The 144,179-nt window shown below is 35.2% G+C and overlaps 9 protein-coding genes and 4 long non-coding RNA genes across 24 annotated transcripts; 7 read left to right on the top strand and 6 right to left on the bottom strand.

Moving 5' to 3' along the window:
• The first annotated feature begins 20,461 nt into the window (after nucleotides 1-20,461).
• On the top strand, nucleotides 20,462-22,674 carry LOC106406441. Of its 8 annotated transcripts, none has more exons than XR_001281545.3 (6): nucleotides 20,462-20,562; nucleotides 20,658-20,867; nucleotides 21,003-21,193; nucleotides 21,288-21,610; nucleotides 22,015-22,292; nucleotides 22,382-22,674. It is a non-coding gene; the product is annotated as an uncharacterized LOC106406441 (long non-coding RNA). The 8 variants fall into 8 exon arrangements; XR_007323503.1 differs by having other exon boundaries at nucleotides 20,464-20,562; nucleotides 22,149-22,292; XR_001281547.3 differs by having other exon boundaries at nucleotides 20,464-20,562; nucleotides 21,522-21,610; nucleotides 21,971-22,292.
• Nucleotides 22,675-32,441: 9,767 nt separating this feature from the next.
• LOC106403059 (scarecrow-like protein 3) lies at nucleotides 32,442-36,117 on the top strand. The gene has a single exon (XM_048758911.1). The coding sequence runs from the start codon at nucleotides 32,442-32,444 to the stop codon at nucleotides 33,174-33,176; it is 735 nt and encodes a 244-aa protein (XP_048614868.1). The 3' UTR covers nucleotides 33,177-36,117.
• A 6,821-nt stretch (nucleotides 36,118-42,938) lies between these two features.
• BNACNNG38380D lies at nucleotides 42,939-44,519 on the top strand. The gene is made up of 4 exons (XM_013847598.3): nucleotides 42,939-43,331; nucleotides 43,453-43,542; nucleotides 43,647-43,740; nucleotides 44,327-44,519. Exons 1-3 carry the CDS (start codon nucleotides 43,083-43,085, stop codon nucleotides 43,719-43,721), a joined length of 414 nt encoding a protein of 137 aa, XP_013703052.1. The 5' UTR covers nucleotides 42,939-43,082; the 3' UTR covers nucleotides 43,722-43,740; nucleotides 44,327-44,519.
• A 6,396-nt stretch (nucleotides 44,520-50,915) lies between these two features.
• LOC106404812 lies at nucleotides 50,916-52,494 on the top strand. 3 transcript variants are annotated; one of them, XR_001281139.3, is made up of 4 exons: nucleotides 50,927-51,255; nucleotides 51,364-51,518; nucleotides 51,684-51,864; nucleotides 51,942-52,494. It is a non-coding gene; the product is annotated as an uncharacterized LOC106404812 (long non-coding RNA). The 3 variants fall into 3 exon arrangements; XR_002661651.2 differs by having other exon boundaries at nucleotides 50,916-51,255; nucleotides 51,338-51,864; XR_002661649.2 differs by having other exon boundaries at nucleotides 50,925-51,255; nucleotides 51,364-51,864.
• A 1,435-nt stretch (nucleotides 52,495-53,929) lies between these two features.
• LOC106404553 lies at nucleotides 53,930-55,597 on the top strand. 3 transcript variants are annotated; one of them, XR_001281017.3, is made up of 6 exons: nucleotides 53,946-54,252; nucleotides 54,364-54,462; nucleotides 54,617-54,837; nucleotides 54,913-54,969; nucleotides 55,066-55,134; nucleotides 55,239-55,597. It is a non-coding gene; the product is annotated as an uncharacterized LOC106404553 (long non-coding RNA). The 3 variants fall into 3 exon arrangements; XR_007324060.1 differs by having other exon boundaries at nucleotides 53,930-54,252; nucleotides 54,913-55,134; XR_007324059.1 differs by having other exon boundaries at nucleotides 55,066-55,597.
• A 2,413-nt stretch (nucleotides 55,598-58,010) lies between these two features.
• LOC106405559 lies at nucleotides 58,011-60,658 on the bottom strand. Its single transcript, XR_002661654.2, has 5 exons — nucleotides 60,070-60,658; nucleotides 59,801-59,972; nucleotides 59,441-59,723; nucleotides 59,190-59,341; nucleotides 58,011-59,095 (listed from the first exon to the last, which is right to left on the bottom strand). It is a non-coding gene; the product is annotated as an uncharacterized LOC106405559 (long non-coding RNA).
• A 7,504-nt stretch (nucleotides 60,659-68,162) lies between these two features.
• LOC106404103 lies at nucleotides 68,163-68,492 on the top strand. Its single transcript, XM_013844855.1, has one exon. The coding sequence runs from the start codon at nucleotides 68,163-68,165 to the stop codon at nucleotides 68,490-68,492; it is 330 nt and encodes a 109-aa protein (XP_013700309.1).
• A 1,134-nt stretch (nucleotides 68,493-69,626) lies between these two features.
• Nucleotides 69,627-70,850, top strand: LOC106404102. The gene has a single exon (XM_013844854.1). It carries the CDS (start codon nucleotides 69,627-69,629, stop codon nucleotides 70,848-70,850), a length of 1,224 nt encoding a protein of 407 aa, XP_013700308.1.
• Nucleotides 70,851-83,594: 12,744 nt separating this feature from the next.
• LOC106404101 lies at nucleotides 83,595-84,707 on the bottom strand. The gene is made up of 5 exons (XM_013844853.1): nucleotides 84,570-84,707; nucleotides 84,227-84,491; nucleotides 84,024-84,138; nucleotides 83,804-83,928; nucleotides 83,595-83,686 (listed from the first exon to the last, which is right to left on the bottom strand). Exons 1-5 carry the CDS (start codon nucleotides 84,705-84,707, stop codon nucleotides 83,595-83,597), a joined length of 735 nt encoding a protein of 244 aa, XP_013700307.1.
• A 1,668-nt stretch (nucleotides 84,708-86,375) lies between these two features.
• Nucleotides 86,376-86,819, bottom strand: LOC125587185 (ATP-dependent DNA helicase PIF1-like). Its single transcript, XM_048757366.1, has one exon. It carries the CDS (start codon nucleotides 86,817-86,819, stop codon nucleotides 86,376-86,378), a length of 444 nt encoding a protein of 147 aa, XP_048613323.1.
• Nucleotides 86,785-88,137, bottom strand: LOC125587887 (ATP-dependent DNA helicase PIF2-like). Its single transcript, XM_048759179.1, has one exon. It carries the CDS (start codon nucleotides 88,126-88,128, stop codon nucleotides 86,968-86,970), a length of 1,161 nt encoding a protein of 386 aa, XP_048615136.1. The 5' UTR covers nucleotides 88,129-88,137; the 3' UTR covers nucleotides 86,785-86,967.
• Nucleotides 88,137-90,364, bottom strand: LOC106392793. Its single transcript, XM_048757368.1, has 2 exons — nucleotides 89,680-90,364; nucleotides 88,137-89,596 (listed from the first exon to the last, which is right to left on the bottom strand). Exons 1-2 carry the CDS (start codon nucleotides 90,362-90,364, stop codon nucleotides 88,158-88,160), a joined length of 2,124 nt encoding a protein of 707 aa, XP_048613325.1. The 3' UTR covers nucleotides 88,137-88,157.
• A 36,147-nt stretch (nucleotides 90,365-126,511) lies between these two features.
• On the bottom strand, nucleotides 126,512-133,702 carry LOC106406129 (myosin-3). Its single transcript, XM_013846728.3, has 24 exons — nucleotides 133,339-133,702; nucleotides 132,533-132,848; nucleotides 132,353-132,460; nucleotides 132,115-132,258; nucleotides 131,875-132,025; nucleotides 131,757-131,784; nucleotides 131,398-131,563; nucleotides 131,234-131,297; nucleotides 131,118-131,131; nucleotides 130,947-131,031; nucleotides 130,650-130,753; nucleotides 130,428-130,566; nucleotides 130,183-130,301; nucleotides 129,947-130,099; nucleotides 129,719-129,808; nucleotides 129,527-129,604; nucleotides 129,170-129,328; nucleotides 128,847-129,053; nucleotides 128,479-128,684; nucleotides 128,258-128,393; nucleotides 128,056-128,185; nucleotides 127,821-127,967; nucleotides 127,519-127,577; nucleotides 126,512-127,425 (listed from the first exon to the last, which is right to left on the bottom strand). Exons 2-24 carry the CDS (start codon nucleotides 132,842-132,844, stop codon nucleotides 126,775-126,777), a joined length of 3,450 nt encoding a protein of 1,149 aa, XP_013702182.1. The 5' UTR covers nucleotides 132,845-132,848; nucleotides 133,339-133,702; the 3' UTR covers nucleotides 126,512-126,774.
• Nucleotides 133,703-144,179: the final 10,477 nt, after the last annotated feature.

Genomic DNA, 144,179 nt, shown 5'->3' on the forward strand with positions numbered 1-144,179 from the left:
GTGCTTGACGCATCAGTGTAAACATCATATGGTATCCCTGGCCTCGGGAGTACCAAAACTGGCGCATGGGTCAGTTGTCGCTTCAACTCAGTGAAACTCCCCGAACATTCCTCTGTCCAATCAAACTCGGTGTCTTTTCCTGTTAGCCGTGTCATTGGCTTTGCAATGCTAGCAAAATGGTTGACATACTTTCTGTAGTATCCTGCCAAACCGAGAAAACTGCGGATCTCCGTCGCATTCTTAGGTGTCGGCCACTCTGAAATGGCGCTAATCTTCTCCTGATCTACAGCAACTCCTGCTTCTGAAACCACGTGACCCAAAAATCCAATCTTCTTCTGCCAAAAGCTACACTTACTCAGCTTGGCAAATAACTGATGTTCCCGAAGCTTACCCAACACAATCCGCAAATGTTCATCATACTCTTCTCTACTCCGAGAATAAACCAAGATGTCATCTATGAAAACGATCACACACTTATCCAAGTGCTCACGGAATACATCATTCATAAGCTTCATGAACGCGGCTGGTGCGTTCGTCAACCCAAATGGCATCACCACAAACTCGTAATGTCCATAACGGGTACAGAATGCCGTCTTCCGCACATCTCCCTCAGCTATCGCAATCTGGTGGTATCCCGATGCCAAGTCAATCTTAGAGAACCATGAAGCTCCCTGCAACTGGTCCAACAACTCGTCGATACGCGGGAGCGGGTACTTATTCTTGATGGTCACTTTGTTCAAACCTCTGTAATCTATACAAAGTCTGAAACTCTCATCTTTCTTCTTCACAAACAACACTGGTGCTCCCCACGGTGACGTACTCGGTCTGATAAACCCCTTATCAGATAGATCCTCCAATTGTTTCTTTAACTCTACCATCTCAGTTGGTGCGAGACGGTATGGAGCTCGTGAAATTGGTGCTGCTCCTGGCTCTACTTCTATTGTAAGAACGTCCGCTCTAGCTGGTGGTGGCCCTTTTTAAAGGCTCAAAAACATCCTCGTACTCGGCGACCACCGGTATATCATGCAGCTTCTGCTGACCGTCCTCCTTAACCATCGAAATGGTTGCCAAAAATCCCTCTGCTCCACTTTCCAATAATTCTTCTGCACGCAACATGGAGACGATAGGAATTTCCCGGTGTGTCTGAATTCTCTCGCAAATGATCTTTCCTTCTTCTCTAGGGATATTAACTCTTGCCTTCGGACAATCCAAGACTACTCGATGTCGTGACAGCCAATCCATCCAAAGGATGACATCGTAAAAACATAGCTCCATCCCTGACGAATATCCGAACAAATCGGCCCTCCAAGCATAACTGGTACACCGCGATGGACATAAACAGCTCCCAATGTCCTATATCAATTGTCCAAACCGACACATCTCTGAAACGATCAACACTGCCAAAATTGGTAAACATACCAAAGTGTAACTCCAACACCCACACAATGCAAGCTGCTGCACCCCAATTCAAAAGCGATCTCCACGAGTTCACAAAACAAATATATCTCCAAAATAGTCAATATACTCGTACACACAACAACACATGCAAACCAATGGCTCATACCACACACCACATAATCTCCAGTAACAAAACTCGTGGAACGATTGCTTGAAGTGGGCTGGTGGCAGAAACGTCACATATCCACTCCTGGATAGCCTCGAAATCATGACCGAAGAAACTGATAACTCCCGAGAAAACTGACGAACTTGGACTTCACGCAACTGCTGAACATCTGGCGAGAACTCTGATACCAAATTGTGACACCCGTCACCTCCTATCTGGAGGACAGCGTGTCACCCCCGACGCGTCATCATACAACAAAGTGACACCCGTCTCCCTGACACTAAGGACGACGGGCCACCAACAATATCCCGTAATATAAAAGCCCATAAACCCGACAACTCTCACCCATGCCCAAATAAAATCCGAAATAAAAGTCCAATAGCACCAAGTCCGTCCAAATATCACATACTTGTTTGTCTCACCTGAAAAGGGGAAGAGTGAGGTGAGCGACAGGGGAATCGCTCAGTGAGGTATGGGATGCCACCCCGAAGTCCATGGACCCGGACATAGCACTCCGAATAAATATAATTTAATTCTAATGCATGTCAAACACAGTACCTAAAGTACTCAAGCAACAAACAATGGTCCTAGCGAGGTGCACACTCGCCGCCCACTAACAGGCCAAAACACTACCGAAAAGGTGCTCGGTTCATACACACACCAAAAAAGTGCTCGGTAACACACGTCCGTAGACGATTTATCGACACTTCCAGTCTACAGCTCAACCGGTCGACTAAAGTTGGCTGTGACTTCCATACAATCCGGCATACAGAAGTCCGTCTCTGTATCCGTCTCCAAACAAAAACAATCCTAGCTAAGAATTTACATTAAGTGAAACAATCAATGTTGAATCCTCTAACCCCCTAGTTCCGGTTTATGCAAAGAACATAAAACTAAACAAGCAATGATAGACTCGATTTCACACAGACGGAACACATTAGAAATAAACTATATTTATTCGAGGTCCTAAGCCGTGTACGAGAATTTCGGGAATAGACCCTCACCTTAGCAACAATAAGAGGTGGTATCTATGAACTCCAGCTGCTCAAATGGACTCCAAATTGGAAAGTCAACGGCGGCGAGGCGGCGACGCGGCGACAGCTTCTCGGCGGCGAACGGACGGTGGTCGGTCACGGCGGCTCCGGCGAACGTTGGTCGGAGGCGGCGGCGAGTGGCCGGAACTCGCGGTGGCTCCGGCGAACGGCGGCGGCGCGTGTGTTTCACGCGCACGCCGAGGCGAATCTTCGGGAGGCGCGTGCGGCTTCGTCCGGGCTCCGATTGAGGCGTGGTTGGTGTCTACGGCTTCGTCTCGACGAGACGAACATGATGATGGCCTAGGGCGTTTATCGGTGGTGGCAAGCTGAACGTGATCACGGCACACGGTTGCCCCGGCGACGAGCTCAGGTGAGCTTTCTCTCTCTTAATTTCTCTCTCTCTTTCTCTCTCTCTCTCTCTCTCTCTCTCTCTCTCTTTCTCTCTCTCTCTCTCTCTCTCTCTCTCTCTCTTTAAAGAAGTTGGGGATGGTGGAGATGGTGGAGATGGTGGAAGTGGTGGGGATGGTGGAGATGGTGGGTCATTACAGTCTATCATTTAACCGTTTGTTCATTTAAGGAATGTTTTGTAACTCTCTCACAACAAATAGTCAAACATTTAGTGAAAATTGTTATAAAGTTCTATTGATAAATTTAGGACTGTTTGTTATTTTTCCGGGTAACATAGCTTAGTAGATGTATGATGTAGTTATAGGGAATGAACATTTAGAGCGGTTGGTTTAGGACCGTTTGTTCATTGATAATGTCTCGTCAAAATTAATGATATTATGAAAGTCTATCATTTAACCGTTTGTTCATTTATGGAATGTTTTGTAACTCTCTCTCAACAAATAGTCAAACATTTAGAGAAAATAATTATAAAGTTCTATTGATACATTTAGGACAGTTTGTTCATTGATAATTTTGACGAGAATATCAGAATAATAGTATGTGCTTATCATATTTTTGAAGTACCAATAGCTTAGTGGATGTATGATGTAGTTATAGGGAATGAACATTTAGAGAGATTGGTATAAGACCGTTCGTTCGTTGATAATGTACCGTCAAAAAGTTAATAATAGTATGGATGTCTATTATTTAACTGTTTGTTCATTTAGGGAATGTTTTGTAACCCTCCCTCAACAAATAGTCAAAATTTAATGCAAATAATTATAAATTCCTTTGATACCTTTAGTACCATCTGTTCATTGATAATTTTGACAAGAATTGCAGTATCCTAGTATGCGCCTATCATACTTTTCGGGTACCAATAGCTTAGTGGTTGTATGATGTAGTTATATGGAATGAATATTTAGAGCGGTTGGTTTAAGACCGTCCGTTCATTAATAATGTATCGTCAATATTAATAATACCGTAAAACTATATAAAATTAATAATGTTGGAACTTTGATATTTTATTAATTTATCGAGTATTAATTTATAAAGTTTCTACTGTAGTATGAAAGTCTATCATTTAACCGTTTGTTCATTTAGGGAATGTTTTGTAAATACCCCTCAACAAATAATCAAACATTTTGTGCTAATAATTATAAATTTTCATTGATACTTTTATGACTGTTTGTTCATTGATAATTTTGGCGAGAATTTCAAAATAATAATATGCACCTATCATGTTTTTTTCAGGTACCAATAGATTAGTGGATGCATGATGTAGTTATAGGGAATGAATATTTAGAGTGGTTGGTTTAGGATCTTTCTTCATTAATAATGTATAGTCAAAAATAATAATAGTTTGAGACTCTAGCATTTAACCGTTTGTTCATTTAGTATATTTTTTTGTAACTCTTTCTAAATAAATAGTCAAACATTTAGTTCAAATAATTATAAAGTTCCATTTATACAATTAGGATCGTTTGTTCATTGATAATTTTGAAGAGAATTGCAGAATAATGCGCCTATCATATTTTTTTGGGTACCAATAGCCTAGTGGATGTATGATGTAGTTATAGGAAATGAACAATTAAAGCGGTTGGTTTAGAGAGATTCTGAAGAGAAGAACTACGATTTACACATCAATCCTTGTAGTTCTAGCCCTTAAGATCAATAATACATTATCTTGGATCTTTTTTCTTATTTATTATTCACTTACATTTCCATAGTGGCAAAAAAGTACCTACACAAATTTATCCTCACACAAACTATTTTTTTTTTGTCAAAATCGCCAGAATTACATTTTCCTACGAAAATTAGAAACCACTTTTTTAAAAATAGGTTCTTTTACAGCATGCTTGATTCTACTTACATCTAAATTTTGAAACATATTTGAGTTTAAACAAAATAATATTTAGAGTTTATTTTTAATCTTTAAGTTTAAAGTTTGAAAATATTATATTTGTAGATCGGATTTAATATTTAAGATATATGATTTGAGTTTGATGTTTAGAGTAAAGAAGAAACCAAGATAGCCATAGAAATTATGTAGCAAAATCGTGGTTATTAATTAAGACCGTCACCAAAATAACGTAGCAAAGTGGTGGTTAAACCTATAGCCAGGAAATAAACGTGGGAAAGTCGTGATTAGATCTATATCCACTGTTATTTCGTGATTTAGCTGTGCGTAATGTACCCATTTTTTATTTCCTAACTAGATTAATAGCTATTTTAAGCACCTTTTAGCTATAGCTTAATTAATGTTATCGTGTCGATTTTAAATCGTGATTAAAACATAGTTAAATTGTGGATTTTATGTTTTGTCGCGATTTTTCTGCGGTACAATGTGGCTATAGAGAATTTTGTAATAGTGGTTGATTGTTTGTCAAAAAGATTTTACACTTTTCACAGTAATTAACATTGCAAGACCTATGCGCTACCGTAGGAGTCTCCCTCTTTGATAATAACATGGATCTACACAAAGAGAAACTGTTTACATATATAAGGAATTTGCTTACTTTTACGTTCTTGAGATCAATGAGAGCTTTAAAATAATTTAACTTACTTTATGCTTGATTATGTTTACACCGAAATTTTGAAAAATATTTGGCGTGTTGATTGTTGTCGAAACAAATTTTCCACTTTGACTGAACATATGACTAGGGATTCTTACACATATGTACTATAACATATGACTAGGAACTCTAGCACACTATTATTTTTATTTTCTCAATGATGTGCATGTGTTTTCTCTCAGCAGTTCCGTTTTCCGAGGAGTATAAGGACATGAGATTTGATGCCTAGTATCACTTTGTTGCATGTGATGTTTCATCTGATTACTTGTTGATATATCATTGATTTTACCCACTTTTAACCATGGTATATAACTGTTTTTAGATACATTATAGTTGTGTTGGAGTCTTTTTAGTTTGTTTTCAGGTTTTAGAGTGATTTTGAGGAAAGTCGTGATTTTGTTGCATTTTGGAGATAAAATGAGAGACTCATAGATGACCATCGAACCAGTCCAGCGGACGACGATTGAAGATGATAATTGATCGACACACACCTTGAGTTGTCGATCGACGGTGAAGCGCGCAAACACCAGACTTGGTTCCAGCCGACTTAAAGCCCAAGTCCCATCAGAATTCCTAAATTGCCCCTGACGAGTTTTAACCTTATATTTATGTGCTCTGCCATTGTTCTAGGCAACACATGCTTTCATACTTTCTTTCACAGCAAAATACTTAGAGTTTTAGGTTTGGTGAGAAGATCCAAGACTTCTTAAGAGATTTGTGATTGGAACTCCAAGTTTTCTACTCCTATCTATTATATGTAGTTTTATTACTATCTTGTTATGAATTACTTAGTTATGTCTGAGTAGTTCTCTTTGTTATATTTAGGGTTCAGATATTCATGAGAGATTAGCCCAAAATATAGAATTGCTAAGTTATTAGGATATCAATCAATTGAACTTTCTTTAATGCATGTAATCTATAGTAGCTAACTAAGACCTTATCTAAAGATAATTGGGCGCAAGCGGAGGCATGGTCCTATGTCTGATATAGTTTATATTGTGCTAGGATTGCTAGAAATAAGGGACAACTGATTTAGTTTAACCTAGCGAACAAGTCAAAGCCGCGCGGTAAAGCTTGCTAGAAGGAACGTCGATCGACAACTCAGTAGTTGCACCGATCGACGGGCTGAAAGGTGTATCGATCGACAATCCATAATTGGTATCGATCAACCCTCAATCAATCAAACGAGCAACTACCTTGCTCACCACTGTAGAACCTAAAATCTACACTAAGTATTTGATAGTGATCGGGAGTTTGATCTAGGGAAGACAAATAATGTAGCAACGATATCTTTAGAACACAACGATGTAAACAATTTTCAGTAGGTAAAAATGAACTTTATTGATGAATAAGATCGAATACAATGAGTTGAACTAGATCGAATGATACAAATGAGATCGGAAAAGAAAGGATCCAAGATTGGGATGAAAAAAAGGTCGATGTATGTGTGTACCTCTCTCTAGGGTTTTCAACGTGTCCTTCTTCATGTCCGTTCTCCTTCCTTTATAGTGAGTCGACCTCGGGACCTTCGTAACTGCTCCGCGATCTTCGTCTCTTGTTCCACGATCTTCGGGACTTCGATGGCTCCGCCTCGAGCTCGCACGCTTGCTATGGGCCTTAGTTCCTCACGGCCAATATCTTTGGTTGCGGCCCATTAATGTATTGACCGAAATTGGGTCCAACATTTATCCCCCAGCCTTTTTTGGTTCGTTGAGAAACCGAAAAGGCAAAAACCGTCTTAGTCCGACGTTGTCGCAATTCTCGGGAAATGGGATACCACGCACATCGGCTTGATTTGACTGGTCGGCCATTGTTTAAATCGTGTGGCTGAGATCGAAGGTTCGTGGCTGGCTTCAATTAACTACTTCGGGAACTGTTTTTTTTTTTGTATATATACACATTCTACAGAGTGCGTCGTCTTCTCTAATAGCAGTTCTTCTTTCTCTTACTCTCTCTTTCGCGACATTTCTTCTCGATTCGAACCTATGGCAGTCGAGAAATTTGGTCCCCACCTCAAGACAATACTCGAGGCGAAACACATCGAGGAAATCTACGAACTCTGGGGGGTCGATTATACCGTCAAAATTGAACTTCCTGAAGATGGCGAAACTCCGGAGACCGCGAGACCGGGGTACTGTGGAGCCTATATGTCGCATTTCGAGGACGGCGGCCTATTATTTCCTCTTCCTCGTTTTCTTCTTGAGGCGTTGGCGGAGCTTAAGATGGCATTTACCCAGGTGGCGCCTAACTTTTTTCGCTATTTCTTGGCCTCCTGGGTCCGAGCTCAGGAGGAAGGTCTTGAGTTCGGCCTCAGGGAGTTGACGCAATTGTTCGCTATAAAGCGGAACAATGGCCTTCCTGGCACGATGATTCTTGCTCCTCGCTCTGGTCGTGTTATTATTGAAGGCATTCCCAATAAAGATGATCGATGGAGAGAAAAGTTCTTTGTTTTTAAGGTTAACCCGGCGTCGGTCGGGGATTTTGACTTTGAGAGGATCCCTAGGGAATGGTCCGATGACATTGGTAAGTTTTTTTTTTTTTGCGAATAATGTATGCTCGTGATCCTCTTTTAGCCTTTTCCCTTTTAAAAGTCTCCTCTCTTTTTTATCTGTACAGCCCTTCGGCCCTGCGCCCATGACTCCCAAGCTTTGTAGGTTAATGGCTCCTTTGCGACGTGGTAGTCCTCGATGGCTCGCTTTTACTCATGACCGAATTCAAACCGCTTATGCTCTCCCGCTGGGTGTGAACCGTGCTACTCCTGTTGCCTTGGTGGTTCCCATTCGGCCCAAGAAAGGTCGTGGCAACAAGAGTAAGTTGTCCTTCTCATGACAAGATTTTGAGATACTTCATTAGCGTGATTTTAAATCCTTCGAGGTTCGTTTTGTTTTTAGGGAAGAAGGAGAAGGAGGTGTTGCTCGATCGTCCTGATGAGTCTTCTGAGGTCGGGTCGTTATAGCGAGCTCAAAAAGTTCAGAAAGTTCAGCGCAGGCTGGTTCTTAGATCGAGGTCGCAGGCTCAGTCTCCTGGCCTTCTGGCTAGGCCGGTGTCGATTGCTATCCTTGCCGGCGGGACTCGTAAGGCATCGGATAACTCGGCGAGTTCTGCTGGCGATCGAGTTCTTAACGACGAGGTCGATTCATTGACTCACCGGCGTCGACGTCGGGTCTTGGAGGAGATTAACACTGTGACTTCAGGGTCATCGAGCTCGGGACTCCCTCCACCGTTACGCGTTTCTGGTGAAGGTACTTCGCGGATTAACCCTGGCGTCCGTCTTTCGAGCGTGCCCGAAGCCTCTTCGTGGGCATTTTCATATGATAACGAGATTCCTATCCTTGAGAACCTCGATTCCCTCGCTGCGATGTGGCGTAAGATCAGAGCGGAATGATGCGAGCTCCCTTCTCTGGAGCGTATGCGAGAGCGTGATGCCTATGTTCAGATGGCAGTTGCGAATGCCAAGGTACATTATCTTTCTTCAGTGCTTTATTGAATGGGATGACGATCTATGATGTTATCATTTTTGCTTAGGCTATGGAGCCGAGCAATGAATACGCCGCTTTGATGGAGGGGCGATTGGCTAATTTTCCAAGTAAGGAGGAGATCGCGGTTTATCTTCTCACGATCCAACAACTTCGAGGTGAGTTGGAGGTTGCTAGGGAGGTGGAGAGGCAGCGCGAAGCGGAGATTGAGGAGTCGAAGAGGAAGTTGGCTGCTGCTGAGGCGGAGAAGGTCGCTATTCAGAGCGATCTTGACTCGATGAAGGAGAAGCATAGGCGAGAGATCGAAGGTCGAGATAGGCAAGCTCGCAAAGATCACCACCTTGCTCGTCCCTCTCTTGCTCGAGAACATGATGGAGTTCTGGCTGTAGTGAAGAACAAGTTGAAGCAGAAGAAAAAGGAAACGGCTGCGGAGATTCGTTTGCAAGAGGTACGAGCTCGTATTGAGGCTTTGACTGAGTATAATGAGGGTGGCTTCGAGCTCGAGGCGGAGTTGGAGCGTCTTAAAGACCTGGAGATTTCGCTCGAAGTTGATTCCGGTCTTGCTTCGGTGTCGGATCCTTCTCTTAGTCGCTTCGAAGGTTAATTTGACTTAGTTTGAAGTTTGATATGTTCTACTTTTCTTTTTGTGTTTTTGTTGTCGAAGAAACATATATATGTCTTCGACGGATTATGGGATAATACTTCTTTAATCGTATGTTTTAATTTAACTTAAGCTTTATTGAGCCTGTTATTTTATCCTTTAGGAGGCATGAAACAGAGACTTCTCAGGAATCTATTTTGTGGGCCTTTATATGGCGTGATAGCAAGTCAATAGAACATGCTACGTTTAGGGGTTGAGTATTCTAAGTAATAGAAGAAAAGTAACAAATGTTTGTACGATCCATTTGGTAAAATAGTCGGTTAGCACCATGAGGAATCGTAATTGGGCTGGCCCATAAGGTACTAGCGGGCCTACTATATCCATGGACATTTTAATAAAAGGGTATGGTGAAGATATTGTAGATAAAATTTGAGTTGGTTGGTGTATCATTGGTTCGTGCCTTTGGCATTTGTCGCATTTTAATGCGAATTGCTCGCTCTCATCGGTGATCGTTGGCCAGAAATAGCCTAGTTTCTTTATCCTGATTGCTAGAGATCACCCGCCAAAGTGGCTTCCGCATGATCCTCCATGAGTTTGTTTTAAGATTGTGAATGTGTCTTTGGGCGATACCCCCAACAAATAGGGCTCGTCTAGACTTTTTTGTACAGTTTTTCTTCTATAATACAATAGTGCGAATTCCGGGCTTTTATTTTTCGAGCTTCCCATCTTTCAGCGGGGAGTTCGCCGTCTTTTATGTATTTAGCTATTGGGATTCTCCAATCTGGTCTAGCTTTGAGCTCTTTTTTGAAGGCGTTGTATGCCTCGTTGTTAGTTTCGTGGACGGCTTCTTCAGGGACAGTTGATGTGGTTGTTGTTCTTCTCGTCCTGACGCGTGCCGTGCATGGGGTTGATGGGTCGTTGAGCTCACCGCTGGTTTCGTCGTCGAGATCCTGGCTTTCTTTCCGTGCTATGCTTCGTGTAGCGATTACATCGATGCGCGGGAGACTATCTTCTTGAAGATTTCTTCCTTTGCACGGGAGATCTATGCTACGCTTTTCTATTCCTTCTACCGGTATTATTCTTTTTACCCGCTGGCTTGGAAGTCGAAGTTAGCGCAGCTAGAGCGTCGGCCAACGTGTTATCTCCTTTAAGGATTTTTGTGAGCTCGAATTTGTCGAATTGCTGAGCGATCTCTTTTAGGACTGTGAGATATGCTTCCATTCTTTCGTTTTTTTCTTCGTATTATCCATGGAATTGGCTCGTGACTAACTGCGAGTCGCTGAAGGCGCTGATTTCCCGAGCTCCGACGCTTTGTGTGAGTCGTAGACCGGAGATCAGAGATTCGTATTCGGCCTCGTTGTTTGATGCGCTGAATCCCAGGCGAAATGATTGCTCGATCATTTCCCCTGTCGGGGATTCGAGTTGTATTCCAATCCCGGATCCCTGCCTCGACGAGGCCCCATCGACGTGTAATTTCCATGTTTGGGAATTCAATCTCGTGCTGTTTTCTTTCGGGATGAGTTCTCGATTACGAAATCGGCGAACACCTGCGCTTTCGAGCTCGCGGTTTGTATTCGATATCGTATTTGCTGAACTCGATCGCCCATTTTTTCAATCTTCCTGATTGGCTTGGACTGTGGAGCACTGTCCGTAGGGGTTGCGATGTCATGACCGTGATTGAATGCGACTGAAAATAAGGTCTTAATTTTTAGGCCGCGGTTACTACTACTAGCGCTAGCTTTTCCATCACGGGGTACCTGGTTTCGGCGTCTACCAACGATCTACTTACGTAGTATATCGGTCTTTGTTCTCCGCTTTCTTCGCGAATTAGCACTCTGCTTAGTGCATGTTCAGAGGTTGCCACGTACAAAAAGAGGGTCTCTCCTATGATTGGTTTTGACAGAACAGGCGGCTCACTGATATATATCTTAAGCTCATTTAGGGCGGAGTCACATTTGGTGTTCCATTCGAATTTCTTGTTTCCTTTCAATAGCTTGTAGAAAGGGAGGCATCTGTCGGCGACCTGGAGATGAAGCGGTTCAGCGCAGCTATTTTATCAGTGAGGCGCTGTACTTCTCGGATCGATCTTGGAGGTAAGGTATCGATGAGCGCGGTGATCAGTTTCGGGTTGGCCTCGATTCCCCTTCCGGTTACAAGGTATCCTAGGAACTCTCCGGAGGCCACTCTGAAAGTGCATTTTGTAGGGTTCAGTTTCATCCCGAATTTATTAAGAATGTTGAAACACTCTTGGAGTTGTAGAACGTGGTCGTTGGCTTTTGATGACTTTACTAGCATGTCTTCTATGTAAACCTCCAACGTTTTTCCAAGTTGCATGGAGAACATTTTATTTACTAGTCTTTGATAAGTAGCTACGGCGTTCTTTAGTCCGAACGACATTACTTTGCAGCAATAGGTACCCCGCTCGGTGATGAAGCTAGTTTTTTCCTTGTCGTCGGGGTTCATGAGGATCTGATTGTAACCAGAAAATGCATCCATGAACGAAAGTAGTACGTTTCCGGCCGTGGCTTCTACCAGCCAGTCGATATGCGGTAATGGGAAACTATCCTTTGGACATGCTTTGTTGAGATCGGTGAAATCGATAAACGCTCTCCATTTTCCATTTTTCTTTTTTACTACGATTGGGTTTGCGAACCAGTCAGGGTATTGGACTTCGCGAATGGAACCGATTTTCAGGAGCTTGTCCACTTCGTCGTTTACTGCCTTGGCTCGTTCGGGTTCTAGCTTTCTTCTTTTCTGTTTGATAGGTTTAAACGTAGGGTCGACGTTTAGGTCGTGAGAGGTGATATTGATGTCGATTTCGGGCATGTCTGCCGCAGACCATGCGAATGTCTTAATATTTTGCTTGAGGAAAGATACGAGGTCGTTCCTGACTTCGGGAGGGAGATCGTTCCCGATGTTGACGCCATTTTCGGGGGAGCTCTCGTCTAGGGTGACGACGCTCGATAGGTCTTTGGCGGGGTCTTTTACTGAGAGGTCGCGTGCGAGTGGGATATTCTCCTCCTTCCACGGCATTTTTCGGAATTCGGACATGTAGCAGGCTCTGGCTTGTTTTTGGCTTCCGAGTATGGTTTTCTCGCCGGTTGGAGATAAAAACTTCACGCATTGGTGATAAACCGAGGGGACCGCCCTCATCTGGTGCAACCAGGGGCGCCCTACGATGGCATCGAAAGGTATAGGATGATCGACTACGGTGAATTCTGTTTTCAATTCCAGATCGTAAGATCTGGTGGTTAACAATATGATCCCGAGCGAACGGACCGACTTTCCTTCGAAGCTAGCGAGGGGAGTCGTTTCTTGTCTGATCATTGGGATTGGTTGCTCGATCGACCGTAGCGTTTTTTGCGAAATGATGTCGACAGCGCTTCTGGTGTCGATGAGGATTTACAAGAAGACAGCGCCTTCGACTTCCAATGCGATCACCAAGGCATCGTCGTGGGGCATATCGAGCTTTATAGTTTCATGCTTGTAGAAAGTCACGATTTCTCCTTTTTGTATTGTATCCTCGCAGGCGATGATGGTGGAATTGTCAGTCGCTTCTCGCGAAGCGCAAGATCGCTCGTCGAGAACATCGACTTTTCTTGATGCGATGGGCCTCATCGATCTGAAGAGGTCGAGATCGATTGATTCGATGCAGTCAGATCGAATTGGGGTGGGATTCATAGTCGCGCTTAGGAAACTTAGATCGGTTTCTTAGCAAAGATGTTTTTCGTTTATCTTCCCCACAGTCGGCGCCAAAATGTAGAACCTAAAATCTACACTAAGTATTTGATAGTGATCGGGAGTTTGATCTAGGGAAGACAAATGATGTAGGTAACGATATCTTTAGAACAAAACGATGTAAACAGTTTCCAGTAGGTTAAAATGGACTTTATTGATGAATAAGATCGAATACAATGAGTTGAACTAGATCGAATGATATAAATGAGATCGGAAAAGAAAGGATCCAATATTGGGATGAAAACAAGGTCAATGTATGTGTGTAGCTCTCTCTAGGGTTTTCAATGTGTCCCTCTTCATGTCTGTTCTCCTTCCTTTATAGTGAGTCGACCTCGTGACCTTCGTAACTGCTCCGCGATCTTCGTCTCTAGTTCCGCGATCTTCGGGACTTCGATGGCTCCGCCTCGAGCTCGCACGCTTGATATGGGCCTTAGTTCCTCACAGCCCATATATTTGGTCGCGGCCCATTAATGTATTGACCGAAATTGGGTCCAACAACCACTGAAATTTACTTTACACCTGTTTGCCTAGCTTAACCACATAACTACTAGATCTTTTGTGTGCGTTAGCTCCCTGTGAATTCGATCTCTAAGTGCTACAACTCGAAGTCTTATTTGAGAGAGTACAAATCACTCATTAGGGTAATTTGAGTGATATCTCTTGTAAACTCTCCTCTTCCATCACTCTGAAAAACTTTAATCTTGGTATCCATGTGTATCTTGAGTATTCATCAATGAAAATTCCATAATATTCGAACCCTTGGTTTGATACAACTGGTTAAGGACCACATAGATCACAATATCATATCCTAATATGATCCTAGATGTGAGGATCATGTCCTTGAATGCTCTCCAACGATTATGATGATGAAATAAGCAATGGATCGAGTTGATACTTCTAAGAGTTATGGAATTGGCTCTCAGACCATCAGATTTTCCCGCAATGTAAGGATCAAAACTCCAAAGTACACTAGACAAGCTGAGATCAAACAAGATTCAGAGAATGTTTTGATTAGAAAAGAGTTTGATAATTTTATTGAGAAGTTTGTCAAGGACTGTACATGCACATCTTCTTGAAAACACACAAAACTATTAAAACTAAGGCTCCCTTGAAAACATAAACAAAGACTGAGTTTAAATTTGAAAATTAGGCTCGTCCCTTGCTTCTTGGACGAAACTTAGGATAGAAATGAGCTTAGTTTGGGCTTAGCTTCATCAAGAGGCTTTTGTATAAGTGTTGCGTCAAAGCCTCATCAAAAACTTTGTTTGGAAAACCCAATAGGACAAAACCAAACCAAGGAAAAAAGTGCAAGTCACAACACATCTCTTAATGAATGATCTAGGTGGCTTGAATCACAACCAGTGTGGTTGGATCAGCACACTCTAGATTGTCATGGATAATGTATAGGAGTTGATGAAGAGCTTGCTGGAACCTCGCTTTCTTGGACTTAGACATTGGACCAAGTGGTACATTTAAGTCTTTGTCCTTTGTTTCCTCGATAACCAATGGGTCTTCTTTCTGATTATCGGAATAAAGCATCCACTCAGGTTCATCCACGGGTTTGCGTCCACTCAGTTGCATCTACAGAGTCGCATCCACTTGATTGCATCCATTCAGGCTGCTTTATGTTTTTATCTTTGACTTCCTTAACTTATGGTACAAGTTGTTCCATTTCCTTAGTTGCATTAGTTCCTTTGGTTGCCAAGATCACATCACTTCCTCTTCTGGCTTAGGGTCATTTCCTTACAGATCTGAGTTATCCATGTTCTTCCCAAAATCTCTAACATGTAGTTGATTTTCCAGTATCGCATAGTTTGCTCACTCTGATACCAAATGAAATACCTAAAACGAGGATATGCTCAAAACAAATATTTCAACAAATATTTTTATTAAAAAAATCATTTGAACAAACTCAATCGTCCTGTTCAATCAAGTTTACATGACTACGCACCACGACTGACCAATTTCTAACAACCCTATCAATTCAAGACAACCGATGGTGTTGCTTGTTATACACGTCATAATCCCTTGTCAACCCTAAAATCCTTTTTTCCCTGAATTGGCTATACCTTTTTCTTCTTTCGAAAACCTAGCCTCAACACCACTTCTTCACTCATCTTTTATACTCAAGTATATTTGAATTCTCAAATATTCACTTTCCTCAATTTGATTTTGCGAATCACAACCTATACTATAATAAAGTTCACTCCACTTTTCCAATCTAACCCAAAAAATTGACTCCACTAGTTTAGGTTTCAATTTACTGTTTAACTATTCAACTATTCCTCGGATCATAAGTTTAAATAGTAAAATTATTTTCATTTTTATAAAAGTATCTTTGGTCAATGGTCTTTAGTTTAAAATTTGTTTTATGTAAAAACAAATAGAGAAAGATATGAAGAAGACAAAAAAGTGGGCATTCAAAAGAAAAGAAAAGGACAAATGAAAAATTACGAAAAAACAATGAACATTTGAAGAGAACCCAAGACTCAAGACCTCATCTCAAATTTATAAATATTAATTATTATTTTTCTAGCAAGACAACAAAAACAAAAAAGATGGGTTTGGGATGATCAATAAATTTAATATTTCATCGAAAGAAACAAAAAACAAAAGAGATGGGTTTTGTGTTATGTTTTGTCTTTGTTAGGGCATGTTCGTTTTCTCAGAATCATGTTACTTTTAGTTTTCATTATTAAAAAAAAGTCATGATTCCAAATCCACCACATGTCCAGAAAAATATTCATAAAAATGGAGGTTCAAAAATGTGTAATGAAAAATAGGTTAATTGAACTTCTTATAGTTCAAGGAATCAAAGCTACCATGCCTTGGTTGTACCGATCTTTTGGTTGAATCGTTGTTAAAAAAAATGTGTTGTAAGAAGCCCTTTCGGGATGATTTGAATAATATTAATATATATATTTGAAAGAAAAAAAAACTTCTTTCTTCATCCAAAGTATTCTATTATAATTTCTCTCGAGGGGAATTTGAGCACATATACACAAAAAAAAAGATGAATTAAGTTTATGCACATATCACCACTTTGGCTATGATATGTTATATATTGTTATGGAAAGTGTCAAAAATATCATTTCTTGTGCGTATAAACGTGAATGAGTGCTTCTTCCCTTTAATCTGGAAAGTAAAAAAATTGTTTTTTTTCTTTTCAGACTCTTGCTAGTGACAAGAAGAGAGATTTAAAGAGATTGCATGAAAATCTGAGTACGAAAACGGAAAAGTTGAAATTAGCGATGAATGGTTCAGTCGTGTGGTATAAGTAGGATATTGAAAGTTAGGGTTCCAGTGGTTCTTTCAATTTCACGCCGGCACGATTGAGTTTCCAAAATCAATGAATCAAGGTAAGTTTAGTTTGATCTCATATAGTCTAAGTTTCGAACCGATCCTGTATTGACAAAAATTAAATTGGTAACACTTTTTTTTCAGATCCGGTCAGTTTAAGTGTTTTTTTTTCATTTTTTTCCCAACATAAAGTTCTGGGTTAGGGGTTGAGGAGACAATGATGTCGTGTGATGATAGGACTATACTATATGAGAGATATTCATAGTATAGTTACCCAAAAAAATTTAAAATAGTGTGATCTAGATAAGTTGTGCTTCCATTTTCAAAGCGGCGTGAGCGATTGCAGAGCACAAGTCAAGCAATCAAGGTAATTCCAAGATGATTTTATAGCATAAGAGACACACCATAAGTTTCAAAGTTACGAAACTCTATTTTTTAGACTATTAAATTTCAGTAAGTTCAGTATGATTGACTAGAATTATGGGGTCAAGCAACAATTTCATTGACAGTGAGATAAATATGTGAATCAATATCTTTAAGAATATGAAGAATAATCCAATGATTGGATTGGGGAAGGTGAAAAGTATCTCGCGTCATATGTTCCATACTATATTTAAATTACAGTATAGTATGATACACTTCTCTTTCTCTTCTTTTACAAATTGTATCTCTTTCTCTGCCTCCTAATTTTTTTGTCACTACTTGATCAATTGTCTTGGATGGTGTGAAAACTCACTATGCATCACTTGCAGTTGCAGCGAAGAAATACACTTGCAGCCTTCTCGACCTTCACCCCTGACCAACTCCCGTAATGATATGTTGGATGGAACCCATTTGTGCTTTCTCTACTCATATGCTACTTATAAGTTTTCGGTTTTACTAAGTTTTGCTACGAATATCCCCATTTTTACTGTGGCGGGCATCTCAATTTGTGTATTATTTTGGAAGTTATGTATGGTTAAGTACAATGCTAACAACTTGTTTATCAATTGCCTTTCATTTATAACAGTGTTTTTATTTCTCTTCCTATTGTGCGTCTAACTTATGCTTTTCAGCAGCCAAACTAGACTTCTACATAAATGTTTTTGTCTCTTTTTCCAATGCTTATTCGGACACCATACCTAATTTCGGGTTTTCTATGTATTATATACCAGCTGTCTAATTTCTATACTATTATCTTTGATAGTATAGAATAACTTTCAACTGTTTACGCAACAACTAGCGTATATGTGGGTCTGATATACTAAATTCTACAATTGCGATCCCCTTACGGTTCGAAGTAGTTCGGCGTCATTTACGTACCCCGGTGAATTAAGTAGGTAGGATGTTTTGTTTACGTTAGTAGATACTATAATACATACTTTTATAGTATAGTATCGGCTAACCTTATGTCCCGCCTGGGGTTATTCTATATCCCAAATTGTGCAACATCATATCTAACTCGTGCATTTTTTCTTGTTTTTTTGTTTTTCTTCTTTATTCACCCCGATCATATTATTGTCACCATCACTATTACTGATTGTTTTGTCGCCGCCACCATCTTCTCTTCGACCATTGTCACCACTTGTCATATCTTCCACCTCCAGTGTAGGTTCTTTTCCTCCTCCCACCACATATTCTTCTCTTTTACTTTACGTAGCAACAACATCTCTTCATCAGCCGCTCTTATTTATGCATTCACTTTTACTGCTATCATTACAAAATGATCAAGAAGATAAACAAAATTGTATTTTTCTTGTTTCATTCTATTATGATTGGTAGCATAAGAAATTTGGTAGATGTTCTGATGTGTTTCTGCTTCGACTAACCTATACATTGTATAGTCTAGAATATTATTACTGGTGTGGTGTTTTGTTAACATTTGTAACATATTTCTCTTTTCACCATGTATATTTGTATTATTGCTTCGACTATATTATATGGTTTATAGTATAGTATATTTCAGTCATGTTCGCCACACAATGTGACTCGTATATACTCACGCGCACGAGAGTGAAAGGAGAGAAATGTCAAGGTTTGGGTATAATTGTCACATCAACTATTCAATGGCTATATTCTTAGTTTTTGAGCTCTTATGAATATTGGGCAAAATCACCCTTCTCTCAATCAGGAATCATCAATTAGAAAATAAATAAACCAAGAATCACGATCTAATACAAATAGGGAAATCAACTTGCGAAAATTTCAAGAAAAAAAAAGATTTCAAGAAAACTACAGGCGGGGTTTTTGTTGTTGTTGATTATATGTGCCTATTCAAGTAGCAGGGTAGGCAAAATATCCGTAAAATTTGATTCGGTCCGTTTTTCGTTTCGATTCGATCCAAAAAATCCGGATTTCCGTAACTTTACGAATCGGAACAAATACTAAAATTCATTATCCGCCAAAGACGAAGCAAATCACAAATACATACATGTAAATAAAATTATACATAAAATTATATATTTCTTATAAGTTTTATAATATTGGTATTCACTAAATTAATTATTTAGTTATTATTTTCTTAAAGAAGTATGTAGCTTTTATAATTTTGTAATGAAATATTATTAATCTATCATATTTTTCTCTTTTTTTATTTTTTTAATTTTTAAAAAACTTAATTATTTTTACGGATCGAATCGGATATCCGTTAAAATATCCAGATTTTTTCGGATATTCGAAACACCGAATATCCAAAAAGTTACGGATCGAATCGAATCGAAAAATTCATTATTCGGGTGGAGCGGATCGGATCACGAATATATATTATAATGAGCCAGTTTTTGCTCACTCCTAAAAGGGTCCACGTGTGCATCTTTGTGGGCCCCACTTTTATTTTTTATTTTAAACAAAATCTTACATATTAAAACAGAAGTCACAACTTTGATTAATGTGTTATTTTTTAAAAAATGGACCTAATAGACCTATTCCTATAAAGTCATATTACATTTAATATCTAATCTTATTATTTAAATTTTGGGTCTACCAGAAATTTTTATTTGCTATCAATAGTTGGATTTAAAAAATATATGATCCAATAGATTTATAGATAGTATAAATTAAATAGATATAATTTAATGTTGTAATACTATACCTCCTCTATATGCTAAATATTTAAATATTTGTCGATGTTAACTTTTAAAATTATAAAGATTTTTTTTAAATAACAAAAATCATATTATCTAACAATGATTAATCTTTACTACCTTAAACCAATGAAAACAAATTTTAAACTATATAGTTTATTTTAAAAATTAAACAAAAACTAAATGTTTAATTATTTACTCGATAATATAAATCTATGAAGCGAAAAAATTAATTTTTTATAAACTTTATAAATTTGTGAAATGTTAGAATATATTTGAATATGACAATAAAACAATATTTTACTAATCTTTATATATATAGTTACGATTTTAATAATGAAATAATAATCCAAAAATATATATATATATAAGAAGATACAATTACATGTGAAAATTTGAAACAATCTATTCAATGAAAAAAATATACAGTAAACTTATTATGTTTTAAAAATTGATAGACACATATATATTATAATATATACCAATTTAAAATTGAAAACAAAATATTTATATAAAAATAAATGAAAACAAAAATCTGCGAGATCTAGTTATACATTTAAATGCATCGTATCTCATTTATTCTCATCGTTACTACATGTCATCAGTTTCATTTTTTTTTTCCCTAATGGGCTTGAAACTATTTGCTCCCGAAGCAAAGAGTTTCCTGTTAACGGGCCTGCAAAAAAAGAAAACAACAATAATATTATAATATATAGATTTTGTGAGATATAATTGAGAGGAGAGGTCCTTTGGCTTCCAAGCGTTTCTGTTCTTCTTCTTCATCCCTTGAAACGTCATCTCCACGCCCTACCAAGCCATCTAAGGTTAAGATCCGCTTTTGAATCTGTATGTCTCGACCGAATCTGAGTTTCTTTTTTTTTGGTTTGGAATCTGATTTTTGATTTTTTTTATTGCTTAGGTCTTCCTCGGTGAGCTAGGTTCCGGTTGAGAATCAAGTATCGGAATCTGTAGAGACAGAGCTTGGATCCTATGATCCCCAATCTATGGATGCGGATTTACGTTATGATCCCCAAGCTATCCTCTGACTCAGTGGCTTTCATCTACTCTTCATCGGCCTCCGTCTCTCTCTCTCTCTCTCTTCTCCGGCACATCGACCCTCTCCGATCAGGTTCCAGAGCTCCCTTTGTAGCTAATAGCTCTTAAGATCTTCGATTTCACTTTGCTCTTTTTTTAGGTTCAAACTTCTTTTGTTGCCTTCTTTTTCCCGGATCTGCTTCCATTGATTGAATAATCCTAATTGCAGAAAACTCTACCCAGAAGCCGATCTAATTGTAGCTGCTGAATTGCTTAGACAGAAAGAGAATGTGTAGGCAGAATTGTTGCACGAAATCGTCACAGGAGGAGGAGGTGATTTCACCACCTGATGAGAATCTCTTGATCTACTGTAAACCTGTTCGTCTCTACAACATTCTTCGCATTCGCTCTCTATTCAACGTAAATCAATTGCGTCTCTCTCTCTCTGAATCATTCTTTTAGCCCAGCTGATACTGCTCGTCTCTCACTCATGGTCTTTGTTTTTTTCATGCAGCCATCGTTTCTTCCTAGATGCTTTCTTCTTTTTATCCTTTTCTCGGGTCTAATTATGAAAACTCATGAATGGTTTCTTCTCTGTTGTGTGTGTTTTTTGGTTTAAGTCCGGATCTGCTGGGATTGTAGTTTTTAATTATAAGGATTGTAATAACACGTTGCAGAAAACTGAAGCTGTGTTTTATTATTTTCTCTTCTTCCGGCAATTTTGTTTCTGATGTTTTTGTGGATTTAGGTGAAGTGGTGACGGATGGTGAGAAGTCGAAGACGGGGAAGAAGGGAGCTAAGGCTCCATGGGCGAAGCCACTTTCTCAGTATTCTCAGGTGGGTCAAGTTTCATCAGTGATTCTTTTTTTTATTGGTTTGATCTAATAGTCTGTGAATTGCGCCTTTAGGGTTTAGCAGTGTGCAGTTCGTGTAACATTTTTAGTAAAGGTTTGGTCTTTCAGTTCATGAGGAACGAGTTTAGTTGTCTGCATGTCCGGTTCTTTTATACTACACTCATAAGTATGTTGTTATGTATGTGTCTTTGTGACTTTCTTTGGTCTGCAAGTTACGCATTGATGGTTTAGCAGTGTGCAGTTCGTCTAATTTTATTTTTTTTTGTTGAAGGTTTGGTCTTTCAGTTCATGTCCAACGAGTTTAGTTGGCCTCATGTTTGGTTCTTTTATATTTTTCTGACAGACCACACGATGTGATCTAATGAACAATATTTGGGTCTGTTGCAGGCATACTTTGATGCGCCCGGGGTTTAGTAAATTTAAGTTTTTTATATTGGCCAATTTGTAACCACTGTTATTGTTTTCCATATTCATATTCATGAATGGAGTTTTAGTGAAGGTGATTTCCTTGAAATAAGCAGATGATGCTTAATCACCAAAAGCTTACACAACCGAGGATTACCTCAAGATCACTGAAGAGCAGCTCAAAGCTTCGTCTCCTGGTAAAAGCCAAACATATGATCAAATTCAGACTCAAGAACCTGCTGTACAAAGCCAGCCTGAAGGTTAGCATGTCATCAGAAGTCTCTCATATGTTCTTCTAACTACGTAAAACCATTCTTCAAAACTGCTGATGACCACTGTTTTGTTGTAGTTACATCGAGAGAGACCATGGCTGCATCTCCTCCAAGGCAAGATTAAAAGGCACCCAAAAACTTGACTCGTCATGTTAAAAGCATAAAAGCCTCTCTGTCTATTGGGAGGCTTTCGGAGGCACATTTTTCATTTGACAAAGGAGACAAAGCAATTAGCTCTCAGGACGTTGTCAGGAAGCATTATATATTGTGCTGTTCTTATGAATTGAAAATATGAGAGTGTGCGACACATATGTGTATTTATGTTCTATTTGTTTCTTACTTAATGATTATAAATAGGGTTTGTTAGTTAGATATCATCCTACTCTTAAATGATCAACACATCATTTTATGAGTCAAAGATAGTTAATAGGGAAAATTTATTGTATAACTAAAAACTTAATATTACTAATCTGCTATGTGTTTCAAACCCAGTACGGCCAGGGGAGATCCTGAATTACAAGAGACCCTAAACAAAAAATAACGAGCCCATATCTAAAAATATGTTTGTCTTTCTCCTAAGCTATCCACGTAGAAAGTCACTCTCTGACAGGCCGACACATGTCTCTGGGTTTTATTTTTTTGGTTGGGCTTGAGTTTAATTTTGGGCTTATACTATGAACAATTGACAGGGCTTATACTATGAACAATTGACAGGGCTTTTTACTCTTTAATATTATTGAATGTGTTAATTATTTTTTAATACATAGTAGATAAAAAAAAACACACATTACGATATGGACGTTATATTATCATGAAAGCAATCTTTACCCTATGTACCTCATCATGTGATAATTTATAAACTAGCAACGAATCTATGAGTTCAGCAAATTTGCAATTACATACGTCTCAATTTTAAGTATATAAACAGTCAACAGCAGTGTGTTGAATATTATATTCATATGATTTAAAAGCCTTTACAAATTTTTATTTTTAAACATACACCAAAAACTTTATGAAAGTAAATATTCATTCAGGTTCTCAACCAATTCAAATACCACCAACGCCAAAAAAATTTAATCGAGTGCACGAAAACTATAATATATTTAAAACTACAATAAATACATTAGTTAATGAAAAATCATTTTTAAAAAATATTATGGATCATACATAAATATTAAGAGAAATGTATAAAAGGAAATAAAAGTAACAATAACTTGAAGAACAAAATGTATAAGACTGAGAATATTTATGATTTGTGGTCTAAGATATATTCAACTTATTGTCCTAATCAAGGTGGAATAAACATTGAATAATATTTTTTTTAAATTATATATACATAGAAATATTTTTAGTGGTAAGGTATATTTATAATTTCCAATATTTGGCCAAATAAAGAAAATGGAAATAACCATGAAAAGAAAACTACTTTAAATAACTTAATCAAAACAACAACCACGTACAACTAAACCCGATGAACGTCCCAACCTCAAAAGAAAGATGGTATAAGAGCAAAAATCCCAAGACATGATATATAGTTTTGTACTAACAGCTTACCAACCAATTTAATTTACATAGTTCATTCAACAGTAATCAAAGCAAGCTAATATCCCTAATCAAAGCAAATACTGGTAGTTTCATAGTCTATTTAGTATTCAGATACATTAACATGTACAATATTTAAGTAATATGTATATTTTTATATGATACAAATTTATATTAAACATTCATTCTAACTGTTTAAATTGATTTTTAATTTTCATCCCGCCCGTTGGGCGGGCAGGCCCTAGTCTTATTATATAAAGTTATATAATACAAACAAAAGGAATGATAAATCAGAAAAAAAAATTAAGTTAGGGTAGAAATAGAAAGGAAAACTAAATAAAAGTTTATATATAATTAAATTTATCTATGTCAAATACAATTCTAATGACAAAAATGAAATTTTATTATTAAGTTTTTTTTTCTGTTTTCAAGTATATAAATTTTTTTTTTACATTTGGGGCCTTAAAAAAGTGGGGGCCCTAGGCCCAGGTTTCATCATGCTGTGTGTTCAAGGACTCCCCTGAGTACGGCCGAACAAAATTTTGAATATAGATTATGTCTTAGCAAGACTTTCAATTATAAATAATCGGATCTTAATCTTACAAAAATGTTTTATGATATTATTCATGTTCAGTGTTCTTTGGTCTTTAGTTTCTTCTATACGCCCATGATGTTTCTTCTATACGTCCATGATGGTATATCTTCGTTTTTCATTAGAAGTTTTAAATAATATATTTTGTGAAAAAAAAAATTGGATTTAAAAAAACTACGGGAGTTATGAGTTTATGATCAAGAGAGATACATGAGAATCATTTTCAGTGGTCAATATACATTTGAATTATATCTATGTTAGTTTAGTCGCTATATATAGAAATTGTGACTGACCATCATTTCAAATTGTCCCTCATCAATTTGTACGTGTAAAATAGAGTAAATGCATTCGAACGAAAGGCCTTGGAATACGGTAGGTGCAATGCGGCCGAGATGAATATAAGAAAGAAGAGCATAAATAATGTATTGCGTGTTATTTTTGTTTGATGACTTTATGTCAGTTAATAAAAACGATGAGATGAAAACATTGAACATCAAAATAAGAGAAAATGGTGAATCATGCTCGAGCCCTATGTCTATTTTACAATTGTACCAATCAGGCGTTGTAAATCAAAGATTAGACAAATTCCAATCTAAACATCCATTATATGCTTAAAGTTAATTTTGCAAGAAAAAACAGTTTTTATCGGTACAAAATGGACTATCAATTATACCTTACAAATTCACAACTGATTATAAGAACAAGTACAGATAAACTCGAACTTAATATATTACTCCAACAAATAATACAACACAAGTACATCAGGAAAATTCAGAAATCGCTTCCAAGCTATACAAAGGAAACAATATCACCATCAACTGTTGACTTACATTTTCTTATGAATTGGGCTTACATGTCCAGCGTCGATACGAGCCGTACAGTTTCATTTTTCTATAAAAAACTTCATTATATTTTTGGCCCGTTAAGGCACAACAACCACTTACACCAATTTTCACACAAGTTATGGCCAATTACAAATTATAAAAAATAACACAGATATCTACAAATTTAGGAGAATGAACATTATTTGAAATAAATACAACATCAAATAAATCCAACCATGTAAACTATTCTGCCTATACAACACCAACCACAAAAAAGTAGCACAATTCATCACCTTACCTCAACCCTATTACAATACAAATCTTGAGAATCAATCACAACAGTGAAACACAAACTTGGCAAACACGACATCACTTCGCGGGGGCAATAATTACATCAACAACTCCGCGCTTGCGCGGCCTAGTATCTTTAATATTCTAGATATTCGCTCCGTGCCCATATGTATCAAGTAGTACTAGTAAAGTACTACTATGTGAACTAGAGCTGTTCAATATGGTAAAACCGAACCGTACCGAATCGAAATAGACAATATGGTTTGGTTTTGGTATATACCATATAAACCGAATGGATATAATTTTATAAAAACTATAGGATTTGGATATGGTTTGGTATATAACCGATTAAACCGAATAAACCGAACAAAACCGATTAAAAGTAAAAACATAAATCTGTATCTATTTTATAACAATACATGAAAATCTATTTGTTATATAAGTTAAATTTGTGTTAATAACTATTACCATAATGTTATAGTAATAAAGAACCTTATATAATTTGTAAAACACTTGAACTATAATTAAATAACAATACATCGCAATTCAGACATCTTCTTTTCTAAGTTTTTTTTTTATCTTTTTGCTTTATTTTAGTATTTACTAAATTAATATGAAGATGATAAATTTGATGGAAAATAATTAATGAAAAATTTTCACAACTTTTTTTTTTGTCTATAAACAAACAGAGTTTCGTGTTCAATCGAAAAAGCATGACTTTAATGAACACTAAATATGAAAGAGTGGAAAAACTTTTCTTTCATGTTTCTGTTTTGTTTCATATTTTTATTTTCAAAATTTCAGGCTCTGATTTTAATTATAGATTTGATGATTTTATTTGATGGTAGAAACATTTTTACGTTTTTGTTCATTTATTTGAACATGTAATATATTTTTAATAAATGACTGTGTTGACAATATGACTCTAAAATTCATTTTATATGATCTCAAACTAAATAATTATGTTTTTTTGTATAAAACCGAATAAACCGAAAACCGACGGTATATAAACCGAACCGAACCGAAGTAAATATGGATTTAGAATGGTAGTTATATTTTACTAACCGCAATACCGAAAACCGAAAAAACCCAAACCTAAACCGAACCGATATCCGGATTGAACATCCCATTGTGAACGTATAATATTAATTGCTATTGTTTAAAGATGGGTTTGAAATTTCGACCATTTTAATGCACTCCTTAAAACGAAGGAAAAATAAATAAAATAAACGATTATAAAAGACAAAGAAGAAGAAAACAAAACCGACTCTCACGCATTGTTTGGTACGTAGATCCAAAAGGAACAATGCCTCTGTTTTAGTGTTTTTTAGTTTCAATCCACACACATACGCACGCTATACTCACAAGATAACCACCAGAGACTTCTTTGTTCTGGTGCTTACACATAGATAGAACCCAAGAACAAAAAAAAAATCTTTCCATTGATGCAAATTCAAGTAAGTTTTTTTTTGAACCTTTGATCATTGCCAATCTCTGTTACTTTACTGTTCTTGTTTATAAAGACTTACTTTCTGTTTCTTCTTCCAAATTCGGACAGCTTTCAATCAGCTCTTGTCTTTCTTCTTTTTTTTGGTAAAATCTTCTCTTTCTTCTTCTGTCTTCGAATCATTACTAATCCTCTGTTCTGTAACCATATTTCCCCTTTGGTTAAACTGCAGATTCTCTGGGTCTTTGAACAAAATTCGAATCGTGGGTTTGGTTCTTTTCGTTGCTAGTCTCCCAAAGTTCGAATCTTTCAATAAAAGGATTGAGCTTTAGTTCAAGATTCTCGCTTTGGCCATCAATGGTGGCTACGTTTCAAGAAGATACCGCACCATCCTCTGTATCTTCATCACCACTTCAAGTCTTCTCAACCATGTCTCTCACAAGACCAACTCTCCTCTCTTCTTCCTCTTCATCCTTCCAAGACCTCAAACCAGAGGAGCGTGGTCTCATCTTGATCCACCTCTTGCTAACCTGCGCCAACCACATGGCCTCAGGTAGCCTCCAAAACGCAAACGCAGCTCTCGACCAGCTGTCTCACCTCGTTTCCCAGTAGCAGCTTACTTCACCGAAGCGCTCGCTAACAGAATCCTCAAGTCGTGGCCTGGTCTCTACAAGGCGCTTAACGCAACTCAGACAAAGACTAACAATGTCTCCGAGGAGGTTCATGTCAGGAGACTGTTCTTTGATATGTTCCCTATACTCAAACTCTCTTACTTGCTCACTAACCGAGCTATACTCGAGGCTATGGAAGGAGAGAAGTATAAGAGTTTAGACTGAATAATACGTTTATTGATAATGTAGAGAGTATTTATACAATGTACAAGTAGGGTATTTAGTACTATGTAGTAATTACAAATACATCCTTATGATATATACTTATTGCCTAATACTCCCTCTCAAGATGGTGGGACTGAGGTGACACCAATCTTGTTGCATAGTTGTTGAAAAGCTTTCCGTGGAAGAGGTTTGGTAAGGCCATCGGCTAGCTGGTCATGAGATGAGACATGAGTGACACGAAGCTGGCCGTTTTGTATTTGTCCTCGCACAAAGTGGTAGTCGATAGCAATGTGTTTCATCCTTGAATGAAAGACTGGGTTGGCGCACAGGTAAGTGGCGCCAATATTATCGCAATACACTGTAGGGGCAGAAGGAAGATAGACACCAAGTTCTGTCATAAGAGAGCAGATCCAGCGTAGTTCGGCAGCAGCATTAGCGACCGCGCGATATTCAGCCTCAGTGGAGGATCTAGCCACACCTTTCTGTTTGTGTGAAGTCCAAGAAACCGGCTGACTCCCAAAGTAGATGATAAAACCGTTTGTGGATACATAATCATCAGAGTCCCCTGCCCAATCTGCATCTGAGAACCCATGTAGGCGGGGATTTGCATCTTTACGAAGGAAGATCCCATGTGTCAAGGTCCCCGAGAGATAGCGCAGCACACGCTTGACAGCTTGCCAGTGATCTGTTGTGGGCTGGTGCATGAACTGTGATAATCTATTAACTGCATAAGATATGTCAGGGCGCGTCAAAGCAAGGTACTGGAGGCTTCCAACGACCCGTCGATATTCATGAGGATCAGGCAAGACTGTACCCGAACGCAGAGAGAGTTTTGGAGATGACGCCATCGGTGTGGAGACAGGTTTAGCATGAAGCATGTCTGTTTTGGTCAGTAAGTCAATGGTATACTTCCTCTGCATGAGATGCAACCCATTTTTATTTCGAATTGCTTCAATGCCAAGAAAGTAACTCAAATCACCCATATCTTTTATCGAGAATTTCTTTGCCAAGTTGGTGATGACTGACTGGACCAGTGTAGATAAGGTTCCTGTAACCAAGATGTCATCGACATAAACCAAGAGGTAAACATAATTGGTACCTTCTTTGTAGATGAAAAGTGATGTGTCAGAGAGCGAGTTGCGGAAGCCTGAGGAGATGAGGTACTTGTGAAGCTCAGAGTACCAAGCTCTTGGCGCCTGTTTAAGGCCATAGAGTGCTTTCCTTAACTTGCAGACATGTGATGGTCTATCAGCATCAGCAAAGCCAGGAGGTTGAGCCATGAAGACTTCTTCATTGAGATGTCCTTGCAAGAAAGCTGTATTAACATCAACTTGACGAACAGGCCAGTCATTGTTTACAGCGAGACCAAGCACAAGGCGAATGGTAGTGGACTTGATCACCGGACTGAACGTGTCTGTGAAGTCTACACCCGGTTGCTGGTGATATCCTTTAGCAACAATACGTGCTTTATAGCGATCAATGTCTCCATTCGGTAGATATTTAATGGTAAATATCCATCTGCAGCCCACAATATTCATGTTCTCTGTTACTGCAACGAGATCCCATGTGCGGTTGTGAAGAATAGAGTTGAGTTCCACAATCATTGCTGCACGCCATTTGGGATGCTTCATGGCTTGCTGCCAAGTGGTCGGAATCCAGTGAGGATCAGACTGGAGATTGACGTTGAGGTTGTACTTTGTTGCAGGTTTGACAATGTTGTTCTTTGATCGCGTGGTCATAGAGTGTCGTTGTGGAGGTGGCACATTGAGTGGCGTGGGCACCGTCGTGGTCTCAGTCAGAGGTGGAGCTAGCGGTGCTGTAGCTTCAGAAGCTGAGGCCACTGTTGTGTCGTCTGGAGACGCAGAAGCGACTGGTGTGACTCCTGTAGTTGGAGTAGAACTCTGCACGGGAGTGACGTGTTCTGTTTCTGCCGTAGCTGAAGTAGCAGAGGATGGCAGTGGTGCCTCAGATGGTGGAGTACCTGAGCTCGAAGACGTAGTGTTCTCAGTCGGCGATGGCGATTGTATGAGTGGAAGGCTAGGGAAGATAGTTGTATGTGGTGGTTGATTGGAAGGGAAGACAGGAGGTTCAGGGGTAGGAGTGGGTGTGGTTAAGTATCGGTATGGGAAGTTGGTTTCATTGAAACGAACATGGCGTGAAGTATAAACACGACCAGAGGTAGGATCTAAGCACATGTATGCACTTTGAGTGAGGGAGTATCCAATGAAGATACAAGGTATGGAGCGGTTTTCAAGTTTGTTGGGGGCATAGGGTCTCAACCATGGATAACACAAGCAACCAAAAGTTCTCAGTTTCAGGTAGTTGGGGTCCTGGTTGAATAGCTTTTTGTAGGGCGATTGGTGAGCAAGAAGAGGGGTGGTTAGTCGGTTGATAAGGTAGACAGCAGTGGCAAAAGCTTCAGGCCAGTAGGTTAAAGGCATTTGGGCTGTAGAGAGAAGAGAGAGGCCAGTTTCAACAATATGCCTATGCTTTCGCTCAGACATGCCATTGTGTTCTGGTGTGTGTGGAGGAGTAGTTAGATGAGAGATGCCGTGAGAGGCAAGAAAGGATCTGAGAGCCAAGAATTCTCCCCCATTATCAGAGTAAAGGTTTTGGATTTTGGTTTGAAAACGGTTCTCAACAAGGGGTTTGAATTGGGTAAAGATCATTTTGACCTCTGATTTAGCTTTGAGTGGAAACAACCAAGTGTAGCGTGTAAAATGATCAACTAGGACAAGGTAATATTTCTGGTTTTTGGGTGATAGGATTGGGGATTGCCACACATCAGTAAATAAGTACTCAAGAGGTTTTGTGGAGAAGATAGAGCTTTGATGAAAAGGAAGTTTCTGAGTTTTATTAAGAAGACAATTGTTGCAAGGAAACGCACTAGAAGAAGTTTTCAAACAAGGTAAACTGAATTTGGAAATAACAAATTTAAGAGTAGAGGAGGATGGGTGCCCAAGCCTATGATGCCACTGCGTTAAGGTTGCTTTCGTATCAGGGTAGGATGCGTAAGCTTTAGGTTTCGGGTTAGGCATGGGCCACTCATACAAATCAGCCTTCGCTTGGCCTTGAAGCAACTGCGCCCCCGAGTGCAGGTCCTTCACCTGAAAGTGAGCAGGAAAGAACTCAACTGAGACATTGTTAGCATTACATAATCTATGAACTGAGACTAGATTCTTGCTAACAGTAGGCACACATAGTATATTATTGAGAAGCAAGGGTTTAGTGTGTGTAGAGAAGGATGTTGAACCAGTGTGAGTTATAGGCAAACTCGAGCCATCCGCAATTGCTACTTCTTCACCACCGTGATAAGCATGATGGAGGGAGAGGTTCTGTAGGTCCGAGGTGAGATGGTGAGTCGCACCACTGTCAAGAATCCATGGCGTGACGTTGTAGGGGTTGGCATTGATGAAGTTTGCGCGTGGCTGCCATGGAAGGGACGATTGTGTCTGAGTCCCATAGGAGTAGCCTGATGATTGCAACTGAGGGCACCTACGGGCACTATGTCCAAACACTGAGCAGATTTGGCATTTGCCTTGATAGCCACGTCCTTGACCTCCAGAGGTATTGAGCTGTTGTTGCCATGTTTGGTTACCTTGGTAACCTGATGAGCCACGACCTTGGTAACCCCCACGACGTCCAGCGTTGTGTTTGTTGTTGTTGCTTGATTGACCTCTGTAGTTTGTGTAATTTGCTGTAACAGGAGCTGAGATCACTGGTGGTTGCACCGTCTGTAGTTTTGCCTCTTGATTGATTAGCTTCTCGTGAAGTTCAGAGAGTGACGGTGGTGAGTCACGACTCTCAACTTGATCAATAAGAGTTTTATACTCTTCAGGAAGGCCACCAAGTACACGTTCAATCTGATCTTCAAGGTCCATGGGTTTGCCGAGGAGCGCAAGCTGATCAAAACGAGTTGTGAGCCCTTGATAATATTCATTGATGGACTTAGTTCCCTTGGTCCATGTCTCAAGCTGTTGCTTAAGTTGCTTGATGTGGCCTCTGCTTGGCTTTGCGTATGTAGAACTTAGTATGGTCCAGATCTCTGCTGAGGTTGTCGTGGTCGACAAGATTGGTTGAATGGTTGTTGTGATGGCTCCGAGGAGGCCACTGTAAATAAGTCGATCTTGACGCTTCCAGAGCGTGTAGTCAGGGTTGTCTGCAACCCCTTCATCATTGGTGATTGTTGGTGGAGGAACAATCACTGAGCCATCGATGTAGCCTGCAAGAGCGTAGCCATCAAGGAGAGCATGCACTTGGCGACTCCACATGAGGAAATTTGAGGAGGTGAGCTTTGTGACGTTTGTCATATTGACGTTCATCAAACTCTTTGTTGCGGAGACTGTAATGGTTTCATGTGTAAATGTGGGAGTACCAGAGTTTTGAGACATGGTTGAATGAGAGATCGAAAAATTTGAAAGGAAGGTTGGCGGCTATAGTTTTAGAGATAGTATTAGGGCTCTGATACCATATAAGAGTTTAGACTGAATAATACGTTTATTGATAATGTAGAGAGTATTTATACAATGTACAAGTAGGGTATTTAGTACTATGTAGTAATTACAAATACATCCTTATGATATATACTTATTGCCTAATAAGAAGATGGTTCATGTGATTGATCTCGACGCTTCAGAGCCTGCTCAGTGGCTTGCTTTGATTCAAGCGTTTAACTCCAGGCCTGAAGGTCCACCGCATTTGAGAATCACTGGTGTTCATCTCCACAAGGAAGTGCTTGATCAAATGGCTCATAGACTCATCGAGGAAGCAGAGAAGCTCGATATCCCGTTTCAGTTTAATCCCGTCGTGAGTAGTTTAGACTGTTTAAACGTGGATCAGCTGCGTGTTAAGACAGGAGAGGCCTTAGCCGTCAGTTCGGTTCTTCAGTTGCATACCTTCTTGGCCTCTGACTCTGATATGAGCAACAACAATGGACACAGCCTGAGTGGTGACTCGGCCTCATCTTTGCCTCTTTCTAATTCAGGAAAGATCGATAGATTCCTCAATGCTATTTGGGGTTTATCTCCAAAGATCATGGTGGTCACTGAGCAACACTCAGACCACAACGGCTCCACACTGATGGAGAGACTATTGGAATCACTCTACTCGTACGCAGCATTGTTTGATTGCTTGGAAAATAAAATTCCAAGAACATCTCAAGATAGGATCAAAGTGGAGAAGATGCTTTTTGGAGAGGAGATCAAGAACATCATAGCGTGTGAGGGATCTGAGAGAAGAGAAAGACATGAGAAGCTTGAGAAATGGAGCCAGAGGATTGATTTGGCTGGTTTTGGGAATGTTCCGCTTAGCTATTATGTCATGTTGCAGGCTAGGAGGTAGCTTCAAGGCTATGGTTTTTATGGGTATATGATCAAAGAAGAGAGCGGGTGTGCAGTGATTTGTTGGCAAGATCGACCTCTGTACTCAGTATCTGCTTGGAGATGCAGTAAGTGAAAGAAGATGAATGATATGAACACTTGTGTGTTCTCTTTTTTTTATGAGAGCAGGGTCCCTTTCTTTTGTTATACATAGGGACACAATCTTAGTTGTTTTGTGATTGTGACAAATGCTTCTTGCTGCTTCTGCATATATTGCTTCTTTGAGTATTCAGCAGTGTATGTGTTTGTTTTTCCTCCTACTAGGATAAAGGATGCTATTGAAGCGGCCAATCCCATGCATATTGTCTGTACATCGGGTTCAAATTATACCAAAACCGGTCTGTTCAAATTCTTCAGTCATGATCTCAAAACTCAAAACTGTTGCAAAAAGTAAATTTGACTTTCTCTCAGCATATGATTCTGTTGTTAGTGTATATTAAAAACTAATTTGGTGTATGTTTGGATAAAAATGAGGGCACATGCACTCTCCAAAGAATGTTTGATGTTATATAATACAAAAAAGGAGTAGTGTTTACATATTTACTCATATCCAACCGTCTTTTGAAATGCTTCTATGGCCAAAAAATGAAAACCAGGGAGAAGCAGCTTGAGATACTAATGACTAACTAAACATCAGAGTTAGCTATTAGAGAACCATATATACAAAAGACGGTTGCATCCTTCTTATGTCTTCGCGCTAATAGAAAGCTCAGTCCCTAACCACCCAGTCAATCAGTTTGAAAACCAAAGCTACATTTGAAAGAGGAACTTCATGTTTCCTGTGATTTCTTTCACGCCAGATGCAGTTGATTGTTTAGAAGGCACATTAGTGTTTAATGTTTTTCAATACCACTATATTCCTGTAAAAAGAACTACAGTTCATGCAGGGGCGGACCCACGCATGGAGTAGGTGTGGCACGTGCGGCATACTAAGTTATATATAATTCTTTGCAACTAAACGACAGAACTGTGCAGCTCTTGTGGTCTTTTAAGCTGAGGTGTGCCCCATGCCATCCAAGTTCGAACATTTTGGTTGCGTGTTTGTTTTTTCAAATTCTCTACACTTCATTAATTACTTTTCCATAAGTTATTTTCTCTTTTTTTATTATTGTCTAAAACTATTGTTTTTATAACTGTTTTATTTCCTTTTCTTTAATATTAGATTTTCCAAATTATTAAAATTCAACTTAAACAATTTTTTTTTTATTTCAATACTTGAGATTAAAATTAAACTAAAATGAATGAATATTTTTATAATGAACTTACTTTGTGCATATATAATTTTATGATATTACTGAAAATGGATATTTAAAATTCGGAAAATTATCTTCTTTTAATAAATACATGTTTTAGAAAATTAAGGACTAATGCCTTTTGAAAATATATATTAATTTAATTTATTAAATTATAAAATAATATATAATATATATTTATATATTGTGCCCCATATTAAACTATTTTCTAGGTCCGCCCCTAAGTTCTTATTACATAAATATTTTTAATTCCATTCATTTAATTCCTTTAACTTACATTATTCTATTTGTTTTTAGGGGAAATTGCCAAATATGATCTATAACTTAATTTTAAACATAAAGATATACCCCAACTTGAATCAAATGAAAACTCACCCAAAAGGCTAGTAAAATTACAAGTCTTTATGACCAAAAAAAAAAACAGAATCTACTTTTACGAATATAATCCGTGGAAGTCTTCTGGAGGCTTTGTAAGTCTTCTGGGATAAGACTTTCAGTATTGTAGATCTTAAAAATAATTTATAAATTTTATTAAAAATATTTTGATGGGGGAAAAATTGCAATCATGTAATTATAAACATATGTAAATGATATAAATTAAGATATAGTAAAATTGAAAAAAATTCAACACATATGAGTTAATGTAGTGAGTCATAATATTCTTTGGTATATGTTTGGTAACATATATTGTAGTATTGTTTGTATTTTTAGGGTTAGATTTTGGAAGCTTAACATGTTTTGGAAAATTAAAATTTGACCTATATGTGTTTAGTTTCGTGTATATTAAACACTTTCAAGTTTATTTTAAGTTTAGTGAAGTGTTTTGTTTTCTATTTAGTTAGTTATTTAAGTTTATGATATAAATTTAAGGTCTAGAAGACTTTCTGGAAGTCTTTTGGGCGAGAAATATATTTAGAGGTAGAAGATTTTTAGGAAGTCGTCTACTAGAAGACTTCCATGAAAGTCTTCTGAATCGAAAATATTTAATTTAAATGAATTTTTTTGTCTCCATACATAAATAAAATGTACACATTCTCTCTTTTCATCTCAAATGGCTGCAACAAAAATGTAATGATTCTCAATAAAATTCTCGAACCTCTCTCTAATCTCTTTGAACTTGAAAACATCAAACTTTATATGAATTTTTCATTTTTTGTCTCATATCACTAATTTATCTTGTTTTTCAAGTTTTTTTATTATATAGTTCTCATCTTTCCACTCCTTTAAAAGTAGATTTATAAATGTTGGATATTTATTTTTGTCTTCTATAAAGATAGATCTATCTAGCTTTCCATTCATTTTCTCTGTTTTGAAGTCATTTGAACGTTTTTGGATATGCAAGTTTTTCATATCTTAATCAGATTTTGGAAGTCTTCTAAAATATATGCCATAGAAGAGTTCCTCGAAGTCTTCTAACAGAGTCTTCTAAAGAATAATTCCCTAGAAGACTTTCTGGAAGTCTTCTAATAGAGACTTATCCATGTTAAGTGGAGTCCAAGCGTATCTCTGTGGAGGAATAATCTCTAATTCCATGTGCAATAGTTTTATTTATGGCATGTTTTGAGATTTATGTGTGTACTATTTTAGTTGTGAATTCTTTTGTAAGATTGAAAAGATATTAATGAAATTTTTAGTAAATATATTCATGTTTACAATATTATCTTGCCAAAAATACTTGAATTTATTGAAGTTATTGATACAACTTCAATAAAATAAGGGCAAATCTCTAAAATAGCACATTTCTAAGTTTATATCACAAAAATAGCACTCAAAAACTAAAATGACCAAAATAGCATTTTATCTTTTGAAAATTTTAATTTTTTTATTTTTCAAAATTTGAAATCTTATCCCCAAAACCTCATTTCTCAACTCTAAACCCTAAACCCTAAACTCTAAACCCTAAACTCTAAACCCTAAACTCTAAACCCTAAACCCTAAACCCTAAACTCTAAACCCTAAACTCTAAACCCTAAACCCTAAACTCTAAACCCTAAACCCTAAACCCTAAACCCTAAACTCTAAACCCTAAACCCTAAACTCTAAACCCTAAACCCTAAACCCTAAATCCTAAACCCCACCCTTTAACTCTAAACCCTAAGTTTGTGACTTTTGATAAAACATTAAGTGATATTTTTGTGACTTTTGACCTTGAGTGTTAGTTTGTCTTTTTTTGTCTTTTTCTCATAAAATAACACAAAAATTTAATAAAATTTACTAAAACTAAGGGAGAAAAATTCTAAGAAAACTTAGTCATATTCACAAAATATCAAACATTACATAAGTTCAAACATATAAGACTTTCACTAGAAGTCTTTTGAGAAGTCTTTCAGGAAGTCGTTCGGGAAGTCTTTCGGGAAGTCTTTCGGGAAGTCTTCTCGGAAGACTTAAATTTTAAGCGGGAAAATTTAAGTGGGAAGTTAAAATTTAGGCGATAAACTTAAAATTTAAGTGAAAATTAAAATTTTAAATCTCATGAAAATTAAAAAGTATATCTTATGATCTAAGAAGACATATTAAACCATACAGCTTGATAATCTTGAAGTTACTTAGCACTTTTGAAAGTTAAAAAAATCTTAAAGTTAAGTTTACAAAAACTAACGTAGAAGTCGTCGAATTAGCTAGAAACATTAATAAACATGAATGTTGCTAACCTCATAATTAAAATCAATTAAGTTATGAGTTTCATTCATGAGCCCCTATATCGATTAATACACATGAATTAACAAGAACATGTTAGAAATCCTTTATAGTTTTAGAGAAAATGAAAATTTATTAAATATCAACGTAGAAGACTTCCACATAAATTGTCCCCAGAAGCCTTCCATTTAGGTCATTTTTGCAATTGAAAATTTACAAAGGGAAAACTTCCATAGAAGTCTACTCTACATCAAACTTCTTTAGAAGTCTTCCTCTATAAATATCGGCTTACTTTTGTTTTTGAAAAATCTCAAAAATACCAGAGAAGACTTACACGTAACTTACCGGGGTACATTAATAGGAAAAGATGGTAGAGTAACCGTATAGACGAATTCCTAAGCAGTTCATAATTGTAATGCATATGAAATTTTATGATAATAAGATTCACCATCATTTATATTAAAAACATATATAGCCGATTATAAATATTCTCCTCATCATACGTATAACTGTATTTAAGTAACCCAATCGAGTACGACTTTTACAAATACATATACATTCAATAAAATGAATGTAACATGAACTTCTTGTAAACATATAACCAGTCAGGATACATGTATATCAGTTAACGAAAGTAATGTTTATGTTAATATACAGATCTAGAAATAATGCATAGTCGTCCAAACAATCTTACAAACTTAACAACAGACTTACACTTACGTTTGGAAAAGAGATCTTGTATTTCTTATATTTTAAAAATAAACTAGACCCAGCGCGGATATGAATTTTCAGTTTTTAATTATTTATTTTATTAAATGATGTATTTGTAATATTCGTTCATATTATATTCATTAAGTAAATATTTTTTTTTGCATCTTAAACTATCTATTTTTTACGAATGTGTGATATTATATAAAAATATAAAAAAAATGAGTATAGAGTTAATTAGATAATTTTAAAAACATAAATTTTTCTTTCGCATGCGATATCATATAAATAATGATCCTCCCAGTTAACAAAAATCATGATTATTTTATGTGTAATTTTTTTATTTTGACCATTTCCTTAAAACTATATTAAATTTTACATATTTTAATTAGAATATTTTTAATATCTTTACCTTTTTATTTAAAATGCAACTCGATACTTTTTAAACAATTATAACAAAATATTTAAAAAATATTTTTAGAATTTTTTTTGAAAAATATGAAAATTACATTTTAAATTAAAATTATCCTAAAATATGATAAGTTTTGATGTAAACGAAAACTCAAATTATGTCAAAAATAATGATATTCAATGATAATAATAATTTTAATTGATTATTTTTTAAAAAAATACATTTACAAAAATATTGTTTGAAAGAAAATTCATTTATCTTTCAAATATAAAATAAAAATATTATAATTAAATAATAAAAAATATAAATAAAAATCATAAATTTAGCAAATGACAACTGAGTTATATTATGCTAAAATTTTCTTTCTAACAATTTATCAAATGACAAATGAGTTATGAGAAAATAATACCATATAATTTTTAAAAACATAGCCATTTTTAAATATTTTTTGAATAAATAATTATTTTTAAATTTAATCAACTGAAAATAATATCTATACAATTGTGTGAGTCAAATTCTAGTTTTATTGATGCATGTTATATATTAGTGTTGCATGTTTGTTTTTAAAAATCTCCATTATTAAAATTATGCACGTAAGGATAACTCATGAGTTTTTTTGGTTGATTAAATGACATTATGTCCAAATTTATTTAAGGATATTTCATTAAGGTAACTGAAAAAGACAAACAATAAAATATGAAGTTTAAATTCATTTAAGCATATTTCATTAATGTAACTGAAAAGACAAGTAATTAATTAGGTAATTTTATTCATTTTAGGATATTTCATAAATACAACTGAAAAAGACAAGCAAAAAAAAAATGAATTTAATTAATGAAGTAAGAACATTTTCAAATGGGTACTTCTCTTTTAATAATATAAAAGTGTGTCAGTAAGAATAAGAAACCGAACAGTTCATAAAGTTATACTCAACATGACTACTCTCAACCCATATATATATAATCAAATTTGCATTATAAAATAATATACCAACTCTTAGTTTACTATTGATATTAAAATCCATTAAAAGGGTCAACAAACATTTTATGTTTGTCTAAATACATTTTTGGTAGGATTAGTTTTATTGATTCACTACCATTTTTTCAATATATAATCACAGTATTCTTATTAAGTTTCAAAGAATTCGAACGGAATTTTATATTAATTAGTGTTTTTGAATGTTGAAAATATGAAATCATTACAAACAATCAGATAATAAAAGAATTTTTAGTATATAATAAATTTTTAATTGGAAAATAAAAAGGTACAACAACAAACTAAAACTTCCTAAAAGAAGATTGAATCGATTATTAAAAAAATAATTCAAATTCATGTTTAAAATCGTATTAAACATTTAAACATAATAATTTTAACCAAACTGGTGACAAATTGGTTTCTTGACTATTGTTTTCGCGTTGGTTTTTAAATTACTATGTGGAAGGGAACACGATTGATCTTTGATGATGTTCTTGTTTATATCTTCAAGCTTTTATCATTCTGTGTTTATTATCCAGAGACGTAAACCTAATTCAAATTCACCTCAAACAAGTCTTGAAATTCACCCAACGCATGAAGCTTCTCGATACAATAAAAATATTGCAAAGGGAAATACCCTCCGAAGTCAACTCGAAGCAAATGAAGTGAATTTTCTCAATTTGTTGAATAATAGGTTTATAGTCCACCATTTGGAAGTGTAAGAATTTAGCATTGGCAAAATGTTGACGTCTCACCACATCTGCTTTGTGATTCTTTTCCAAAGATAACCACAACGTCTTAAAAAAATCTTCCTAAGAATATAATGCATACAAGGGGTCGACTAGTCGGCCTAATATCAGTCATTTACACATACAATCACCATAGATCTATGCCTCAACATTTGCTAAAATAAATACATCAATATTTTCAACATGATTAACTGGTTTGTCCTCACTAAAATAGTTATACAACTTCAAATGCGCTAAATATAGTTCCATCTCTCATTGCCGAATCCGGAATTTGTTTCCGTAAAACTTCTCAGGCAGTATTGCATCTGAAATATTATACAGTGCATGGTCTATTTCCTTGTGAATTGTTTGGCCTTCGAAGTTGTTAACATTCATCTGCATTAGCAACTGAATGACAACATTTCAAACAAATTCAATAATAAAGATCAAACGAGTTAACAACTGAATATCTCCTTTAAAGTGGTCATCATTATCAGAAATATAGAAAACATAATATAACAATATATAAGACTTTGATTATAGAAACAATGTGAAACGGTTATCACATTTTACATGGGTATAAAACAATCAAAACAAAACAAAAAAATAGTATAACTTACACTTAACTAACCCTACAACGAAATAAATACATTATGAATAACGTCATTTATTCTATAATCAATACCAAAAATACAAAATAAACATTATACGTGTTCAAATATACCCCTTACTTTTTACGAACAATCCACGAAAACTTAACAGTGTAAAATCACATATGTATACTATTATTATTATAGAGCATAAACCACACAATATAGAAAAACGAATCAATAATTAAAAATATGGTTAATTGATAACGATTTAGTTAAAACAAATCCGAAGTAACCATGCCAGCAAGTTTATGTAGCTTTGTCGTAAGTTGAATTGAGTAACATTTAACACACATAATATTAAGACGAACAGACAAGTAAATTAAAACGACTTTGTAAGAGCGATTTAGTAAAGATGATCTGAAAACACGCCATCTTTGGAAAGTAACTTTTTAGGAGCAAGTTAATTAGAATGTCTCTTCATTAAAAAGAGAGAAAGATAGAACAATACATGAATATAATAATAAGAAATGGCACAATTAGAAATTTAGTTCACAATAGACTATATGTAGAGCTGTAAGAATTTTGGAATATTGCCATCTTTTGGTAGAATATCACATATTATTTGATATGTTTCTCCATGAATTTTAAAAAACATATGGACCACGATTATTCTTACTCATATTGTCAACTTTTTGAACATGGTTATTCTCGTATACTCACATCCTGAATCATTTCCTTGTCATTTGTTTTGCTTTCAATCTCGTTAATACTGATCTACATGGGTGTAAGAATCATATATATAAAGACCGTTGAAAATAACAATATTTGTAATATAAAGCAGAATAATATGATAATTCTAAAGAATGGTCACAACATTATGATAAATATTAAGACAAATATATTAGACGGTATGAATACTCAGTTCATGATCAATTGGCTTCTCAATTATTTGATTCCCAATGTCGTTTACATTCATTTGCGTTGGTATAAGAATGATACAATAAATATATGAAAATACCAATATTGGTAGTTAGTTCTAAGATCACATCCTACTTTATTTCCTTTTAAATGAGTATACAAATGATATGTAAAGACCTTAGAAAATAAAAATATATGTAAATATAAAGCTGCCAAAATCATAATTAAAAGCATGGTCACAACAATATGATCAATAAGAAATATCTTAGATGGCAAGAGTACTCAGTTCATCATCAATTGTCTTCTCAATTGTTTGGTATTCAGTGTAGTTAACATTCAATTGCATTAGAGACAAACGAATAAAACAAGAATGATAGAATAAAGAAATGATGTTTCAGCAAATTTGTGTGCGAGTTTTAGGTAATATAAAGAAATGAAGAGCATCAAAATATACAGTCAGACGTTTGGAAGTTTTACGTCTGAGTAGTTATAAAGAGATCTCGATTTATTAAAAGAATATTTGTGTTTAGGATTCCTTAAAAGAATATATTTCTTTGGCATATTCTTTTTTTTTTTTTTGAAAAATATTTACTCGTTTAAATAGGTCGAGCAACCAATACACTAATTTGGTCTTGCAGACATATGTTACTTAAACAATACCATATGATTTATCATATATCAAGTATATATATTTAATGATATGTTAATTTGGTATTGAGACCTATACCCTAAACCCTAAAATAAACCTTGAATGTCTGCAAACATAAACCGTAAACCAAATATCCTAGAACATGTAAATTTTAGAATGAATCACATATTACTGCCACCAAACAAAAATTGTGTATCCAAACGACATATTTTACTTAACCTTACAATAATATAATTCGAAACCATACCATATGATTTGACCAAAGAGTTGGGAACAAAGTCGAAATTAGAAGATAAAAACGCAGCAAATTTTGATTAGGATAACCAAAAAATAGATTAACACAAATTAAAATTGAGAAAACGATAATTAAAAATGGTTCAGGAAAACTAATCCGGCATTAGTCATGTTAGCAAGCTTAAAGAGGGCAGTCCTAGTTGTATTGATGCATGTCATCTTAGCTTAATCACGTTTAAAAATTAATTAGCTAATCAAATTAACGTTTCATTTAAACGTGTCCTTTTTTTTCCTTTTCCTTCTCTTCTCTCTACATATTATACGTTTGGAAACTAATTTTTTAAATAATAGCACCCCTGTTAGTTTTCAAAACGCTGCGTCAAAAACCAGCGGCCAAAAATATTAAAGGATTTTAAGTGACAGCTCAGCAACCAATAAGAAAAGAGGGCTGGAATATGCTAATGTTCGCCGCTAGCGACAGCTCAAGGTATGTGCGGGTGACGCTGATTTAAACAGCGACGATAAAATAGAAGAAACGAAGAGCAGCGACACTCGCCGGCGGCAACTCTGTAACAACACTCTACTGAAATTCCTCTCAAATGCTTGTTAATTATTGGTCGCTGTTCTCTGACGCGCGTTAGAGAAACGAACAGGACTGCAACGTAGGAAATGTTACCAATAGTAAGTGTATGGGCCGAGTGATTTGAAGGGCGACTGTGGGCCTAAAAGTCTAATAGAAAACAAAGGATATAGAGAGAACGATGGGAAAACGCCGAAGACGCAAAATGGCGGCTGCGATATCATCAGCGAATTGGGCGTTTGTTGCTGCTGCAAGGCGTGGAGGACGACAATGGGGAACCATTCCTTTGTCCTGTAGTTCGGGACCAAACACAAGAAAGCTTGTTCTATACTCGAAACCAGGATGTTGTCTCTGCGATTGCCTCAAAGAGAAGCTTCAAGCTGCCTTTTCTCTCTCTGGTCCTGATTCGCTCCACCACGTCACTCTTCAGGTCTTTCGCAATCTCACTACAAAAAATTGATGTCCAATTCTTGGATTCTCGGTTGATTTAGTGGATTGATTTGAGTTCGTTAAAATTGATGTGATTTTTGTTTGTCATTGAACATTGTTAGGTAAGAGATATCACTACGAATCCTGACTGGGAAAGGGCTTATCAGTATGAGATACCAGTCCTGGCCAAAGAGAATTCTGATGGCAAAGAGGTGTGTGTGTGTCTTCTACATTTCAATCCTTCTTCTTTGTTATGTAGATTTCTTTTTCCTTTTCTTGCATGATTGATTCATTACAAATTGTTTCTTCATGGTAGGAGATTTTGCCAAGGTTGTCTCCACGTTTAAGTGTGGAAATTATACAAAAGAAGTTACTTGCTGCTTTTAGTTGATCAAGAAAACGTGTGTAAGGTATACTCTTTTACTCTCATCTGCAAGAAAGTGATTTTTTTACATCTGTTTCATTCTGCTTTTCCTTTTTTGCATGTAATCTGGGGATATGTTTTTGCTGGCTGATACTGATTTGATTATCCTTACATTTATATATGCAAATGGTGCATTATGTGGTCTTTGACTGACCCATTAATTTGAATGACAACAAGAGTGATTTTCCAGAATTGTCTCCACATATTACTTTGCCTTTTGGTTTTGATTGTTGCTAAAACTTGTTCAGTTTCGTTATAACCATATATATCAATTTTTTGCTTACTTGTGCTGTCGAAAAGCAAAAGATTTGATGAACTTTTTTTTGCGCTATGAAAAAAGTATTGTTCTAGCAATTTGATTTTGAGATGCTATTTGGGTATTCTCTTGAATTTGAACATCTTAAATATTTTTTTTCACGGAACTGCCAGTTCTTGGAAAATCGGTATTGGATTTGTGTATCTTTCCGCATTATCTACTTTTGAGTATAGATTGCGATTTTGTCATCGAACACTGCTTTCCATAACTTTCATGGCTGACCGTGACGTATTTTTCAATGCCATTCCCGATATAGGTGCTGCGATGCCACTTCTTGGTAACATCTTGGAAGTCAGCATTCTATTTCCCTTTATCAAAAAATGAGAGCAAGTTTGCTCATGTAAGCATTCAATATCTTGGATTCATACATTTGCTAGTTGTGTAATCTTCTATGCCTGGCGATCAAACACATTACTATATTACAAAAGCAACAGGGGGCTTTTTTTTTTTTTTTTTTTTGAATGAATGTTAAATTTATTAAACTTTTTTTAATATATTTTTAATCTTCTAGAGATCATGAAGTTCTCCCTGCCGACAAACCAACAAGCAAAGAAACTGGGCATTTTTAGTATCAATCAGTAGATGAATTTTTGGCCGAATTATTGAATTGGGAGCCACATGATAATGGTTTAGTGGAAAGAATCAGTCTTTGATCCAATACTTATCACGTAGTTAGTGCAAAATCAATATTCGCTTGAAACAAAATATATTTTGCTTAGTTGAACCAGAGGATTGATGATGGTGTCTTATCCTGAATTATCCATTATTTTCTTACCCCTTTATAGGGGGAGTGATGAAAGCAATTAGCTACCTTTTGGTCAAATCCTTGTGTGCTTTCCTTGGCACAATTGATATGCGGTTTCTCATCATTTGATTGCATATACCTCTAATTATAGTGCATACGAATCTATTTTTTTGTCATTGGCAATTGATAGTTAGCCTAAAGTTCAGGATTAACTTCAGGACATGTTTCTTATTTGAATTTTATAAAAATTCCATAATTTGTTATGAGAACTGTGGATAGTTTTTTTTTTGGTTGAAACTTCAGTACTCAAAACGGATTATTTGTGCACCGTCCAAATAAACTGCCGATGTGGATTGCCTAACATGTTCGAACTTTGAAGACATGAATGTTAATGATTTTCTGAATTAATCTTAGATGAGCAAAATACCTTATATGCAAAGAGATTTGATTTAGAGATCTTGTAAACTTATAAAACCTGCACATAATGCTTTTCAAACTGATTGAATTCGCAAAGAAATTTGGAATTCTAGGATTTAGACATAGATAATCTCTAGAATGAAAGTTGGTTGATTAATTGATTGTCATGATTTCTGTTTAATAATTGTTCTTAATAAACCTCCAATAATCTGTTTGATTTGCGATTCTGATATACCTACGAATTTTCTTGAGTTTAGTGCCCTTCTATATTGTTTACAACTGTTTTACTTTCTGTCTTTACTTGCATGACATTCTACTTATTAGCTTAATTCAAATTTGATATCTATTAAGTGATATGAAACTTTGTGGATTTGATCCTTAAATACTGCAATGCACCTCTGAATTTGCAGAATATTTCATAGGGACTAATTTGAACATATCAAATTTTGTTGATGTTGCCAGAGACTCTTTGATTCACCATTAGATTAGGTGTATAATGTAGACTAAACTTTCTTTTTCTTGTTTATTTACAGTTCTTTCTCTTCTTCTTGTGGCTTTCATGTGTATACATCGCAGTACGAGAAATAACAAGGAAACACAACTTTTGAATTCAAATCATGAGATAGTTGAAGCAGTGATACTTGTCGCTGATGCTGAAGGGGTCTTAAGAGACCAAGAGGGACATGCCATAAACAGACAAAGACATCAAATTGATCAGAAAGAGTTGTAATCCCTAGTGAAGTGGTGGTTCCTAGCGATGATGGGAATGCTGGAGCTGTTCGTGGGAGAACACGTAGAGACTACAACATGCCTGATTAGTTCTATATCAACAGGTCTACCATTAGACCTACTGCATTCCAGAGGAATAACTTTGAGTTGAAATCTACAAACTACACTCTTGTGGGTCAGCATCATTTTCATGTTTTCCACATGAGCATTCTTTTCATGGTCTTGCTCGTGAGCATCCTATCGACCTTGAGAAGTTTGAGGACTTAGCGTGGAGCATAAGATTAATGGTATCTCCGAAGACTATTTTTTTTCGCAAGATTTTCCCATACTCTCTTTCTGGAGATGCAACTTACTGACCCAAAAATGCTTTCCTCGATAACTTCTTTGATGATGCGAGGTCTGAGGAGCTGACAAATAAGATCTCTACATTTTTTCAGGGTCTTACTGAAGCATTCAAAGTTTCTTGGATTAGATTAAAGCATACCAGAAGGATTGCCCACACCATGGTTTCACTGATGTTCAGCTGCTGGACATCTTCTTCCGGGGTATAGATTGGAGGTATCAAAATGCTTTAGATGCTGCAAGTGAAGAAAACTTTAATATCAGGAGCCCAGAAGAAGCTAAAAGGCTTATTTAGAACTTGGCATCCATCAATAAATGCGACATTGACATGAAGAAACTAGCTGAAATCATATATGGAAATCAGATTGCTAAAGTGAAAGCTAAGATGGATTCTGTTCACAATCTCCTTGTGGGCAAGAAGCATGTTCAGTTTGCTGCAGAGGTTGAAACCTTTGAACCAACTGAAGACTATTAAGAAAAAGATGTGAACTTTGTCAATGAAGCTGGTTTTCAGGGGCTACACGTATAAGCCACGGTTTCACATAATTTTTCAGAGCAACATCAGCTTCACAAGGAACTATGGTTCTTCCATTTATCAGACACCTCCTACAAAAACTTCAAAAAGTAGGATGGAATTTTTGCTGGATCAGATCCTAGAAGGTCAGCAGGAGATGAGAGTGAAGTTCAATGGGAAGATGGATTCAATATGTGCAAATGTGAACGGGAAGTTTGAAACTTTGAACATTCATGTTAAGAAGTTGGATACTCAGGTTGCACAGACTGATGAGTCTGTGAAAAGACAAAAAGGATTTGCTTCAGGGAAGGAAATATACCAAGCAAAGACACTTTGTCAATGCCATTATGATAGGAGGTGGAGAACAAGGGATTGCTACAAGTAAATTTTTGTTGTGAACGAAGATGGTTTGGGAGTCAAGATCTCAGTATCGATCGACACCCACCAATGGTGTTTGTTGAAACCCTTACAAACCTTCAGGATTTTGAATTTTGCCAGAGAGAAATCGATCATGCTCAACATTAAATTGAGGAAGGGGTTAAAAATGGAAGCTGGTGTGACCGACACCCTCTCGATGTTGATCAACACATTACGGGAGAAGATGCATAGATTTCTTGAAACGAACCCAAATCGACCATGATCGATACAATGGTCTCGACACCAAGTCTTGGTGTTGATCGATTTCATCTTAGTGTCGGTCAACAACTTGTACAAGCAGACTCTATTGTTTCTGAAATGCCAAAACCGGTTGAGGAGAGGGTTTACAAACCCAAGATTTGATACCTTTTAGTACCCAAGCATCTGAAAGAGCCGGTTAGAGCATATCCAACCCACCTCTATAATTGAGATCTCAAAAATAGAGGAAAAAATAGAGATATAGTTTTTTCTCCAATGTATTCCTCTATAATAGAGGAATGCTATATTTGTCTCTATGAATAGATGAATGCTATTCATCTCCCCCTTCATCTCCCCCCAAAATATAGTATTCCTCTATTTATAGAGGCAAATATAGCATTACTTTATTATAGAAGAATACATTGGACCAATAACCCCATCTCTATTGTTTTCTCTATTTTAGAGATCTTTATAATAGAGCTGGGTTGGAGATGATCTTAGTGAAAAAGAATTTGTTTCTTTCTACAAGAGGGTGAAAAAGATTCTTGATATTATCATCTTTGAGGAGGCTTGGAATAGTTTTCGCTTGAGTCAGTTTTTCAAGAACACCATTGAGTCTATGGAAGAGGTTAATACATTGTTTGATGGAGCTATAAGTACATCTTCAAGGGTGAATAAACTGACAAAATTGGAAGACCCTGGGAAATGTGTGGTTCCCTACACTATATTAGGAGATGAATTCATTGATGCTCCATGCGCTACATGGTCTATAGTTATTCTTGTTTCTAAGGACATTGCTGAGAGATTAGGTATTGGTATAAAAGCTCCAAGGATTATTCTGGCCTTTGCAAACTTGTTCACTAAATCTCCACATGATGATATTAGCAATTTGGATTTGAGAGTTGGGAATTGCATTATTCCTATTGAATTTTAGGTGTTGGAGATGGGAAATGGTTCAAACATGCCTCTGATTTTGGGAGGACATTTTCTGGCTACAGCGGGAGCAGTGGTTTACATGTCTAAGGGCATAATCTCCTTTGCAAACATTTATGAGAATGTCTTCTACAAAACTGTAGCAAAAAAACAGTGGTCTGCATCTAGCTTCTTGCATTGGTGTTACTGATGTTTCTTTGCCTTTAGCTATTCCTCATAAGCTTAAGTGACAAGATCAATGTCAAAGAATCTATGATTACTGCATAATATAAGTATGGGGGAAAGGATATGAAGAAGTTGATGTCCTAAAGGGTCAAGGGCGATCTTCACTTGACATTGGTTCCTCAAAACTGTTCAGATGGTATGATTGAGTATAAGGTGCGAAGCAGAGGTATCTCACAGCACATTGCAAGGTTCGAGCTGTTATCACCTCAGATCTGAAAGACAAAGGACACAACGATGTGAAAGGATTCATAAGCAGTGTACTAAAGATGAAGATATTGGACATTGAAACTTTTTTTGGAGCAAGTTTCAATCCTCATTCAGATTGAATCTTGCTCCAAAGTCGAGCTAATGAAAACAAGTGTTTGGTGGGAGGCAATTCATTAGTAAGTGTTTCTTATTTTTTTTAAATCCCGAGTTGTGGAACAGGCAGTGTCGGTTCCCCTCGGACATATAAGTTTTCTTATTTTCTTGATCTCACTCGGTTTTGTTTCTTTCTTACACCAACTTTGGATTGTATAACACTGAGGATAATGTTTTTTTATGTCTAGAGGAGGTATTTACTGAGATTATGTTTGTTTTTGAGTGTCAGTTGTGTCGTTTTATTGAGTAAAAACTGAGTCAGTTGGGAACTATGAGCCAGTTGGGAACTATGAGCTTTTTTGGAACTAATCATCTAACTGTTACATTAGTGACCTTTTTCAGCTATTAATTGCAGACTGTATGACATGGAAAAGCCTCTGCTAATAACATTCATTCTTGTGAGAGTGTGTGAAGGATCCAAAACTGACCTCCAACATTAATCAACTTGAGTCCCTTATATTTGAGATTGGTATACATTGGATCGGATTCTTCGTTTAGGTCTGAAAACAAAAGTATTTGTGAGTATGTTTCTCCTCTCTCTTCCTTTCAATCTAATCTAAAATAAAAAAATGAGAAAAAGATTGAGATGATTTCCTTAGTAGTAAAAGGTAGGAAAATTTCCCATGAACCCAATATTTTACTTCAATGGAATAATCACACAAATGTGGAAGCGAGGGGTATAAAAATTTCTTGTGATCCCATTATTCGCCTACACCTTTGCAAAGACAAGAAAAATAGAAATCAACTGAATGAAGCGAGAAAAGAGAGAGGAAAAGAACTAGAGTAAGACTGTTTGTATGATCAGAAACCTAAACTGGTAAGAGACAATGTGTCTTATGATCAGTACCCCATCAATAAGACTGCATATAAACTTTTAAATGAGGTTAGTGGTGGTGAATTTGGATAACTCTTATAAGCTGTGGGTTAAAATGGTTAGATTTTTAAGCAGAGGTTGAATACATGGAAGTACCTTCTAGCATTGGTGCTAACTGATCTGGCTTGCAACAGGTAGTGGTGAAATGGTTTTCTAAAGGATATATAAGTTCCTACATTTTAAAACTCTTTCCCATGTTTATTTCTCTGCTTTGCTTGAAAGAAAAAATGTTAAGTATTGAGGAGTTGATATATCATGGTTTTATGGGGGTTCTGACCATGAAAAAATTCATGTTATGGAGTCTTTTATGTATGTTTCGAGTCTTCTGTGAGTCATTATAGGTTCTGGTATGTTTTACACATGATTGGAGATTCTAGAGCATTTTGTAGCATAAGGAAAACTGAAGGTGAAAATATCAAGTCGGAAACTTTAGAGCTGGTGTGAATCGACACCTCTTTTTTGACGGTCGACACCCATCATCCATAAGCAAACTGACGAGTTCTTATCAAGTTTCAAGAATTGAAAAAGATCCAAAGTTTTCATGTATTTGTATTTAAGTAATTTTCGCATTTTAGACTTTATTTAGGTTTTTGAGAGTTTTTTAATTCATAATTCAGACTCAGAGGTTTTGAGAGTTTTTGGAGAGATAAAACCGAAATCAGTAGATAGAATATTTCAAACTCTATTACTTATTATTTTTATCTCTTAATGCAATGTATTCCTATTATGATTTGTGTTTCATTGATCATGGCTGATCAATATGCTTGTTAATTTTAGGATTTTTCTAAGGATTGATCAATTGTTAGATTAATATAAATGTTTGGGTTATCTTATATTCTTCATATGTATGTATTGTTCTTAATACTTATTCTAGATTGACAATCTGGAATTATATCATATGATAATTGGTAGACTTGAAAATGTTATTGATTTTCTATATTAATTTTAGATGAGCAAAATACCTATTTGTACAGAGATTTGGTTTAGTGATTTAGTGAATTTATTAATGGCGTTTCAAAACCTCATCTTGGCAATCTTCTTATCTATATATATATAAAGATGTTGGCCTCTCTCCTGAGAGAGCCACGTCATCAAATAATATTCCCACAAGCTGACACCTGTCCGGGTTAGTAAAACGATGTGTTTTGTCGTCAGTCGATTTCTTACGTTTTTGGGCTTGGAATTGTGATTGAAGATATCAAGCCCATACTGCGTTAATATATGCTACGCCGTGTTGTTATTGATCCACATGGTTTTCTGATTAAGGTTAGACTGTGTTGGTATGTCTCTGCTATTAACGGCGTAGTTTAGGGTTCCACCATGATCGTCGCTTTCTGCCATTACAGCGACTGGTGTTCAGAATCGGTGTGATGATTCCGTCTGTTGGTTTTGATCAAGTCCTTTCACCTTCTTTCTACGAACCGAAACGAGGTAGCTTCGAGATCCATTGCATTAAACATTTTATTTACTCCTTCGGCCACGATATGCAGTTAATGTGTGTTAAATATCTTAGAGGCGGTGCTTTCACTGTATAAATAGGCATGCTTGGTGAGTAGGTGGGGCATCATCTCCAGACAATATTCACACCTAAGAATTGTTACATCGCTCTTGGTCCTCTTCTTTGCACTGTCGTGTGTCTTTCCGTACGGCTCGGCGGAGATGGTACGACGACTGCAAGGAACATGCTTTGCGATGTAATTGTTTCTCCTTTATTTAGTTCATAGTGATTGAGACTAATTTTTACGAAGATTTGGTCAGATCTGATCTCAGATTTATCATGGCAATCAACAATTCCAACTTAGCTCAACTTTTGATGAACAGGTTTTAAGAAATTTTATTCATTTTTTTTTGTTTGGAAGAAACAATGTATCCGTAGGTGCTTCAGCCAAACGCTATCCCGCCGGCGGAGATTTGAGAAGCTCCGTTTCGATGGTAAAAAAAGATTGACTGTTGCCGTTTCTCCAAAACCACGTCGTATTGGTTTCAGTGATCCTGCAGTCTATGAACAGCTCCACAATCCCTCTCGGTTTCTGCTATTAGGTTAGGTGAAAAGATCTTTACCAATTTCATAGATTTCACTATCCTGAAAATTCGTTTATTTAATTCTTTGTTTGCAGCCATCATCAAGGGGATGTCCTATTTGCATCAGAGGCCTAGACTGATATCTTTGATATCGTAATATGGCTGAGAAATACCATATTTTGTTGGTGAAAGGTAATTCTAAGTGGTAGATGGAATCGGTAATGTTCTTTTGATATATTCAGCAGTGTGTATAGAAAAGAAAGATTACAGTACAGCTTGAGGGTTGTTGTATTTTCTCTGCGTGAATTTGCTTAGTAGGGAAGAAGATAAAGTGGGGAAAGAGCTTGACCCAATGTTAGTCTGACTTCCTAAAATTTACCTGATAATAGAGCGAGAGATTGGTGAAGAGAGAGACCAAGACGAAGTGAAGAACATCGAGAGTGCAAGAGCATTGCTTTAGCCTGTGTGGATGTACCATGTCTATGAAACTGGAAGGTTTCACATGGAGGAGTAAGAATATATAGGATGGGAAAAAGATGGTTTGGAGTTGTGGTGTGTTGATATAATATATTTGAGATGAGACTATTAGATTTTGTAATGTTAGGATTCATTGTCAAATCATGGGAAATACATTGACTTACCAGTTTTTTTTTTTTTTTTTGAACACTGACTTACCAGTTTTAATGCATTCTTTTTCAGTCTTCCGTATCTTGCAAATGTGTGAATTTAATCAAATGTGAAATGAAGAATTGATAGTGGTTAATGAACTGGTGGAAGATGTGTTGTTTTGTACCGTAAAACCTATCATATAGTTAGGATAAAAAATGGTTTTTTTCTTTTTGATGTGTTTCATGAAGTTTGTTACACTATTTTCGTTCTATATTTCAAAAGATCTCTAAACTTGAAAACTTTTGTACCAATTATTATAGTAAGTTAGCTTTTTAATTTTCTAACTCTAGCTAGAAACTCAAGTGTCACCATAAGCTTTTTGGTAGGCTATGCATTCGACAAAAATTTAATCTTAATCATAAATAACATTCTAACTTAGTTAGTAAGTAGCTTTTGTGTCAAAAAAAAACTTTTGTTTGGCTCTGTTATTCGTATTTTTGGTTTGCTCATCTTTATTTACAAATGATGAATGAATATGCAACATGACATTAATCATTATTACAATATATATATATATATATACTGCACATATTTTTTTTGTAAAAAAATCACATTTATAATTTTGTTTTTGTTAAATGAAAGTTGATTTGTAAACAATATGTATACTGTACATATTTGTAAAGAATCGGTGTTTTTGTTTTTGTCAAACATGAATATGCAAATTGACACTAATTCACATTTATTTTCCACTTTGTTGTTCTCCAATGTTACCTATAATAATTGTATGTGAAATTAATTCTAATTTATTTGTTTATCAGGCCGATACACTCTTTTGAGGATGATAAATTTCATATGGCTAAGACTATCTCTATAAACAGAATGATGAACAAAAAATAAAAATAAAAAGTTATTCTATTTGTTATAGTTTAACCGTAAACTGATAAGCATAATAAGAGAAATCGAATAAATTTACTTTTAACTAAAAATATCATTAAGGTTCATAATTGTCTAATTATAATAAAATTTAAAATATAATTATTTAATTTCTCTCAATGTATATTTTATTTTAACCGTAAAAATTGATAAACATAATAAGACAAGTCAAAAAATGGCAATTTAAAAATAATATATTGTAAAAAGTTTAATAATAAATATATGTTTAAAAATATCAAATGTTTCATGGTATTTTGTCTATGTGTCTTGAGAAATTAAATAATTATATTTTTAAATTTTATTACAATTAGATAATTATGATTAATGCTATTTTTAGTTAAAAGTAAATTATATTTTCTTAAATAAATCTGTATTATTAATTTATTTATCCGCCCGCCCGTAGGGCGGGTTTATCCTAGTAATATAAAGAAGAACTTTATTCTCTTCTTAAGAGGCCACGTAAGAAAAAAGGTTCATTAGGTGCTGGCACGTGTCATTCATTAACTTGGTCGCTTCTTTTTTGAGACTTGATGGGCTTGACAGAATTTAATTTGGATATTGAGAATATGAAGTATCCAGCCTGCTAGAGAAATTGAGGGTTTCATCATCTTCTTCGATATGTTGGTATGTAAACCAAAAATGGAGATTAAGCATGTCGAGATTGACGAACCGTCGTGAATAGAATCTGTGTGGTGTGTCGATAGTATCGAATCGCTTTCAGTTCGTCCCCTCCGAGACGTTACGGGATCTCTTGAATCATGGTCTTTAAGAAACATCTTAACTCCATCGACGCAAATCAAGCACGAAGATTCATTAAATGATAATTATCACAATTCTAGGCAGTGGTTCTCCATCTATAAAAAGGTAATCATGGATTCCTTGAATATCATCTTCACATTTGTTATAAACTTATAATCTAGAGAACTTATTTCCAGAATAATGGCTAATATATCTGTTCTTCTTGGTGATTTGAAGACCGGACGGTGAAGCTTTGTTCCACAGTCAAGGTTAGGATGCTGAGATTCTGGGAATCTATGAAATCAGTGGTGAATTGATGGAGGTGGACATGCTAAGGTTATTGAATCTCACAATTATAGTATTTTTGCACTATTCCGGCTTTCACATTCATATGTATGGAACTCATAAATTTAGATTTTCATTTAATCTCTTTGAATGGTATATTATGAAACCGTTTGTTGATGCTGATGATTTTCCATATTTGTTTAAGGCGACTGTCATGCCAGCCACCGTGTGTTCACCGGCTCGCCACTTTCAGTCAACGATGATATCCGTCGTACACCTATGACCGTTGGCAACTAGAGGGTTCATTGATGAGAGAATCATGCAATTGCGTCGTCTTCTTTTGGGCCTAAATATTACGTGTTGATACTGTCTTTCGTCTATAAAGATCAGCTCGAGCCTAGATGGTCGATCTTGATGCACAATAAGGTATGTTTATTTGGGTTTTCTAGACTAACTCTTTGTTGTGCTTGCAGTATGTCTTACAATGGGTTTTTGTAATAGGTTCTCTCTGTTGGGTTTTTACAAGATGTGGTGGATCCGATGGTGTATGTGATGAAAGTTGAGAACACTCCTTTGGATTCTTATGTTGACTTATGTGTATCATTGGTTACTTTCATCTTCTCAATACCATGTACTTGCATTCTGTTGAACCAGGGAAGCTTCAAGATCATCAATCACCATGCCTTCTTCAAATGGAGTTACCAAAAAGAGACGTATTCTCAGGTATTGATTGCTTAAACCCCTTCTCCTTCTTCATTAATTTCTATTAGATAATAATTTTATATTTCCAAGAATATATATTTTATTGGAACACTTGGTGTTGCAAGGATTTCCCACTACAAAGACCTTGACGTTAGGAGATGCAACTGCCATTCCAGGGTCTCAAGGTTTTGCACCAATCAGAAGTTCACATAAGGACCTGGTCTGTATCACCTTCTCTCAACAAAGGGAACAAGCAATCCTCGAGTTCCATTGCAAAACCTTCGAGAGCTTGGATTAATCTCTCTGATCCAAGAAGTTTCAAAACAATGGGTTGGTATGGTCAAATACTGCACCAGAAGCAAGCTACACCCGGGAAACCAAGTTCATAAAAGGAGTAACTTACTTTGAAGAGAGGTGGTTAGATGTCATTCCTGTAGCACCTGAAACCGCAATATTGATCATTCTCTTTAATAATTTTTGTCTCCTCTTCCTGCAAACACACACACACACACATGGTAACTCAAAATCAAAGAAGATTGCAGCGTTAGATAAAAACAGTTATAAATATACTATATTACTATCTTACAAGCATCTGATCAGATAAATGTTGAACCTTTGATAGGGTGCAAAGTAATTAGTAGCGTAAATAGACTTACTTCTGAGAAACAGAGCACGTGATTCTGGAGTTGGAAGTTGTATCGAAATATGTATTCTCATGCATTGATTGCTTAAACTCTCTGGAAAGATATTTTTATTGATAATGCTTAATTAAGAGTTGTTAAACCATAATGTTGGCCAAAGATTTTGATAATGCTTAATTAAGAGTTGTTAAATTAATGTGTATGAATTTTCTTCATTCTAACATGGTTTTTATTTGTCAACTCATTTTAACATGTTTCATAAAGTTTGTCAAGCAATCCGAGAAAACATTATAATATATACTGAAGTAACAACCAAGTTACAACTGGACACATTATTTTTTTACATCAACCTTGCAAGTTAATCTCATCCATCGCTCTGAATCAAAGCCTCGAAGCTCGAAACAAGAAAGATCAAATTTTAAGAAATAATGATTATAAACAAAGATCAAGTTGAGGATGATTTCACTCTTGATTCCACGCCCAATACTTATCATGTCACAGTATAACCATTATCTTTCTTACTATACCTTAAAAAATTGTCATCAACACCAAACCTATCTCCAATTTCTCTCTCTCTATATATAATACAAAATCCCATATATATTAATTGAGTATCATTTAAAAAGTTGTAACCTTAAGTTTGTAATAATTAAAAAAAAATCATGTTTAAGTGTCACTTAATTAGGATTTAGGATGGTAATTTAGCTTATGTGGGAGCTTAAGAATCAATTGAAAAATATGCGGGTCCAAATCCAATTACTAGGTAATATTATACCAATCCAAAATATAAGAAGCGTGTATTATTTCCTTAAATAAAAGTTACGTAATTACCTAATATGATTAACATATATATGACAATTAATGACTATAAATAATAAATATTTGATAATAATTTTTGCATCTTTTTCATTTTTGTTTAATTTTATATTATTAAAAAAATTAAAAAATCACATTAACCATATAATAAAAAAATTAGATTTTTATTATATATTATATTTTGTTTTTTTTAAAATAACTTTAAATTACAAAAATGAGGAAACCTTATATGTTATATTTAAAAATTTTAAAACGACTTTAAATTACAAAAATGAGGAAACCTTATATGTTATATTTTTCTTATATGTTAGATTTTTTCTTATATGTTATATTTTGAATATTTTGACTTTAAATTACAAAAATATAAGTTTTCCTTGCATTAAAATGACATGTCTCAATTCGATGATTGATCTGAAACCTTTCAAAACCATATGGAAGATAGAAGTCAAAATCATTTAACTCTGGAAACAGTACTGTTCATTTTTTCAAGAATGTGTTCGGTGGGAAAAAAATAAGGTTTTTGTGTCATAATTTGTTTAATGTCCAATCCGATCAACCCATGATATATTAATTATAGTTTAGTTTCACAATTTTTAATAAAAATTGATCCAGTCCATCGAAAGAAAATTATATAATAACAACAAAAAAACATTGTATATGTATAAATAAAATGATCAAATATATAAAAAAAATTGTCAACAATATATAAAAATTAACCCACTATGCGCAAGGTGCATGTCATATCCTATATAAATTAAGAGAACAAAATGAACATTTGAGATCAATAGAAAAGAAAGTATTCTCGGCCTTGGCTGAATTTTTTATGCTTCTTTTCAACAGTCTTGCTCTTGCTTCGAAACAAAAATCAAACCCAATATTGTTCCTTACATACTCATAATATATACATCATAAACATATTTATGATAGATTACATCATATACACATCCGTATGACCAGAAATATCAAACATAAAATAGTAATTTGTATGATTGTTCTATGGTGATGTCCAAACTATTATAATCAAACTGGCCATCATTTCAGTGTAACTAAAAACAATCTACATTCAAATATTAACCAATACGGATATTACCCTTTAAAAACAATTATTATTATTTATTAAACAATTTTCCAAATAAGAAGATTAAAATAATCCACACAGTATACATAATTATATAAAATAATATGATTTTAAAATAAAATCAATATAAATCATATAAATATTATGCATAGAAATCATATTTCAGCCTCTCAAGATTTTAAACATCCCAAATAAAATAATCCATAAAACTGAGTAGGAATTTCTGTCTAAATGCATAATACAAAATACAGTTAGTGTATATATACAGAAGATTGAAATAATAGTCTTTGTGAAAACTATATTTTACCAAATGGTATAAGTAAAATATGCTTCATGTAGTTTAGTTTCGGTTCAGTTTTATTCATTTCGCTAAAATTAGAGTATATTAGATCACATGTGTATGTTGTTGGAAACTGTACTCTACCAAATTGAATAAATAAATTTCTCTTCATATTTTTAGCTGATTGTAATACAATATACATATACGTACGAGGTAAAAATACATTTATGCATGTAATCAAATTGTGCCTATTTTAAAAATAATCTCAAAAATAATTATGCAAAAATGAAAATTATAATAATATCTAGATACCATAAAATATTGCACAAAATAAAGGCCCAAAAACAACAATAATTGTTAAAATATCAATTACTAACATTCTCCAAAACAACAATAAATAAAACTTCATTCTCCATTATTTTATAAACCCTCACGAAAAAGATACAATGGTATTAAAAAACTCTACCTCATTCTTTTTGGATTGAGTCCGACTGATTTATGTATTTTACAGTGTTATGAAACTTAAAACATTATAAAAGCTTACAATTAGAGATTAAAACATCAACAATACTAAGAATTCGACCATTTTTAGTTATATATATAACTGAAATTTGGTGTAGACCATATAATCATACTCATTTCAAAAAATTTAAAAATGATCATCAAATCCCGCGCGTAGCGCGGACCTCTCCTAGTATTTAGTAGAGTGTAAGTTGTCAAACTTTTGGTAGCAATAGTTTGGGATTGAATTGGTTATGGAATGAATCGTCTCAAATCGTCTCCATTTGTTCCAAACTACCAATCTATCAGTCAAAATATAAGACATTTTTCCTCATTAAACAATTCACGTAAACATACAAACGCAAATGAAACATAACTAGAGGCATTCAACATAGTGTATTTCCTCTATTCAGAAACTCAAGGTTTCTCTCACACCAACACACACACACACACACACATATATATATGCAGAGCAAAATAAGTGATAATAGTCATCTACTTGGAGATGACTTGGGTCTGGCTCATACAAAGCATTTCAACTTCAAGAATGATGGTGTCTTTCACCAAGAACCCTTTGGATTTATCGTACAGATCCTTCTGTGTTATTAGTTTTGGTACCCCATGACCACGTACGGTCACCACTCGACAAAAATAAATTACAGATATCTACATGAAATTAGCAGAAGCAATATGTTTGTTAGCAAATATCTTTATTAATGGATTAATATATATATATATATAATATATCTTTTGTTTTTACCAGTTCTCTCTATGTGGTTCCCGTTTAGTTGGTTCCGAATTTTCAATTTGAACATTACGTAAACTGCTGGCGATAGCACAGTTTGGCAAATGGGTTTGGGGAACAATATATACACCCCCTCTCGTTCCCTTTTCGGATCAACTCTAATTTTCCTGATATTATATGCTTACCATCAGCTAAGAGTTTTTAGAATACTCACATTGTAATTGCAGATATATTTATAGCTAGGGTTACACTATATGTAAACTCACCAGTATCTCTGCCCAGCAAGGAACTGATCAGACAGAACAAATTCCTGGTCACTCAGGTTCGAGAAATGAAAGATCTTCCAAGTGAATTTGTTGTTTGGAGGGTTGTGTAAGAAGGTAACAGTCTCGAGTTTCTCAGCAGGTTTCAAAATAGCAATATCAACGCCAAAGGTACAAGTGTCCTTCACTGCATACCCATTCTTTTGATCTTTCAGCGTTGAGAGTTCGATAAACTGAGCTATACCAAACTATTTTTTTAGCTTCATTGTATCGTTTCAGATCCCATCTACAAAGAAAAAAACGAAGGAAGTTATATGATTAACTGAGGATCAGAGAAACTATAGGACAAAAAGATTTCCGTACCTTGGACTGTCAAATACTTTTTATGGTTCTGATTAAAAACCAAGAACTTCATATCCACTTGAATCTCCCAATTCTTCGGAAGATTTGAAACCAAAGTTTCTAGTCTTACATAGATTGAGAAGTGATTTTCCCACCGTCATTGTCGTTGCCAAGAGGGTACAAGATCAATCTCCTGCTTATTATTTTCAGTAGCTTATAACCTTAGAAATCAAATCTTGTAGGGAAAAGCTAGCTAGGATCTAAAAAGCAAATGATTAGTTTAGACTTACCATTGATACCCTGAAGCAGTAAATACATCTGATTCATACGATCTAACATTACTCCCTGCCTTAATCTCCGAAAGACCCACCAGCTTCAATGAGTAGCTGGATGCTGCCTCCACTCTCCTAGTCCTAGTGATTCCTGTAACCAAATGATTGAATTTTTCCTCCAGACTATTCATTTCTAATAACGACTATTCATTTCAAATAAAATTGTAAAATAAAAAAAAAAGGCAAAAAGAGAGGGGATTTTTGATTTCATACCTATGTCTAAATAAGTAGATATGAGAGATGTGTACCACTTGGTTAGATATGTGGACACTTTATAGTATGTCAGAGATTTTTGGTTCTGCAAGAGATGAGAACAGAGACAAACAATATAACATGTGGATCATATGTGGTTGATTCATCCTAGTATTGGTCTTTATTTTTAGTATATAAGGGTTAGGTAAGACAACTAACCTAGTAAAATAACTCTAAAGACAACTAACAAAAACTAATAAATAAAGACTCGGGTGTGAAACGACAAAAATAAAGACTCAGGCTGTAATAATTTTGAAAAGGGCCATTAGGCACTTTCTTGTGAACCAAGAGTTTTTTTTTGTTATTTCTAAAAACAAATATTTTAACTTATCATTCCTTATCTTAGAATAGTTACAGAATTATGGTGTCTTTATTTCAGGATTATCAAACATGCAGTGTCACTAATAGGAATGTCAATTGGGCTGGTCCAGTTCAGTCTAGCTCAAAACTCGTAAAATCCATAAATATTTGAGTGCAGGTCTATATTTTATTTAACCTGGCCTAGCGTTAATGGGAAATTGGTTTTTTGGGTTTCTTGAACTAATTTATTATATTTTGTATCTGCCATTTTCACCATTTTAAAAAATCTAAATTTTCTTTAGAATCAGTTTCAGCTTTCTGTCTTCAAATATAAAATCAGTTTAATTTTTTTTCTTTAATAAGAGTGTTTTTCATACACTTTAAAACCATATTATATATAAACTAAATTTAACAAGGTTTAGATAGTTATATGTACTGTTACAAAAAAGATAGTTTAAATGAAAACTTAGTTTATAAGAGAACAAACTTATGCCACATGCAGTTCTCCTTCACTTCGTATTTTGTATAAGAACATGTTATACATAGAAAAGATTTTTCTTTGGATGTGAGTCTGAAAATATTTTTGGATGTGTGTCTGAAAATATAAATTCACTTAACATAAATCTACCTTGGATCCTCTTCACAAATTATCCCAATTTATCAATCAAAATAACATATATATATTTCATAAAAAAATATTTATTTTCCACATAAAACACTTTCACATTAAAATTTCACACACACAAAAATGATAGAACATAGTGTAAAGTAACTTTAATGTTTCCTATAATAAAATACATTCTAAGATCTTCTTGATTTAGTTCAATTTCACCCTAACAATTTCTTAAAGAAGACGAATTTTCTAACCTTTCCATGCATTTATTAGGCTTAAATAGAATTGATTAATCAAATGATTTTCCCTTCATTTGACCTTTACTTTGTTGATTCTTTTTGCTGGAGAAAAAACATAAATCCTCAAAAACAATCTATCTTTGCTATGATAGTTATTTTATATGGTTTTTCCTATAATCACACTTTACATAGAGTATGTCTCTTTATATAAATTGACTAAGACTATCTCCATCCATACTCTATAATTTACTCCAAAAATGGAGTGAAAAATGGAGTATGAACAAAAAATAAAAGTTTACTCTATAAATGGAGTAATTTTTTTATTTTTTATTCATACTCCATTTCCCCCTCCATAATTTAATCTCACACAAACACATATATACATATATGGTGTATATAATTTATACGCAAAGCAAAATAAGTGGTAATAGTCATCTAGTTGGAGATGACTTGGATCCGGCTCATACAAAGCATTCCAACTTCAAGAATAATGGTGTCTTTCACCAAGAACCCTTTGGATTTATCGTACAGGTCCTTATATGTTATTAATTCTGATCTGCCGAAACCAGTGTCACCACTCGCCGGGAAAAATAACGGAAATTTACATGAAATTCACAGAAGGAAAATGCTTGTTAGCAAATAAATAAATATTTTTCTGGATGATAAATATATATACATATAGTTTTTTTTTGTATTTTACCATGTGTCTCAATGTGATTCGCGTTTAGTTAGTTCCGAACTTTCAGTTTGAAGATTACATAATTGCCGGCGATAACAGAGTTTGGCAAGAAAAAATTGGCTAATAGGGGCATATTGAGAAAGAATTTGTCCTTTTATACCTTTTAGTCTATTGCTTTTGTTCCAAGATACATTTGCTTTTATAAATAAGAAATTAATCCTATAATTAACAAATAACGTAATTTTATCAATCTTAAATATTAATAATATTTCTGTTTTTTTTTTATAAAATATTTCATAAAAAAACACATTAAAACTAATAATCTTCATCATTCGTTTACTCCGACTCTTCACAATTTATCTACTCACAAAGAAAATAGACCATGGAGATTCACCAGCAATCTCTTTGTGGCGTTCTCACCGACGCACTCTCCTACGTTTTCTCTGTCGGATAACACATCTCTTTCTTCTTCATCCTGGTTTTCTCACTCAAAAAGAGATATGAAAGAAGATCGTTGAATTAAAAAAAATTGAATTTAATGTGATCCAAAGTAGCTCAACAATAAAAACATGATAAGTTTGAGTAGAAATAGGTAGAATTGCTTTCTAGATTTTTTTCAGATTTAAAAACATAGAATATACAAAAATATAGAATACATATTCTAAAAAGATAAAAGGTTATAATACATATTATAAAAATGAGAGAACATGGAGAAAATGTTAGAATTTAAATTTTACTATATTTAGAACATAGCATACATGTAAGAACTCGATGTTTTATCTATGATATATAACAGAGTATAAGATAGAACACAAGTTAACGTTTTCTCAAATTTTCCACAATGAAATAGAAAGGCTACAATATATATTTTATTTTATAAATAACAAAGACCCTTAGTTAGAACCGAAACTGACGTATTATATATTTGAATAGATTATAGATAAGACTTTAAAAATATGAATTATAAATTTTATAAAACATATAAGATAAGTTAAAACATCTACTTTATCCTTGTGAAAAGAGATAATATACATTATAACTGAAAAACTTAAATTTAATCATTAATCAAAATACTAAATTACTCAATATAACTTTGTAATGCTTTTATATATGATCAATTAATGAAATTTAAAATAATACATTAACTTTTTAATAGTTATATATTACTTATGAACTAAATCAGTATTTACATCTGTCATATTAATGAAATATAAAAGTTATAAGGAATAAAATGATAGATATAAAATTAACAAGACTATTTATAATTGTGAGGACCGAAAAAATATGAAACCTCAAATATAAGATTTTGTACAGTAAAATCTTATATTTGAGATTTCACTGTATTATTGGGTTGAAAACTTCCCAGCAAGTTACTTTTCTTATCTCAACTTCGAAGGGTCTGATCATAGACTAATCCTTACGTGCCTCAACTCTAACCAAAAAAGAAGGAAAATCCTCTTTAGATATGAAAGAAGCCTTTGTAAAAATAAAGAGGTTGTCAAGATCATCTCAGAAACATGGACAAACTCCCAAGCGGATGTTGAGGGGAGGATAGCTGCTTGTATAGCTGCGATATCGAGATGGAACCCACCACGAAAACAGAAAAAAAAACTATCATACAACAGAAGAAGAGGCTAGAGGAGACGATGACTAGCCCAACAAAAAACGAGGAGTTAATCTCTGAAATAAATGCAAAGCTCAAGCAAGCCTATAACGCGGACGAAGAATTCTGGAGACAGCGGAGTAGAACCCTCTGGCTAGCACTGGGCGACAAGAATTCTGGAGATAGAGGAGTAGAACCCTCTGACAGCGGAGAATAATTCTGGAGACAGCGGAGTAGAACCAACTTGAAAACTATGGCGCCAACTATCACTGCAGAGATTAGAGAATTTTTCATGACCGGGAATTGGCCGAGTACCATAAATCACACCCACATCAGACTAATTACAAAAATTTCAGCTCTAAAGACGGCCGCAGACTATCGCCCAATCGCTCTTTGCAATACGTTTTACAAAATCATCTCAAAATCATCACGAGAAGGCTACAACCAGTACTGGATGCTCTCATCTCGGAAAACCAGTCAGCATTTATTCTGGGACGAGCGATTTCTGACAATGTGTTGATAGCACATGAAACGCTCCACTTTTTGAAAAGATCCAGGGCTTTCAAGCATTGCTCCATGGCTGTGAAAACTGATATGAGTAAAGCCTACGACATGCTAGAATGGAGCTTTGTTGAAGCGGTTCTAAAGAAATTCGGGTTCCACAACAGCTTCATTGACAGAATTGTCCAGTGTATTTTGTCCGTTTCTTTTTCCTTCCTGATCAACGGGAAATATAAGGGAATGATTATACCACAGCGGGAAATTCGCCAAAGCGATCCCCTATCCCTCTATTTGTTCATTCTCTGCGGCGAGATTCTCTCGGGTTTCTGTCGCTCTGCACAAAGGAAAGGGGACTTCTCCAGAGTCAGAGTTGCGAGGGCTAGCCCTCGAATCAACCACATACTCTTCCCTGATGAGACCATGTTCTTCGGTAAGACTACTCCAAGAAGCTGTGAGGCAGTGTTAATAATCCTGCAGAAGTATGAACCAGCATCTGGCCAAGTCATTAATCCAGCAAAGTATTTGATCACGTTTTCAAATAAAACACCCGAAGAGGTGCAAAACAGAGTTAAGGCACAACTGGGCATAGCTTAAAAAGGCGGAGTCGGGAATACTTGGGATTCCAAGAGCATTTTGGAAGAAGGAAGAAGGACCTCTCCACCTCCATTGTAGACCGAATCAAACAAAAGGCAGTGAGTTGGGCAACAAAACAATTGTCCGGAGCAAGGAAGCTAGTAATGCTTAAGTCAGTACTATCACCTACTCCCTCGTATGCGATGACCTGCTTCAAACTCCCACGAAGCCTCTACAAACGTATCCAATCGACACTTACCTGGTTTTGGTAGGATTCAAACAATGGAAAAAAGAAAAGTTCCTGGATAGATTGGTAAAATCTCACAAAATCTAAACGAGACGGTGGTTTGGGTATTCGGGACGTGGAAGCTTTTAACGACGCACTCTTCGCCAAACTTGGATGGAGAATTATCAAAAAACCAGAATCTCTGATGGCTAGAGTTCTTTGTGGAAAATATTGCAATGGTTCAAAGTTCTTGGATGCGACACCAAAATGTGCAGCCTCACACGGATGGCGAAGCATCTTGAAGGGTAGGGACCTGCTGCTCCCCCATCTCAGCATCGCTGTTGGGAATGGTCTAGCTACCAGAGTCTGGACAATACCTGGCTATCTGTCGAGCACCCTACAAAACCCATGGGACCCCAAAAACAGAATGATCAACAGTTGCTAGTCGCAGAGTTAATCGATCAGCAATTAAAAGAGTGGAACAGAGAACGGGTACAACTTGTTCTTCCTCACGAAGCGTAAAAGATGTTTTGCATAAAACCAGGGAAGGGTCTCTTGCTAGAAAATATTATATAGACTCTGAACAAAGGTGGAGTTTATACTACAAAAACAGGGTATCATGCGGCGGAAACACAAGCATCAGCGGCGGTCAACCCGAGATCAACAAACGAAACTTTCAACTCACTACAAAGAAAAATGGGTTTTGATAGCAGTAGAGGATATCGTTTTTTGTCTTTCTGCTATGGTTAACATACCCGTTAGTTTTAGATAGCGTTTGTATATTTGGAAACGCTATGATAGAATAGTATAATTGGAAATGTTATGATAGCTTATGTTTAATAGCAAAATAATTAAAAACATTATATTTGGTTTTTTGAATCCCTAAACCCCAAATAAGTTTTTAAACCCTAAACATAAACTTTAAACTCTAACACACTAACAATCTTTATCATATTTTAAAACTTAAACCTTAATTTTTAAATATAAAATTATAAATTTAAATCTTTTTAGATTAAACACCAAACCCTATATACATGAAATCCAAACCCTATAATCACACATAATCTTTAAATCTAAAATCCTAAACTTTATATCTAATAGTCCTAAAATTTCAATCCAAAAAACATACACGTTAAAACCAAAATACATTTATTATATGTATACTCACAAAATTTTAACACAAACGTTATACTCTTAATCCCTAAACAAACACTATACACTTAGGAACCTTGAAATTTAAATTCTATTTGTTTTAACACAAACACAAAACGACCAAATCATTTTTTTCTTTAATTGGATAACCACAAAATTCAAATCCACAATTTTATATTTCACATGTTAAATATGTTATCTAATTTTCAAGTTCAAACAATTTCTAAAACAACCATAGATAAAAAAAAAAGGTAGTGTTTTTCGTGGGCCATTGATTAATTATGATCTAAAGGCCACAAACCATTATCTTCGTGCTGCTTTCTTATTGGTTGATTCTTGAAATTATGGATCACTATTTTTGGCCAATGGATTACATAAATCAATGCCTAAGAATCAATGTGTTTCTTTCTCATCTATCTTACTCTGTACGTTATTCTCTCTATCTCACTTCATCTAACAGATTCATCTTTCTTCATCTCTCTGCACGGGGAGTCCAATACCAGCCGAGCTCCGTCAAAAGAACCCTCAGAGATTTCGCCACCACCAGAGAGTCCAGCGGCCTCAAATCACCGGAAATCCAAAAGAATCGGTTCCCAAAAACCTAACCCCCGTATCTTGCTTTAGAGACTCGCCGTGGCACAAAGTCCGAGAAGAATCGACGCCGTCGGAGGCAAACCCTAGAACCCCATCGTTCTCGAACGGAGGCAACCGCCATCGACAAACGAGACACCAAGACTCCGGAGCTTTTGTATAGAACCACCGCACAAGGCCCACCCGACACACGAAGACTGTTAGAGAAGCGCCTCCGATCTTCACCGAATCTCGCCTGCTCCATCAGGTTGAGAGGATTCCGAGAAGCAGGGGGGGGGGAGGTAGACATCTACGCAGTGATCATTTTGTTTGTGGCTGGTGGTCGTGAGAGAAGAGGTGGTGGTCGTGAGAGAAGAGGTGGTGGTCATGGGGCTTGCAGAGACAGAGAAGCTGATGAGGAGGCGGGCCTAAGAAGATTAGGTTTTCATTAGGTTTAATTAAGATTTGGTTTAGTTAAGATTAGGTTTAATTTTTTACAAAATCTGGTTTAGTGTAAACCAATTCTTATTTTATATCGAATGTAATTTATAATGTTTAATAAAAAATCATTTATTATTTATTATTTTTTAATAATTAACTAAAAATAAATAATTTTCAAAATAAATAATTTTAATGTAAATAATAACAATAAGGAAACACTATTAAAACATCTTTAATTGCATACACAAAAGTGCTATAATATATAACAATAAGATAGCAGTGCAAAAAAAGCAATATCTAATGTGTCTGACCTATTATGACGGACGATGATAGAGCGCTTCTAAAATCGCTATCGTATCGTTAGATAGCGTTTTCTGGCCGCTAAGAAAAGCTATTTTTCTTGTAGTGACTGGAACACAAATGTCTGGAAAGCTGCATGCTCCCCCAAAATACAACTCTTTCTCTGGAAAACCCTACAAGGAGCCCTTCCTCTTGGAGAAAATTTTGAAAAAGGGGTTTGAGAGACAACACAGCATGTGTACACTGCGGCGAGAAAGAAATGGCTCATCACCTGTTTGTGTCTTGCATCTTTGCGAGAAAACTCTGGGACCTTGCTCCTATTTACTCAGACGTAAATCTCTCCTCCAATATCAGTTTTGCAGACTGCTTAACCTCGTAAAAAAAAACTCATCTGTTTGCCACCTTCGGGTATTGTTGGTGCAAATCTCTTCACATGGGTATGCTGGGCATTATGGACAACAAGGAACAAAATAATCTTTGAGAACAGAGCCATCTTTCCATAGGAAACCTTGTCTAAAGCCATCACGGAAGCAAGAGAATGACAGGGAGCACAACTGTCTGAAAAAGCTCAGGAAAAGTCTACTATAATTGCTACTATAGATATGCTCCGTCAACAACAAGATGAACCTCTCACAAAGGTATACACTGATGCAGCCTGGAACGCTTCACGTCAAAGTGCAGGGTTGGGTTGGGTCTTCTCAGACGCACAGAGACCAGCTTTCTCATGTGGCAACAGAGCGGAAGACTACGTTGGGTCTCTACTTATTGCAGAAGCTTTAGCCATTCGACTAGCACTAATGGAGGCTCAAAATATGAGCATAAATGATCTACATGTCAACTTCTCTGCTGATTCACTTGTAAGTTCTAATCCGAGTCATCCAAAAGAAAGAGCTTATCAAGGAGCTTGTAGGAATCCTCCAAGATATCTATGAACTCTCTTGTTGTTTTTCTTCTATCTGTTTTTCTTACATTTCGCGTACGGACAACTTCTCTGCTGATTCACTTGCAAAACGGGCTCTTTGTGCCTTCATTGCAAGCTAATCACCCTTTTTATTATTCATGCAATTGTCGTTCAAAAAATAAGAGATTTCACTGTACAAAATCTTATAGTTTGAAGTTTTGAGATTGGTTTTGGAGAACATAAATCCTGAGGTTTTAAAGCTGTTCTTGGAGATGTTCTAAGCAAGGAGTTACAAGAACACCAATATGTGATAACTCACCAATATCTCTGTCCAGCGAGGAACTGATCAGAAAGAAAGAAAAATTGGTCACTCATGCTCGAAAAATGCAAGATCTTCCAGGTAAATCTATTATGTGGAGGGTTGTGTAAGAAGGTAGCAGCCAAAGATACAAATATCCATTATTTTGACCTTTCAGTGTTGAGAGTCCGATGAACTGAGATATACCCAAATCCTTTTTAGGATCATTGTATCATTTTCACAAATTGATTTAGTATTCAAGATAAATAAGATGTATTTGTATTTTAATTATTCTGTTTACTTTTCTAACTATTTAGTTATTTATATTTATTTCAAACTAAGATAATAATGTTTATGATAGATTTTATTTGGATTTCAAGTCCTTGTTACATCTGAAACATGAAAGTTTTCAACAAACCAAAAAGGCATTGATTTTAAGGTACTTCATCCTAAATAAGATATTTCCATTCTAAGCTACGTCAGAAAGAAACAATAGGACAAAAGATTTTCCTACCTGTCAATTAGTTTTTATTGTTTTTTTTCTTGCTTAAACAATTATTTTTTTTCAGGATATTCATGGCGATTTTGGTGATTTTTTCTCCCTCTCTAGGCGATTTGATTTTAACCAATAGGAGTGAAGTGAACTTCCAAAAGGAGAATATCCTAGCTGCAAACAAGATTAAAACAGGAAATTTCCAAAATCTTTTTGGAAATTACCAAAGATCTTCGGAAAATATTCGATTTTCTTATAAATCTTCAAAGGAGAATAGTGTTTATCTAGGGTTTCTAACATCGCCGTCGCGTCCTCTAATACCTTTATCGACTTGGAGATCAGCTAGAACAGTTGAAGTAATATTTTTACTGGTGATGGATGCGAATCTGGTCGAGGTGATGCAAGGCATGTCACTGGAGGAGGATAAATCGATTGTTATACCACAGGACGACACCTTTTGTGCCATGGAAAGAGGAGGAAGAAGTTTGTTGGGTAGACTGCTCAACCCGGAGTGTCAGAATATGGCTCGGATGCTGAGAACGATGCCAAAAATCTGGAAGGTCTATGAGCGGGTGAAGGGGATTGCTTTAACAAGAGAGCGATTTCAGTTTGTTTTCGATCTGGAAACGGACATTCAGACTGTTCTGAAACAAGGGTTTTGGACTTTCGATGATTGGGGGATGGCTATGGAGAGATGGGTTGAATACCCTCCCAGAAACTTCCTACAAACTACGGCAATTTGGGCACGTCTGAGGAATATCCCGGTGAACTACCTGACGCTGAAAACAATTGATGCGATAGCAGATGGGATTGGGCATGTAAAGGTTATTGAATTTTATCCAGAGAAGCCTCTGCTTAATGACTATGTGAGAGTCCAAGTGATCATCGACCTTAACCAACCTATTAGAGATAAAAAATCACTCACTCTGCCAGGTGATCGAGTGGAATTTATAGATGTGGAATATGAAAGAATCAGGAAGAAGTGTTTTCACTGCCTACGACTATCACATGAAAAGCAGAGGTGTCCATTGCTACAACGCTCAAAAAACAAGGGCAATGAGATAGCAGTGGGCCAAGGATCAGTGCAGAAACAGGCTGGAGCAAGCCGACAGCACCATAACAATTTAGCGGAAACGCTTATGCCACTCCTTGCTCCTTCTGTGCCTCCGGGGTTTCAGCCTTACAGTACAGTGGTAGCTCCTGAAGTGTTTGAGCAGATGAGAATATACATGAGCTGTGTGGACCCTGAGGAGAGGAGTCTCAGAGAAGCTAAAATGAAAAAGACTCTTGATGAGCTATCAAGAGATCCTCTGGCGCAAAGATCATGTTTGAGATTGGAGACAGCGCCAGTGACCTCAATGGAGAAAAATGGAGAAAGGGGACGAGTTTTTGACTTCAGAGGAGTGGAGAATAGAGAGATCCCTGATATCTCTGAATCCTCGGCCCGAAGAGAAAACCGTCAGCATCCAGCTTTGGAGATGGGGAGTGAATATAACAATCAACAAAAGGAAGGAACAGATGCTATATATTGGCTTTCGAACAGAACAGGCTACATAGAGGAGTGTGAGGCTCAAAGCCACAACGCAGAAAACGGCTGATGAGGTTGTTGGGCGTCATGGAATGGAGGAAAAGAATGCAATGGCTCTTGAGAGAGGAGGTTTTGTCATGGGGAGCCATACAGACATGTCAGGCGAGAGAGATAATAGAAGCCGTAACTCAAGACAAACTAACTCATCTTGGGTTCGTAGGAATCAAAACAAGAGACGAGCTACTGGCGTTGTAAGAGAGAGGAGTAGTAAGGACAACGAGGAAGGTTCACTCAAACGTAAAGCGACTGAGGAGGGAGAAGTTACGTCAAAGGTGTCAAAACACTATGAGGGTTTGATGGTTCACCAGAAACCATCTAATTCTCAATGACGACGCTCAGTTGGAAATGTCGAGGATTGAGGAGCAACTCGACATTTCGACGCCTGGAGGAGATGCTTCATGAACATCTTCCGGATTTTTTGTTTCTCCTAGAGACTAAAAACTCTAGAGATCACGTAAGGAAGTTTCAAAGTTCGTTGGGTTATGACCACTTCTATTTGGTAGACCCAGTGGGACTTAGTGGAGGCTTGGCACTTTTTTGGAGGAGTACATATGAGGTGGAGGTATTATCACCGTCAAACCGGATCATTGATACCCAAGTGAAGATTGGAGCATTATGATTTTTCATGTCATTCATTTATGGAGATCCAGTGAGACATAGGAGACGTGCTGTGTGGGAGGTATTGAGAGACATCAGCCTGACCAGAGTTGGTGGGTGGTTTCTAATAGGTGACTTTAATGAATTGTTGAACAATGGAGAAAAGCTAGGAGGGCCAGCACGAGAGGAGAGCTCTTTCTTTGAGTTTCGGGCAATGCAGAGAGATTGCAGACTCAAAGAACCGCCAAGCTTAGGAGATCCATTCTAATGGGCTGGAGTTAGAGAGATTTTTACTAATGGAGTTAAGGAGAAGGTATGGGTGCAATGTCGTTTGGACAGGGCGTTCGGTAATGCCGAGTTGTTCAGGCTATTTCCAGGAGCACATATTAAGTACTTGGAAAGGACAGGATCAGATCATAGGCCGGTTCTGGCAAGCTTGGTACCAGCACAAACAAGGCGAAAAGGTAGATTCACTTTTGACAAGAGATGGTGCACTAAGCCGGAAGTAATGCAAGTGGTACGTAAGGGCTGGAACCTGTATACTGGTGGAAATGGTGGTACTGTGACATAAAGAATTCAAACGTGTCGGAAAGAACTCTCGAAGTGGAAGAAGTCTGTGAATGTGAACTCCAATGAGCAAATTAAGAAGTTGAGGCAGACTCTAGAGGCAGAGAGTCCGAAACAATACCCAGACTTGCAACTTTTAGCGGCCACACGTATGGAGCTGGAGAAAATATACAAGGAAGAAGAAGCCTTTTGGAAGCAGAAGTGCAAAAACTCATGGCTGCAAGTAGGTGATAAGAACACAACTGTGTTTCATGGATGGGTGGAGACGAGAAGAATGAAAAACAGGATTCAATCACTCATTGACAACTCGAGAATTGAACATCATGATGAAGAGCGGAAGGCAGAGATAGCGGTTCAGTATTTCCAAGATCTCTTCCACTCTGGAGGCTCGCAAAATGCTGAAGCATTGCTGGAGGGAATGCAAGTGAGAGTCTCTGACAGAATGAATGTTAGTCTAACGAAGCCGGTGACAGACGCAGAGATTAAACGTGCAGTGAAAGCTATCAAAAGTCACACTGCACCTGGCATTGATGGAATGACCGGCCATTTCTTTCAGAAATATTGGTCTGTCACGGGGGAACAGGTAACGAAGGAGGTGAAGGAATTCTTTGTTTCTGGGGTTATTCCTACAGACTGGAACCACACACAACTCTGCTTGTTGCCTAAGATACCTAACGCAAATCAAATGAAGGACCTCAGACCGATCAGTCTTTGCTCGGTGATATACAAGATAATATCCAAGGTGCTGAGTAACAGACTGAAAACGATCCTGCCAAGGATTGTGTCGCAGACACAAGGTGCTTTTGTAGCGGGGCGTCTGATATCGGATAATCTCCTCATAGCTCATGAGATGATCCATGGTCTCAAAACAAATCCAAACTGTCGAGGAGACTTCATTGCCATAAAGACAGACATGTCTAAAGCTTACAACAGAGTGGAGTGGGATTTCTTGGAGATTTTATTTCTTAAAATGGGGTTTGACAGACGTTGGATTGATTGGGTGATGAGTTGTATCAGATCAGTCTCGTATACGGTCTTGATGAACGGTGAATCTTTTGGTCATATAAAACCGGAGAGAGGAATTAGGCAAGGAGATCCGCTCTCACCGTTCTTGTTTATCCTATGTGCTGAGGCCCTGGTGCACGTGATGAATAAAGCCGAGCAGAACGGTCTTCTTACTGGCATGAGGCTTACGAGGAACTGCCCTTCGGTCCAACAATTATTATTTGCAGATGACAGCCTATTCCTGTGCAAAGCCAGCTTGAGTGAGTGCACGGAGTTCCTGAAATGTCTGAAGCTGTATGCAGATGCGTCTGGACAAGTTATAAACTTTCAGAAGTCAGCGGTTACCTTTGGAGCTGATATTGATCCGGTGATGAAAACACTGTTGGCTGAGATTCTACACATTGATAATGAAGGCACAAATGGAAAACATCTGGGATTACCGGAGTGTTTTAGCGGCTCCAAACAGAAGCTACTTGCATTCATTGGTGAGAAACTTAACAAGAGGCTACGAGGTTGGTTTGCCAAAAAGCTTTCCCATGGCGGAAAGGAGGTACTACTCAAGTCTATTGCTATGGCTCTTCCAGTTTATGGGATGTCATGCTTTCGATTGACTAAGCATCATTGTCAAAAGATAATGAGTGCAATGGCTAGTTTTTGGTGGGATGAAGATGGAGAGAAGAAGAAGATACATTGGGTTGCGTGGAAGAAAATATGTGTACCGAAGGACAAAGGAGGGTTGGGGTTCAGAGACATTGGGGATTTCAATCAGTCCTTATTAGCCAAACAAGCATGGAAACTGTATAATGAGCCTGATAGCTTGCTTGCGAAGGTGTACAAAGGACGATATTTTGCTTCATCAACGTTTCTAGAATGTGGAAAGGGATACAGACCATCTTATGCGTGGCGAAGTATTTTAGTTGGCCGAGAACTCTTGAGGAAAGGGCTTATAAAATCCATTGGAAATGGGAAAGGCACATTTGTTTGTCTGACTAATGGATAATTGATGATGCACCTCGTCGGCCAGTGAGTAAACAAATAGCCTTTGATGTGGCTCTACGAGTCTGGGACTTGATAGGAGAGGATGGGAAATGGGGGTTAGAGAGACTACATAACCTATTTCCACCTAACGAGGTGGAGAGGATTAAGAAGGTCATTATTGGAGACGTTGAAGACAGAGAGGTTTGGGCTTTCAACAAGACATGGAGCTACACGGTCAAGAGTGGTTGTTGGCTCTTAGCAAAGATAAATGAGGAGCTGAGAGGACAGGAAGTAGTTCAAGAGCAGGCAGTGCTTGACTTAAAAAAACAAATATGGAAAGTTCCCACGCTTCCCAAAATACGCACGTTCTTATGGCGTGCGGCGTCTGGAGCACTTGCAGTAGCGGAATGCCTTACAGCTCACGGAATGCCAGTAGACCTGACGTGTAAACTGTGTAACCAAGGATCAGAGACAATCAAACATGTTTTTTTTCAGTGTACGAAGGCACAAGAGCTGTGGAGAGAATTCGATATGATTCCAAGTCAAAACGTTCATAATGCTGACCTAGTTGAGCTGCTGAATGGGTGTCTTCACATCATGGAAGATTCGAATATGGAACTTGTTCGAAGAAGACCGATTCCATGGATGCTTTGGACCATCTGGAAGAACAGGAACAGTTTGTTGTATGCAGAAGTACAAGAGTCCACACTGTTGTTAGCTCACATAGCTCTGGAGAATCCACCTTATGGAATTAATTGAATAAAGTGGAGCAAGGAGGCAACCAATACTTGCGCGATCTTGGAGCACCGGAGTAGTGGGCACCACCAGCTCCGGGGTTAGTGAAATGTAATATGCATGCGAACTGGAGAAACGATAGATATCTTACAGGAGGAGCATGGATCACAAGAGATCATAGAGGTGAGGTTGGAATGCACACAAGGGATGCTCTGCTCCCATCACCTGATCGGTTATCAGCGGAGATGAACTGCTTTCTTTGGGTTCTTAGGAGCTTGCGAGACTTGAGGTTAGAAGAGGTCAGTGTTGGTATTGATTCCCAAAGGCTAGTGGAGGCAATTCAGAACCCTATACGATGGGCAAGATATCGATGCTTACTTCGGTAAATTGCTACATTATGCTCGGAATTTGAAGTCATAGCTTTTGAAGTAGAATCAAGAGGCTCCAATAAGGTGGCAATAGAGATAGCAAAGAGTGTTCTGAGGGACGGGCGGTTACAGTCTTATCTTGCATTGGGTGGCCCGTCATGGTTACATGATCTCATTCAGACGGAGGTTACGTTCGTTAACTCTTAAACCCTTCCCTTAGGGTGAGTTAATGTTGTCTTCTATTGTCTGTGATGTCTTTTCTAGGCGTTGGCCTTTGTTTCTTTATGTTTCAGTTTTGTGTTTCATCTTATAAACTAGAGTGTTGCCTCTTGCATTTGAATCTCCTAATTATCGGGAAGATCTGAAACCGAAGTTTCTAGTCTTACATAGATTGAGACGCAGAGCCGTGCTTACCGTGGATTTAAAAGGGTTTCTCCTTTAGGCCCCCAAGAAATATGCAATTTTTAGGACCCCAATTTCATAAAATTATTATATAGAACTAACAGTATAGTTTATGTAGATTTTTACCTGATTCGAATTTGACTTTTGTTTTCGACGAATGCTTTTATTCTAATCAATTTCAATATGAGTTAACTAAAATGCTAAGAATTTTTTTAATAACTGTCATAGCCTAACTTACAATTTTGATTTTCGTTTTGCTTTTGTTACTTAGTGTAATCCATTTTTTTCCTTACCATAAGTTAGTTGTTTGTATTTTTGTTTGTACATTACGACAGTTTGATGAAAGAGTTCCTAGAGAAAAAATAATATGTTTTTTTTGTCTGGTTAATTATGCTATTAAAAATTATGAAAAACATTACATAGACGATATTACAGTCGACAATTCTACCTGCCTTATGAGGATTCACGCCTGACTACATCACCCTGAGTAGCCCTATGAGATCCATTCCTGATGGTATTCTTTGCACCATGCTGAAGATCTCTTGTAAGCATTTTCTCTAATTTTTCTGCATAATTCGCCTTCTCCGGGAATTGAAACCCATACCTCTTCTTGTAGAAATTGCGTTTTCTGGGAATTTATTAAAAAAACACAATTATTTAAAAAGAGAATGTAGCTGAGATTGGGAGAAAATCAATTAACGAGAAGAAGATGATATGAAGAAGACGAGCGTCGCTGAGATTGGGAGAAAAAAACTTTTGTCACCGTCATCAACTCATCATCTGATAGATGGTTCCTTTGATGAGCTAACAACGGAGATTTCAACAAGAAGAAGATGATATGCAACGTGTAACCTTCTCGACCCTTCTGGCAGAAATCCAATCTGCAGCAAAGCAAATGTATGCTTCTCGACCCTCCTTGCAGAAATCTAATTGAAGCAAAGCAATTTACTCAAACGAGCTGTGGTGACGTAACGGAAGCCGCATAGAGAAAGTGAAGATCAACGCCAGGAGTTGCAGCATCTGAAGCAGAATATTGTTACTCAGTACCAGGAACAGCTTAGAACTCTTAAGGTGAATAATTATGCTCTTCCGCTTCTTCTAAAACAAGCACAACAGAACAATAGTTCCATCCTGACGTGTTCTAATGTTTTTGTCATTCAGAGAAAATGCACAGATTTATATCTAATTTCAGTTTCAAGTGTTGTTGTATGTTTCTTCGTCTCGGTTGAGTTGTGACCATTTGTTATACACGAATTCTGGAATGGTTGATGAATGGCTATAGTTGGCGAACCACTGGTCTCTGAAGTAGTTGTATTTTTAGACAAAGCTTTGAGACATATATGTATTAAAGTTACAAGTTTATTCCATACAACTGAACAGAACAAAACATAAGTACATATATACATCTTAATCTACTAGTATCCACACAAGTGACTTAAACATTCTTAATTACGTTTATATATCTCATCAAGTATATAAAAGAGGTAGTATTAGCAGCTCAGTTACAGTAGAGAAAGGTTGTTTCAAACTTTTGTGGTTAATAAGTGGATAAAACCTGTTTTGCTTTTCTAGTAAGTTACTTGAGCAACTCTGTATATTTCTATATGATCTTATACTCACCAACATATTAGTTTATACTTATGGATGATTAAGAAGATAAAAGCAACTGGTTTTAATGTTTTGCTGATCCATAAGAGTTTTTGAGAGATGCTGTGACTGATCTTTCTCTTCACTATTTGGCTAAAGCTAAGATTATGGTGATTAAGGCTGTTGAGAGGGATGAGATGACTTTGTCACCAAGATATTGAACTGTTTGCCATTCTCTAATGTAGAACCTTGGCAATGCTGATCTTGTTGAAGAAGCCTCACTTGGAGATGTAAAGATTTTGAAGATCATTGGAATCAAAGATATGGGGACAACAACTTCTGTTTTTGTCCGTGGTTCCAATCAGCTTGTTCTTTATGAAGCCGAGAGGAGTCTACACGATGATTTATGTGTTGTCACGTGTATGGTGAGCAAGAGGTTTTTGACTTCAGGAGGTGGTGCACCAGATATTGAGCTCTCAAGGCAGCTAGGTGCTTGGGCTAAGATTCTCCATGGAATGGAAGGTTTTTGTGTGAAGTTTTTCGCTGAAGCTCTCTGGTTATTTACTTATTTCCTTACACGCTAGCTGGGAATGCAGGTTTGAATCCTATTAATATAAACCTAATAGATATATTACGTTTTTGTAGTTTAATGGTAATATTATTATTAGAATATATATTTTAAAAAGATCTTACCAAATCCTACCAAATTCCTTTTTCAAATCCCCATCAAAATCCTTGAATTAAAAAAAAAACACTCTAATTCCACCAAATCTTAAAAACCTTCTCAAACCCCTTATTCAATAAGCCTAGCTTTCTCTAAAGGTACCAGTTTTCTATGATTGTAACCTTTAGTTTTAAGTTACTAATTAAAAATGGTTGCAAATGTATGTACTAGACTGTTGAGTCACCTTGAGCCCCCAAAAGTCCTTGCACAGAGCACTGTTGAGACGTGATCTTTCCACATTTATTTTCGTTGCCAAGATGGTACACAATCAACCTCCAGCTTATCGTTTTTAAAAGCTTATAACTTTAGAGGTCTAATCTTTTCTGGAAAAGCTAGCTAGTATCTGAAGCACATAATTGGTTTAGACTTGCCACTGATTACCCCTGAAGCAGTAAATACAGCTGATTCGTAGGGTTTAGTTGTACTCAACGGCTTTATCTCTGAAAGATCCACTAGCTTCAACGAGTAGCTCGATGCTGCATCCACTCTCCACGTCTTAGTGATTCCTGAAACCAAATGATTGGATTTTTCCTCTGAGAGTATTTAATAATACTCTTTATAAAACGAAAAGAGCAGGCAGTTTTCAAAGCATACCCATGTCTAAATTAGAAGAAGAGATGTTAGATGCGTACACATTGGTGGAGATATGTGGACTCTTTTATAACATTTCAGGGATTTTTGTTTCTGCTAGAGATGAGACCAGAGACAAACAATATCACATGTGAATCATATGATTGGTTGATTCATCCTACTATTGGTCTTTTGTTTTTCAAGGTAAGACAACTAACCTTTTAAATAATTCTACAGACAACGGAGAAGAACTAATAAACAAAGACTGTGGACCGATAAAAAGAAAGAGTCGGGGTGTAATAAAATAATAAAAAGGATAATTAAGCATTTTTATGGACCAAATTTTTTATTTCATTTATAAATAAATATTTTAAGTTATCATCTCATGCATTAGTTATAAAACTACACTGTTTTTATTTCAGGATTATCAAACATGTAGAGTCACTGCTTTTGTCAGGACAATTAATTATATAAATAGTAGGGTAGGTCCGTCATGCGGGCGGATAAATAAATGAACAAATAATATAAATTAGAGCAAATCTCCAAAATAGCACATTTCTAAGTTTATATCACAAAAATAGCACTCAAAAACTAAAATGACCAAAATAGCATTTTATCTTTGGAAAATTTTAATTTTTTTTATTTTTCAAAATTTGAAATCTTGTCCCCAAAACCTCATTTCTCAACTCTAAACCCTAAACTCTAAACCCTAAACTCTAAACCCTAAACTCTAAACCCTAAACCCTAAACCCTAAACCCTAAACTCTAAACCCTAAACCCTAAACTCTAAACTCTAAACCCTAAACCCTAAATCCTAAACCCCACCATTTAACTCTAAACCCTAAGTTTGTGACTTTTGATAAAACATTAAGTGCTATTTTTGTGACTTTTGACCTTGAGTGCTAGTTTGGGAACAAAAACTTGATTTAGTGCTATTTTTGTCCTTTTCTCAATAAATTACTTCAAATGTTTAACTTATTCTTAACTAAAATTAGAATTAATTTTCATGTATTTTTAAAATGATTTATCGATTTATTTGACAATTTATTTTAAAATTGTAAACTTAGTAATTATAAAAAGCTTTATAAAATATTATTATTTGCTTGATTTTAATGTTTGTTTTAGTTTATCTGTAGTAATAATTAAAATTAGTTTTTTAAAATTACTCGATGAGTTTACCAAAGTTATAAGTAATAAGTAGTGCGAGGTTTGATCCATTCTAACTGCATCTATATTTAAGTTAGATAGACTACATAAAAATTTGACAGTGATCATTACTATTTGAAATTATACAATTTTAGTCTTAAATACATTACTATTGTGTTTGAAAATAAAAAAAAATCATGTAATCGAAGTAACTCATGATTACAATTTTACAAATAAATTGTACTTGGCAATTAGCATAGTATAATTGATGTGCATACTCAACGTAACAATATATCAGATAATGTAATTACCTTTTAGTTAGATGATATCTTCCATAGCATGACTTGCAGAGACGACAGTGTTTCCTCAGTTGATCTCAGTTCAACTCTTTCAACATCGGATTCAATCGTGTGAAAAAGATTTTTGTGCTATTATGATTGTAAGCAATGAAATTGTGAATTCATGGATGCAATCTAAACCCTAAACCCTAAACCCTAAACCCTAAACTCTAAACCCTAAACCCTAAACTCTAAACCGTAAACCCTAAACCCTAAATCCTAAACCCCACCCTTTAACTCTAAACCCTAAGTTTGTGACTTTTGATAAAACATTAAGTGCTATTTTTGTGACTTTTGACCTTGAGTGCTAGTTTGGAAACAAAAACTTGATTTAGTGCTATTTTTGTCATTTTCTCAATAAATTACTTCAAATGTTTAACTTATTCTTAACTAAAATTAAAATTAATATTCATGTATTTTTAAAATGATTTATCGATTTATTTGACAATTTATTTTAAAATTGTAAACTTAGTAATTATAAAAAGCTTTATAAAATATTATTATTTGCTTGATTTTAATGTTTGTTTTAGTTTATCTGTAGTAATAGTTAAAATTAGTTTTTAAAAATTACTCGATGAGTTTACCAAAGTTATAAGTAATAAGTAGTGCGAAGTTTGATCCATTCTAACTGCATCTATATTTAAGTTAGATAGACTACATAAAAATTTGACAGTGATCATTACTATTTGAAATTATACAATTTTAGTCTTAAATACATTACTATTGTGTTTGAAAATAAAAAAAAATCATGTAATCGAAGTAACTCATGATTACAATTTTATAAATAAATTGTACTTGGCAATTAGCATAGTATAATTGATGTGCATACTCAACGTAACAATATATCAGATAATGTAATTACCTTTTAGTTAGATGATATCTTCCATAGCATGACTTGCAGAGACGACAGTGTTTCCTCAGTTGATCTCAGTTCAACTCTTTCAACATCGGATTCAATCGTGTGAAAAAGATTTTTGTGCTATTATGATTGTAAGCAATGACATTGTGAATTCATGGATGCAATCTAAGCCATTTATAATTGCAGATTCACTGTCTCGAAGAAAGGAGGATGCAATGAATTTGAAAACGTGAAAGGAATGGGGACATGGAATGAATGACGGTGTTGCATCTGGATGTGTCTTAAATCTCTGTGCTCTAGTAAAAGCTATGCATTCTTTGGGTTGGGTTTTGAGGTACGGTATATCTTATAGGATTAGAAAATTTTACTTTTCTTTAGATAATTATGTATTTCTAAAGGGATAAGGAAATCAGGTTTTGAGGTTGCTATAGATACGGGTCTAAGGATTGTAAAGTTATTCATTCACATAATAATACGAAACCCTAAACGGATATTTTTCTTAATTTGTTTTTGCTCTCTTTTGCTTTCTTCGAGTTGATTCGTGTTTGCTCACAACATATGGTGAATCAATGCTACTTGTAATGGCTCCAGTGTGAAGAATATCTAACGCAACGACATAATATGAATGTGACGTATAGATTACTCACGAAGACATCTCTACGCCCTCTCCGAGCCTTCATTGAAGGAAGACATAATCAGAATTTGCAGGAGAGGATAAACCGTAGAATGTATTGCAGCTTCTCGTAACGAAGGTGAAAGCGATTATGTGGGCCAAACTTTTGTTGGTTTTCAACATAAATCATGATATCAAGAGAATTCACACTTTATTCATTTGTGAGAGCCCGTTAAACCAAACGAAAGAAATTAAAGTTCTACCAGAATATGATATGTGACAGTTTTTCCTTTTACTATTATGTCAGTATGAGAATTGAGTAAATATGTCTTTTATATAGTAAGATATATAACAACAAAATATATAATTTAAACAAATTAAACAAAAAGAGTAATCGAGGTTATATCATACTGATTTTTGCTACATCTTTCCTTGAAAAGAAGGACAGTTGCTGTCTATTTCTTTTTTGTTCAAAGCAAAGCAAGCCGGTTAAGAGGCTTTAAATCTTAAAATAATCGTTGAAACCCATTAACAAAACAAAACAAACGAAAGGAATAAACACTTAAGGACACGTGTCAGCATTTTCTCTCTCTACTTAATGATGTGACATCACCACGAGAGAGGAAACACTTCTTTATATAATAAGATAAGATAGGTGTATATATATAGATTCAAGTTGACGATGAAACTAATATATCTTTCAAAATTTAAAAATAAATTGCCAGGTACAAAAATGTGGTAAAAGGAAAGAAAAAGAAAAATGATGAAAATATCACATTTGGTATGTGTACCGTAGGTAAAAATAAGCATTAGTATTTTTGATAAGTAATATCGCACTTGAATTACCTTTTAATAAGCAACTAGGATGAGATCCGCGCCTTGCGCGGGGTTAAATATTTTTTTGAAATAAATTTGAATTTTGAATAGTGTAAAATTGCCTTGTTTAAAAATAATTTATTCCCTACCATGTAGTTATGTACGAAAATAGAAAAAAGTGTTGGAACTATATCATTATATAGCCGTTGGAAAGTCTATTGTACTTTTTTTAAAAAAAAAAGTCTATTGTAATGGCTATTTTTGTTGATACAGTAATTTGTTTTAATTCTGAAAAATACGTAATTTTAAGGAAATATGAGGTTAGTTTTTATAGATTTTTTTTGCTTAATAAACATATAGAAACTTATAATATATACAGAAAAATATTTAAACTATAGTATAAATTTACCAAACCATATAGCGCATGTGAAATTAATATAGTCAGCTTCCGTAATGAACACAAGGTTTTTAACAAACCTGATTCATCATGTGCTTCGTAAAATTAAAATGTTCAGGTTTATAATGGACCACATGGACTTTTTTATAAATTTGTGAAACCTGTAAACGTTTTAGAAAATGGGCTTTAAAAAAATTACGCTAACCAATTAGATAAGACATGGTCTCATGAGTTAGCCGAAAAAATTGGGTTATTTCGAGCTTCACATCACTGAAAAAAAAAACGCAGGCAAATTTAATCAAAAGGGGAATAGGGTTTCGCAATTCACCAATTTCATTCAGTGGAAGATTATTCAGGTAATTTTATGGTCGTTTTATATGTTTTGTTTATGAGATTCGTGGTCAAACGATATTTATGTTGATTCTAACATCTAATAACTCCTTCTCAGTATTTGGATTTCTTCTAAATTGAAGAGGGAGTGAGCAATAGACGTGGATAAGGCAAAAATGATGCCACTCTTGTACTATAACATCTAATAATGCTTCGAAGCGGAGTGAAGCTTGTTCTGGGTTCGCGGTCAAAATCAGAATTTACCTTCCAGGTATTTGCAAAACGTTTTCATTTTTTTATTAAATCCCATATAATCTAAACCAATAAATAGATTGTACACTTCTGTGATTGTAGACTTTCATAATTAGGTTAACGATTTTGTTTTTAACAAAAATTAATAATAAAGATACGATTCAATGGTAATAGACGTTGTGAGGCGAAAAGAAGAAAGAAAATCTGCATATTATTATTATTATAAAAGCCAAACATAAGAAATAGAAAGGAAAAGTTGCATATAATTATTAAAAGCCAATTATAATAAATAGAAGGAAACACTGCATATTATAGTAAAAACCCAAACATTACTGAACTTCATATTTTGATATATGTCATCAAAATGCTATTGCTGGAATCCTGGAAATCACCAAAAATATTGTGTCAGTGTATAAAGGTGAATAAGTTAAGTTGGTAAAGATTACTAATAGTTAGGCTATATCGTTTGCTTACTTCTTCTTGAAAGCTTCAATTTCCGGAATGCTTGGGTTAAACATAATCTTTGAACATCCTTCCAGGTTTGTCATGAACCTAAAGCCACCTACGAAAACAATATTTAAGAATTTTGTTACATTAAATCATATTTATATATATATATATATATATATATATATATATATAATCGTAATGACAATTTGATGGTATATAGTTATAATACCTTCACCCCACTGAATTTGCCAGAATGTTAAAACACACAAAATGACATTAGCCCTTATAGATGACCAATAAGCATGTAGTTCTCTAGCAGTACTTCCATAAGCAATACATTTTATTTGAATGAATCTGTCATTAGTTGTAGAAAACAGAATTAACCATTATGAAATGTATAAAACTTCAAATCAGACTACAAAAGTTGCAAAGTAATTTGGAGTACATACTCTGGGTTTATCAGGGAGAAGACCAATTTGTTATCCAGAGAATTATCCCCAACTCCATCGCCTTGTAATACATATGTTTCAAGCGACCCAACACCAACCAGTGCTCCGTATAAGTCTAAAACATTTATGCCAACATGAAAAACACCAAATTAATTTCAACTAAGACAATATAAAAGAGAATGAGAAAACTTAATAAGACATACCAATACAGTACATTGGATGAGCAAGACCACGGATAATTGAACCAAATGGTTTGAACGCATAGTAGTTGCAGTACGTAGTTGGCTCACTCTTAAAAATGATCGATTTTTCAGAGAGAATAACATTGTATCGGTTCTTGGTCATTCTTACTCTGCCGAAACTGTGTTCTAATTTGAAATTAGTAATCCCAAACCATTCCCCTTCATTCATAATGGTTTCAAATGACTTAGGGAAAGCATCACGAATGGTACCCTGGATTGTTACTCCCTGAAAAAAAGAATATGTATTAGTACACGAATAGTCTAGAGATAACAATACTATAATATGTTTAGTGTAACAACTTACTTTCTCATCACAGAAAAGAATTGTATTTTTGTGAATTCTTGATGGTGAATTCACCCTCCACTTACTGATCACCTTAACACGGACTGTAGGGTTCTTGATCGATAGATCCAAGTTGGCCAAAAGAGTGAATTGCGACATTGCAATTGAAGAAGAAAGTATAATACGTTTTTTTACTGTAAGGTTTAGTTATGATTACATTGTATATATATACGCAGTGTGTTAAATTGGCTTTCCTTTAGTGTGGAAAAAAAGAAGATATTGTGTTTAATGTTGGCTTAATGAAGGAAAATAAATAACTAATTTACGGAGTGTGACGCAAACTATTATAAGATTTGGAAAGGAAATATACTTATATGTAATGTTATTATGAACTTTTATTCGAGCAGTAGATTGCAAGGTGTTAAATTGGCTTTCAATAACTGTGCATTGATAATCGATAGTTTAATTTAGAAAATACAAAAGAGGGAAGCAAATATTTTATAAAGTGTGAGACAACCTACTATAAGATTTGTAAAGACAATTGTTTAAATCAATCGTAATGTTATTAGGAACCTTTAATATACGACACTACTAAGACATTAACTTCTAACATTTCAGAAAATATAGAGGAAGAAATAAAGAAAGATTTAAAAATATGTTGCCAAAAGGTGTACGCGAAAATATCAGCTTCCAAAAAGGGATCGCCCTTGGAGAAGAGCGCAGTAAGATAAGATTTGAACTTAGTAATGCAACATTCGATTTATATAAATATATATTTTACTTACTTTATAGACATTTTATTGCATTTACAGTTCATTTTTTGTATAATTGATAATATTTTTTTTTACAGGGAATAAATTTAAAAGATAGTTGGAAAACCTTTACATAAAAGGAAACGAAGCTATGTCACGGTTAATAAGATAAGTTTCTAAACTTTCGTCTATGTACTTCAAAATTTGCTATAGTTGGACTCATGATTATCAAATTACATAGCCCAGTGTACGTAAATAATAACTCGCGGTACAGTCGATGACTATAAGCCTCTTCATGCTTACAAATGTAATAAAATGAGGCAAGTAGAGTCGTATTGTTCATAACTGAATAGGTTTGCTATACGTAAATTGACTAAGATGGTCAGAATACTTTTGAAATTATGCTTTTTGAATTTGGAAAATTAACCATCTGTTTGATATTTAGCTGGAGAAAATTAATTAAAGCAATGTGTGTTTTATATTATATATCAGGTTGGAGAAAACTACAAGAATTTGAATCACCAAACAATCAGCTAGAAGATAACGAACTTCGAATTCCAAAGCTAAAACAAAAAGGTTAGTACCTTCATCGGCTCTTGTTTAATGTTAACCTCTAGATAATATGGAATGTTCAAAATGCATGAAATATAGACTTATTTTTCATAACTGAATATGTTTGCTTGAAAAGATAAAGACTGATTAGAAAATTCGATAGATACAGAGTACGGAATTCGTTATTTGGTTCTCCGATCGTTAGGTCATCGGATAGCATTAGAACTTCATTTCTTGCAATGTTATATAGTGTTATATTTCATAGTAATCTTATAAACGTTGCTCTTAAACTAAAAATATATCTGAAACCTTGGGTCTATAAAAACACAAACTTATGAAGGTTATACCCTTCTTAGCTGATAAGGTTATGTAGCCCTTGCTTCCGCTTCTTTTATCTGCAACCCATGTCACGAAGATAAACATTTATTTTACGGCAATGAAAAACTGAATATACATCCATGCAAGCAACTAAGTTATACATACCTCAACAACACAATGCTGAATTGTTTGACTACGGCCGAAACTACACATCATCGTGATAGTCAAAAAGATTCTGGAAAACTTCTTTGAATACAACATTCATGGTTGAATCTTGTGGCTTGGCATCGGTGTCGGTTATAAGAATCTTCAACCCTTTCCTAGACTTGACCCTAGAAACAGCAACATACAATTGTCCATGTGAAAACACTGGTCTAGGTAGATACAAACCAACATTTGCAAGTGTTTGACCCTGGCTCTTGTTTATTGTCATCGCAAATGCAACTTTCAAGGGAAATTGCCTCCGCCTCATTTTGAATGGCAGCTTCGTATCTGTAGGTGTTATTAGAATACGGTGTAAAAAGACTTTCTCCCCAACACGTTTCCCTGTAATGACTCTTGCTCCAATAATATGATTAGCCAATTGAGTTATCTGCAACCGCGTCCCGTTGCATAACCCAACATCAGGATCAATATTCCTCAATAACATCACCGGTGTACCAATTCTCAACCTTAGAGAATGATTAGGCAACCCGGACGTCTTAATACTATTCAAAAATTCGGGAGAGAAAACAGAGTCATCTTTGGAGTTCAAATCAGATGGATCAACGCTGTCTGAGCTTAAATAAATCCTTTCGTCACCTGAAAATACAAATACATATAATATGAACATAGAAAAAATGAAAGGGAGTAATTAGATGCAAAATTAATATTGGGTAACACAAACAATAGATACCTGTTAGATGATCAAGCATGTAGTTGTTTATAACATCAACATCTTGGTTGGTGGGACATAATATGGCTCTTTCTTGAAAAAATATTGGATCATTAGAGTCCTTGAATGTGTCCCCATAAACTTCCGAAACTATTGACTCAATTGGTTCACTGCACTGAGTAATCAAAAGATCTTTCGGAATATCTATCAAAGTTTCCCCATTGTTTGGCTCATTGATCTTTCCATCTCCCAAGTCCAAAATCCATTTTGAAAAAGCCTTAATCTCCTCGGCTTCATGAACATCTGTCTCTGAAAACAGTCTCATATTTTTTGTCAGCTGCAAAACTTTGCAATACTTCCACAAATATGAAGAATTCAGAGCAGCCATTACAATATCAGCTCGATTTCCCCTAGGAATGACTGGTAGTATCTGCCTGAAATCACCACCGAAAACAACGGTTTTACCTCCAAATGGTTTGTCATCTGTGGTGTTCATAATATCACACATAGTTCGATCAAGAGCCTCAAAGCAATGCTTACTCATCATTGGTGCTTCGTCCCAAATAATAAGAGAAGCTCTAGATATTAATTCAGACCGATGGCTTCCAGGCTCTATATTGCATGTAGAAAACTCATCAGGATTTAGAGGAATTCCAAACCGTGAATGAGCTGTTCTCCCTCCTGGTAACAATAAGGAGGCGATACCGCTAGATGCAACATTAAGGACAACATCACCTCTAGATCGAATGGCAGCTGAAAGAATATTCCACAAAAATGTTTTCCCTGTACCTCCAAAACCATACAGGAAAAAGACACCACCTTTCTTCCCCAAGACAGCTCCTATAATCTCATCATACACTGACTTTTGCTCATCTGTCAGCATACGAAGCCATTCATCGTGCTTAATCTGCAGTTCGTCTCTGTCGTAATTAAGTTCCTGATGTAATAACTGATTGTCGTCATAAACCTGAGAAGTATGAATGGGTTTTGGCATTGACTCCCAGTTAGCCAAAGAACTATTCTTACTTTGCAAGATATTTTCAATCATGACCAAAGTACAATTCAAAATTTCTTCTTCGGTCATTATGAGACCTAAAAAAAAATTCCTTTTTATTAGGATTTCAAGTAATCCATAAAATTAAATATAAGTTCGATTAAATGCAATTTCTTACCTGGGTTATGACGCTTCTTACGCTCAATGTAGAGAATATCTTCAGATAGGATGTCAGTGGTTGCTTCCCAGACCAACTTAGGCGTAGATAAACAACCGGATAACAACATGTTCCCAAACAGTTTGCGGACATAATCACTGGACGCCCAAAAAGAACATTCTTTCAGTCCTTCAATATATTCTTTATCATCGTCCAACAAACCCAGCTTGTAACATGCATCCTCGTAGCTTGGGTGAACTATCCCTTCTACTGTTTTTATATCATCATAACACCGTGGACCTCTAACCTTGTTCAACAAAACCCTCAGAAAATATTTCTGACCAGAACTTGGGGAAACTGGAGCTAATCTCCCAATTGCAAAACCTTTCTTCCTTGGATTCCATTCTTTTTGTTTTCCATCATATACGAATCTTGTCGGAAGTTCTGCATAGGTCAAATCTCTTGCTTCAGGGTATCGCTCACAACAATAAAACCAAGCTAAAAACATTGTCTTTGAATTCTGCACACGAGCCAAAACACTTTCCACAGAATCTCCTTCCTTGTAAATAACAGGTTGCTCTCCTTCTAGATGGAATGTAAGATTTTCTACAGGTGTAGATCGGTAATGGGTGGGAAAGGCAAGGATCCTCCAAGACGACTCACAAGCAGAGATGTACCTAAAATATTTATAATTCATAGTTGAATCGATGCCACATTCATATATGAGGAAAAACAAACAAAAAGTAATAATACATAATAGTTTTGCTAACCTCGCTTCAAAATAATTTTTTATTTCATCAACTACGGCTTCAGCACCTTCATCCATAGTAGTTTCACCTTCTCCTCTTGGGTTATTTATTTCACGTGTCTCAGCTCCAGTAGCCTCGGTCGTGCTCGACTTTTGAGTAACTGTTGCTGTAATACGGTCATTACCTTTGTTGATATACTTAAATAAGTACTTAATTGACCGGGTCTGATTGCACCATTCCACATTAATATGAGCATTATACCGAAGTAGTAAACTCTTGTTGTAAGGCACAACAAACCGATTGTCTAACTGAATTCCTTTCTTCTCAACAAAAGCCCCATCTTCTCTTCTCCTGTAAACAGGGTAACCTTGACCATCCACAGTAGTTTTCTCAACATGTTTTCTGGGGAAAAATTTGCTACACTTCCCATCTTGCATGCACGGAGATTTTTTGTTGACAACACCACATGGTCCATGAATCATCATGTCCTTTACAACCTCATACAGTTTGGGTTCTTGGGTTTTTTCAGGAATTTCGGCTGAAATAATGCGGTCGATATCCTCGGCATTAGGAAATTTGTCTTTTGAATCCATGAACAAAAGAATATGAGCATGTGGGAGCCCACGCTTCTGGAACTCGATAGTATAAAGTGCTGCAAGAAAGAGAAAAATTAGAAATCCAATAGCAAAAGTTAAAATTACATCTCATATGAAATAATCAAACTTATTAACATACCTGACACTGTCTTGCCAAGCAAATGTTTTTTGGTTAGATCCTCCATCAAGCAATCCAGCTTTACTTTGAACAATCTACAACACAGTTCAGGTCTGTCCTCGGACCTGAGATTGTATTTCCGAAAATACCTAGACAGCTCAGGCCATTTAGGATTACATGTGAAAGTTATGAAGAGATCTGGAAACCCAAAGTATTTGCAGATAGTCAGAGCATCCAAATACATCTGATGCATATATCTTGGACCGCCTGTGAAGGATGAGGGAATGATAATTCGGTTACCCTCAATAGGCAAAGTTGTATTACCGTCGTTCGCAGCAGCAACAAACTTACTGAACTTCAGTGTCCGTAGATTAGCCTGATTTTTCCTAATGTACCGTAGACGGTGTGTCTCGATCATTGTATAAGCATCTACCAAAAACTGCTGCAACAAATGTCTGGATAGAAGAAGGACTTGCGAACCAGAATTCCGGATTTGAATCCTGTATGCGAAAAATTCCCTCATACTGATATTATGCTTTTTCCTTTTGCCGTTACCGGTGAAACCATTTTGAATCCCTAATCGAAATCCATCTTCTCCATATGGGAATATCAATGGATACTGAAGAGGCAGATAGCAAGGATGCAGCTCGTTGATTCTTTTCAGTTTTCCCGAATATTTTTCCAGAATAATATCACATTTATCCATGTCTAACTGAAAATCACCAACCACCAAAGCCGCTACTTCTGAAGAAGTCGGGAGATTGTAAACACGTCCATCTTTTAGACGATTGTGAATTAAGACCAAACTGAGCTCTTGACATTCATCTTCAGCATTAAACCTGTCCATTGCATTACGAAAGGTCTTGACATGAACATTAGAGATTCTTAACATATTCATGATAGCCTCGACCAAGTCTTCTCTTATTTTGCTTTTTTTCAGAATTCCCACTGCATAAAATATAGCCGTACAAATATTAATATTAAAACTCCAAAATCCTTAAAATATATATTTAGTTTCTGTAAATACAATCTTATAGACACGCTGCAAAATTTACCTCAGTGCAGCTATTCTGTTTTGAACTTCATTTTCCGTGTCATGAATATATAACTGAGAGAACTTTGCAGGGTGGTCAGGCGGAGGTTTCAAACTCCCTATCAAATGATAATTCTCACCATGTAGTTTGAACACTTTAGGACCTTGACCCTTGTTAATTGAGTTATCAATCTTTCCACCAAGAGATGTAAAGGAAAACATCATGTTTATGGGTCTGATATTATCACGAAAGTGCTTACTCATCGAATCATCATTTGTAAGCAGCCGACGAAGTAATTCAGGTGGTTCTTTTAGTTGGGGAAGTTGGACTTTTCCTCTCATGCAACACATGGTGAACACAGGAGTTCTTGCATTTCTACTCTTACTCACCCTTTCATTGTACCAAAAGAGAGCTCCACATTTCAGACATTGTCTTGTTAGATCACCATCATCTTTATAGTCCTCTGTGGCCAATTATCACAGATGCATTTATTAATATTTCTATTCATACCAAAACTTAAATAGTATATGTTTGAAAAACTTATATGCTATCATGTGAATTACCTTCTTCTTTTGCTCTAGATACCACGGGTACGTCAACTACAGGTGAATCTTTGTTTGTCAAACAACCAAACACCTGTGCAAAACGATTTGCAACCATATTGATTCGTGCTTGCCTTTCAATCCTTTTAGCATGATCATCCTCAAATGTATCTGAGTCAGATTGGTTGTCATCGTCATCGCTGCTAGTGCAATCCCATAATTCAGAACCAGAATCTGACAATTGAATAGCCATGAATATTACTTTATAATTAGTTTTTCATCATAAGAAAGTGTCCGTATCAGAGTTCTAAGAGTATGGCCAATATTTCTATATAGATACATTTTTAAGGTTTATACCTGACTCATCTGAATCAACTTGAGCAGTATCTGTTGATTTAGCCATTTTCTTTGGAGGGTATGAAATATGCTCTGTTGAATTAACCAGAATGTTTGCTGAAAAAATATTTGATATTAGCTAGGTTTTAGGTAAATACGTTGATCTCAAAATTCTTTACAGCTCAATCTTAAGGCTTACCTTTAACTTGACTGCGACGGTGAAGAAGTTTTTTTGTTTGGCATTGTTTTCCAGTAGATATGGAATTTGCAATAGAATTACTTCGTACGTCACTACTCTTAACAAATGAACCACCTATTTTACAATTTCGGGTTTCACCATCCGCTCTTTTCTTTGGAGGAATCGATGTTTGTGGAGTTGAATTCACCTGAATGTTTGCTTCTAAACAAAGTGATAGTAATTAGTTCATGTATTCTCATAATATGCATACAATACCATAGTAACAATGGATTATATTACCTTTTACTTGACTGTGAGGGTTAAGAATTTGACTGGTTTGAGAATGCAATGCCGTAGATATAGGATTTGCATAAGATTGACTTGGGACGTCACCTTTCTTACCAACTGAACTCCCTGGAAAATGACTTTTTGGAAAATCCCTTTTAGCTATTTTCTTTGGAGGATACATAGTCTTATCTGTTGAATTGAGCAGAATGTTTGGTTTGACACACTTTCATATTAGTTCGACGTCTTTTTGTCGTTAACATAATGACAATGAATACCGATCTTGACAATGAATTACCTTTAACATGGCTGTGAGGGTCATGATTTTGACTGGTCTGAGACTGAAATCCAGTAGACCCCAATGTAGTTGTCTGAGGAGTGGCGTCATTATTCCCCAATGAACTCCCTATTATAATTTTGTGTTATAACACGTCAGAAACTAAACTAATTATTTTTAGTTTGTAGACATCTCTGTTATTGAACTTCATCAGATAATGACAATGAATTACCTTCTGCTTGGCTTTGAGGGTTAAGAATAATACTGGATTGTGAGTCAATTCTAGTAGATATGGGATTCAGCGTAGAAGGAGCTGTGACGTCGGGTCTCTTAACAACTTTTCCACAAGATTTTTTCATCCGCCTTATTTCCAGTCTATGTGTTCTTGCATCTTTACTTTGTGAATAAGTTGAATTAGTTATCTCTCCTAGAGGAGTTGAGTTAGGATTCAGAGACATGAATCCGTGTCTCACATCTTCAAGGGTTGTCACATCTACAAAGTGAATTTTTTTAGTATAATCGCTGTATCTAAAATTTTGAAAGCATAAATATATGATAAGTTTTTATCGCTTACTTTTTCTTCTTTTCTTCGTATTTCGATTGACATCAGGATTTTCTGATTGAAGAGAACGTTTGCCGTTGTTCATCTTCCTTCAAGCTTCTGGGCCTGTGGATTGTAGATTATTTTGGTTATAGATCAAAGGAAAAACTAATAGAAAATAATTATCCTAGAATTTTGTTTACAATAGTCAGACCTCAATAATTGCCTTGCAATATGCAGGTTTAATTTTAGAAAGTTGATCAATTATATAGCAATGTTTAATCAATCCAATATATGGTATTTATAACCATGGTAGAATCACAGGATCGCAAATTGAATTACGTTTCTGCAGTATATGTGATTATTTCACCGTCATAAGATTACGTATATAGTTAGTTAACGTTATTTGATGTCGATTGTTTGCAGTTTATGGAGCCAAGAAAATGGGAAACAATGGATACTATACCGTTGGAAAAATACTTCTTTGAAGGTACATATTTGTCACATATATATAGGCTTCAAATATCATCCTACTAATAAACTAACAATCTGAACTATTATATTAGTTGGAGTACACGCCTTATTGAGGTATGTAAACTTATATACGATTGCACAAAGTAGGCTATTAGTATAAATAATGAAGAGTAGGTTGTAAAATTAATAAAAAGGCTTCATATTAATATAAAAAACCAGAAACAATAGAAAATGTAGGAAACGAAAAACACGAAAACATAAAAAAGCATAAAAAAATTCAAAACGAAAACATTCCTCAATAATCAAAATAAAAGAAGCCTCTTCCACTGCAACATCTTCTTAAAAACCTCTTCAGCCACTTTTTTCTATCTTCTCCTTCTTGATCCTAACTGCAGTGTTTGTCTTTGTGACACTATTCTGATCAAAGCTTTCCTCCAAATTCATGATTGGGGTTCCACTACGTTTCGCAGGAGTCAGACTGTTTGATTCCGACACTTGAGAGGAACTACCAAGTATCATCATAGAGCCCTGAAAACATGTATATATATATATTAGTCTTCTACATATCTTCATAATATAAAAGAGAACGAATTAAAATTAACCTCTGGTGCTTCAGAAACATTTGAAAATTGTGGGCATACAGTGCTCTCACTCCCCTGGACATAAAAATTTAGTTAGAGAATACTATGACTTTAAAAGTACGCACTAACTTATATGAATATATTATCATACCGAAGGATAATGGTTCACATCAAACTCATTTATCATATCAGCATTGGTGATAATCTTGAGAACCTTGTAGGTGTCGTGCTTGTAAAGATAGTTCTCCTTCTCGATTACTATCTTGAATAGATAGGTCTTACCAACCAAGTTAGTCAGGGCGATTGGCAAAGCATCAGGATTCTGGACCTAGAACAGTTCAAAATATAAAAAAAAACATGAGTTTAAAATAGGAGGCCAGATATCAAAAATTTATCAAGACTTAAACAATAGTGAAGTAACAAACCTCATCGGTAACCTTTCCAGTTAATTCAATGCAAGGTTGATTGAGTAACTGGAGCCCAAGATTATCAAATAGGAGAAATTTGGTGTTGCTTGTATTATCAAGCACTACCAAATGCAACTTGTACCTAGATAATATCAATTTAATAATTAAATACAAATCTAAGCGTAGATCTGACAGTGTAACTTTGTAAAAAATATATAATGACACATAATTCTTTTACCTTGGCAACATCTTAGGAGTGTAAACCTTACACTTGGTACAAAAGTACTTGAACCCACCATCATCATTGTCATTAGGCACGGTTTGAACTTTCTTAGAGCATACTTTTCAACTCAAATAGAACCAACCCATATCTGATTCAATGGCTGCTATAGTACACATAACAATACATCTCTCAGTCTGCAAATGTGCTAATTATGTGTCAGATGCCTGTAATTACGAAAATTACTATGTAAAAACAATGGAAATATCATTCAAACCTGTCTGCTCTCCAACACCTCAGATATTGTCTTCCTTGGTGTATGAATGAAAAAGTCTTCCTTCTCTGAAATCATAGAAACCATTGGAAGAGCCTTGGCCTCCACGATTGCCAAAGGCAAACCATCTTTTGGTAACCTATTTAATACCAAGCAATTTTTGGTTATTGGAATAAATAATATATATGCAAATAAAGGAACAGATGGCTAATTCTAAGTAGAAAAAATATTTAGTATCGAAAGTTTATCATATTAAACAATATATTACTTACAATGCAAGAAATGCTTGGACCTCATTCATAGAGGGATTAATCGCAATGTCAGACACATTGTATGCATTTGATACACTTCGATCCTCTACAAAAAATACAAACAAAAAAATATGTAAGATGATACATAATTTGGAAATTGGTTCAGTATATATGCAACATAAAAATCAAACTTTATAACTACCTTTCCAAACTTTGATCTTGCCAAACCTCAGAACACAAACGACAGCATGGTCAGCACGAAGTTGAATAGCATCGCTTACATTCATTGCAAACTTTCCCCACAAAACAATTGTAAGCCTAACATCACTGAAATGTAACCAGAAACATGAATCAGACTTTGCTAAATATATACATTTGTATCCATAATGTAAACATGGTTGACATCATGAAAGAGTACAACTTACTTTTCATTACGCAGCTCAACCGTTATCTTTTCAGTGTCTTTTCCATTAACAGACACGATTTCCACATGACTAAACTCGACAATCTGACCGATAACATCTAAAAAAAGGCGAAAAATAAAAATAGAATAGTGAGTAGTGAACCAAATTATTATATAATTTTAAACAACTTTGATGTGCATAATTCAGGGATACTCACCAACCAGATAGTCAGTATTTAGACTACCATCCAAGACATCGAGAAACTTTGCAGGTGTAAAACCAGTCAAATTCATTGGCAGTTCCTCACAGGGTCGCACTTTTGTAGTGCTTACAAAAGCGATCTTGTAGGCATGTTTGGTTGTCCTATAAGATCCACATGCATGAGTGACCGCAAAATTAATCAGAATCTTCGTGAAGCCTTCCATGAGAACTGGGTCAAATTGCTCCACCAAGTCTTTCTTAACACTGGCATGAATTTTATCACCCTGTACAAAAATGGAAGATCATATAAGTTACTATCTACATAAAGACCACACGATTCTAACAGAATTAATAAAGATTCAATTCAATGAACTCACTTTGGAATCAACCAACACCATTTCGATTGTTTCTCCACCTTGAGCAGTATACTGCTTCCACATGCGAATTATCTTCACCTTGATTCTCCACATTGACTTGTACGGCTTCAATTGGGAAACTTCGTCAAAACCTGCCATTGATTGTAAGTAATAAAGCTTATAGATTCAAGTTTATGCGTGATGGAGTTTAGAGTGAAGATGGGTCTTTATATAGTCTAGCATCTCTAGAGTTACCCCAACGCGCACGTATCAAATTAGCGGGATTTAGTTTCAAGTATAAGAAATATCTATTAAATTACACCCCCACGTTAAGGAAACTTAGAATTTGGCACCAAATCTTTCATGATTAATAAATTTATGGTTATAATATACGCAATAAATTTACTTGTCTATCAAACCAAACATTTTAATATAACGTTAATGGATATTAATGCTTTCCTTTTCTGTCAATTTCGCCTATCAAAAAAATCAATCAACGCAAATTCGGAGTTCACCATAGGTAGTTATCGTTTAAATTCAAATCTGCATTGAAGTGACAAATTATTGTAACATAACCATACTCGATTAAGTTTCATCATTATTGGATGTTTACCTGTATAGTTTCAAAAACAGCACACATTCAATCAAAAGTATTATAAAAACGGCAGATTTTATAAAACGGCATTCCAACTTAACATTTTACAAACTTGACACATATAATAATACTGTTAGTTTGATTTTAATTTACGTAAGAAATGATGGTATGTAATCTGTAGAAAGTCAGTTACAATGATCAAAAACCTTAGAGGAACTATCAGAAGGTTAGTGTCTGTGTACGAAAACAAAGTTCGTGGATGAACTTGTTTGAGTACACATGAGATTGCATATTCGAGAAAGATTCTTTATACGACAAAATGATTCTTAATCTGTGATTAAAAAAAAAAAAAAGAATAACGAAATTTGAATATTATATTTATTTGACGTTGAATAGTATCAAATCTGTTTAAATTATCTGTATAACGATCACACCAACGTGTCATATACTTTTATATAGTCTGTTTAAGTTATCTGTATAACGATCACACCAACGTGTCTATTACTTTTATATAGTTTACAAAACATATATATAATATAATTATATGGGTCGAATATTACTCAGTGGCAGAGAATTGTAATTTCTCTAGTGTTAGAAGGATTAATATTAAAGGAGGCTGAGAAAGCCTTAGAGACTGCCACATTAGCTGGTTTTTGTGTAAATAACTTACAATCAAAAGGTTAGTCTAATCCCAATGATCCTCTATTAATACATAAGGGATCAACTATATTGAAGTTGGTCAATGTTTGATCTTTTGTCAAAATGTGAATTAATTCATCGAAATAGCAAAGGCATACAATCAATTTGAACTAAAGCTGCTTATGGAAACAAATTTCTATCTAAAAATCCCCAAAGACGGTTTAGGCGTCCTGATGATGTACCAGCATATTCTGCTTTGGCACCGAAATAATGTTTCAAATTAATCTTTTAGCTTATGGGATTTTGTTTTGGTTTTCGATTGTTATTTGCTTTTCTAGATTAGTTTATGATGTCCTTTTCCTATTAGGATTTGTCTAAAGGAAAGAGCTATATAAAAGAGCTTTGACACACTTTGATAATTAATACAAAAGCTTTCTTTTATTTTCTTGTAAGATTTCATTCAATTCATCTAACAAGAAGTTGGTCTTCAGAAAGTAACTTAAAAAAAATATTTGATCGAAAAACAGGTCTCTTGAACTCTCCAAGTTCTTAGATCGACCATTCACACCTTCGCACGCTGCACCGCCAGGTTGGTATCAGAGCAATGTACATACCAAGAATTACACCTTTTTATCAGAAAATTCGCCGTAGTTTACTTCGACGACATTTTTATATTCAGCTCCTCACTAGCCAACCATATTCATCATCTCTCCGAAGTTTTAACAGTTTTATGTTGTGATAAGTTCTTTGCCACATTGAAGAAGTGTGAATTTGGATCACCTAAGGTTCAATTCCTTGTTACATAGTATCGGCTCAAGGACTTGCAGTAGACTCCAACAAGATTTCAGCTATTCAAACGTGACCGACACCTTCTACAATCGCCGAGGTTCGTAGTTTCTATGGTCTGGCTTCCTTTTATAAACGCTTCGAAGCCAAATTCAGCAGTCTCATGGCACCTATTACTAATTGCATTCGGGACAACACTTTTGTTGAACACTAGAAGCAGGAAGTGAATTTGCAGTTAGAAAGAAAACTCTGCTAGTTCCAGTTCTCACCCTTCCTGATTTTAAACTCTTGTGTTGAATTGCATTGTGATGCATCGAAACAAAAGTGCGCACGGTTTTCAGTCAAAAGGGATGGCCAATAGCTCTCTATAGTGAAAAGTTGGCCGGGGCACATTCTCGTTATAATATTTATGATGTGGAATTTTATGCCATCGTTCAAGTCATTAAGAATAGAAAACACTATTTTTTCATAAAGAGTTTGTTCTTTACACGGATCATGATGCTCTAAAACATTTAAGTAGCCAAGGGAAATTTCTTCTCGTCATGCTTTGTGGATTGTTTATTGTCAACAATTCACATGTATCATCAAACATACCTCTGATGTATCCAATAAGATGGCTGATGCTTTAAGTCGCAGACACTGTCTTTTTACACACTTCGGTTCTGGAATTCATATTTTTTTGTGGATATCTATCTCACTGATCCAGTCGTTTTAGCAGCATCTACCATGCTACACTATCCGGTACAGCCCCATCAGAATATACAATACATTATGGTTTCCTCTTTCACCGAAATCGCTATTGCGTTCCCTATTGAATCTAACGGTTACAGATCCTTCAGGAGTTACACCAAGAGGGACATGTAGGATGGGATCGTATTCTTCAGCTCGTCTCATCTTCTTACTTTTGGCCATCTCTCCATCATAATGTAGAACAATTTGTGGAACTTTTTTCGTGTGTTGTCAATCAAAAGGTCACTCTTCCAACATAGGGCTTTATATGCCTTTTCCATTCTCAGCGCAACCATGGACCGATATCAGCATTGATTTTGTGGTTGGTCTTGCTCGTACGCAAAAGGTTTTGATTCTATATTCGTCGTTTTGTACCGTTTTTCTAAAATTATCCACTTCATTCCATGTAAAAAGACAACAGATATGGTTCAAGTGGCAATATTGTTCTTTCATGAGATATATCGAATGCATGTTCTTCCATTGTTCATCGTCTCCGATCAAGACTCGCGTTTTCTTAGAAATTTTTGGTGATCATTAGGGAAGCTTGTGTGCACCACTCTCGATATGAGCTCGGTGAATCATCTTCCAACCGGTGGTCACACGTAAGTAACCAATCATTTTTGGGGAACCTATTGCGATATCTTGTGGGCGGAAAAATCAAGACTTGGGACGCATAATTGCCTCAAGCAGTGTTCGGAGATAATCATGCCACAACAGGAGTTCAGTGTTTTGTCCAGTTCAAGTCATTTATCGAACTATCCCATGCAAACTCATCACACTTTCTACATTTCCTGATCGAACAAGGTTCATTGTGATCTTGGCTGATAAAAGTAGGCTCTTGGTTTTTAATGTTGGTGATCTGGTCTAGGTTTATCTCACTCGGGATAGACTACCTGCACATACTTACAACAAACTGAAGTCTAAGAAAATTGGCCATATTGAATATGTGGAATGTATCAATGACAAAACTATCGTCTTCGCCTTCGAACATATATCAATACTTACGATGTGTTTAGTGTCAGTTACATTTTTTGTTATGTCTTTGACGCCAATGGTTCGGATTCTAAGTCGATTCCTTCTCACCCAGGGAGATCTGATGCAGCAGCATCCTCTGTTTTGGCGCCAACATAATGTTTCAAATTAATCTTTTAGCTTATGGGATTTGGTTTTGGTTTTCTATTGTTATTTCCTCTCCTAGATTAGTTTATGATGTCCTTTTCCTATTAGGATTTGTCTAAAGGAAAGAGCTATTTAAACAGAGCTGAGGTTCCAATGTTTGGTACACTTCTTATATATTAAAACAATCTATTCAATGATTAATCTTTACTACCTTAAACCAATGAAAACAAATTTTAAACTATATAGTTTATTTTAAAAATTAAACAAAAACTAAATGTTTAATTATTTACTCGAAAATATAAATCTATGAAGCGAAAAGTTTAATTTTTAAAAAAATTTCTAAATTTGTGAAATGTTACAATATCTTTGAATATGACAATAAACAATATTTTACTAATCTTTATATATATAGTTACGATTTTAATAATGAAATAATAATCCGAAAATATATATATAGAAGAAGATACAAATACATATGAAAGTTTAAAACAATCTATTCAATGAAAAAAATATAGCGTAAACTTATTATGTTTTAAAAATTGATAGACACATATATTATAATATATACCAATTTAGAATTGAAAACAAAATATTTATATAAAATAAATAAAAACAAAAACCCGCGCGGTTGCGCGGGTCGAGATCTAGTTGATAATTAATACAAGAGACTTCTCTTATTTCTTTGTGAGATCTAATTCAGTTCATCTAACTAGAAGTTGGTTTCAGAGAAGCTACCATAGCAAACTCTTTGATCAATCCAAGAGCAGGTCTATCTAACTCGCCAAGTTCTTAGATCGACTGTTCACACCTTTGTACACTGCGGCACCCAGCCCCCGGCCATCACTCCATCAAGCAACCGTAACCAACCAGACCAGAAGTGATGCGAAGAGGAAACTGTTGATCCCATCAGACTATAGCAAAGGCAAAACAATGCAGAATAAGGCTAGTGAGGAATCATGCTGTGTTTCAACTCTTGACACCGGCCACATCCTCTAATTTGATATTGCTTTTACCAATGCCAAAAGGATAACCTTTCTCCAATCTTCCTATGAGGGTTTCACTACAAGAAAACAGCGACATACTGAGGGAAAAAATCGTCGGTATGTCGTCGGAATAACTTTATTCCGACGACATACCGACGAAACAAGAGTCACTGATCTCGTGCATAAATCGCGGAAGAAACCACTTATCCCTGCAATTGCTTCATGAACATTTCGTGGTAATAGTTCCTTGAAGGCAAACGGAAGGAGGCGCTGCATCATTACATGGCAATCGTGGCTTTTCAAGCCAGTAAACTTTCCTTCCTTTCTGTCGATACAGTTACGCAAATTAGATGCGTAACCGTCTGGAAATTCCACATCGTTTGAAATCCAATCAAAGAACGCATCTTTTCCCTCTGCATCAAGTCGGTATATGGGAAAATGAGCCCTACCATTCTCATCAACATGAAGTTCTGAACGAGCACATATATCGACTAAATCCAGTCTTGACTTCAAATTATCCTTTGTTTTTACCTTGAACATTAAGGATTGTGTTCATGAGATTGTCAAAAAAGTTCTTCTCAATATGCATGACATCTAAATTATGCCTTAGCAGATCATCCTCCCAGTATGGCGGATCCCAGAAAATACTTTTTTTGTGCCAGTTATGTAGGTCTCCAACAGCATCTACAAACGCTCATGTCCACCGACGTCTGGCGTCCTTTCTGCACCAAAATCTCTTAGTTGTGTCTTCAAATCTTTCCCACAAATTTCCGGAGGTGGACTGTCAAACACCCTCTTGTTCTTCGTAAACAAATTCCTACTCCTACGATATGGATGATCAGGTGGTAGGAATCTCCTGTGACAGTCAAACCAACACGTTTTCCTTCCGTGTTTTAGTTGGAAAGCATCAGTGTTATCTTGACAATATGGACATGATAGCCTTCCATGCGTTGTCCATCCAGATAACATACCATATGCTGGAAAATCACTTATTGTCCACATTAGTACTGCCCGCATTTGAAAGTTTTCTTTACACGAAACATCGTATGTTTCAGCACCTTGAGCCCATAGTTGTTGCAACTCATATATTAATGGCTGAAGAAACACATCAAGTGATCTCTTAGGATGCTCTGGTCCGGGAACGAGAATCGAGAGAAACAAAAACTCTCGTCGCAAGCACAAGTTTGGGGGTAGGTTGTATGGTGTAAGAATGACTGGCCATAGAGAATACTGTCTTCCACTCTTGCCAAACGGGCTGAAACCATCAGTACATAATCCAAGGTAGACATTTCTTCTCTCATACGCAAACTCGGGATACTTTGATTGGAAATGCTTCTACGCTTTTGCACTGAAGGATGTCTGATCTCACCATCTGTTGAGTGCTCCGCATGCCATCTCATTGGTTGCGCTGTGCGTTCAGACAGATACAACCTCTGCAACCTTTCCGTCAAACGCAAATACCACATCCTTTTATATGGCACTGGAACTCTTCCACTCGTATCTTTATAACGATGCTTTCCACAAAATTTGCATGTTACCTGCTGTTCATCCGCCCTCCAATACGTCATGCAGTTGTCGCTGCATACATCTATTACCTGATACGATAAACCAAGACCAGCTACGAGTTTCTGAACCTCGTAGTATGAACCAGGAGCTACATTATCCTCGGGTAGAATACCTTTTACAAAATCAGCAATCGCATCCACACAGTCTTCAGCCAAATTATAATCTATTTTAATGCCCATCAATCTTGTAGCAGATGATAAAGCTGAATGACCATCTCTGCAACCTTCGTACAATGGTTGCTTTCCAGCACCCAACATATCATAAAATCTCCTAGCTTGTGCATTGGGTAAATCTTCCCCTCTAAAATGATCATTTACCATCTCCTCAGTACCTACACCATAATCTACATCCGTTCTAATTGGTTCTTCTAATCTAACCGCTGGCTGAGGTTCGCTAGTACTACCATGTTCATAATTAGTTTCCCCATGATGATACCAAATTTTGTAACTTCGTGTAAACCCACTCAAATATAGATGAGTCCAAACATACCACTCTTTAATAACCTTTCTATTTTTACAATTAGAGCAAGGACATCTTAACATACATGTTTTTGCTTCCGGTTGTCGGTGAACTAACCCCATGAATTCGGTTATACCTCGTTGGTATTCTTCCGTAAGCAATCTCGTGTTCGGATCCAAATGAGGTCGATCGATCCAAGAACGAAAATAATTTGAAGAAGACATGTTTTTTATGAATCAAATTCGTGTGTAAATAGAGTAAGAGGGAGGATGAAGATATGGAGTGAATGAAGAGGAAGAGGGGTGCTTGTATTTATAGTTGAAATCCTGCCGACAGACCGAGGAAATTCCGACGGAAACAGCTAGTTCATCGGAATTTCTTCAGAATTTTTAAAATCCCCCAATGGCTCTCTAACGGCTATAATATATCCTCGGAATTCATCGGTTTTTTCCGAGGAATACGTTTTTCCTCGGTATTCCATAAGAATATTCCGACGGATTAATATTTCCTCGGAATTCCGTCGGTATATTCCGAGGAAATTCCGAGGAAACCAAATTTTGTGTTTCCTCAGAATATCCTCGGAAATTCCTCGGGATATTCCGAGGATTTCATTTTCCGTCGGAATGTCCGTCAGAATACCGCTGTTTTCTTGTAGTGTTTGAAGAACAAGAGCCTGGTGCAAACGAAACTGCAACCATTAACTACTGAAACTTCACCACACAAGAGGAGTCCAGAACAAGGCTAGTCCTCAAAGCTCAACAAACTCAGATAGGCAGCAAAGGTGACAAGACGTCAGAAAGAAACGCCAAGCTAAGCTAATTTCCAGATCTTAGAAAAGAGGTCCTCGGTGGGGCCCTCCAGTACCGCCTTTCTCGCGAGGAGAGGAGAAGCTTTGACTTCCTGGAAGAGGTGCAAGCTAAGGAGGAGATGAACCAAGGTGAGACAAAGCAGCAAGAGGCAGAGACGTTCTGGGCTGCCGCCGTCGAGTCAGAGAGCCGGATCTGACATAGATCTGTCAATATCCACCCTAGGAAACTTCACGAATAGGACCCTTTGGCTAAAAAGGAAAGACGAATCCTTACTGCTGCTCCAAACGGGACACGAATGCCTGTGAGACAATTTTTGAACATGAGAGAGACTCATTGGAGGAGATACAGAGCAGAGAGCATCTCAGAGCCTTTAGAGAGTGAAATGGAGGACGGGAGGAAGAACTGGAGCAAGAAAGAGGGAGAAAAGAGGGGGTGGCGACCGATAATGAGAGAGGTCGCCGGTTACCGCGGAGATCTGATTTTGTGGAAAAAGTTTAGAGAGTAATATTTAGAGACAGATGTAGATTTAAAGTTGGTCAATGTTCTAGCTTCTTGTTGACAAACAGTTAACTACCACGGCAAATACATCAATCAAAAAAGTTTCTTTGGTCATAAAATTTTGTACCGAATTCTCAGTTCATAGTAGAATATATTTTTACGGATATAGTAAAGTTTCATTTGTTCTAAATTGAAAAGCATAAATTGTGTGTTACAGGAAAAGAAATAGAGGAGAGAGAAGGACATATGGCAATAAACGAGTGGAGGATAGAAGGAAGTCGTTGGACGCGCTAACAGAAAGTATGAGCCAATAGAAGATCGACACGTGTTTTAATTCTATTGGTCGAGTTCGTTTGTTCTGTTATGCGTTATTAAACAGAGTAGTCGTCTCTTTCGTTTTCAATCATTCAGAAATTGAGATTGTAATCTTCTTAAAAACCTTGATACAATTCTATATTCATCCTTAGTTCATCTCTGGGAAAGATCGTTCTATCATCCGGATCTTTTGTAAGTGAACTTCGATTTGGTGTTTTCACGAACAACAAATCGAGTGAACGAGTCGAGCGAGTCGAGCAAGTCACGAGTCATAACGAGTCAAACTCGTTATCAGTGATATCAGAGCTAATCCATCCTCAGATTTCCTGCGTGTGCGAGCGGAACTATGATGGAGACGAGATCTAAAACTTTGGCGAAGAACGCAATGGCGCGTGATGGTGACGGGACGGAGTTGCGATTTGATGCGATCGAGAGAGCGTTGGGAGTTTCAGAATGAGAAAATATCACTGGTCGGAGAAAGTGTTCGACAAATGTCAGAAGCGATCCGGATGTTGACGAGCAGGAATCCGATCAACGTTTCTACAAGCGGCACAACTCTTGATCGAGATGATAATCATGGCGCGGCGGAGGACGAGCTTAACCGTACATACCAACACGGTTATCGCCGTAATAACAAAGGTGTGACAAGAATGGGAAGAATATATTTTCCTAGATTTGATGGAAGAAAGATCAAGGAATGGTTTCTGAAAGTGGAACAGTTCTTTTTGATTGATGAAACACCAGAGGAGACGAAGGTTAGCTTCGTATCAATGCATTTTGATGGAGAAGCATCAGCGTGGCATCAGGCGTTGGTACATGAGGATGAACAAGCGTTGATCTTATGAAATTGGAGGGGTTATAGAAATAGACTCAAAGAAATATTTGAGGACGTGCTTGATGATCCTATTACGGAGCTCAAGGAGTTGAAGGAAACTGAGGGGATTGCGGAATACCATGCGAAGTTCGAATTGATTCGAGCTAGATTGAAGATGTCAGAAGAGTATCTGTTAAGTGCATATTTGGTTGGTTTGAGATTGGATACACAGATGCATGTGAGAATGTTTCATCCAACTTCAACTCGTGAGTGCTTGGTTCTTGGAAGGCTTTATGAGAAAGCTCATCCTAAAAAAGAAGTGAGGAACATTTGGAATCAAGCGAAGCCGCAATATAATTAACAAAAAGGAGTGATTGCAGTAAGAAGAGAAGAAGGAGTAAGAGTAAAGAAGAACTTCCTAAGCAAAAGGAAGTGAATGGGAAGATGAGACCATTCTTATCTCAGGCGGAGATGAGTGAAAGAAGGGCTAAAGGATTGTGCTACTATTGTGATGAGAAATTTACTCCAGATCACTATATGAAGCATAAAAAGACACAGTTATATGCAATGGATTGTGAGGAGGAAGAGATCTTTCATGAGGCGTTGGGTTATGAGAGTGATGAGGAAAAGTTTCAGTTGGATGAATAAGCTAGAATTTCAATCAATGCAATCTCAGGCATTACTGATTACACTACAATGAAAGTTCGGGGCTATCATCAGAAGAAAACAATATATGTCTTGATAGATTCAGGATCAACTCACAATTTTATGGACACAAAGATTGCGGAGATGTTGGGATGTAAAGTTAAGGAGGCTGGGAGAATGAAAGTGGCAGTAGCTGATGGCAATCGCATTGCGGTTACAGGGAAGATAGAAAACTTTCGGTGGGAGTTTCAAGGACAACAGTTTCTCTCTGCCTTCATGGTCATTCCATTGGGTGGGCATGATATGGTTCTTGGAGTGCAATGGTTGGCGAAGCTTGGTCCTATCACTTGGGACTTTGAGAAGTTGGAGATGAGGCTTAAATGGGGAAATCAGAAAGTGTTGTTGACTGGAATTCAACCTGGATCTGTCAGAGAATTGAAGTTCAAAAAGAAGCATCAGATTCGGGATTCAGACATGCAACTGCATATGATCTATGCATATGAAGATACCGAAGTGGAACCGCTGAGTTTGAATGTGTTAGGAGATAACACAGAATAAGAGAGGGTTGATGAAAGAATTGAGGAGCTTACAAAGGAGTTTGCTGACATCTTTACAGAACCAAAAGGATTACCTCCTTTCAGGACAAACCATAACCATAAAATTGTCTTGAAAGAAGGCGCATAACCGGTGAACCAACGTCCTTATAGATACGCGGTTTACCAGAAGAATGAAGTTGATAAGATGGTCAAGGATTTTTTACAAGCAGGGACAGGTTAACCAAGTTCCAGTCCATACGCCTCTCCTGTAGTGTTAGTGAAGAAGAAGGATAACACTTGGCGACTCTGTGTGGACTACAGGTGGTTGAATAATATGACTGTGAAGGACATGTTTCCAATTCCGCTCATAGATGATTTGATGGATGAGCTTGGTGGATCATCAGTGTATTCAAAGATTGACTTTAGAGCTGGGTATCATCAACTGAGAATGGAGGAGAGTGATGTTCATAAAACAGCTTTCAAGACACATAGTGGTCATTATGAATACCTAGTCATGCCTTTTGGTTTGACAAATGCTCATGCAACATTTCAAGGCTGGATGAATGATGTGTTCAAATATTGTCTGAGGAAGTTTCTACTCATTTTTCGATGACATACTGATCTACAGCTCTTGTATCAGTGATCATCTGAAGCACCTCAGGGCAGTCTTTCAACTGATGCGAGCCAATCAAATGTTTGCTAAACGAAGCAAATGTGCCTTTGCCACATCCCGAGTGGAATACTTAGGACATTTCATTCAAGCTTCAGGAGTTTCTACTGATCCAAACAAAATCAAAGCAGTGGCATAATGGCAGTCCCCGAGTAACTTGAAGAAATTGAGAGGGTTCTTGGGATTGGCAGGCTATTACCGTCGCTTTGTGAAGGATTTTGGTATCATTGCTAAACCCTTAACAGCGTTAACAAAGAAAGATGTGTTTCAATGGACATATGAAGGTCAAATGGCATTGGACAAACTGAAGAAAGCATTGTGTTCTGCTCCAGTCTTAGCCCTTCCACAGTTTGATAAACCTTTTGTGGTTGAGTCAGACGCTTGCAGTCAAGGAATTGGGGCAGTATTGATGCAGGAAGGACATACGTTAGCTTTCATCAGTCGACACTTGAAAGGGAAGAAATTGAGCTTGTATATATATGAGAAGGAGTTGTTGGCTGTAGTGTTTGCGGTTAAGAAGTGGAGGCATTACTTATTGACAAACCACTTTGTAATCAAACGGATCAGAGGAGTTTGAAGTACTTACTGGAGCAAAGGTTGAACAGTCCAATTCAACAGCAGTGGTTACCAAAACTGTTAGAATTTGATTACGAGATACAGTATAAGCAAGGGAAGGATAACGCGGTGGCTGATGCTTTATCACGAGTGGATGGAGCTGATATATTACATATGGCTATGACGGTTTTGGAGTGTGATTTGTTGAAGAAGATACATGAAGAGTATGAGAAGGATTTGGGGGTGAAGGGTATCATTGATGAATTGAAGAAGAATCCAAGTAGTAAGAAGCATTACTCGTGGTCTCAGAATATTTTGAGGAGAAACAATAAGATTGTGGTACCAGCACAAACAGCATTGCGTGAGTCAATCTTGCAATGGCTACACGGTTCGAGCCACGCAGGTCATTCGGGTAGAGACTTCACGGTACAGAGAGTTAAGAGTCTCTTTTTCTGGAAAGGAATGGCTAAGGATATACAATCTTTCATTAGAGCTTGTACTACTTGTCAGCAATGCAAGTATGACACAGCCGCTTCTCCGGGATTATTACAGCCCTTACCGATTCTAGAAAGAGTATGGATGGATCTTTCAATGGATTTTATAGATGGATTGCCACTTTCTTATGGCAAATCGGTGATATTAGTGGTGGTAGATCGTTTGAGCAAGGCCGCTCATTTCATTGCGTTGAAACACCCCTATACAGCGGCTTCAGTGGCTCAGGCTTTCCTTGATAATGTATTCAAGTTACATGGAATGCCTCGGTCAATAGTCAGCGATCGAGATGCAGTCTTCGGTAGTACGTTCTGGCAAGAGTTGTTCAAGCTGCAGGGTTCTTTCAACAGCTTACCATCCACAAATTGATGGACAAACAGAAGTTGTTAACCGTTGTTTGGAAACGTATCTCCAATGTATGACGAGTGACAAACCGCAGTTATGGAGTCGTTGGTTGCCTTTAGCTGAGTATTGGTACAATACTAGCTATCATTCAGCGACTCATACTACGCCTTATGAGATTGTCTTTGGTCAGCCTCCACCTATTCATCTTTCGTACTTACATGGAGAAGCGAAATTCGAAGTTGTGGCGAAGAGTTTATAAGAGAGGGAAGATATGTTACTCATTTTGAAGTTTCATTTACTTCGCGCACAACATCGTATGAAGCAAGTTGCTGACAGACGTCGCAGTGAGAGGTCGTTTGAGTTGGGGGATTGGGTGTCTGCAAGCTACAACCTTATAGACAGCAATCGGTAGCTCACCGATCTTCTCACAAGATTTCTCCAAAATACTACGGGCCTTACAAGATTGTTGATAAGATTGGGGAAGTGGCTTATCGTCTTCAGCTACCGTCAACTTCTCAGGTTCATCCGGTGTTCCATGTTTCACAGTTGAATCGTTTGGTAGGAACAGCTACTACGGCTAACCAGCTACCTTCGGTGATATATGCCGTATCAATCAAGGAACCTGAGTTTTGCTTGACTCGAAAGATGGTACAAAGACAAGGTCAAGCCGCAACCATGTGTTGGTACAATGGAAGAATCAAACAGCAGAAGAAGCATCATGGGAGTACCTGTTTGATATGAAAAAGAAGTTTCCATCATTTGAGTTTTAACCTTGTGGCCAAGGTTGTCGGAGGAGGGAAGGTTTGTTACAGGAAAAGAAATAGAGGAGAGAGAAGGACAGGTGGCAATAAACGAGTGGAGGATAGAAGGAAGTCGTTGGACGCGCTAACAGAAAGTACGAGCCAATAGAAAATCGACATGTGTTTTAATTCTATTGGGCGAGTTCATTTGTTCTGTTACGCGTTATTAAACATAGTAGTCGTCTCTTTCGTTTTCATTCATTCAAAAATTGAGATTGTAATCTTCTTAAAAACCTTGATACAATTCTATATTCATCCTTTGTTCATCTCTGGGAAAGATCGTTCTATCATCCGGATCTTTTATAAGTGAACTTCTATTTGGTGTTTTCAGGAACGGCGAATCGAGTTAACGAGTTGAGTGAGCGAGTCAAGTGAGTCACGAGTCATAACGAGCCAAACTCGTTATCATTGTGTCTACAATAAATCTGAGCTTAAAGAAAGATCATATAAAAGAAAACAAAAATATAATTAAAACCTAAACTATTTGAGGCTTTCTTGTGAGAGAGCACGCACACATTAGCAGGAATCAAGTCCAAAACTCGCATCATCAATCCAAAGGTATCCTCCTATTGCTTCTTGAATCTGCACGTCAGATTCAACAGCATCAAACATGAATCAATCAAATAGAGAAAAAAAAACATTCCTTAGTTTGAGAAGAAATCGAATCCTGAAACAAAGAAAAGGATCTGCGTTTTTGCAAATGTTGAGAAAAATTCGTACCTCCCAGATTTGGAGAAATGGCCAGCGCCAAGATTTTTGTTATAAACAATGGACATTTGAATTTGATTTCCGTTAGATGCAGTGCCCATTGCATGAATTTTGAGATACAACAGGTTATCATGAAGACCAAGTGATGACGACCATGTCTTAACATAGTGTTATGATGCCATGACTCAAATTTGAGCAAATAATTGCTTCATAAAACTAAATTGGCATTAAGAAAAGAAACCAGCCATGCATGCGGTCTAAGACAAAGAACATAAATGAGACTTAGTTGGATAAGAACACTGACATTGGCAAACAGATTCTAAGAAAACCGTAAAATCCAGTGCTCCAACTCTGGATGAAAAATTGGCTCCGTTGATGACTGACAGATGTATCAATGCCATGCACACGAGGTGTCAGCATCCTGAGTCCTTCTTGAGGTTTGGAGACATCAAGCGAGAAGACAAATCTTGTAGTTTTTCTTTCGGGTGCAATATATTTATGGCTCTCAGAGGCGTGATGATACATATCATCCTTCTCGTGGCATACATCACTGCACCATGTCGGCACCTCATGAAACCAAACCTGTTACCGATAATATATGAAATTGACAAAATGAAAAAAGCCAGGAAGAGTGAATTACCGAACTTCGTAAAAACCTAAAACCATTGCATTGATGAGGTGTATCATGTCATAATTTGATTGTAACGGAATCTAAGCTAACAACAATAATACTTGATTAAGCACAATTCAATCGCTGTCTACGGTAATAAAATCTTTAAGAGATTTTGTACTAAACAAGATTAGAATAGAGATTAAGAGATTTATGTAGAAATGTATGAGAGAATCATGATGAACAAGAGAGAAAGACAAACTCGTGTATCACTTTATTAATGAGCAGGAGTTACAATATATAGCAAGAGAGATACAAGGGTTTTGAAAACATAAGCATGTGTAGTCAAAAGGTGGTGGAGCGCCCATTTGAACTGAACCAATGAGGAGGCTCACACGCTTTGGGGTCAATGAATCTTTGGGATCAAGGCATCTTGAACCAAAGATGCTCCTACTTTACAGCCTGATCCAGCCTGTCCATGCGCTCTTTATCCCTTCAACGGTCATGAGCTCCAAGGTAAGAACCGGATGTAACTCCTTCAAAGTTACATTTTCACCCGAGTAATCTTTGGTTGAGTTTGGTTGAGGTTTGGTCGACCCAGACCTGTACGGCCAGTACGGCCTGTACATTCCAAACTCTTCCAAACACACTTCATACCAAATGCCTTCATCATTCCTCATCTTCTCTTCTTATACTCAACTCTTCTCAACAGGTAATAAGGTAAAAAAGTATAAACGTTCAAAGTAAAACTTGTCAGGTCGAAGGCTTTTAATTTTTTATAGCTTTTCTGTTATTTTTTCACCGGAGTATTTGTTTTGATTATTTGGAATAATGAGACGACAAAAAAATATAAATGAAATCCAATAAATTTTATTGTGAGGCCAATATATTCTAATTAGAATTTCAAAACTCAAGGAAAAGTAACACTTAACTAGATAATATGAAATCCAAAACATAATTGAAACAACTTAAAATAGAAAATATGAATCATTGTTAGTCTAAATAATAATGAATTGCTGGTTTTTGTAATCCCAGTAGAGACTCAGAATTTCGCCTTCTTGAAGTTTTAATGAATGCTTCATGGTACTCCAACCATCTCCAAAATGGTATTTACCATTTTCAGTACATCTCAGGACAACTGTGTATTCATTGCCTTCAATATAGTCGAGAACTTTCACTTCCTTACCGTTTTGCAAATTCTCAGTTGTCCCACCAGTCATCATAGTGAGGACGGATTCAGTTTGTTTTTTCGGTAGCTTCACATTGCGTACAAGATCAGTCTTTGTTAATTGTTTTGATATGATCTTAGCAGGGTTTGGTGGATCTTCGAGAATCATCTTGTTCATATTCTTGAATCCTTACAAAAAGAACTGAAGATAGCTTATGAATGTAGAAGAAAATATATTTGTATACGTCTCTTTGTTTGTAGGCGCAGAAATATGTATATATAAAGGTTAACTTGAGAAAAATAGAGAAAATATAAGAAAAGAAGAACTCTCCAACGAAATTGGAAATAGTTCGTTTGAGAAATAGAGAATTGTTCATCTCTAGTAAGTTTTCTGTTATTCCCAAAATGAAATGAGACCAAAAAAGACATTGTAGCTTTGAAAGCAAGTCTTGACTTGAAAAGTGGAATTTCCATAAAGCAAAGGAAGAAGAAAGGAAATACAAGACCAGCGGGATGAGAGAAAGTTTGACTTTGACTTTTTATTAGTTTCTGAATTATCCAAAACTATCCAAAGATATTTTTATCAAACATATCCAAAATAATCCAAAATTTTTGGTTATTTATGTTTTGGATATTTTGGATAATTATTACCCGAACCAAAATAGTATATCTCAACAATAAGGTATCTGACTATTTTTGGGTGTTTTCTGGATATTAAAATCATATTTAGACTAAACTTAAACCAAACTGAAACGAAATTATCTAAAATACTAATTGAACCCCTATCTAAACTACACGATACCCAAAATGCCTAGGTCTGGTTTTACTCATGTCTCTCGAAGCTGTAGACAAATGGAGCTCAAGTTTCAGAATACAACCGTAGAATAGACCAGCATGGTGAATATGACTAAATAATCTAGCTTTTCTGGGAATAATATTTGTGAAACTTAGACCTAAATATATTTCTAATATATAGGAATATATATGTATATATATTTTGAAAATATTTATCAAGTAGATTTGAAACAATTGGTTAGAGCCAATACCGTAGATCAGACCAGTGGAGTGAGAGAAAGTTTCGAGTCAATATGACTAAATAATCTAGCTTTTTTGGGAATAATATTTGTGGAACTTAGACCTAAATATATTTCTAATATATAGGAATATATATATATATATATATATATGTATCTATATTTTGAAATATTTATCAAGTAGATTTGAAACAATCGGTTTAAAAATAAAAGTAGCGGATCAAAAACAGGTGTAACTAAAGCAATTTATGTAATTGAATCTTAATATATACTCAATTTTGAGAAAAAAAAATTGGTAACCACTAAAATATTATAGATTTCTCATATAAAATTAAATTTACAGTATATTCCTGGAGATCTACTTTCTAAATATATACAATATTATTAAAGAAATAAAATAATTAGACCATTAACTAAACACTATAAATAGTCTTGTATGCTATATAACATAACTCATAGAACAAATACTAGTTTATCAATTCCATAATTTGTATGGCTCCTCCTAAAGACATCAACTTACTTAAAGATGCGACCCCATTCAAAACTGGATGGGCATTCAAGTTTTTATTGAACAGCAAATGTTTATATTAAAATTAAAGGTTCAATGAGCTTTGACGGTTACAACCGGAGATGCACTCAACGGTAAAATGATAAATAGAGATAACTAAAGCATCACAAAAGATAGATGTAGTAAGTGAGAGAAAAGACGCGTATAAGAAAAGCTTCAACGTAGATCTTAAAACTATTGCTCGGAAGAACAAGAAGAGGTCGGAGTTAATACTGAATACCCAGTCATTGGGATTCGAGAGTGGTGTCGTCAGAGACTATCATTCAATTCAAAATCATCTACTCTTGGAATCAATACTGAGCAATGGGAAGGATTTCTAGAGTTGGTTAAACTGTTTTTTTTTTAATATTAGAGCACACACATCGCAAGTACCTTGCATGGTTTCTACAGAATAAAAAATATATATGAATAATTGGAAAAGTGAGAGGAGGAAGGAAAAACGATTCTTCTAAAAGTCTGGCAGGCTCCTAAAAAAAACTGATATGCAATACTCTTAATGAGTCTAGCGTACTCTTCATTCATTGTGATACTCTCAAGGGGAATGGTGAAAGTAAAAAATACTCCCACTTAATTGATTCAACCAATCATTCTAATTCGTCACATGTGGGTTCGCTTTCTAATTAGACTCTCTCTCCGGGGATTCAAATCGAATAGAAAAGGGGACACGAGGGACGGATGCGGAATTCAAATTCAGGAAATACCGACTGTTTGAAATCGGATTAAAACGAGAATCACATTGAAGCCACGGGCGAGGAATCAGAAGTCTAACCTTCAAATTTAGGTATTCCTTGTGTGATTGTTTAGTTGCCGAAATCCATATGAATCTCAGTTGTAATCGATGACGGACATTGGGTTTGTTAATTGGAGTTGAAATCAGTTTCTATTTCTTCTTTCTATTTCATATTATTTTATAATTGAGAATTTGGGAACAAATTCTAGTGGATCCATCAAAAACTGGGTGAATAGAAGATGTTTTGGTGTGGGTTGAACTAGTGAAACTTAGTGTAAATTTGTACAACTATAATCGTAACTAAAATAACTAAAATTGTAACCGTCAAACTGTATAACCTTGTTTAATCTGATTGGTAAAACTGCATTATTTAGAATAATTTTTTTTTGTAAAAATATAAAATATGGTATAAATTGGCAAAACTTTATTGGTGAAAATGTAAAACTTGGTATAACCTAAGAGTTGAAAATGGACAACTTGGTATATCTTAAGTTTATCATTTTAATTTGTACAGGAGACGATGATTCTTATTCAAAGAACATACACTTTGATTATGAAGGATACTATACAAAGACAGAAGATGATTATGACTCCAAGTGACGGTCAATTGTAAGCTTATCCTTTAGGACATCTTCGTAGGAGGAGATCACTTACTCGGCTTTAGTGGATAGGTTATGCTGGAATATGGCCATAGATCCATGAAGAGGCTGAATTTGAGTTACATTCATGTGGTAGTGAAACCTAAGAGACAATCATATATCTTGGATGATGAAGATGTGTTTGTTTATCTAACATCAATGGATAAAGACCAAAGAAGAAGTATTCTGCATGTAGAGGGTATCATGGAAGGGAAAAAAGTTCCCATAACTGAGCAACTTTCTAGAACTGAGAAAGCAAGTTCATTTGGCAGGAATTTTAGTGAGCTTTCAAGTGGAGTACCCGAAGTTGAATGCAATTCTGGTGAAGAACAACATGTGGAGGTGCAAGAGGGAATGGAAACTGTTGTAACTCGAAATGAAGAAGATGTGGGTTTTGGTGGGGAAAACGTGCAGCGTTTGGAGAACGTAGAGAAGGTGGAGAACGCGGAGAACATGGTGAAAGCAGAGAAGGTGGAGAGCGTGGAGAAGGTGGAGAATGTGGAGAAAGTGGGTACCCCTGTGTATAGTCGTGCTAGATATGTTGATCTTCAAGTATTTTGTTGAAGAAGTTCGACCAATGTAGGAATGGGAAGATGGGATGGGTATTGAGATGGGTTTAGAATTTCCAAGTAAAGAAGCTGTGAAAGATTTAATTGATAGAGCATCAAAAAAGAACTGCTTTGGGATTTTTGTCTTGAAGTCTGATACGTCTTGGTATGGGGTTAGATTTCGAGGAGCAGAAGACAGTTGTGAATGGTATGTTAGGGCTACGAACGTTAGGAACTCTGAAATTTTTTCGATTAGAAGATACACAAAAATGCATGCATGCTCAAGGGAAAATTCAGCTCCAGCAAAGAAAAGGAAAGGCAACCCACAAATGGTTGCAGCTATTATTAAGAATAATTTTCCTAGACACATGGAGACCCCAGATCCTAGAACTCGCATGACTGGTTAAAATAAAACCGGGTGTGGAAGTGCCTTACTCTACAGCTTTGAGAGGAAAGCATAGAACAGTTCATGATCTGTGTGGTACTCCAAAGGAAGGTTACAAGAATGTGTTTTCATATTTGTATATGTTGGAGAAGATGAACCCCTGTTCAAAAACGAGTATGTTATTGGATGGAGAAAAAAGGTTTAAATATCTATTTGATGCTTTCGGAGCTTGCATGGAAGGGTTTGAGTACATGAGGAAAGTCATAATTTTGGATGAAACTTTTTTGAAGGTTGTGAAAGGCGGTATACTAACCATTGCCACTGCACAGGATCCTAACCATCACCACTATCCTTTAGATATTAATGTCGCTGATGGCAAGAAAAAGGAAAGTTGGAATTGATTTTTCGCAATGTTGAAACCGTTATATCGGATAGTAGTGAATTGATGTTTTTACAGACAGAAATGCAAGTCTCATCAAGGCAATAGCTGAATTGTTCTCGATTCTCAACATGGGTATTGTGTCTTTCATCTGTCACACAATGTGAAACTAAGTGTAAACATCATAGGGATGAGGTTGCATCACAATTTTGACAGATTGTAACGATTTATTCTGAGGCTGAGTTTGAAAGAAGATATGCAGATTTCAGGGAGAGGTATCCAACATGTAGTAGGTATCTTGATAAATCGTGTCAAATTTTCAAATGGGCGAAATGTAAATTCCCGACATAAAGGTACAACATATACACCTCTAACATTGTGTAGTCTCAGGATAAGGTTTTTAATAAGGCACGTGGGTATGATTTACTGCCTATGCTTGATGCAATTCTTCAGAAAATAGCTGAGTGGTTCAACAAGCCCTTGAGGTGAATGAGCTGAACTCTTTTGATCTTGTATATGGTGTCACTGGAGATGACAGAAAGAATTATTTGGTGGACTTGAGATGTGAAACTTTCAGCTGCAAATACTTTGCTATTGATAAATACTCATGTGTACATGCAGTAGCCGTATCGAATAAGTGTTTCAAGCAGGATGGTTGTCCATATGACATGCATGATTTGTTTACTTTCTGCTCGCCTTATTACTTGAGGAACGTATGGGGAATGGCTTATAGGACGACTATATATTCAGTTCTGCATATGTCAAAATAGATTGTTCCAGAAGAAACTAAAAAGTTGTATGCCTTGCTTCTGCAATACACGAAACGACAGGGAAGAGTTAAAGAAAAACGGTATCCTTCAGTTGGAAAACGTCGGAAGAAGAACAAGATAGTGCGGAATAGGGGAACACTGGAATCGTATTTATATGCTTCGGAGGGAACACAAGGCTCAGTAGGAACCCGACAAGGATCACAAGGAACACAAGGGTGAAACTAGTTATGTTGTTTTATGTTAGCCAAACTTTGAATAATACTTGTAAGACTTGGTAAAATTAGTTTTGTAGTTTGTAAAACAAAGAAAGTAAAAGCTAGTGAAACTTTATAAGTTGTTGCAAATTTCATTGCATTGAACGAAATCAAATTAGAACTTGTCTAATTTGTCTAATTTAGTTATGGCATTGAACGAAATTAAATTAGAACAAAAAAATTTTGTTTACCATTTACCATTTCTCAATATTCATCAAATAGCTAGGTTTTCATTACGGTATGTATACTTTGGTGGCTTCTTTCGTTGTATTGCCTTTATGAAATGATCAATTTTATATATTTCATGAAACTATTATATTTTTACATGTTAGATGAGAAATTATCATAGAAAACTGAATGTAAGTGGTAAACCTACATGATATAACTCCCATGAGTCCAGTAAAACTAAGAAAAGTGTAAAAAAAATCAAAGTGAAACTTTGAAGATATTTTCAAAACTGCAAACTTGTTATAACCTCTAGCACGAAAACTTTTGTCCCAATTGTTTTGGGGGGGGGGGGGGAATAAAAAATTTCCCGCCGAAAAATACAATTTACGATTCGACTCTCTCTCACCAGTTCATTTTGTCCCCAATTCACACCTCAAGTTCTCTCTCTCACAGATCCATCTTTTTTCCTTTTATTTTGCTCTCTCTCAAATCCGAATCAAAGATGTCAGATCCTTACTACAGCCTGATGAAGGCAGAGAAAAGGGAGTGTGACCGGCTCTATGCTGTAGCGGACGCAAACTATGGCATTCTAACGAAGTGTGCTTGTGGCCAACCTATTGGAGTGGAGACTGGTGAGCAGGGAAGGCATTACTATGTATGCAAACAGTATGACGTTAGAATCGATTGCACAAAATGAAAATGTTTTCTTCAAGATCTAGAATTGGTTGTCTTCAATTTGCAAGTTATGTTGACCGTACAGGATGATGGGTTGCACTTTCGCATTTGTTGTCTTTAAGCTATCAAACACGAGTTGACTATGTTGAAGAACGACCCTCGTGACAAGGTGATCAACCGCGCAAAGTTGGAATCTAAGATTGCGCAAATTATCTTAGAACTTGCAGAGATCAAGAAATTAGTCAATGGTTAAATTATTTGTTAAATTTAAGTTTGTGAAACTCTTATCCTAAGTTGTATCTAACTCGAAACTGGAAAGTCGGCCAACTCAAAACTTATCTGAACAAGTCTTTGTTTTTCTGTTTGCTTTCATATCAGAACTATCTGCTACAATCATACGAAAATGTAAAAGTTGGAAAACTCCTCCCAAGTTTTCCAAAATATAAAGTAAAGTTGGTTAACTTTTGCAAAGGAAAATGTAAATTTGGGAAACTTTTCCCATCTTTTGGAAACAAAAATGGTAAACTTGGGAAACTTTTCCCATCTTTTGCAAACGAAAACGTAAAACTTGGGAAATTTTTCCCATCTTTTCCAAATGAAAACGTAAAATTTAGAAACCTTTTCCCATCTTTTTCAAACGAAAATGTAAAATTGGAACTTAGTCTAACATTGCGATAAATGATAAAGTTTTCTCATCCAAACATCAAATTTTACAAAAGCTAATTTTTCATTCAAAGTTTAGGAAAAGAGTTTAGCCCTACTTGTGATTCCCCCTGCTTATCTTTCTTGGTCTTCTTCTCCTTCCTCTTGTCCGTCAGATACACATACCCTCTTAAAAAAGGCCGACAAAGTTTCACCACCCTCCATTTCTTTCTCACTTGGTCATTACCACCTTGCTTCACCGCGGCATGAGAAATTTCCAAAACAGAGAGCATCAGTCTTACCACCTGTCTATCCATAAGGCTGTCCAACAGCCTCTGCGTCAGGCTGTCCATCAGTCTCTCCATCAGGCTGCTCACCAAAAGGCTATCCAACAACCTCTTCAACAGTCTCTCTTAAAGATTTTACTTCGGCTTCGACATGTGATAGCCAGTCACGTAGAGAATCAACCTTTTGGTTCATAACATACATTCCAGTTAAGACTAAACTTTTATGTTCATTAAAACCCTCTTGAGTCTCTTTCCTCAAGCGAGATTCAATCCCATTTAAATCAGATACTCCCAGAGTCTCAACCGAGGGAGTCTCAACTGGAGTCTTCTTTTTCTTCTTATGAGCAGGAGCAGGGAGAGCTTCAACCTGAGTTATACTGGCAGCGTAGTCGTTCTTTTACATTTCTTCAAAGAAGATTTTTTCTTCCCTTTAATTAAATATATTCCTGGTTCAACGATCAACAACTGCATCATCATCGTAGTTCACATTCCAATCGCTCTCCTTCCCCATGATTCTTCGCAAAAATTTCCTTTCAGTGGGCGTTGATTCCAAGATACTCTCAATATCCTTAGTCTGCCAAATCTCGCATTAATTTCTTTAATAGTGCAAGCCTTGGTTCCACCAACGTTTTTGTACTGCATCTTGCACATTCGCGGGCAATCAGGGTTTGCATCATCCACCTTCTTGATATAATAGTTCCTCAAAACTGGTATTGTCTCAAACGCCAAAACCTACAAATAGAAGAAGAAGAAGATAATTTACACAGTTTGCCTAGGTTGGGCCAAGTTATATAATTTTCAAATTTGAAACTATGAGTAAATATTCAGGGTTTATCTCCAAAGAAATACATAAACTAGAAACTATCTATTGCGTTTCCCCAACCCGTTCGGCCTTCCACAATAACCAAGACACATCATCCAAGTTCTTATCAAATGCAAAACGTCCTTATAGGAAAGTTATGCACAAATCAAGATTATTGACAACTCGTAGAAACGGTCAACAGATGGTGCATCTTATCCAGTCTTTTTGGGTCCTAGGATGACACTGTATAAGAAGTACAAGACGGCCATCTTCAGACGCTCCCCAGAGCAAGGCCCTTTCATTGCCTTCAGCTTCTTCTCCACAGTCTCGTATTTAATCTTCTTCCCTGATTCAAAATGCTTCTCAATGAAGCCTGAACCACCCATCCTATCATAGTTGTTGGGATAAGCATGACAGTGTAGTCCCGAGATGAGTGTCATTTCTCTGAGGGAGTATCGGATAGGAACGCCATTGACAATGAACCATAACTCCTTATCATTCTTTGTTTTAGTTGTACGAAGAACGAGCATCCAGATTCCCATCCACTTGTGTTTTGGGATTTTCAAATGAAATATATGTCTGAACTGTGGGTGGTTGTAGAACTAGTCCATCTATGTCTCGGTCAGCTTCAAGGTTAGAAAGTCTATCGTCTCCGCGATATAACACTTTGATGAAGTCTGTATTACTTTCCCATACTTAGTTGGAGGAAAGTACATATTCACTGGTTGCAGGGCTTCAGTTATGTCCTCCAAATACTGCTATCAATACCAAAAGCGGATCAACTAAATAAAATTTAAAACAAATTCTTTTTTACTACTAAGTTGTTCAAAGTTATACAATCAAACAGTTTAAGTTTTACTCACTTTTACCAAGTTATACATTTCAGCGTTTCCCGTTTCACTGTGTTTTACCAAGCTATACAAACAGAAACACTATAACTATTACTGAGTTCCACACACTTTTACCAGTTCACTTTATCCTTACATGTTCAGGAGTAGCCTCCGTTTCTTCTGAATACTTAGACTGCTCGTCTTCTTCTTCTTCATCTTCCTCTTCTTCTTGTTCTTCTTCTTCTTCCTCTTGTTCATACTTTTGTTCTTCTTCTTGCAATGTATGTTCTTCTTCTTTTTGTTCATCCTCTTGTTCTTCCACCTGTCTTTCTTCAATTGCTGGGTTCGCATCGGTTTCAGCAATCTCCATGGATGTTACGACGTCTGGCCATCTGGGTTAGGGTTTACTTCTATTAGATTCGAGTTGGATCCAAAGTCTGGATCCTCTGCAACCCTCGGACAGACGGATGCCTTCTTTGAACGGGTTCTCCGACCCTGAGTTTTGTTCGGTGGAGCCATCTTTGAAATTGATTGCTTCGCTCTTGTTTTCTCCGTTGACAACGGTTGGACGAAATGATCTGAATGTGGATTTGAAAAACTATTTTAATGAATGTGTCCGAATCTTTGAATGTACGTAGTCGATTTAATGAGGAATAATTTCGGGTTTAACGGGTGGGTGATACCAGGTTGGATAGTCCGCATGGGTAGATTGTAATTTTTTGAATTGTATCCTGGTATCATGGTGTTTTACTCTTTTCTAGTAATTAAATAATAAAAATTAAATAAAAAAAAAGGAAAGCATATGAGAATTTTTTTGTCGTGGGAGAGCCTGCCAGGGTTTGATTCTTCTTTGTTAAAGACGAGACTCTTCCATATGTTTCTTGTTACTGGTAAAATTTACTTTTCTTATTTAAAATTTAATGTTTAATTGAACTATATTCCAACTATTAGGCTCCGAATAGTAACAACGGATTGAGCGGTGCGGGACGAGCGGTACAACTGCGGTACGGTTCTAACAATTTTAAAAACGTATAGATATATGGTATATGCAAAGATTTTTGTTACTATTAACAGCGGTGCAGTGCGAAACGGATTAAAACATTCGAAACTTTAATATTTCTTTTGCTAGGTGCTCTTATTGAGGTAACAAACATTAGACATGTCAATTAGGACTCAAGTCCGCAGTCCGAGCCTGCCCAGCCCTAAAAATTATCGGATTTGGGCTTAGTTTTATAAGCCCAATTTTTTTTGGGTTTTCGGGCTAAGCCCATTTGGGCTTCGGCTATTTTGGGCCTAAGCTTGTTTGGGCTAGGGTTGGTCCGAAAACCCGAAATTTTATACTTTACCTTAAATATTATCGTTCTTGCAATCAAAACCATTATTAGTATTGACATATTATTTTAATATTTTTATCCAAACTCTAAAAAGCAAATATAAAAGTTGTTAATTCACTTTATTTTTTATCATTACAAGTGTCACATTTTAAATTTTGCAAATATAATTTTTTTTTCATGTACAACATGTTTTATTTTAATTTCAAAATACAAAATATAAAACGTCCGACCACGTTTATCATAAATTTTGTTCTCTTATATGTTTAGTTTTAATTTATATTTAATTATTTAAATCTTATTAAGTTTGGTTTGTTTATATTTAAAGCATACGAAAAGTAAAACTTTTTTGATAGAGAAGAAATTTTTTAACTCATTTTATATTTTAAAACAAAAAAATGAAATTGTTTTTAAAATGAAAATTCACATGTGGCAATGTATTAGACAAATTATTTTTTGAAAAGCCCGAAAAACCCTATAACCCTTTAAGGACCGAGCCGGGTTTTGAATTCTAGGCCCAGAATATTTTTGGGCCGTGTCGGGCACAAACACTAATGTTTCTCTTACTATTTTGTGTTATTGTTATGTTTTGTAAACCCAACGATTAATACATAACACTAAACTAATACTCCTTCCGTTTTTGAAAGTAAGTTGTTTTAGATTTTTTACTTGTTACACAAAGATAGATTTTCTATATGATTAAGGTACTTTTTTATACTTTTAAGAAACATTAAATGAAAATATTTGAATTGATTAAATTTCATTGGTGAAAATTTATTGGAAAGTATATAATAAAGCAAAAGAAAAATTAAATTATAAACATTTATTGAATTCTTAATAAACGTGAATACTTTAGAAAATCTTACTTTCAGGAACAGATGGATCAGAGGGAATACGTTTTTTGGATGAGTTAAAATTCATGAATCATACAAAAGACTTTTATTTCTAACTGGTTTGAACAACACAAACACAATATAAACCATCAAACATTAGTCGACATATTTTATAATTTATATTATAAAGAAAATTTTGGCTCATATAAAAATGAAAAATATATGTGCAGTCACGTGGATAAAAAATCTAGTTTTAGTTTAACTTTGAATAGAAAATGATGAAGTTGGTTTCGAAGGGAGAGATCTGATTTGAACATAGTTGGATAATGTAATATTCAAATTTCATTAAAGATAAGAATGTAATAGATCACCTTTTTTATAAAAAAGAGTGGAAATAAAGTGAAAATTGTAACTGAGAATCTTTATATATTAATAGAAAAACATTTGAAAAAAATGTAACTTTTAGTTTGTAAAAATTAAAAAAGTGTCTATCTTACATGTCAGTTAATTAGCATAGCAATTTTGATGACGTGTCAGCTTCGTATTCAATCGAAAAATAGTTGGTCCAATAGCTCTCTAATGATTTTGCTAGGATCCCTTAAAAATTCGATGCACATGACGCTAAGCTTACGATTTGATACATAGCGTGAGATAATTAAGCATTTAATGGAATTGACAGTTAACTGGAATGCTAGCACTTATTAGCATATATTCTTATGTAATGTTGTACGCCAATTTTGTAATAGTTCGTCTAATATATATTGCCGGTTACCATATATGTTTAAAAATATATTTAATATGTGCCATATTGATAAAACTGTATATTGAAGAATATATATCATTATATCCGTAGCTACGACTACATACATAACGTATTTACGCACATAACTGTATACTATTTATTTGTATATTAGTGAATATTTAAATTTACGTTCGTATACATACATTCAAATAACTTATGCATATGTATACTTATATATTATTAAAAGAGAAGTATCCATTTGAAAATGTTCTTATTTCATTAATTAAACTCCCTATTTTTTTGTTTTTCTTTTTCGGTTGTTTCTATGAAATATCCTAAAACGAATAAATCTGCATAATTTATTAGTTATCTTTTCAGTTACATTAATGAAATATTCTTAAATGAATTTAAACTTCCTATTTGATTGTTTGTCTTTTTCAGTTACCTTAATGAAATATCTTTAAATAAATTTGGACATAATGTCATTTAATCAACCAAAAAAACTCATGAGTTATCCTTACGTGCATAATTTTAATAATGGAGGTTTTAAAAAACGTGCATCATTAAAATGTTACCTAAAACATGCAGCACTAATATATAACATGCATCAATAAAACTAGAATTTGACTCACACAATTGTACGGATATTATTTTCAGTTGATTAAATTTAAAAATAATGATTTATTCAAAAAATATTTAAGAATGACTATGCTTTTAAAAATTATATGGTATTATTTGCTCATAACTCATTTGTCATTTACTAAATTGTTAGAAAGAAAATTTTAGCATAATATAACTCAGTTGTCCTTTGCTAAATTTATGGTTTTTATATATATTTTTTTATTATTTAATTATAATATTTTCATTTTATATTTGAAAGATAAATGAATTTTCTTTCAAACAATATTTTTGTAAATGTATTTTTTTAAAAATAATTAATTTAAATTGTTATTATCATTGAATATAATTATTTTTGACATAATTTGAGTTTTCGTTTACATCAAAATTTATCATATTTTAGGATAATTTTAATTTAAAATGTAATTTTCATATTTTTCAAACAAATTCTCAAAATATTTTTTAAATATTTTGTTATAATTTTCTTAAAAATATTGAGTTGCATTTCAAATAAAAAGGTAAAGATATTAAAAATATTCTAATTAAAATATGTAAAATTTAAAATAGTTTTAAGGAAATGGTCAAAATAAAAAAAAATTACACGTAAAAAAAATTATGATTTTCGTTAACTGGGAGGATCATTATTTATATGATATCGCACACGAAAGAAAAATTTCTGTTTTTTCAATTATCTAATTAACTCTATATACTCATTTTTAATATTTTTTATATGATATCACACATTCGTAAAAAAAATAGATAGTTTAAGATGCAAAAACAAAATTACTTAATGAATATAATATGAACAAATATTACAAATACATCATTTAATAAAATAAATAATTAAAAACTGAAAATTCATATTCGCGTTGGCGCGCGGGTCAGGGTCTAGTTTGTTATTATGTCAAAACATCCCCTATTACACAACTATATGCATATTCACAAAACTATACAAGCATGTGTTATGATATAAATTTTAATAATGTCTTTAAATAATCATATATTGAAAAGTTAATATTTTAATTTTCAAATCTTCATCGTTTTTTTTTAAATGATTATAAATTATTGAATTTACTAAACATCCCACATTAAAAAAAAAATTTTGGTATAAAATTTTATTACACAAATATGCAAATAATCATAAAACTATATGAGTATAAACCTCATTTAATAAATATACATATTAAAAGTATACTATATATCTATGTTAATATCATTTAAATTTAATTATATATCATATACGATAGATAAGATTAATTGTTTTGATTTATTTACCCTAAAATGATTGCGAATAAACAAGAGTGGTCGTTTGATTTATATATTCACACCAATTTTTTACATAATAGTAACTGATTTCTTAGTTATTCAATATATATAATTATTATTTTATTGTTTCATAATATGCATAAAAACATAAAATGAGTAATAAATATAAAATATTTATTTTGCACAAGGCGCGGATAATGTAGCTCTTTAATAATTTTAAATCTTAAACATTTTCTAAATCTCGGGCCAAAACAAACGAACGAAATAAGAATAAACTCTAAAATCAATATTTATATTGAGCAATAACCAAAATGAAAAAGAGACACAAAAAATAGAAAAATATTGATGATAGATAGGATTGGCACGTGAATGTAAACTTCTCATATCCATAATTAAATTTTAAATTGTTAAATCATGATATAAAACCGAGCTGGCATAGTTTCATTGTAACCAAATAGTAGACATGAGATTCTTCGGCCTAAACGTTAGGTTCTTATGCGATAAGTGATTTTTTGACCTAAAATATTTTTTAAAAATGAGATCACCTCATCAGTAAACAAAATTATGTAATTAACAAAAAGTTAAAAAATTGTTTAATGGCCAAAATATTAATTCGATTAAAAATATACAATTATTTTTTCATACAATATTTTTTAAATAATTTTCATATAAATTTAACATACGCAAGGCGCATGTCTTATCCTATTTTTCTAATATTTTGGGAGGCATTTGAGCATTTGATCCAGTGAAAGATAAACCAGAGCCCCAACAGTGAAAAGCTGAGTTAAGTTCGTCCCCCACTGGTCTGACCATGCACTGGATTATGAAAAACGCCGTCCTGAACAGATCACGACAATCTTCATATAAGCAAACGAGACCAGGCGAAGAACTAAACTCACTATTAACTAATTTGACCAGATGTAGAATAATAATCTAATACAATACAATAATCCCAGTACAGTAACCTGGTTCATTGTGAAGTACTAGTAGCGTTCTATTCTAACAATTCTAACATTTTATGTAAAGAGTTCATGGAAATATTCGTTTATGTCACAAAGTTGCTGGAAATATCCAACTTTAGATTTCTCAATATCAACTCTACCAGGTTTTTAAACTGTTGCGCAAATCAGTGATATATTATTCTCTCAATGTATTTGATGCTTCTCGCAAACATATTTTATTGATGCTTTATATGTTTCCACAACACTGGTCAGTCCACATAGTCTTGGGACAAATGGATATTATCAATACAAGTTTAATGTATAAAAAATATTTACTGAATTTGCCAGTAGATTTGGACTCATTTTAGTCCCATGAGCCTTCTCACCTCTCTCAGCAACAAAACCAAAACCTCAAATAAAATCAAATAAGAAAAAAAGAAAGAGACGTGCGTCTCAAGAAAAGGAACATACCATTAAAACCTGGTACTCCTTAACCTCCCCCACCACTTCGTCTTCACCCTTTCCACTAACGGTGAACCACCAGTTTCTTCATTCCCAAGTCTGCTAAGTATCGTTTTCGTTTCCCTTAGTCTCCGTCCATAATCCTTCTTCCAAGTCTCAAACATCTGCTTCAGCCTCCTCAGCTCCCTTTCCGGACTCAAGTTTGCTTCCACCTTACCAGATTTCACTTCCATCAAGAACTTTGTGTCATCTCCAAACACCTGAGCTCTTTGTCCGAATTCTTCTGCTAACCGGCTTATCACGCTTAAACCAACACTTCCACTTCTCCCGGGGGTCCTGAAATCACCACTCACAGAGAAATCACTTGCATCGCTAGCGTTCACAGATGCATCCGAGTATCTGGGTGAACCCTCCACATTTAGGCTTCTCTTTGCAATGGAAAGACTGGATTGCAAAGATCTTATCTGCTTTTGCCAAATTTCTTCCATGGATTTCATCTTTGTTTCGTATTCAGACCACCTGTTGTCGTACTGCTGGAGTCTTTGTCTGAGAATATCGTTCTCTTCTTCTTTCTCACGAAGAGCAGCTTCGGTTCTCAGAACCCTGCGCTGAAGTTCGGAAAGTACTGATGCCTGCACTAGCACCTCCCCTGACTCATTTCTCTGCGTAATAAGAAACCGGTTCAAGAGTCAAGGCAATGTTCATTGATAACCTTTTAGTCAGATGCAAGCAAATAATGATAACTCTATTAGAACCTTGGTGCCTCCATATTTAATATCCCCACCGCATCTTCTAACCAGCTCGCCACGAATTGCTGCAAGAAAATGAATTCTTAAAACTTTATAATTTAAACCCGCCATTCAAGCATTTCTTTTTCTGAAATATTAGGAGGTTTGGGCCGAAGCCCGTAATCCCCACACCCAACATAAAATATTAGTCTCGTCACACGAACCGGAGACTCTAACACCATGGTCAAAGGTCATTTCCAGTTGAGCTAATGACCACTGGTAGTTCATGGCATTTCAAGATTTGCTTTAATTAACCAAACCCTATTTACCTGACTGTATTACAAGAGATGCATCAACCTTGGCTTTATACTGTCTCTTAGCAATCCTACTCTTAACATAGCTTTGTATAGCAGAACAAGCCCTATGCCTCCGTAGTAACTCTGTGTAGTCCTTTCTTATCTTTTCTCCACGAATAACTGAAACAAAAGGATGTATGAAGAGGCCTTAGCTCAAGTTAAGCTGAAACTGTCTCTACTTTTATAGAAATGGGAGAAGGGGCAATACAAGATTGAAGAGCAGTAATTCCTCTTTTAAACTCTCTTAGACGACTTCGTGCTTGGTGCCCTCTAAAACAGCTTTGGAGACGTAAAATCCCATGAAGAGTGCGGTTCCTTGTATCTTCAAGAACCCCAATCTGCCAATGGTGAAAGCCAAGACATTGAAGCAAGAGTCTTACGGCAAGATATCAAGCGACTAGCTATAGTACCTGGCCAGTTCTGAAAAACAGTTTTGTGTAGCCGACTTGATACATCTCTGGCAAGATGTTGAACTGATGAAGAATGGCAACCGAAACACTAAGTGGATCTTTTGCTGCAATGCTCTCCAGTAGAAGGAAACCATACCTAAAGTATGACAAGAAAAACAACATGAATGATTATTTGCAAAACTAATGAAAGTCCCTTAACTGAATACTGATGGAGTTGTTACCTTAGGGCAAACTTTTGGTGAGACATTCTCGTAGGAAACCCAGACCGAGAAATTCTAACTACCTCTAGGACCCCACAGCATCGTAGCTGCTGTAAGACAAGCTCTTGCTCATACAACCCCGGAGACTGAACACTGTTTGGCTTTATGCAGCGAATGAAATGTGGGGTAGTCTTCCCTAAACGCTGCATCAATTCGAAAAGTTGACCCTGAAAAAAGTATGCAAGCATGGTCAGCAATATCAAATATTATAGGATGATGAGATGTTTCCTTTTAAAGTAAGAACTTTGGATAAGAAAAAACCTCAACAAGCTTAGAACATGCAAGAGCAGAAATAGAAGCAAGCTGTGTTTAAGGAAAAAATGCTCTACCTTAAATTTAGTTGCTACACTCAGTCGCTGGGAATCAGGTCCACCTGCTTTGTGTAAAGGTCCAACAACAGGTTTTTCAGAATGGACGAGCATACTAGAAGCAAACGCTTGGGGAAGGTGGCGAGAGCAAGACGACAAAAGCTTAATAGAATCCGAATGCAGCAAGTCCCGGTTCTTCTCTAGAAATCCAGTTGTCTCATATGTAACCTGAGTTGGAAAAAAAAAACAAGCAAAGGTTGGTCTTGTGAAGGAATCATTGTCAACCCAATTATGTTGTGGCGTGTCTTGTAAAATGGTGCCACAGAGTTTTCTAAAGCTATTACCTCTCCAGCATAATGAGCAACGGTGAAGGTCTTCCCTCGATCTCCTCTAAAACAGGAATTATCACTTAGGTGTTCCTTAAGCTTGTTGGCAAGTGTCAAATCTGTGCCATTCGGAAATGTGGATTCCTCATCCAGAAGCGAGAGCAGACCTAATGGTTTCTGCACACATGTGATACTTATGTGTCATAGAAACTTAGAAGACATGCTTTGGAATAAAACAATAAACATGTTCCAACACAATATATCTCAACGACTGCTATGCAGCTTGATGATCGGAACTCACAGCTGAGTAGCAGATATACCGATATGTAGCAAATGATGGTAACTGACTGTAGAGTAGATTAGTTATCATATTACCTTTTCAAAGAGCCTGAGACAGGTTTGGTTGTCCTCAAAATCAACCCTTGTCCAGTCAATCCCATCTTTGATATATTCCTGGAAGAGCAGAAAGACATATTAAGCCCTTCGAACTCAATAGATTGTCTGTCACGTGAATGCTCAGCTTAGATATACTACAACAAACCCATAGCAGAAATGGGTAACTTTTACCTCCTGCTCAAGCTTGAATAGATGACGATTAAAGTGTTGCTGCAATCTCTCATTCGCATAATTTATGCAGAACTGCTCAAAACTATTCTTCTGCAACATGTGAAGATGTTATTCAGCAACCCAAATATCTAATGTACAGATAGCTTTGATCCAAACATCTAATATACAGATAGCTTCTCTAAGTCCATGCAGGAAAAAAAAGCAAAGATAGACTAAAAAGAAGCATACATTGAATGATTCAAAGCCATAGATATCAAGAATGCTGATGGATCTGCCAGTTCTCCTCTTTCCCACGGCAAGAGATTTGTTTATCTGTTCAACCAGCCAGTCGAATAGGCAGGCATAGATTGACTTTGCTAAAGCATCTCTTGCATCAATGGCCTGATAAGATAAAACAAGAAAGAAATAAACAAAAAACCAACCCTACTCAGAATACAGTTACGCACAAAAAGTTAAATGCCTACCTGCGAAAGTGTTAGCTTCTGTACAAAAGTTTCATTTCTAACTTTTATATTACGCTTTGATAGAGCTAGCTTAAGGTCATTGATGTTGCACCCAATCAATCTAGCAACAGTTGATAAACCTGAAAACAAAAAAGAAACAGCACTTAAGTTAGCCTTGCTTGTGCATCCACAAATATTAAGCAGCAAAATTTGAAATAGCCAAAACCCTTATCCAACCGAATGAAACAAGAGCTATAGACCATTACTTTCATCTGATTCAGGTTCAGCGTGGTTCTCATTGTCAATAATGGAGAATGAGACATTCCCCAGCCATAACACTGCTGCAAGCATTGCAAATACACTTTCTTGGTCGTCTTTACTAACGTGCACAATATCTAAAGCTTCCTGCAACAGCAAAGAGTTTTTCAATCAAAAGGACAAATAAATGATTGAAATATGCGGAGGGAAAAAAAGAAGAAGAGATTTACTTGAACAGCTTGAAAACGTTCAGCGTCATCAACTCCTTTAATTGAATAGCAATTGCTCTGTCTCAAATAATTATACTCTTTTGCGCTTGTCAAATTTAGCTTCTCTGATTTTACAATGAGTGGAATAAAAAGGTCAGATATAAAATATTGTTACACCAGTTAGTCAGCAACTACATCTCTATTAATACATGATGAACATATTAACAGGTAACAAATAATTTACATTAAAAGGCACAAAATATTTTCTAAAGAGAACTGTTATAAGCTCTTTATGGGATTCAGATTTTAAAATCATACCTCTAAGCGCAGGTGAAGCTCCAGCACAAAGCTGATAAAATATGTGATATGACCTCTCTCCTTCCGCACATTGAACCACTCTAGACTATTAAAATGTGTCAGAAAAATTAAAGAAATCATACAAAGGTTATCAAACCGTGTAAGCGTCAAAAATCATATAGAGGAACTTACCTTTTCTAGTAAAACTGCAAAATTTGAAGAAACAGCAAAAGGCCAAGTCAGGTGTTGTAAAGGAAATAATAACAAAGCATTGTGGAGCAGCAGCAACTACAAAGACTTATGCTTACATGTTTGAATTTTAGCACCGGAAATCTTCCTTGTTTCACTAAAATGAATCTCTATCAGTTTCCCCTGTCAATTTTAACACCAAAGAAATATTATGAAACAAACAAAACTTTCACACTGTAAAAATAAGATCATGCATAAGGCCTAATGGGGACTGGGGGCTTACAAAACGACTAGAGTTATCGTTTCTCAATGTTTTTGCATTTCCAAATGCTTCCAAGATGGGATTGGTCTTTAGTATCTCATTCTCGATCCCACTTCCACCTCCAAGAGAAGCCAAGTATTGCATTGCTATTTTCGCTGTCTCAGTTTTCCCTGCTCCACTCTCTCCACTATATAAAAAGATATCATGTGTTAAGAATACATTTCAAAATGCACAAAGATTTAAAGAACTAGATGAATTCTATAGAGGCAGAAATATTGGCGGGAAGAATGCTCAACGAGTGAATATAGCAACTTGTAAGCTCCATAAGTGCGCTTATATTTACTTAATTTGTAAAAGGTAACTTTAAAGGAGGAGATTACCTGATAATGATAGATTGGTTAACTTCATCTGGAAAGGAAACCGAAAAAAAAAGAACATAAGAATGAAAACAGACTGCAATACGTTAAACTATTAAGAAATGTAGAAACATGATCCCACCTCGTATCATTTCACGGATTGCTGTATCTGCAATAGCATAGACATGAGGGCTCTGATTTGATCTTTTCCTGTATGCTTCAATGTTGCTATCTCCATATAAAGGAACCTCCTTGAAGGGATTCACAGCTACTAAAACAGGCCCCGCTTTTGTCTAGCACATCAAAGAAAAACTCAGAAAAACAATGATAAAGGCTACTATATACTGTCAACATGACACAAAAAGAAGCACAAAAGGCTTACATATATCATGTCTTGGTTGTACCTATACTCAAGGTTGTACAACACTGATGGCTCATTTAAGTAACTTAGTTGCATGAGGTCGTCCACTCCATCAAGAATGTCAGGATTTGCAGGTACTAGAGTCTCTGATATGACCTTTAAAACCTGTTAAACCAAGTTGCAGTAACAGATTCCGATCAAGTACTTAAAAGTAATAATCAAAATTTACTTGAGGAATTGGAAAAAAAATGTAACTTACATTGCCCTCAGGCAGTTTAATAACAGACTCTTCTCCTGAACCTGAAGTTGACAACACCTTCCCCAGCTCCCAGTTACCGTTTGGAAGTTGGACCCAAAATTGAAGTGCCTAAGAAAAGGAATGTTAGTTCCAAAAAAAATAAAAAATCATGCAAAAAAGAGACAAAAACTTTAAGCACACCTTTTTCCGAGCATATACGCTAGTGTCACTCCACCTGCGATCATTACTCTCAGGCAAGGGAACAATAGGATCTTCATCAACAAGTGAAGATTCGTCTCCATTTGAAATGCTTTGCAGGCCATAGGGTGAATCATCATTAGCACTATCCACTCCCCCAACAGCTCCATTCTTTAAGTGACCATTTCGTGGGATAGTCACAGGAACACTTGAGCCAGAGGAGGAGGAGTCTTCAAGGGGTGATGAACCAAGAAATCTATAGTCGGCCGGCATCGATTTAAGTGACTGAACAAATGGCTTAGCCTTCTCAGACATTTTCCTGTAAGGGAGAGAGCAGTTCAGTTCAAAAGATAAAGTACGTGTGGTTATTTCCTTAGCGAAGAAGACACAGACCAAATTTTATATAACAGAAGAATAGAGGGGGACCATAGTTTAGAACATAGACTGACAGTGCTCCTTCAAAATGTTCAGACTCTATTATATAGATTGTAAGATTAGGCAATCTACGAAATTAGGGGGACCATAGCTTTGAAATGTTCAGACTCTATGAAGCAAAAGCAATGCAAGATCCAATGGATTCACCAAAGATCTAAGGCATATTCCTGACACAGCTTACTTGGCTTGAGACAATTTGACTTTTTGATCAGATGATCTAACACAAACCAAAATTTAGACAGAATAATTGGAATTATCCAACAATTTCTATATGGTTAAAAAAAAAAAAAAAAAAAAAAAAAAAAGTAAAGACGTTTCTACGGCAGAAGACGGCTTCTATACACCATCGATTTGGATCTAGCTCATAGAAATACCTTTTTCAAAGATTGTACCCAGCTAACACTTTAATGGTGAGAGAGAGAGAGAGACTTGATTATTCACAAGAATTTTGGTTTCTCCAATGAGAATATACACACGCAAATATCTCCGTGGTAGACTCAGTAAACGATGAATAAAACAAGAAGGAGAGGAAACTAAAAGTCAACTTTGGATAGATTATAACAACACTTGGGGGTTATGTATGGGTTTTGGCAGTAACAATGGTTACTGAGAAAATTGGAGAGAGATATAAATCAGAGGATTGGAGAGATGATCGAGAAAAAGGAAGAAGAACAGGATGAAGACGAAAGATGGCAACTTTTTCTGTGCAGAGTAAAACTGTTTTCTTTGAACTTTATTTTTTAACTAGTTCATCCGACCATTTTCAATGTCTTTTATGGGGACCACCACCACTCAATTTTTTCAGGCACACCATTCGGCCCAACTACGATTTTACACCCCCCCCTTGATATTTTACTCATGCTTTTGTTTTTTCAAATTATGTTTTCAAGTTTTTCAAATTATGTTTTGATCACAAAGTTTAATGATGGTATTTTCCTCATTTAATGACTTTTAAATTTTAAGTTTTATAACAACGGAACTATTATTTTGAATTTTTTTTTTAAATGATGAAAGAGAATTCGTTACTGTGACCTGAATGAATGGCAGTTTTAATTGTAATCAATTTTATAATCTAATTTCTACCAGTTCATATTCAGAAGGAATTTTATATTCAATAGATAATTAGTTTCCACTGAAAATTTAAGGGGAGAATTAACCTAAAACGTGTGGAGCCTAATCAACTAAGTAAAAATAAATTAATTTAGAATTGGTCCACGTTTCCACCACATCTCCGGTTTTATGTACTCAACTTTACTACCTGGGAATATGTTAGCTTATATTCGTTTGTATTTGTCAACAAGAATAATAAGATCGAATAATAATTAATTAGCAGTTAACTAGTATGCCGACCGAACATTTATTTTTGGCCAAAAGAAAGTTCAGATTAACCATGATCTGCTGGTTCCGTTTTCAGTCGGAACCGAACCAGCTGAACCGAACCGAACCGAACCAAAATTTTCAGGTTTTTGGTTCGGTTACAGTTTTGAGTTCGGTTAAATTCGGTAAGATTTTGAAAAATAATTTGGTTTTCGGTTCTGTTCGGTTTCAATTTTCAAAAAAAAAAAAAATATTACAAAACAAAAAATAACTGAAAACCAAACTGAAATTAACCAAAAACAGAAAATATCTGAATTTAATCGAAATAACCGAGTTTGACCGAAAGTATCTTAATTTTTTAAGAAAAATATATTGAAAACTAAAAAAGTAGATTATTTTCGGAAATAAATGTGAAAACCGAAAATAACTGAGAACCAAACCAAAATTTAATTCAGTTAATTTTGGATTTGGTTTCAAAATTTCGGTTAACTGAAAACTGACGGTTTGGTTTGATTCGGTTTAAAAAAACTGAAATCGCAGGACTAGTTCAAATTATTTATATATGACAAAGTTTTTTATCAAAATATATATGGTTGTTGCAATTTAGAAAAAAATAGAAACTCAAATGTAATATTATTTTTTTTAGAAGATCTCTTTATACACTTACTATATCCATCATATTTGTTTTTTGCTTTCTTATTCATTAGTTATCAAGATCTTCAATTTCATATTTGTTTTGAGAAAAACAATCCAATTTTTGCTGGCCAAATTTTATGATATCAATTTATAATTTGGATATCAAATAAAGATATCTAATTTTTTTACTAAGGATATAATGATTCTTAATCTAAACCAATACAGAAAATACATCCCTTGATTCCTAAATTAAATAAATACTTTTTGTAAATAAAAAAAAAATTAGTGGTAGATTTTAGTAGGTTTACTTTAGATATATCCATTTAAGGTTTAAACTTAATCTAATATAATTATACCAATTATGCAATTTAGAACTACTTACTTGTTTATTGAAAATTATAACTGTAATGTAAGATTGCCTATGTACTCTTTAAATTTAATTCAGTTAATTTTGGATTTGGTTTCAAAATTTCGGTTAACTGAAAACTGACGGTTTGGTTTGATTCGGTTTAAAAAAACTGAAATCGCAGGACTAGTTCAAATTATTTATATATGACAAAGTTTTTTATCAAAATATATATGATTGTTGCAATTTAGAAAAAAATAGAAACTCAAATTTAATATTATTTTTTTTAGAAGATCTCTTTATACACTTACTATATCCATCATATTTGTTTTTTGCTTTCTTATTCATTAGTTATCAAGATCTTCAATTTCATATTTGTTTTGAGAAAAACAATCCAATTTTTGTTGGCCAAATTTTATGATATCAATTTATAATTTGGATATCAAATAAATATATCTAATTTTTTTACTAAGGATATCATGATTCTTAATCTAAACCAATACAGAAAATACATCCCTTGATTCCTAAATTAAATAAATACTTTTTGTAAATAAAAAAAAAATTAGTGCTAGATTTTAGTAGGTTTACTTTAGATATATCCATTTAAGGTTTAAACTTAATCTAATATAATTATACCAATTATGCAATTTAGAACTACTTACTTGTTTATTGAAAATTATAACTGTAATGTAAGATTGCCTATGTACTCTTTAGTAGTATCAACTTTGGAAAGCAATGTTTTGCGTATTAAATTATTCAGAAAAACATAGTGATCATATTTAAATATAATTAATAATATATATATATATATAAATAAAAAAAGAATTTTTTTTTTATTTCTTTCCACCTCCTCAACTAATTCATGAATAATAGTATATATGTTCCTTATTTGTTATTTTGGAAAAAAATGATTTAGTGATATCACAGAGTATTTTCATAAAATAATACTAAAATACTAATAATTATGATTAGTATTAAATAATCAGCTGCATAAAGATATTAAGTGAATAATAATAAATAAATTATTACAAGAAAAAAACGCACATATGTATAAAATACTGCACCATAATCAAACCCTAAACAAGACACAAAACAACTAATCACCATCTTATTCATCAGTTCCACCATTTAAACTAGATGCGGTTTCATAGTGGGCAACCCGCAGTTAACAGTTTTAAATGCAACATACTAACCAGTGATGCCCTCAAGCTGCCTTAATCACCACTGGAGATTGACCAATGCGTTCGCAGACGTTAATTTTTATTATCTTTTTATAAAATGATATTCATTTTTTATGATTAGTGTTATTTATTTTACATATGTCACCATACAACTAACTATATATTGGTTATTTGAATATTATTTATTTTCTTATATATCAGAATTGAATCCGAATCGAATCAGGTAATATGATTACTTTTGATTATTTGTTATTTTTATGTTATTTTTAGTTTGAGTAAAAAATATCGAAACCATGATGTGGTTACTTTTGCTACAAAATACCTGAACCGTAAATAGTTACTTTTGGTTATTTGGATATTTTTAGGTTTTATATATCAGAACTGAATCCATTCGGACATGAAAGGACCTGACGCGAATACACCAAAAAAATTATAATACACGAACAAAGATTAATTCCAAAACCCAAAAAAACGATACATGAAAGAAACGGGCCGTACCCAAACGGGTACCTGAATACCTATGTGTAACTAATTCTGTAAACAAATAAAATAAAATAAAATAAACTATTTATTAACCGCTTTGAATTCTTGTCACGAATAAAGCAATTTCATTCAAACATGCTGAATTATTATGGTTAAGTTTTAAATTAAATGTTGAAATATTGTAGTAAATACAATTAGTGAATTAGTAAAAAGAGTAAAAAATGAATGTAAAAGATGTAATAAAACAATTGAAAATAGGTAAGTTATGTTTTATACTTTATAATAAACTAGTATCGGTACGCGCTACGCGCGAGATTTGATTTTTTTTTGTTATCTTGGTTTGTATAATTGTTATTTGATCTTTTTTTGTGTGTGAAGATGGTTAGTAGGAGTGATATCTATGAAAATGATTTATGTTTTAAAGTATGTTTAGGATCGATGGTTTATTTGGAAGAGAGATTATATGTGGGATGAACAAGTTAGTTTACTCCTGGTGGTTGTATCTATATTATAATGTTCGGTTCTTTTTAAAAAAAAATTATTAATAATAAAGGGGTTACTTGTCGTTTATATGATTTGTCCTCGGAAGGATTGGTTTGTATGTTTTGTTTTGTTTTTAATTCCCTTTATAGATCTTTCATGGTTATCTTGTTTAAGACAACCAAATTTGAAAATGAGGAAGTTTGGAATGAGTTTGTTTGACGTTTTATGTAGAATTCGTTTCGAGGAATTGCTAGCGAGATTAACGTCAATGAGATACTTTTCTCTGATTCCTAGGGAAAATTAAGTTGTTTGACTTAACATTGCTATCTATAACACTTTTCACATGTGCAGAATAGAAACAATAGACCTGGTTAGTTGAGTGAGTGAAATATAGACACAAAAGATATATTAAAAATATTCATAAAAAGCAAGACACCTAGAATAGAAATAATGAAATACATAATGTTTTAAGTTTTAAAATTTTAATTTAGTTTTAGATTTATCGACTATAAAAAAACAGCTTATCTAAGCATTGCTATTCAATCATTCTATTGGCATTATATGATGTATCCGTAAAATACACTTGTGGAATTTTAGTTTATATGTTTTTAGACCACCTATGTTTCTTCGCAAATAAGTAGTTTTATTGTTTGTTTTCATTTGACATTGTTTAGTTAAGCATGTTCTATTGTATGTGTATCCCTAGTGTCGTGGGATTTTATTTTTGGGACTATGTGAATACAACAAAGATGCCAAATTAGTAAAAGTACGAAATTATTCTTCCGTACACATGAAATGCCTAGCTGTAGTTACACTTGGTCTACTTGCTATTGACCTCTGTTCTTTTCTGTTAACATGCTCTGTTTTATTTCTGTAAAAAGAGAGTCCTGCTGTTTTTCTTTCTTTTTTCATCCTTTTGCACATGTACTTTTTCTTATCTGTTGGACGCTTTAGCTGAAAGAAAAAAATATATATTCTTCATTAAATGAGTTCATCTTAAAAATAATTTGTTACCAAAAAATAGTTGTGTTTCTTAAGAAGAGTTCAACGTTCTTTGACATATATATACTGATAGTCTTTTTTAGGACACAAATCTCTGTTTTGTTGTATCCACATCAACTGGAAGCAGTCTCGAAACATGATTTTTGTGTAAGTTGTGGTGGGCGCATTTTTGATTCAATATACTAATTCGGTGGTTTATAAGTTGCTGTAAACTTACTCCGTGCAGTTAACATATCAATTGATGATCCAAGTGTTATTAATTGAAACGATATCGATTTGTATTATTTCTTAAAAAGTGGTACTAAAACTGATAGTTTTGAGTTTTCTAATGACTTGAGTAGAGGAAAATGTAGAGAAAAAGATTAAAGAAGAATTACATTCTGGAAAGAATATTATATACAAAAATACATTAACCAAATCCTTGTGTATACTCATAATTTTTTATACATAGATGGTCATCTATACTATTATTTATGAAGTGATTTAGCTTATTTGTCACGATATCCATGATTTTATGTAATTTTGCTTATTTATCATGTTTTAATTATGTTTAAGCTGAGTCATTAATTTATTAATAGTTTTTAGTTTAATCCATAATTTATTAATTTAAATAATATAACCATAAAAAATATTTAATTAGATATATAATTATTATGATTTTGCTTATTTATCATGTTTTCCATGATTTTAGTCAATTTTGCTTATTTGTCATGTTTTTATTAGGTTTTAGTTTTTTCATTGATTTATTAATAGTTTTTAGCTGAATCACTAATTTATTAATTTTAAAAAATATCCGTAATGAATTTTATATATAATTAAAAACGAATTTTTATTTAATAATATTTAAATCTATATGTTATATTAATATTCTTATTTTCTTATTTGTCATATTTTATTAGGTTTTAAGCTTTTGTATAGGTCATTGATTTATTATTAGTTTTTAACTGAGTATTTATTAATTTTCACAAAACCTATGATAAATTTTATATATAATAAAACACGCATTTTATTTTAATAATATTAAATTTATATGTTATATTAAATAATTAATTATAAACTAATATACTAAATTGTGAAAATATATTTAAAAATTAAGAGAATTCTTATATATATTGTGTTGCTATCTAAAAAAATATTTTTTTTATTATAAAGTTAAAAAACTAAGATATAAAACAGTTTGTAATTAAATATTAGTCAAACAAAAATCTTTATATAAAGATATTTTCTAAACTATTTCTAATATACAAGTGTTTTAAAACTTTTAACACAATAATAAGTACATAGTTTGATGAACGTTTTTGTGACATATATATAAATAATTTGATGTTTGATTTAACTATTTAAAATCATAAATAATAACTTAACTTGAGACTGAGTTCAAAACAAATTTTCTTGTTTTTACTTTAAACTAGATTAAGTTTGATCCGTGAAACACTATAGCTTCAGTTGGTGACTACTAAAAGAATGAAAAAATGAAAAAAATAAAAAATAAAAAAATAAAATTTTATTTAAGAAATTGAAAAATTAAAAAAAAATATGATTTTTTGTTCAATTTGTTCCTTATCAAAATTGCATATGGAAACATTTTCTTATAAATTCCTTCCTCCATGGGGAATTTAGAAGAAAAAAGTGGGATCTACCTTTCAATAATTTGACTAAAATTTTAATTTAACTGGTATAAATTTTGAGAAACAAATAATTTACCATAATTTTTATCCTTCAACATGTTCACCAATTTGAGTTTTATAATGCCGATTTTTGGATTAATAAGACATAAAATAATAAGTATTCGTAAGATGATTATGCTCGCATGTGCGGGCAAAACACCTAGTATATTAGTAAATATGATTAGACTCGGCTGTTCACTCTTTTTATATTTAGATTTTAGACAATGTTCAAGTTTTTTTGATGTTTCCAGTTTCGGAGAAGCCAACACATCAAAGCTAGCTTCTATTTCCCTCTCTATCTCAGTAGTCGTGCAACTGCATCTGAAACACCTCTATTTCTCTCTTCAAAAGATCAAGAATGCTATGTTTAACGTACAAAAGGATGATGCAATCGAAATATCCGTTCTTGAGACTGCCTTAAGAGGAAGAGGACCGTAGGTGAAATAGGCAAATAAATATCTACATGAGACTTCTTCCTCTACTATAGAATAAGAATCGAGAACTGAAATGTGTTCTGTTTCGACTGATCCTAAACCACTAATATAAGAACTATTAATACAGACATCAAGAAAAAAAACTGTTGATAGTGACAGAGTCCATGTTGCTACCTCCACTAAAGTTACAGTGCCAACAACTGTAATAATTCGTCGCCAACGTCAGGAACGTTGGATTGCTTGGGCTATCAATCCGTCTGGATGAGCAGTTCTTAGGTGTTTAAGATATCCTGGAATTTGTAAGGTCTGATGCATCACCAAAATCTTCTTTATACATCTCTTTGATCATCGGTTACATATCGCATTAATAAACAAATTTGTAACCTAAAGTCTGTCAAGAGCAGAGAAACACTCAAATCAAAGGAAGATCAAAGATTGAGCCTGCAGCAATATGATTATCCTTGTTACCTTTTTAAAAAAAAATATTTATGTCTTCGATGCGAGCATGATTTGCTTTGATTGTTTTGGATATCTGCTAAAAGCTTGAGATGAGTAAGCCTGAAATACATGAACAGGTGGAAACAAAATCAACAAAAAAAAATCAAATTCTTGATCATCTCCCGTAACCGTAAGATATATGAATAAAATGTTGATAATCAATACATGAATAAACTGAAACAAAATCAACAAACATAACTGGAATCAAATTAATCTCCCATAAACTGGAACTTTTGGAAAAGAAGTTTCCTACAAACGGAGGCTTTTGAATTAAGATCTTGATAATCAATACAAGAAAAAATTTAAACAAAATCGTAAAAGCCCATAAACTAAAGCTTTAGAAAAACAGTGATCATTATGAGTTTTAACGCCCGTATCATTGGGATATCTGGAAATCTTATGATTGAGAGAAAAGAAGATTTACCTTTTATAGGAGTAGAGACGCCGCTTTGCAGATGGAGTTAAGGACTATGATAAAGGCGACAAATCAATTAGCTGAAACGTTTCCGATGGTTAAGAGAGAAGACAAAGACTCGAAATTGAAGATTCACACAGCCACACGTAAATTCAACATCTCTAAACTCCATAGCTGGTATCAGAGAACACAAAGAAAAACACTCTTGACTTCGGAGGTGGAAGAAGAACACAAACCCTAGAATGGGTGATGTCGGTCTTGCTATCTATCGGGCAGAATCGTGATTAAACAGGAAGCCCACAAAATCATAAGCTAAACCACAAACAAAACGCTGCATATAAATAAAAAGGACAGGTGTCGCGCCCAGGGTGATCGAATTAGTGACGTGGCGCTCTCACAAGAGAGAAAACCTACTTTTTATATATAGCACGGAATATAATTTATGTTTGATGTATATAACTATGTAATTGTACTTTTTTATTGAATTTTCTAATATTTTATTTTTTAATTGCTTATTTAAACAATGTGAAAATAGTCAAATTGTTGTGATAAAAATATACGTTATTGATTCTTTTATATGCTACTATATTTGTAGATTAGCTAAATCATGTTAACTAAATAAACATCTACAGTTTTCTAAGTAAATGTTTTTGATTATTTTTTAGAATATGATTTTAACATTATTTCTTTATATATAGTAAATATTTTAAAAAATTTGACTATAATGAAATTAATAAATAATCACAAAATAATTATGATTCTAGTAGTTTTTCTGCGCTATGCGTGAGATGTCAATTAATTGTGTAGCACAATGTTTGATTTGAAAGTCTAATTGATTATAATATAAGTTCTGGTATTATATATGGTTTCATTTTTATACACTCAACTATTTTTCAGTTGTTCTTTTCTAGTTTTATTTTCTTAATTAAGTATTTTGTTATTTTTTATCTTTTAATGATTTTTTATATCATATGAGAATTATTATTGGGTAATTGTTATTATTTAGTTTTATGACCTCTTTCAGTTGAAAGTTTTGATGGTAAAATATTAGCCTTAGTTTCGTTGCATCAAGTTAATTTTTTAATAAAATTGTTAAAATAGTTTAATATATTTATGTTTTTTTTTTTTTTTGACGAATTAGATTTTTAAAATATTTATTTTATGGTAGTTTATCTATTTTATTTATACTTTATATATTTTTGGTCTAATTGTTTTATATTGAATTTCTGTTTATATTGTACAAATATAAATATTTTTAAAACTGTTTATACTGTACAACCTTAGTTTTCTTGTTTTATTTTATGTTGCGTGTTTATACTGTATATATATATATATATATATATATATATATATATATATATCAGTATTAAATTTCTGTTTGAATATTTTTATTGGATCAGTAGATTAATTTTCTTTGTAAGGAATCATTTTTTATTTTAAATATAATAGTTTCCTTTGTGTTTTAGTTAGTGTTCCATTTATTAGATCAGTTTTTTTTGTTTTTCGCCAACTACTTCTTTCTGAAAATATTTTTTTTTGATTATGTGTTAATTTGTGTTTGTTGTTTTCAATAATTTTCTTGTTAATTTTTTTAACTTGATGAAACAAAAAAGCAATATCATAAATAGATTTCCTCTTTTTTTGTTTTCCTTACAAAAGTTTTCTATTTACTACTGGATTTTTTTATATTATTGAACTATATTATGTATAGTCACTCAATTATTATTTTTTGACAATATTTTTAGAAATCTGTTGAATAATTTTAAATTAACCTTTTTGTTCTCAAAATCAATTTCAACATTGATCTTAAGTTACAGTTATAGTTCTCTCACTTAAATATAATTATTGTTGTATATATAATATGGTCGAATTACTGGTTTTCTAATAAATCAAGGCTAAAAATCAATTTTAAACCCGACAATTTCTTGTGTTAAATCAGATGCTGACTGGAAAAGCTGATTTGAGCATTGTTTTCTTGTTATGCTAATGATTTTTTTTTTAATTTAAAAAAGACACTTCTTCTAACTTTAGCAATCTCCTGCTTAATGTGTTACTACTTTGGTTTTATAATTCCCATTTTGTAACTTGAGTGGGGAGAAAAACTTGTATTGTTATAGCTTGCAAACGTATAAACCAAAACATTAAGGACTCATCCCAATATGTTTGGATATTATTTTTTTTACTTTTTTTTGTCACGTGTTTGGATATTATTTAAGATATTTTTTTATTGATGGATCATATAAACAACCAAATTTCAAGGTTCGTTTTTAGTTTTAGGTATGAATTTCAGTGGTATTTTTTGGTGTCATGTAAACAAACCAACTTTTTCATCTTCTTTTTGTTTATTCGTTCAATCTGAAAATCAAAAACTCTGTCAACAACTTGGTGCTTTATTTTGTGGTTATCGGGAGTTGTTTAATTATTAAGATTCATCATTCAAGTTACAACAGAGAACGATGATCCTATATAATCACTTGGAAAACAGAGATGAGTTTTAAATGAAGGTGATATTACTATTTTCAAACAAAGACTTCACCAAAAGTGGAAATCCGAAACCATATATGATTGCATCACCCTCATTATAAACAAAGTGATAGATTTTCAATGTGGGAATAAAGAAAAATAATGTTAATACAGGAATGATAAACAATGCTTTAGTGAGTATGCGAAAGGTAAAGCAATAGCTGACTCTTGATCTATGGCTCTATGCTGGTGGAAAAGTTTCTTGCCTAACAAAATTCCAAAAGGATAGA

Source organism: Brassica napus, chromosome C5 (genome assembly GCF_020379485.1).
Source record: "Brassica napus cultivar Da-Ae chromosome C5, Da-Ae, whole genome shotgun sequence".
In the NCBI taxonomy this organism is placed as follows: Eukaryota; Viridiplantae; Streptophyta; class Magnoliopsida; order Brassicales; family Brassicaceae; genus Brassica; species Brassica napus.

Coding starts and splice junctions, on each gene's coding strand:
- LOC106403059 (XM_048758911.1), top strand. CDS start 32,442: ATGGTTCATGTGATTGATCTCGACGCTTCAGAGCCTGCTCAGTGGCTT.
- BNACNNG38380D (XM_013847598.3), top strand. CDS start 43,083: ATGGGAAAACGCCGAAGACGCAAAATGGCGGCTGCGATATCATCAGCG. Junction 43,332..43,452: donor TCCACCACGTCACTCTTCAG/GTCTTTCGCAAT, acceptor GAACATTGTTAG/GTAAGAGATATCACTACGAA. Junction 43,543..43,646: donor AGAATTCTGATGGCAAAGAG/GTGTGTGTGTGT, acceptor TCTTCATGGTAG/GAGATTTTGCCAAGGTTGTC.
- LOC106404103 (XM_013844855.1), top strand. CDS start 68,163: ATGCTCCGTCAACAACAAGATGAACCTCTCACAAAGGTATACACTGAT.
- LOC106404102 (XM_013844854.1), top strand. CDS start 69,627: ATGGATGCGAATCTGGTCGAGGTGATGCAAGGCATGTCACTGGAGGAG.
- LOC106404101 (XM_013844853.1), bottom strand. CDS start 84,707: ATGTCGCAATTCACTCTTTTGGCCAACTTGGATCTATCGATCAAGAAC. Junction 84,139..84,226: donor TCATCCAATGTACTGTATTG/GTATGTCTTATT, acceptor TAAATGTTTTAG/ACTTATACGGAGCACTGGTT. Junction 83,929..84,023: donor TTCTCCCTGATAAACCCAGA/GTATGTACTCCA, acceptor AACTAATGACAG/ATTCATTCAAATAAAATGTA.
- LOC125587185 (XM_048757366.1), bottom strand. CDS start 86,819: ATGTTATTGAGGAATATTGATCCTGATGTTGGGTTATGCAACGGGACG.
- LOC125587887 (XM_048759179.1), bottom strand. CDS start 88,128: ATGACCGAAGAAGAAATTTTGAATTGTACTTTGGTCATGATTGAAAAT.
- LOC106392793 (XM_048757368.1), bottom strand. CDS start 90,364: ATGGATAAATGTGATATTATTCTGGAAAAATATTCGGGAAAACTGAAA. Junction 89,597..89,679: donor GCTTGGCAAGACAGTGTCAG/GTATGTTAATAA, acceptor TCTTTCTTGCAG/CACTTTATACTATCGAGTTC.
- LOC106406129 (XM_013846728.3), bottom strand. CDS start 132,844: ATGTCTGAGAAGGCTAAGCCATTTGTTCAGTCACTTAAATCGATGCCG. Junction 130,302..130,427: donor TGAACCTGAATCAGATGAAA/GTAATGGTCTAT, acceptor TTTTGTTTTCAG/GTTTATCAACTGTTGCTAGA. Junction 128,394..128,478: donor CACCAAAAGTTTGCCCTAAG/GTAACAACTCCA, acceptor GTCATACTTTAG/GTATGGTTTCCTTCTACTGG.